The sequence below is a fragment of the Polypterus senegalus genome, chromosome 2, assembly GCF_016835505.1.
Source record: "Polypterus senegalus isolate Bchr_013 chromosome 2, ASM1683550v1, whole genome shotgun sequence".
NCBI lineage: Eukaryota > Metazoa > Chordata > Cladistia > Polypteriformes > Polypteridae > Polypterus > Polypterus senegalus.
Window position 1 is genome coordinate 123,045,697 of NC_053155.1, and position 144,179 is coordinate 123,189,875.

The 144,179-nt window shown below is 38.2% G+C and overlaps 2 protein-coding genes across 2 annotated transcripts; both read right to left on the bottom strand.

Annotated features, from left to right (window-relative positions):
* Window positions 1-10,625: 10,625 nt before the first annotated feature.
* On the bottom strand, window positions 10,626-68,035 carry mmp20a (matrix metallopeptidase 20a (enamelysin)). The gene is made up of 10 exons (XM_039744521.1): window positions 67,926-68,035; window positions 66,667-66,908; window positions 50,636-50,784; window positions 32,135-32,266; window positions 27,651-27,812; window positions 22,991-23,105; window positions 19,483-19,625; window positions 17,583-17,739; window positions 11,733-11,836; window positions 10,626-10,992 (listed from the first exon to the last, which is right to left on the bottom strand). The coding sequence occupies exons 1-10, from the start codon at window positions 68,022-68,024 to the stop codon at window positions 10,892-10,894; spliced, it is 1,404 nt and encodes a 467-aa protein (XP_039600455.1). The 5' UTR covers window positions 68,025-68,035; the 3' UTR covers window positions 10,626-10,891.
* A 42,616-nt stretch (window positions 68,036-110,651) lies between these two features.
* On the bottom strand, window positions 110,652-135,773 carry mmp20b (matrix metallopeptidase 20b (enamelysin)). The gene is made up of 10 exons (XM_039744520.1): window positions 135,555-135,773; window positions 131,710-131,951; window positions 127,912-128,060; window positions 127,377-127,502; window positions 126,575-126,736; window positions 125,360-125,531; window positions 121,062-121,189; window positions 120,791-120,947; window positions 110,937-111,040; window positions 110,652-110,850 (listed from the first exon to the last, which is right to left on the bottom strand). The coding sequence occupies exons 1-10, from the start codon at window positions 135,678-135,680 to the stop codon at window positions 110,750-110,752; spliced, it is 1,467 nt and encodes a 488-aa protein (XP_039600454.1). The 5' UTR covers window positions 135,681-135,773; the 3' UTR covers window positions 110,652-110,749.
* Window positions 135,774-144,179: the final 8,406 nt, after the last annotated feature.

Sequence of the window (144,179 nt, forward strand, 5' to 3'; positions counted from 1 at the left end):
AAGAATTTGATTTTATCATTGTTTCTTTTAAATTTGGTGTCATTTTAACGATGTTAATATTTATTGCCATTTTCTTTTTCTTTTTTTTTGCGACACCATTTTGGTTTTGTGAAGAATCGCACGCTTCTTTATCCCTTGGTAGATAAAAATTTTGTTCATGAATAATTCTCTTTATCAGTTTAGCTTTCTAAAAAGTAATGAGGTTTCACTTTGGATTTCCTACGCTGGCTTCATTATCAGCCTTTTCTATTTTGGATCACCCTAAAACTTTGTCGTTAGATTCGTACATCTCTGGTATTGTTCCTGTGCCTGCTGTCTGTGTTTTGCGCTTGCCCTTTTCTAACCATCTCCTGGTATTATTTCCTTTCTTCTTATAATAATCCTGGAGTGCATACAAATACCTAAAACAATTGATGTTGTTAGTATTAGCTTTACTAAAGATGTCCTTCTATTACTGTTCCATAATTCACATCAATGGTTTTCATTCTACATTGACAATTTTTTTTTATTTATACCAAGTGCTTCGTCCATTAACAATTTCATTATGAGTACGCATAAGTGTTTCTGAACAAATAATGCATGCATCCTTTTGATAACCCAATTTTATGATGAAATGTTAAGTCAAACTTGTGTGTATCCTCTCATCATAATGTGAAAGAATCTCAGGGTACCACACACATGTACTGACAGACACACATACACACATTCTCAGACTGAGCCAATTTAGATGTGACAGTCAATCTGACATGCCAAAAAAATGTGAGAAAGTATTGGAGTACTTGGAGGATAATCCATGCAAAAATACAGTATATGTCGAATTTTTCAGATTTACATTTTACATACATTTTCACACCTGCTTTTTTCAGTTCAGGTTTTTAAGTATATCATATTTATAGTTAAATGATCTGGTTAATGCTACTAAACTAAAGCAGAGAAATGACACAAAATGTTATTTACAATTGTATAGATAACTTGACCAGATGCTCCAAGGGTTAGCAATCATTTTTGCTTTAAATAAGTCTGTCCCTTCTACACTACTTAAAACATTTTTTTGTTTTTCATGGTGAATTATTTTCCTGTGGCTATTGCTTATCTAATTATTTGCAGTTAGTGCCAGCAGTGATGATTAAATTAGGACTCATTCCAGAGTTATATTATTTCCTGTATGAGGGAAAATGCAAAAGCAAAGTGTTTTCAGAAACTGTCCCCCACACATTCATGCGATAAGATTATCTTATTTCAGGAAGAATGTCTAAAACCAGCAACAACTATTTACAGAAATAAAAATTCCTTCTAAGTTCAGTTCAAATAAAATAAAAAAAAATTTTCTTTATGACCTTTTGTAAAGAAGATAGTGTTATAGTGCTTTACCTTATTTAGATTATATCAAGGCAGAAACACCAATCAAATAAAGAATTACAGCTATTGCATTGTTTTAATGCTTTCCCATTTTGGATCAAATCATTATTTTTCTCTGCTCTATTGTTTTTTTTCCCTTCAAATTACCTGTAAGTGTGAGTGACATACAGTGCTTGTATAATAAATGAACAGTGGCATTTCTGAGTAAAGGGCCTACGGGTCACAGCCAACCAGATGTGTGCAAAATAAGCAATAAGCTTCCATCGGTAATTGAATTCATAATTAAGTTGTTTATAAAAACCCACCACTTTGCCACATTAAGCAATATATCCCATTTTCCATCATGTAGTTTATCCATCCATCCATTTTCCAACCCGCTGAATCCAAACACAGGGTCACAGGGGTCTGCTGGAGCCAATCCCAGCCAACACAGGGCACAAGGCAGGAACCAATCCCGGGCAGGGTGCCTACCCACCGCAGGACACACACAAACACACCCACACACCAAGCACACACTAGGGCCAATGTAGAATCACCAATCCACCTAACCTGCATGTCTTTAGACTGTGGGAGGAAACCGGAGCGCCCGGAGGAAACCCACGCAGATACGGGGAGATGTAGTTTATTGTATAAAAAAATATCGCTTTAGAAAATGAATTGCTTAATGATGAGTGCTTGTTTCTGGCTGAGGAACTGAACCAATTGGCCCTGCAGTTTCCTTGGTTTGCCCTTGGGAGTGGGTGCCCATATGCAGCTTGAATTTCAGTTTACTGATAGGGGGTGAAGGCTAGAGCCCCCTTATATTGGACATTAAAATGACGACCACTTAATCAAACAATTTTACTTCTGGTTTGACCATTTTCCAGTCAAATCTATGTAGTCCAAGCCAATGAAGTGATTTAAAATTTCCAGTGCCATTTGTTCTCTTAAAGACCACAGTCATTTTTAAATGTTACCCTGATCAGACTGGGGCTGAGCAGAATCCTGATTTTTCACCCACCATTGAGGATATCCACCTGAAAATTTGAAAACACCACCAAGGAAGCCTCATATGTGCTTCCACACATACATGGAAAAGAAGCCAGCAGTTTTATGACCCTGTTTCAAAGAACCACAGAGTCCTGGTGCAGAAAACACAAGTATGTATGTAAAAAATCATTTTTTAATTATTTGCTGCCTTGCACTGATCAGCAATATTCGGTCAACTTGGTGGTTGGTGCTGCCACCAGACATGCCAAGTGCAATTCGAGTAGGATAGTGTGTGTTTAGTCTGCTTATTCTTTCTATGTTGTTGTGGCTTGTCATTTTTCACCTGAAAGACATTTCATTCTAAACTTCAGATATTTCTGTTTATAGTTAACATAGTTTCCTAACTGGCTGGTACAAGTGACACACTACTTTACTTATTGTTTAAATCTATTTTACTGTATTTTGTCAGATGATAATGACAAAATACATTGATCTGATTCCAATTCAGACAGCCCAGACAGCAGAATACAAATGTTTAATTGGTGTTTTTATGATTCAAGCATTGTGCAAACTCAAATGTCTCATTGGTCATTATCAAAAGAGGGACAGATATTATAAATTAAATTTATCATTAGAGAACTCTGTGTGCACATGGCCTCACCAGAATTTCTAGGCCAAAAACACGGCCGTAAATTACAGAACCGACATTAATGTTTCTGTGAATATATGGCTTATATGCATTCCAGATAAGGAGGGCCACCTAGAGTGTTTGTGAAATAAGTTGGAGTAATCCTTCCTAGCTTAGATTCTTTTTAGCTTTAGATAGGATGTGAGAAATACACCATGTCAGTATTGTAGTTGATAAGCTCCCTTTCTTAGAGCACTGATCTTGTAGTGCCAGCAGTCTGGTGCAGGAAGGATCGAATGTGCTATAAACACACAACCATATCGTTAAGCTACAGTGAATGAAGTCTTAAAAATATCACCCCATCCCAGGAGTGACAATGATGTAAACAGACTTACTGATCAATGATTAGATTATATTAGTTAGCTGATGTTCCTGAAGGAGTGCCAGAATCTAGGAGCTGAGCTGTTACAGATATGACATCACAGCCCGTACTTATAATGAGTTTACAGGCTTACCAGGTGTTAGGATGGATGATCTTGCTTCATTCGATGGGTGGGTGTTGGATTGTCAGGTCTGAGATTAGTGCATTGACTTGTTCCAGCTGGAAGACTGGTTTCCTCCTAAATGTGTCTGAATTCTTTTTTTTTGAAGGTCTGAGGTCAATATTTAAGTAATACAGTAAACGATATTATATCCAATAATCATGCATTGATAAATCTTAAACATCTGGAAAAATAAAATAAATTATTCATTAAAAACCAGAAAAAATTGAATCAATAATAATGATGATTTAATCAATAATAATTGTGATTTTCATTACCTCCTACCATTGTATGCCACTGTCTTCCTTTATCAGTTGTCTTCTTAGTGGATCATCTTAGTTTCTTTGTGGGCCATAGGATCACACATGGTGAGCAGTGGATAGACAAAGCACACACTTATTACTAATGCATCCAATGCCTTGTTTTAAAAAAGGATTATTTAACATTTTTTTTTACTTCTGTCTCATGAATTTTAATGTTGAAAATTACATATTATTTTAAAGATTAGTTAATGAATGGAAACACATTATAACATTGTTGATCATGCTGTTTGGCCCAAGCTGTAAAATGTTGCATGTTTTGGCACTTTATCAATTGCTTATTGAAACATATTCAAATGTTAACCATGGCTGAAATGTACATATGTTTTAATAGCTTTGCTCCTGTAAAATTAGTTCTTCACCTCTATAGAAACTGTCATATCCTAAGGAAGGAGCAGATTCGGAAATGATGGAAAAATATACAAGCAAAAGGAGAAGTTTAGAACAGTTTATTGTGGCATAAAGACATTGAATTAATGCCATGAATGTTTAGAATAAGTTATTTCCAGGAAACTAAAGTAAAGAAAGATTCTTTGTAGAGGTTTCACACTTTATCATTGCTGTTTAAAAACTACATTTGAAATAATTTTTAAAGAAATATTTGGCCATAAACTACAAAAACAAGCTTGTAGAATTTGAATGTATACATAGCAACTAAAGTATAGTTAATCGCATAATATATTCAATGTTTCAGGTAACACATCTTAATACAGTGACTCTTAGTAAAATATATTTTACCAGTAATGGCGTACTGCACAATAACATGCAGTGAATCCACTTGACTTGAGTATTCCTAGTTTTCATACTCATTCTCTGTATGTTTAGCATTTGTTTGCTCAGAGGTTGATGCACTTGCTGTTTCCCGAGCAGCTCTTCTTTTCTCCACCCTAGCAGTCCGCTTATTTCTCTTCTTTCGTCTGAATCTTTTTGTGTTAAAACTAAATTAAGTCAGTGTTTGTGTTGCAATTACTTAGTATGTTTTCCTTAGTATTTTTTAATTACACTGTCACTTAAGTCTTCAATCTATTTCAAGAATGACTTAAGATATGAAGAGGTAGGGGAAGTGACGGCAAAGGTGGTAGGGATGAGAACGGCGCCATTGCCGAGAGTTGTTTCTACAATAAAATAAAATAAAAAGAGGAATAACCTTGGAGGTCAATCATCACCATGAAAGCAGACAGTAGACGTCATGTAGTATATGTTTACCAAATTTCAGGTAAAACGGTTTGCAAGCTACAGGTGATTTAAAATCCTGGACAGACCAACAGCCACGGTAGCTTATTATATTTAAAGATTTGCCATGTAATGACTTGACTGACATAAAAGAATGAAAAAAATATCCCAAATATTGTTTGAATACACAACATCTGATACTGAGTCTCTAAAGATTTTAACAGTAACAGGAAGGCAAATATGAACATGACGTGAGAAGCCCTAAAAGCATCTAAACGCTAGCCCGGGGAAATATGAAGGTTTTTCAGTTCAACTGACAAGCTCTTGACCTAATATAACAACATGTTAAACACAAAACTAGAGCACAGCATTTTCAGAAGAGGTGCCACATTCCAAAATAATAACAATTAAACTGAAAGATTTTTGCTTTCTAATAGAAATCTAAAAAGCAGACAATCTTGTGTCCAAGTTTTCCTTGCATGTTAACGGGATTAATTTGTTATGTGCACATGCAACATGTTATATTGGCAACTCTATCTAAAAAGATGATAATATACAAAAGTGTTTTTTTCATATGAAATAGTGTCTTTTGCGGTGGAACTTGTGTGATCCAGTCCATTATCTAGACTACAATACCTTAAATAAACTGGGAGTTTGAACAAGTTAGAAAATGTATGTGTGGCATAACTAGCTGATTTGAAAGCCTTTCGCATTTATTAAAAATTTCATTAAAGAGTCAGGTATTACATTTTTAATTATTAAAAGTTTTTGCAGTTTTTATATGCAAATATGACATCCATCCATGATCCAACGCTCTATATCTTAAATGCATTGTCACGGGGTTCTACTGGAGCCAATCCCAGCCAACACAGGGTGCAAGGCAGGAAACAAACCCTGGGCAGGGCACCAACCCTCCGCAGGGTGCACACACACACACCAAGCACACGCTAGGGTCAATTTAGGATCACCAATGCACCTAACCTGCATCTCTTTGGACTGTATGAGGAAACCAGAGTACCTGGAGGAAACCCACGCAGACACGGGGAGAACTTGCAAACTCTCCTAACTGCAAGGCAGCAGTGCTACCCACTGTGCCACCATGCCGCCCACAAATATAACAGTGATAACAAAATGAAATTACATGTTTTAGTAGATGACATTAAAAACATGCTTTTTAACAGCACTTTACAATGTCATATAGTTAAAAAGGCAGTCCAAATAGGTTCGTTTTGGCTCAGTTGCTTTCATAGTCACTACAGTCCTACTCAGGCGATGTGAAAAAGGCATTGATTGAAGTTCTGTTGTTAGTTGTTGGTTGTTTAGGGCTTATGACTAATTGTTTTTCAAATTTATTAAATGTTAGCCATGCTATCTGTCAAAGTTAATAGAACAATTTAAAAATATTTAATATCTCTTGCTCAACATGTACCTTCAGTGCCTGTCTTTCTTCTTTATCCATGTTTGTCTGAACCTCTCTTGATCGGTGCTCCCTCTCTCAAGTGTGTTTCCATAAAGCCCACATCTCAAATTCTATCATTACTTTTAAGGCTCCTTTCTTGCCTCCAGTCCAGTTTTATATTTCTCGTCTTTGCAGGAGACTCTCTTTCAGTGTGCCTCCTGTGCCTTTACTGTACTTTGTGTGACTTGCACTTCTTCGTTTGATTGCATCGCCAGAGCCAAACTGACCAATCAAACCAAAAATAAACTAACCAATAAGATATCTTTGTGGAACTTGACACACAGTGAGCTTGATAGAGCTTATTAGGTACTAAATGATGTAACAGTTATTTTATATTACTTTTCACAAATTTATTTCATCCTACCAGAGGACCAAAAACATCACCGTATAAAATTTTGTTTTTTAATCCACGTGTGATAAGATACTTTATACTAAGCAACTTCTGGGTCAGAGTTGGTAAAGAAGTACTTTATACTTACATGTAAAATGCTGAGTTAAAGGGAACACAAGAGAAAGTAGCACATACCTCTCTGTACTTCATAAAGCTACTTATTTCATTTCTAAAATTCATCATTTTCAAGAAACTCACCCCTGAGAGCCCATGCAGCATATCATACAGTAAATTTACACACGACTTCTTCTGGCTGCTAGGGGTTGTCACAGCTGATCATCTTCTTCCATATCTTTCTGTCCTCTGCATCTTGTTCTGTTACACCAGTCACCTGCATGTCCTCTCTCACCACCTCCATAAACCTTCTCTTAGGCCTTCCTCTTTTCCTCTTGCCTGGCAGCCCTATCTTTAACATCCTTTTCCCAATATACCCAACATCTCTCTTCTGCACATGCCCAAACCAATGCAATCTCACTTGAGACCTAATTTCAACCATAAGCATTAAAGCAAAACGTTAAAAAAAGTAAAAACAAACTGGGGTGGCTTATTTACTTTTCATCACTCAAGTACCCTACCAAGCACTCTCTCTTACTCTCTGTTGTTTTCCCTCTATAACATACCTGACACCTGTCTCTTATTAATGAGTTGTCACCCCAGACACTGCATCTGCTTCCATACTTTTCATTTTGAAATCTGCTGTAGCTTTAAAATTCAGGTCAGGGTTGACTTTTTCTGCAGCGTTAGTGAACTAGAACCCCCTCTTGAGGCTCTCATGTGTTCCTACACCTCTTGATCCTAGACATCCCTTAGAAAAGTTGTCTGTTAAATGAGTCGTTTATGGATAATTAAACAGGCTCTTCTCCCATTTAGGAACAATGTACTGTCATCTAACAGGTCTGAGGTTAATGACCATTTTGTATGTCCGCCTGATCTCCCCTCGGGCTAAGGACCATATGCCAGCAACTATCACCAAGCCGATGATTTCACAGCTTTTTAAACCTGGATGACCCATTTTTTAGTACCCTCAGTTAAATGAATTCACAAAAAAACAGTTCAAATATATGGCTTACCAATGATTTGTGACATTCTACTTTTCCCTTCTCCAGGATAGATAGTCTTCCTTCATGCTCTTAAGTTAATTCTTACTTTTTCAAATTCAGTTTTATTTCAAGTTTAATCTCAAATCAATTTTAGTTCCTGCAGTTTCTCCTCTTCTGTGATTAATCTTTAGACTGATACATACCTTTCCATCTGGATATCTTGGGTTGCTTTGTATTCTATTTTTGTTTGCTTTAAAGAGCAGCATTAGTAATCAGACACTATGTACAATAATGGTGAATTGACTGTGAAGTAGATGGCTAAGTGAACTCTTTATGAGGTGACGATCCTTACATGGTTGATTATGACTTTGTGTGTTATGCTGCCAATAGAAGGGGCCATGTTTTTGAAGAGGTAGGTTCAGAAAATGGAAGAATAAATGACTGAAATGTGTACATCCCTATGGCACAACACAGTGTTTTTAAGGCTACAGTGTTTAGAACATGGCTGAAGGCTGTAGGAGGATTGCCTTTTGAGATTCTTTTCAATGACTTGTTAGAATAAATTGCCCACTTGTGAGTTTTGGTGCTGTATATATTAGTTTGACCTCTAATGGACTACCTCTTTTTGGAGGGTTAAGGCATACACTGTGCTCCCATATTCCGTGATCCTGCTTAGATTTGTTTATTTTAAAAACAGATGAATAAATTAATTAATGAAAAGTATAAGAGGAAAAGGGAATAATGCCATTTAGTAACAAGCTAGCTGTAAAAACTTGCATAGAGTATTGTAGGTAGATGTTTGATTGTAAATGATTTCATCGGACCATCCAAAGTTAATACATTCCTGGCATATCAACAATTTCTGTTTGTGATGATGCCTTAATTTAAATCAGTTCCCTATGTCTGCCACTAGAGTGCAGAAAAAGTCAAAGTGACCTAAAAGAAAAGGTCAGATCAGAACATATAGCTCATCTTTGAAACCACCTCATGTGCCGTGGCTTGTATCAAAACGTCTGCCAAACCCCATGTTTTTCATTTAGTAACCTCTGGCATATTTAGTGTCTAAGCTCACCAGACACAAAACATTGTGGCTAAAGCAGGGCAGACACTATTAAGTGCAGTGTAAAAATGTTCAACCCATCTCAATGGGAGTTGGCTAGAGCATGGTGAGAAGAAGAAGAAAATCAAACTGATGTCTACAAATTTCAGTGGACTTACTTCTTATACAGGACAAAAGTGGAAGTGTGGATTCCTGAAACTTGCTCCACAGTTTTCAATGTGTCAACACAGTGTGAAACAAAAGCAAAAGTCATTATGTCGGTATTTTAACACTGATTGTAATTAAGAAGCATATGTAGAATTTGCTCATTAAGTACTTTTTGGTAACTGGTGGTCCAAAGGCATTAGATGCACTTGCTTTCATATAAATGGGGCTGAGGTGGAGTGTGTTTCCAGCTTCAAATTCCTGGGCGTTCACATCTCTGAGGACCTTTCCTGGACAATAAACACTTCCAGTCCTTTCAAAAAAGTGCAGCAATGACTTTACTTTCTGCAGAGTACCTTTGCTTTCTAGCAATCGCCAAACAGGCTTTTGTTTTTAAGTAACATCTACTTTGCTGTATTTTGCAGAGCTTTTAACATAGTTGGCTGATGCATCATTAATCCACCCACATCCACTGAGCTCAGCAAGTCTTGCTAGCAGATTATTGGCCAATCAGTGGGTTCCCTCACAATATCACTACTAGTCTGATGGACAGTCTGACTTTTATAAGTGGTGACTCCATGGCATGACAAAGCTTCAATTTCATGATTGCTCAGTGAAAAACTGCTGAGATGAGTAATCAAACACATCTTCTTGCATCGTTTTCCTAATCATGCATTTTTATCATTCTGCCTTCCTTAGGATGTTCTTTAGTCTTTATTTTGATAACATTTCTTCATATTCACAATGTGGCCAGATAATATTTAGCAGACAGAAGGTTTTATTAAGAAAATTTGACTGTGCCCTCAGTGTTGCACAGGCAGAGGCCAAGTATATCTTAAGTATGTGTTTCTCATGTGAAATCCTCAGTGCCTCAGGTGCATAGAAGTCTGAATACATTCTATATGCATGGGAAAAATTTCCATTTTTAACAAATTACTTATTTATGACTTTAAAATAGAAGATGTCACAAGGCAATTAATACACAGATTAGAAAATGATGCTTAATGATAATTTAAATAAACTAATGAATTCTATATATTACCTGTAAGTTAGGGCGGCTTCCATATATTGTGCTTTCACTCTATTGTGCTTTTATATTTCATATAATTGAGCTTTCACCTGGGCGGCACAGCGCTGCTGCCTCGCAGTTAGGAGACCTGGGTTTGCTTCCCGGGTCCTCCCTGCATGGAGTCTGCATGTTCTCCCAGTGTCTGCGTGGGTTTCCTCCGGGTGCTCTGGTTTCCTCCCACAGTCCAGAGACATGCAGGTTAGGTGCATTGGCGATCCTAAATTGTCCCTAGTATGTGTGCCCTGCAGTGGCTGGCGCCTTGCCCAGGATTTGTTCCTGCCTTGTGCCCTGTTCTGGCTGGGACTGGCTCCAGCAGACCCCCGCGACACTGTAGTTAGGATATAGCGGGTTAGATAATGGATAGATAGATGGGTATTTTAAGTTTTAATTGCAACTCACAAACCCATCATGAAAATAAAATATTCTGAAGAATATAATATTTATTTTATAGTAAGTCATGATGCACAACAATTCCTCAACATTTAAAGTAAAACAACAGTGTGAACACACAACCAGGAATGTCTTCTCTGTTGTATACAATAAAAAGTTCATTATAATTTTCATGGAATGAAGTGGGGTTATTTTTTCTTTTTTTATATATAGATTTTTTGCTTGTTCAGCGTTGCATTATTCAAAAAGGAAATCCAAATTCCAGAAGTATTTTGTCCATCAAATTGAACAGCTTAAAAAAAAAACGGTTTTCTAAAAAATACATTTTCACAGTTTTACCATGGCTGCTAACATCCCAACCAAGCATTGGCTTTAACAACATAGAGAACGTATTTCTGTTGGTAATCATATTTGTATGCCTTAGGACCCGAGAAGAAGTGAATGTAACCTAGAAAAGAAGAAAAAAAAGTTGAACAAGTTTTAGAATTTAGTAGGTGTTAGAGCCAATCTTAGAAAGTTAAAGCTTTGAGTTAAACTCAAATTAGTGATTACTTAATTTGAATAGAAAATAATTTTCTTTCATAGTCATAGACAGATGGTATAGCCTTTTACCCCCTGTAAGTAAATATGAGATAGAACTTTCTTGCTATAACTAAGATACAGTGAGATAATTGAGTCAGTTGTTTTCGATCTACATACTTCCATTAGGTCAGAGTATGCCAAGGCATAACGTGAGCTACAACAGCAAAGTTAGCCAACTGTGTGTGTGTCATTTGTAGGGCACTGTTGCGGTTAGGGTCTGAGCGTGTATGTGTATCTATGTATGTGTGTGTTATTATTTAGGGTGTGGGAGTAAACCAATCCAATAATGGACTTGAACGAAGGGGTAAATAGACGATAACACATAGAGTAACTGTTTTTATTTCATTATCACCAATAATAATTATCTAAATATAAAAAATTAGGAAAGTCAGTGGAAGTAAATTATCACCTGAATGAAGTTGGAAATACTATTTTATCTGTAGACTCATCGTCAGACAGGTTTTACACTACCAGTACCAATGGCCCCCCCACACAAATGTTTTTCCTTATTATTTTAAACATCATTTTTGCACTTTTTTCATACTGTAGCTGAATTTTAATGCAACCCTCCTCTACCAGCTTTAAAATAAATAAAATGCATCTCACCTGACAACTCAAAAGCAGCATCCACTTTGCTTCCTATTCCTGGCCAGTCATTTTGAATGCTCCTGGGGTATCCAGGATCCATCTTATTTAGCCTTTCATCATATCTTGTGAAAAATTATGACAATGTATCATAATAATGAAAATTAGGCACCTCTTAATTCAGTTTTTACAGTATAAAATTAGTTTTCACCTTTTTTTTCATCTTTGCTAAATTAGACCTTATCGAAATTCTAACTTGTTATTAGGATAGTAAAATTACATTAAGCCAGTCTTCCATTGTTGTTAAAAATGAAAATTTCAAATAAAGTTATATGCTTTCATCTTTTGTTTCATTTGGGAACAGGTACAAAACTGCAAACATCACTTATCACCAATGATGCATATGTAAAACATTGAAAGCAGTGAATTTTTATATTAGGATACATGTTTCATCTTTTTTTTAAGATCAGTTATTAACAAAATTTGCAGTTATTCAGAACATTCTGAAAGTACTATATTTAATTTCTGATGCAACTGTAAATTTTTAAAAAGAATAGAAATAACGGTACAAAACAGACTATTAAAAGTGTGCTATTAAACAATTTTGTACCATTAAGGGTTAGAGGCATGTTAAGATTGTCTAGTAAATTTATTTGCTATTTGTGCACTAATATTTTGAAAATGAAAACTCCAAAGCCATGTATTGTTTGCATTTATAGCAATCAGATAATTAATTAAAGACTAAGAATCTCACCATTATGGACAGATTTGAATGACTGACACAAAATTGGTAATTCTGCTACTAATAGAATAAAAGTATTTTTGATACCAGGAACCTTGTTTATGAAGCCTTCAATTTCATACTAAACTTTTGCTTATGCTAGGATGGCAAAAAGAGTTCACACACAAAAAAAATCAAAATGATCAAAACCATACGTACTGTACATACAATGGGATGCAAAAGTTTGGGCAACCTTGTTAATAGTCATTATTTTCCTGTATAAATCGTTGGTTGTTACGATAAAAAATGTCAGTTAAATATATCATATAGGAGACACACACAGCAATATTTGAGAAGTGAAATGAAGTTTATTGGATTTACAGAAAGTGTGCAATAATTGTTCAAACAAAATCAGGCAGGTACATAAATTTGGGCACCACAAAAAAGAAATTAAATCAATATTTAGTAGATCCGCCTTTTGCAGAAATTACAGCCTCTAAACGCTTCCTGTAGGTTCCAATGAGAGTCTGGATCATGGTTGAAGGTATTTTGGACCATTCCTCTTTACAAAACATCTCTAGTTCATTCAGGTTTGATGGCTTCCGAGCATGGACAGCTCTCTTTAACTCACACCACAGATTTTCAATTATATTCAGGTCTGGGGACTGAGATGGCCATTCCAGAACGTTGTACTTGTTCCTCTGCATGAATGCCTTAGTGGATTTTGAGCAGTGTTTCGGGTCGTTGTCTTGTTGAAAGATCCAGCCCCGGCACAGCTTCAGCTTTGTCAGTGATTCCTGGACATTGTTCTCCAGAATCTGCTGATACTGAGTGGAATCCATGCGTCCCTCAACTTTGACAAGATTCCCAGTCCCTGCACTGGCCACACAGCCCCACAGCATGATGGAACTACCACCATATTTTGCTGTAGGTAGCAGGTGTTTTTCTTGGAATGCTGTGTTCTTTTTCTTCCATGCATAACGCCCCTTGTTATGCCCAAATAACTCAATTTTAGTTTCATCAGTCCACAGCACCTTACTCCAAAATGAAGCTGGCTTGTCCAAATGTACTTGAGCATACCTCAAGCGGCTCTGTTTGTGCTGTGGGCGGAGAAAAGGCTTCCTCTGCATCACTCTCGCATACAGCATCTCCTTGTGTAAAGTGCGCCGAATGGTTGAACGATGCACAGTGACTCCATCTGCTGCAAGATGATGTTGTAGGTCTTTGGTGCTGGTCTCTGGGTTGACTCTGACTGTTCTCACCATTCGTCGCTTCTGTCTATCCGAAATCTTTCTTGGTCTGCCACTTCGAGCCTTTACTTGAACTGAGTCTGTGGTATTCCATTTCTTCAATATGTTCCTAACTGTGGAAACAGACAGCTTAAATCTCTGGGACAGCTTTCTGTATCCTTCCCCTAAACCATGATGGTGAACAATCTTTGTCTTCAGGTCATTTGAGAGTTGTGTTGTGACCCCCATGTTGCTACTCTTCAGAGAAAATTAAAGGAGGAGGGAAACTTACAATTGACCCCCTTAAATACTCTTTCTATTTATAGGATTCACCTGTGTATGTAGGTCAGGGGTCACTGAGCTTACCAAGCCAATTTGAGTTCCAATTATTAGTTCTAAAAGTTTTGGAATCAATAAAATGACAACGGTGCCCAAATTTATGCACCTGCCTGATTTTGTTTGAACAATTATTGCACACTTTCTGTAAATCCAATAAACTTCACTTCACTTCTCAAATATCACTGTGTGTGTCTCCTATATGATATATTTAACTGACATTTTTTATCGTAACAACCAACGATTTATACAGGAAAATAATGACTATTAACAAGGTTGCCCAAACTTTTGCATCCCACTGTATGTCATGCCAAGTTCCTTTCTAAATCTCAAATCAGTTTAAAACTATTTGCACGTGCATGCGCTTTTAGCCGTTCCCCATCACCTCCTGCCATGTAGAGCGAAAAGAGCAGTGGACCCAGGATAGATCCATATGGTGTTCCACAAATGTCTATCCTAGATCCACTACTCTTTTCGATCTACATACTTCCATTAGGTCAGAGTATGCCAAGGCATAACGTGAGCTACAACAGCAATGCTGATGACACACAACTGTATTTATCAATAGCGCCTGATGACCCAGACTCTCTTGGTTCACTGACCCAATGTCTTACTTGTGTTTCTGAATTGATAAGTAGTAAATTTCTCAAATTAAATAAGAAGAAATCGGAAATCTTAGTTATTGGAAAAAATTGATACAGTTCGTTATGTTGTTACAAGGTGGCCAGGCTGAAGTCATAAATCCTTTATTTTATCAAGTAGTAGTATGGGAAACAAACTCCAGGGTCATGTTTTGTATAATGGTTGACTTTTTGGTAATGCTGCCTTTCACAGTCATGTTGTACAAAACACATCATACTCTTTTTATAGACAAAACAGGTAGGTTGCCCACTAAGGCAATTAACATTAGGTTTATGTATGAGGTGTTATTACCAACACAGAGGACAGCTGTATTGAGAGAACATGTCAGTTAACTGTGATATGTATGATTCCAGAGTTCAAGAACATTGAGATGTGAGTGATGCATCATTATAAAACACAATGAAATTTTCTGCTCACTTTTGCATGAGTTCCTTTTAAATGCCTACGTAGGACTTACAGATGGTTGAAAGTTGCCATAAATGTCAACCATATTCCCACATCAAGTGTGTGATGGTTTATAAATCCTAACTTTGATGTAAGAAGTGGCTTACATTTTTCCAAGCATTAGCATGTTTTACACATAAGGCCCCAAGTGTCTGTAAAATTGGCATAAGATCACAATTTTTGAATATTAGCTTTGCTTTAGTTTTTTAATGGAGAATTACTAAATTGGTTCATTATTAACAAAATGGTGAAAGTTTCAATGTGGGGAAGTACTGCTAGATTCATTCCATCATTTCTTTGTCATGCTACATTATAATACAAATGTTGTGAATCTGCAAGTGATTTCAATTCAAACCATAATTGTATCAATTTTCTTGAATAACTTCATTCAACAGCAACAGCAACAATATTTAAATTTTTATCACACTTTTGTATAAAAGGTAACAAAATGTTAAAGAAAATAAAATTGTAGATGATAAGAAAAATAATAAATTAGAAATAAGTATGTATACAAATGAATAAATAAATATCAAATAAAGTAATGAACAAGAAAAAAATCAAGAGATAATTACATAATAGAGATAAACAAGTAATAGATAAATTGCAGTTCTTAATTATGGATTAAATTGCTAAATTCATTTTTAAGCCTGTAATGATTATAACAGAATTCAGATGCTATGTCTAGATAGCCCATGGGGGAATCAGAAAAACAAACTCCAGCTGGAGAAAATACATCTATAGGGCAGCAAAGAAAATGACTATCTAACCCCCAATAGGTAGTCTACCTAATATAAAGGTAATTATGTAGTTCCATTGTTTTTATGCTTCATCTTAGAAGACAGATTTGTGTGCTAAATGAAAGTACATATTTATACCATTGACAAATTTAATTGCTAACTAAACAATCTCTACAAATGACTGCTTGAGAAAATGCAAATAGTTATAACCCAAGTCAAGGATTAAATATTCACTTTATTCGCCACTATCAACATATCCAAGTCTAACTTTGTAGCAGCAGTGAGCACAAAATGTAATGACCTGTGCCTGTTATGGCTTTTGGCTACGACTTAATAAACACCGGAATCTGGCCACTGGTGGCCCATTCAATGAAAAAAAAAAGATCAGTAACATCTTTAGTCAATATTGGCATATATTTGCCCTCCCTCTATATCTAAATTACCATTCAGGATGACACCCAGGTGATGCTACTGAATAAATACAGTCTAAAACATAGCAGTACCGAACTCACCACTTCTAGATTTTGGGTAATTTTTTTAATTCCATCTTTACACCTTCTATATCACTCGTATTTTGCCTCTGTTTTAGATCTTGTTGTTGGCTTTAACATTGTTTGCCAACTCAGTTTTAATTTGATTGCACTATTTGTGTATGGATGAATGCCATTGCAGGAATGCTTTTGCTCTTTCCATTTGCCTGTCTCACCAGTTTGGATAATCGGAAATCATTTCATAATCATCCTTGGTGTAAAATCCCATGCAGGTCTCATTTTGACCCAAATCCACACATGAACCATAGCCTGCAAATAAACGTTAAGGTTTTTCACAAACCAAAGTGACTCGCTAATTTAAAAACTATTATTTTGATTCCTGAATCTTTTTGTTAATAAACTCATTATTTATTAAAAACGAGTGTTGTTTGTTCCAGAGATTTTAAAACTCCCTGCTTTTTTATAAGAAATTAAGGTTTTGACCCATTTGAGGGCACAGGCCTCAAAGCCTGTATCTTTTGGGAGGCAAGCCGGCCTTGTGCTGGTGAGGCCTATTGAGTGTTTTCAGGTTGGTGTGGGAGTACAGGCCTGTTTTTGAAACTGAATCTTGAGTTTTGTAAGCCCTGCAAATCCTTACACCTGGCAGAAAAACCTGAATTCAGATTATCAAGTAGGATTCAAGGCATTGTAAAAGTAAGAATCACCCAAAAAAAGATGCAAGTAAAATCAGTTCAACATAACAACATATGATATCTGACAGATGAGACCATTCAGTCCATCAAGCTTGTTTGTTTAGCTAATCGCTAAGCTGTCTCAATAGCTCATCCAGATACATCTTAAAGGTTGTCAAGGATTTTGTTCCAACTACATGCTCCTGTTATTTGTTTCAGATTTCCAAAACTCTTTGCATAAAGAAGTGCTTCCTTTCTTCAGTCCTAAATGCACTTCCCCTTAATTTCCACTGGTGTCTTCGAGTATGTGATTCACCCTTTAGTTGAAAGAATTCTGCTAGTTCTGCTTTATCAATATCTTCAAGGATTTTGAAGTCCTGGGTTAGATTCTCACACAGTCTCCTAAACATACACACCCTCAAATTAATATAAAAATATAATATATCCATCTCTAGATTGGATATAAGCATAAAAACAAAACAGATAGAAACCTAGGAAACTCAAGTATGCATGTTTCAGAATAACCTGTGAAGTGGAAATGCTAACTCTAGCAGCAACATTCTACCCTTACTTACATTTAACCTTTCAAATGAATCATACCTGTAATATACATCTCCTGTAAAGAAGAATGTCTTTCCAGTTTCTTTGATATATACAGCAGCATCAATCTGTTTTACGATAGTTGGAAATCCAAAATCATAGATTGATCTGGCATGGCTTTTCATTGTTGCTTGTTCTAAAATCCAATATTTTGGACCTGTGATTTATTTAAATGACAAACAAAAAAAAAACCACATAATTAAAAAACATAAAACAACATCACTGGCATTAATAAATAAATGAATGCAATAAATTAATATTTAGATGTTGGCCCAGTATAATTTAGTATGCGTGCGTGTGTGTGTGTGTGTGTGTGTGTGTGTGTGTGTGTGACTTTACCTTGTGTTTGACTGACCCCCTGTCTAGGAAAGGTTCCTGCCTTCTGGCCACTGCTGCCAGAATAGGCTACATGCGTCAAATGAGCACTGGGAACATGTAGCAGCTATGATGCATGAGCGTAAGCGTTTTGAGCGTCTATATCGCTGCCCTTACACTTCACATGTGGTATACTTCTTCCTCTGAACTTGATACCCTGAAGGGCTATAAAACAATCTTGGAGTTGGGTAGTTAGTGATGCAGAAGCTTGTCAGGAGATGTAGACAGATGAGCCTACAGGGCAATATTTGGAGAAGAACAATGTTAATGTGACCATAAATAGTGCAGGCTGATTTGTTCTTTGAAGAACAAATCTTCAGTAGATGATTTCTGTCTACGCCACATACTAAAACACTGTTGTAGAAGCAACCTTGCACACTCATTGGAAATGGATATTACAAAAGATAATACTTGGATAAATTTAGAGCTGGGTTTTGAAAATATGGGGAACTCTAGAATGCCAAGAATACCAAGAAGTTCAAAGAAATGCAAAAAAGGTGTCTTATTGCGAAAATAAAACATGCAAGAACAGGATACACATAAAGAGGAACAACGTGCATAAATAGATGAAAACAACATCCCTACCACCTTTCCCGACTCTCCTAAATAAAAGCGGCACTTTGTGGGGTGGCTGGTTAAGTTTCCATTAAAGTACTAATATAGAATACTCCTTTATCACCTCTTGCATTTCTCTATTCATGACCACTGGTGGTCTTTCTGCCTGCTTAGTTCTTGACAACACCTGTGTATCCGATTCCAAGGATAGTCGAGGACTGTCCATAAGTGGCTATTAAGCCTCTGTTAGGAACTTTTTCCAGATACATCCATTGGGATTACCTCTAAGCTCAGCATTGGCATTGGGATTTCTTGGTGGTACTACAGTAAAATCTAGAAAGATAGGCCCAGATGACTAGGCAATTGAACCCCAGCTCTCTATTAAAAGGCTAAATAGACCTTAGGTAACCTGCAAACTATAGCAGGTAGCAGAGGCCATATATAACAGGCTTCCCTCATGCCACCTATTTCATGCTGAGGATTTATACAATTCGCTAGTATTCCCCTTTGTTGTTCTGTTACATTGTTACCCCATGAGTACATATATCTGGAGCTCTGTTCACAGTTATGGATCATTGTACACTGCTGGTTGTGGCAGCAGACCTCCAAGAGTTGACATTCCCAGTGAACAATCTGCCAAGTGATCTTACAGCCAGGCACTTACTTTGAATACAGGAGAATGACCAACAATCCCAGTCCTCCTCCACATAATGTATACAATCTTAGCATCTATAATAAAGATATGAGTGACATCTTTCTCATCAGCCATGTATTCATAGATGCCTTGTAAATATTACCAGTATTCCTTATGATTAAATGTCACATATTTTTATGTACTTCCCAAGGAAAAATGAGCTCTTGGCAGGAACGCAGATTTAATACAGAAAAGCCATTTAAAGTTAAATAAATGCATTGCCTTGAGGTGTTCCACTTCATGTATGCTAAATAAAAAATATGAATGCTATGTTACCTGTAAAAAGGTATGTAATACCAGTTCCAGGGATGTCATAAGCAGCATCAATACTTGAGTGAAAGTTTTTTAGGAGTTTATTAATGAAGCCTTCCCTTATCAGGTTCCAATACATCATCCAGGTCCCTCTGAGCCACATATACCTGATTTGTGAGAGAAAACTATTAAGTGGAAAGACAGCGCACAACAGGGTTAATTTTATAATTACAAAAAGTACTTTACAAGTAAGAACTGTGCTTATGCAGAGGAAGATGAGATGGTCAGGGTGGTGTTTGGCACAAACTCAGCGAAACTGCGAGAGAAACTTTTATGTGCCGGGTCTTAGCTAACATTAAATATAGCCGTGGGGTGGAAAAAGTCAATGTCCCGCTAAAGGAAGACAGTGTAAAAAAAACCCCGTGCATGCAGTGTGTCACGTCTCAGATAAAGAGGAAGACGAGCTGTTTATTGATGCAGTAAGAAACGAACTGATGAATGACGTGGCACAATGGTAGAGGCTTCGCCTCTAGCGTGGACGTCCGTGGTTCGAGTCCCAAGAGGGAATGTACGTGCGTTTCCCGATTCATTTTACCCTCGCATCCCCTTGGTTTGAGACGTATGAAAAAATATGCGGTTAACGCAGAAAGACAGATCACCAATTGAAGCTTTATGAATAATCGATACTTTATTCGCCATCAGTGATTATTTTGGTAAAGCCATACTCAGTGTATTCATTAGATGAACGGTAAAAAAGTAAGAGCGAGGGGAGGGTCACTTATTGAGGCACGCAGGCAAAAACCACAATAGCACGCGGGCTCGATGTACTGTAGTGCGCGTCAACTCGATCTGAATTGCGATCACATTGAAAAATATATCTTTTCAAGTTCTAATTAGTCCATATGTGTCAAACTCAAGGCCCGTGGGCCACATCCGGCCCAGCGTGTAATTATATCAGGCCCGCAAAATCATTTTATATATTATTGTTATTAATGGCCCGGGGATATGAAGCGCTGGTAACACAATAAACTACAGATCCCATAATGCAGCGCTTCAGCTGCCTTGCCGAACACTTACCGCGTTAATCAAGTCTAGCTTATGATGCTGCAAGTTATTGCGAAGCTAGCCCACATGATGCCAAAGAGAAAAGTTGATTCTGAAAATAGAGCCTTTAAAAACCGATGGGAGGCTGAGTATATGTTTACTGAAATTGCCAGTAAACCTGTGTGTCTCATTTGTGGAGCTAATGTGGCTGTAATTACAGAATTTAATCTAAGACGGCACTATGAGACAAAACATCAGGATAACCTGAAAGACCTGAATGCAATGCAGAAGATACAGAAAGCAGAAGAGTTAAAGAAGAATCTGACACTTCAGCAGACGTTTTTACCCGTGCAAAATCACAAAGTGATTTCAAGTGAAGCTACTTTTATGGGAGACACAAATGCACCAGTGCAACTTGCCCCACTTTCCCTGTTGCCAAGTAATGTTGAACCAAGTCGGCACAATGGTGTTCCCAAATCGCACTTTGCTGATAAACTGGCGCACTGCGCACTAAGTTCGCACGGCGCTTTGGTGACTTTGAAGAACAAAAAAAGAATTTTGAGTTGTTTCGCAACCCATTTGCCGTCGATGTGGAAACTGCACCTGTGCAGATTCAGATGGAGGTGATTGAGCTGCAGTGTAATGGCACACTGAAGGCAAAGTACGATACTGCAGGGCCCGCACAGTTTATTCACTCCATTCCGCAGAAATGCTCCAGCTCCGTCTACATGCGGCTCGAACCTTGTGCATGTTTGGTAGCACATATCTGTGTGAGAAGCTCTTCTCAGTGATAAAGACTAACAAAACAGCACACAGGAGTCGCCTCACTGATGAGCACCTGCAGTCCATCCTGAGAATCTCCACAACACAGAACCTCACACCAAACATAAACGAACTTGTTGCCAAAAAGATGCCAGGCGTCCAGCTCTGATAAAATGACATATGAGCAAAGACAACTGAATGATTTGATTTGTTATTGCTGAAAAGAACACATTTTATTTATATTTCCAGGTTTTGTTATGCAGCATGTTCATATTTGAATTTGTATAATTTTGACAGGATATATTTTTATGGAGAGCAAAATCTTTTGGGATATTTAAAATTTAAGTTTATTTTTATATAAAATTACATAAGAGTAAAGAAATTTGAATGTTTGTTCTTTTAACGTTTACTTTATTTCTAACTTGTATAATTTAGACAGGATATATTTTTATGGAGAGCAAAATATTATAAGTTATTTAAGGTTTGAGTTGATTTATTCCGGAATAATATTCATGTCTGTTTTTATTCATATTTATGTTCAAAAAAGTTAAGTTTTAAAAGTTTTAAAATTTTAAAAGTTTAGTTTTAGTGTGTTCAATAAATGTTTATCCTGTTCGCCCGCGACCTAAAGTGTGTTTTGGATTTTGGCCCCTGTGCAATTGAGTTTGACACCCTGATTTAGTCGACACAAATATCTTTGGTTGGAATGTAAGGCTTAATTTACTCTTTACATTTGTATGGTGAAGAAAAATTTATGCAATGATGCCTACATTTAACTTACATTCCTACCAAAGATATTTCTGTCGACTAAATAAAAATTCCTTCTGTTTAAAATTGAAATAGAACTTGAACAGATACGATAGTTCATAATACCCACGCAGCACTTAGTGCACGTAACAGCAGGAGTCATTAGTTTTAACAAACAGTGTATTGCACTAATATGAAATAGCCTGCCCATTTAATTATTTAGGAATGGATAAATAGATTAAGATTTTGTACAAATAATGTTTTTCATTTTTCTTTCTTGATGGATTCTGCCACCCCCAGCAACAGTTGCTCGCACCCCAAAAAGTGTGTATATATATATATATATATATATATATATATATATACAGTATATGTGGGTGTGTGTGTGTATGTATATGTATGTGTGTATATGTAGATATGTATATATATATATATGTATATATATATGTGGATGTATGTGTATATATATATATATATATATATATATGACAGCAACACTCATCACTCACAACAGTGACAAAACAATTACATTGACAATCATGTTACGTTTATTTCAAAATGTTTCCTTTTCTTTTTCATTACTTCTTTAACACACTACTTCTCCGCTGCGAAGCGCGGGTATTTTGCTAGCAACTAATATAGTAAAGGCTGCTACCTAGGTTCTGTCTTGATGGTTGGGGTCCATGAAAAGACTGCTGGTGTACAGCACCGGCGATCTAGATAAAGGCTAATATTTATTGACAAATATAGAGAAATGAGCATCCCATAAATTCACCTGTGGCTAGGTGAAAGCTGTTAAACAGGGCACCACTACAGTAGGAGCCTCTTTTAGGGCATTGGTTTCCATTGAGCTGCTGTTGGCACAAGACTGAACATTAACTGCTTTTAATGTACACCGATTCCTGCTCCTGTACACAATTTCTTCTGTATGTGTTGTCTTGTGGTAAAAAAAGAAGTATAATAATTCATTTCAAATGACCTGTTTTTGAAAAAGGCAATTTCATTGCCAAATCCTGCAACAGCATCAAAGGACAAGGTGGGCTCACATTTTGTTGGAACAGTTACAACCTCAGGTCTTCTAGCATTTTTCTCTCCTGAAATTAATTAAAATTAAACACAGTTAGTGGACTGGAATCTGCAACAGAATGTGTAAAGTGTAATTTGATGAAAATAGAACTACAGTGGCACATTGCATTTTGAACTGCAGCATTAAATGTTCCAGGCATTTCCGTGTGGATGCCCTTAATATTATATTTAATCTATTTGAGTAGAAAGGAAAATCTAAAATTCAAAATTAAAAAAAAAAGTCATTAAAAAATTGTCAATAATATGACATCTGATGTACCTAATAGTGAATGAAAAGCTCATGTAATTGAGGTCAGAAACTATATAGAGTATGGTTCTTGTGTTGGTGTCCAGTAATGGTGGGCTGTACTCCTAAGCGGAGTCAAATATGTTGTATGCACACTGCTGTACAGATAACATTTTAGACAACGTTTGGCTGACAGATCTATCACTGTTATGGTCATTAGGATGGACATGCTGCAACTTTGTTTTCGTTCTGTCTTTTTTAACAAAATATTGACTGAATAACATTTGCTTCTAAAGAGTGTTGATGAGTTGTTTGCTATCCAAACATGCAAGTGAATTTCATTGTGCTTTGTAAATGTACCAATATTACTTCTGTACTGCAAATATTGGTTACTTCTACAGTATATACATATAAAATATATGTAGCTATGTTAAGAAAGAATCTTAAAACAGCGTTCACCTTCAAGTAGGGCTGGGCGATTTTTTCGATTTTTTCGATTAATTCGAATTTACGTTTTAAGACGATTTATTTTTTTATTAAATCGAGGTATAGCGATTTTTTTTTTTCAATTTTTATTTATTAATTTTTTAATTATTTTTTTTAATAAAAAATTAGATACATTGTAATTGCACCTATGGCAGAATAATTAAGAGGCTTGTCCGACTCCGAACACATGATGACGCGCCTAATTAACCTCTCACCTGTGAGTACAGTGCTCTATGAAGGAACGTAATAGGCTACAGAAATAATATCATAGAGATGGACGGCTCTTCACGTCAGGATGACCTTGTGCCAAAGAAAGGTAGTAACGTTTCCTCTGTGGTTTGGAAATGGTTCGGATTCGAGAGTTCAGACGTCGAACAAACTTTTGTCAAATGCAAAATATGCAGAAAGTCAGTTTCAACCGGCAGTGGCAGCACCACTAATTTATTCCAACATTTGCGACAAAGGCACCAAGCTGAATGGGAAGAACGCTCAAAGTTAAGAGATGAAAACAAGCCAAATCCAAGTGCAAAAAGTCCACCTAAAATTGCAAAACGCCAGATGTCATTAGCGGTATCATTTTCCAATTCCGTTCCATACGACAAAAGGCGCCCGATGGAAAGAAATGACAGATGCTGTGGCGTTTCATATCGCTAAGGACATGGTTCCCATATGCACCATCGAAAAGCCAGGGTTCATAAAATGCTACACACTGCTGATCCAAGATACAAGTTGCCGAGCCGCAAATATTTCAAAGACGTAGCTATTCCCCGAATGTACACTGAAACACGTGAAAAAGTAGCGGAGCAGCTTGAAAGGGCATCTTTTTTTTCTACGACGACTGACCTGTGGAATAGTCGTACTCTTCAGCCTTACATGAGCCTTACAGCCCATTATGTTGACGCAGAATGGAAACTGCGAAGTTTTTGCCTTCAGACATGTTATTTTCCTGACGATCACACTGGGGAAATAATTGGTCATGGGCTTAAAGATGCGCTGGCGTCTTGGAAGCTTGTGGAGGATCGACAGGTGTGCGTGACCACTGACAGTGGAACGAACATGATCAAAGCAGTGAAGATGAACGGCTGGACCCATCTTCAGTGCTTTGGACATCGTCTTTACAATGCCATTGGTAAGTATGATTAATAATTCAAGCATTAAAATCGCAGTTATTCAGATGTTATTTCATTAATAGCTGAAATGATGATGATTATTATTGTTTTGCTTTTGTAATAACAGTGCCAATCACTTAACATGAGTTTGTTGGTTATAGATTCATATTCTGCAGTTATGAAGGAGAAAGCTCTTTACAATATTTCTGTCAAAGTACAATGAACTGCTATTTCAAATCTTTTTTTTTGTTTGTTTTTTGTTTACTGTTGAAAATTTGCATAACTTTTTGAGTTGACTGATGTAATGTTTACATTGGTTAAAATGGTTATTTTCTTACTATATATTCAGAAGTATTTAATGTTTAATTCAAATTGCACAATATTTACTTTCATATTTCATTCAAATCTTCTGCAAAGATATTTAACTCGTGAATTTGTTTTACATTTATTTACACCTTGTTGACCAATTTATGTATGTCATGGCCATTAAAAATACAATGTTCCTTAACCAGATGGTTTTTTAAGTTACTTATAAAGAGAATGTTACTTAAGTCATGTTGTTGTAATGTTTTAAGTTGACTAGTTACACAATAAAAAAAATCGAAATCGAAATCGTGAATCGGTGAAACTTTATGAAAAAACCTAGATTTTTTTTTTTGCCTTATCGCCCAGCCCTACCTTCAAGCGTAAGCAAAATGTAATATACAGTGCATCCCGAAAGTATTCACAGCGCATCACTTTTTCCACATTTTGTTATGTTACAGCCTTATTCCAAAATGAATTAAATTAATTTTTTTCCACATAATTCTACACACAACACCCCATAATGACAACGTGAAAAAAGTTTACTTGAGGTTTTTGCAAATTTATTAAAAATAAAAAAACTTGAGAAAGCACATGTACATAAGTATTTACAGCCTTTGCCATGAAGCTCAAAATTGAGCTCAGGTGCATTCTGTTTCCCCTGATCATCCTTGAGATGTTTCTGCAGCTTAATTGGAGTCCACCTGTGGTAAATTCAGTTGATTGGACATGATTTGGAAAGGCACACACCTGTCTATATAAGGTCCCACAGTTGACAGTTCATGTCAGAGCACAAACCAAGCATGAAGTCAAAGGAATTGTCTTTAGCCCTCTGAGACAGGATTGCCTCGAGGCACAAATCTGGGGAAGGTTACAGAAAAATTTCTGCTGAGCTGCCTAATGAGCACAGTTGCCTCCATCATCCATAAGTGGAAGAAGTTCGAAACCACCAGGTCTCTTACAATAGCTGGGTGGCCATCTAAACCGAACGATCGGAGGAGAAGGGCCTTAGTCAGGGAGGTGACCAAGAACCCGATGGTCACTCTTTCAGAGCTCCAGAGGTCCTCTGTGGAGAGGGGAGAACCTTCCAGAAAGACAACCATCTCTGCAGCAATCCACCAATCAGGCCTGTATGGTAGAGAGGCCAGACGGAAGCCACTCTTTAGTGAAAGGCACATGGCAGCTCGCCTGGAGTTTGCCAAAAGGCACCTGAAGGACTCTCAGACCATGAGAAACAAAATTCTCTGGTCTGATGAGACAAAGATTGAACTCTTTGGTGTGAATGCCAGGCGTCACGTTTGTAAGAAACCAGGCACCGCTCATCACCAGGCCAATATCATCCCTACAGTGAAGCATGGCGGTGGCAGCATCATGCTGTGGGAATGTTTTTCAGCAGCAGGAACTGGGAGACTAGTCAGGATAAAGGGAAAGATGACTACAGCAATGTACAGAGAAGTCCTGGATGAAAACCTGCTCCAGAGTGCTCTTGACCTCAGACTGGGGTGACAGTTCATCTTTCAGCAGGACAATGACCCTAAGCACACAGCCAAGATATCAAAGGAGTAGCGTCAGGACAACTCTGTGAATGTCCTTGAGTTGCCCAGCCAGAGCCCAGACTTGAATCTGATTGAACATCTCTGGAGAGATCTTAAAATGGCTGTGCACCGACACTTCCCATCCAACCTGATGGAGCTTGAGAGGTGCTGCAAAGAGGAATGGGCAAAACTGGCCAAGGATAGGTGTGCCAAGCTTGTGGCATCATATTCAAAAAGACTTGAGGCTGTAATTGCTGCCAAAGGTGCATCGACAAAGTATTGAGCAATGGCTGTGAATACTTATGTACATGTGATTTCTCAGTTTTTTTATTTTTCATAAATTTGCAAAAACCTCAAGTAAACTTTTTTCACATTGTCATTATGGGGTGTTGTGTGTAGAATTCTGTGAAAAAAAAATTAATTTAATCCATTTTGGAATAAGGCTGTAACATAACAAAATGTGGAAAAAGTGATGCGCTGTGAATACTTTCCGGATGCATTGTAACAACTTCTTACAAAATATTATCTCACTTGCTAAACTTTCACCACTAAATCCTCCGTCATTTCATGAACAAAATGCTAAACGCTTCACATGTTCTGATGCAAAGTACAGATTAGATGTTGAAACCTAATGATGCATTTTAAAACATTTACAGCAACACGGACAGTGTCCTCTATTATTCAGTTAGTGTTATACAACCATCATACAATATATTCTGTGTAATACAGTACACATTATCATGTGCATGTGCAGTCCTAAGGTAGATTGAAATATTTCCTAGTTTACTGGAGTCAAGCACAAGTCTTAGATAAAAGAACAATGAATAACTACAAATTACTACGTAATGACTTTATATTGTATTTATTTGATATCAATATATGAACATACAGTACCGTAGAGAGCTTGTATACCAAGAACATCGTCTCTTGGAAGGGTGTATACTCCAGAGTTATAATATTTGTAGGTTGGGTACATTAATGCTGTTGGATCTCTGGAGTGAGACAAGCCTAATGCATGGCCAAACTCATGAGCTGCCACTGTGAATAGATTGTACCCTGCAGAGAAAGTAAAATGCAAATAAATTATTTTACCAAAAAATAAAACAAAAATATTCTTTTGGAACATTGAATATTTCTGAGTATTTATATTATTTAAATGTGTACTGTTAAAAATGAATTAGGGTCTCTGTTTTCTTATTGAAACCACCATTTTGAAACAATCTTGCTGATCGTTGCTATACTGCTATAAGGCAAGAGGACCAGGAGTCAACACTTCTTGTTTGTTTGAAATTACACATTCCTTCTAAGAAACACATTAGTAGTTATTCTTGTTGGTGTAATCTAGTTATGAAATTGTTGTTTCAAATTAAGACCTTTCTTCATCAATTTCATGTCTTCATGGTTATGACTCTTGGCTTGTTTTTTGACTTTGCTACTTCTCCTGGCTCTTTTTCCTTTGAAAACTTCTGCCACCTAGTGTAGCTGGTACTTTTCTGGCTCAAGCAAGCCAGTGTTAACACGAAAATGGGTTCATTACCAAATAATACTGTGAACAGAGCAAGAAGAACCTAAAGCAACTCAGCACTTTCCTAGTAAAGGTCTTCTGCCTGTAGATGGTGATGCAGTGTGCCCGAAACTCAAAATGGCTGCTTCTACTTATTTCTGTCTCTCTCTCTCTCTGTTGTTTCTACTGATAGTCACTGTCCTAGTTTATACAGAGTTTATAATTAGGGAATCCATTCCCGGGAATTAGGGAATCCATTCCGGATTGAAATCCACATTTCATTCCCGAGAATTCCAGGCTCCCGGGGATGACACAGTGCACGGGCATCTCACATGTGAACGGTTTTAGAACAACACTTATTTTTAATAAAACTATTGCCATATGTTGACACCAATAAAAGACTAACCTTATCTACAAGCAGTTCATGCTGTCATATAAGTACATGTATCTAGTTAGTTGCGGTAATAAGAGCGTAGAAAGCATAACGTGTCCAGCGTGCAGTCATCCAGGCGAGAGTACACCTTCATGTAGAGTGCGCCAGCCGCTGAGAAAGCACACTCTTCCTCCACTGAAGTAGGCGGCACAGTCATCAGATACTGATACACTTGTTCTAAACAACGTCTAAGCTTGCCGTTGCTCTGAAAAACCGCCATTTCAGCTTTTACTGATACATCCAGTTTCTTGTCATCATTCTGTGATGGCAAGTCTCTTGGCGCAGATAATGCAGATGCAACAGACTGACGCATTGCGATTTCAAGTTGCTGTTCAAAGCTGTCAACAGCACAGACGTCAATGAACTCTGCACCGTCCCGGCATTCATGAGCTGCAGAGTGCAGACTCCTCCCAGTCCACTGTGCTCAGTCTTAGTGGGAGCCAGGAGAATGACTGTTGTTGGTTGGTCTGTTGTTGAATGAATTAATGAGCAACACACTACACTGTGGGCCAAAAAACCGTGCCACTTAATTATTTTCAACTATAACTTTGTTATTTCTTGATCGATTTTTACACTTTTACACGCTATATATGCGAGCTTGGCCGTTCCCGTTCACCCGGGAATTTCAGCAGTTTCATTTCTGGGAATGCCTGAATGGATTTCCTAATTATAATGTTTTGATATTGTTATGTTTGTTTTTTATTAATAATTTATCTTTGTAGATGTCATGGGATGTCATCAGCTTTGCCATTTTAAGTGTTAGTTACTATGATGCCACGTGTCATGAGCAGCATGTCCAATGTAAACATGTGTGTGGGTGACAAATTGTATTAAACTGTGAGCTCTTAAATAACTGTATGAAATTGTTATGATAAAAGGAAGACCATTTGTTTAATAAAATGTACTCTAACATTCTTAAACCTGCATAATCCACATATGGATTAAATAATGTCAGAGCTGCAGCAGCACTAGACACGAGGCATCAAGCAGCCTTGGCCAGTCCATCACAGGGCACACTCACACTTGCATAGGGCCAGTTTTAGTTGTCAGTTAACGTGGAAGACATGGGGAGTAGAAAACCAAATGTGGGATATGAACCCAGGGTCCTTATCACTAACAGAGGACAAACAAATAGCTTCCCACTCAATAGTCCACCTTCTCGTTCAGAATGGGAGATTAATGTGGAATTTGCTATAGCACAGCCATCTGTAACTAATGTTTTTACGTGTTCTTATAAGTACTTTGTTCTGGTGCACTTCTTGGTCAGGACCTTTTTACATATCCTCTTCATGTAGATGTCTTAATATACTTTTCTCCATAAATGGCCAAAACGTGCACATTGCAATTCCTAAACAATAAAGGCAAAAAAATGCTAGTTATTGATGGTAGGTTGGGTATATAAAACATCTGCCCACAAAGGTTTACCTTGGGAAAGCAGAGGGAATTCTGCCAAAGAAGGAGACAGTGGTTTTTCAAAGACATGGTATTTTTTTATAACCAACACAGACCAAGAAGCTGTGCCAAACACATAACTTTAAGTTGAGCTGTGAATTAGTTGCCAAGCAAGATGTTTGTAGTGTTCATACTGTGTTCTGGCAGGGTGTGTTTTTGTAATCTAAGCAAATGCATACAGAGCAAATAAGAAAAAGAGATCTAAATCAGGCCAGTAGTTTTACACTTGGAATGAAGAAGAAGGTTCCCCGAGACATGGTATACAAGTGCCCATCTCACAGGCACCACTACATGTACTTTATATTGTACATTGGAGCTTTGATTTCAATGCTAGAAGGTTTAGCTTACATATAAATATAAAATAAATTGTGTAATCAAATGTAAATAGCTGTATACTGAGGTATAGGCCTAATATACTATGCTGCATTATTATCAATAAATTAGTGGACTTTAAGGTAGAACCTATAAGGTTATAATCATGACTGCAGTAGTACAGTAGATAAATAGATGGCTGTCCTGCAGAAGTATTTCTATGGAGCTTTATATAATACCTTTCAAGAATACAGTATGTATTATATTAGAAAATGAGCAGATATTGATACAGTTGGGCAAGAAATTTTGGAGGTTAACCCATTTCTGAATATTTTATTATATAAAGTCTACTAGAGGGCTTTGCCCACTGCTAGCTTCGCTCGCAAACCTCACTGCCTGCGCTACGCATCAGCAACTTTGCGTCTCTGCCGCTCCCGTATGTGGATTTCACTTTCACCAAACAACTAAATTTTTAATTCTCACGGATAGGCCTCTTCATTGGAAAGAAACACTACTTTTCCCTGATGGCAACACGAATTAGAACATTTAACTGCCCGTGAGTGAATATCGTTTCTTTCTCTCTAAACGAACTGTGTTTGACAATAGCATTCACACAGTTGAAAAGTTATTGAACCGTGTGCATGGTTGTAAATGTTTTAGATGTGGGCAGGATTTTTCCAAATCTCTTTGAATAAGCTGTTGTCTCGGAGGGCTTGAAATTTTCTCTCTTGGGATTTCACTTTCACCAAACAACAAATCTTTTAATTCTCGAGTATATGCCTCTTCATTAGGAAGAAACACTTCTTTTCCCTGATGGCAACACGAACTAGACGATCTATAAGTCTCTGACTTAAAGTTTAAATCTGAACAATATATTCAGTCTCTTTTCACTGTTCTGTTATTTCATTGAGTAATAATTTCCAATTGTTTGCGGTACTAGGGTGTTGTACCGTGTTAGCCATTATGAATGTAGAGAAAAGCCAAGCAAAATGATACATTTTATTGGCTAACTAAAAAGATTACAATATGCAAGCTTTCGAGGCAACTCAGGCCCCTTCTTCAGGCAAGATGTAATCAAAGATGTAATGATTACATCTTGCCTGAAGAAGCCTGAGTTGCCTCGAAAGCTTGCATATTAATCTTTCTAGTTAACCAGTAAAGGTATCATTTTGCTTGGCTTTTCTCTACAATTGTTTGCTCTAATGCAATCTTTAATATAATTTTTTTGAGACATTGGAATTTTCATACTTCCATTACCTCTAACCTGTTCTGCTTGTGTATCATACCAACGTTTTTGAATTGGTTACGATGTTCTACTTTGTCATCTACTTTTTTGTCTTTTTAAGTCTTGTCTTGTGGGATGTGAAAGTGTCTCTCTGAGAAGATCACTTCTCGTCTCTTTCCAAGATTTTTTATTATAATAGAGAGAAATACTATGTAAGCTTAATAAAATGCTATGGATAATGACCTTGGATTTTAAAGTTTAGCATTTTCCTAGATTTGTTCATATTTTGTACTGGAATTATCTTTGCTTCTCTAATGATAAAATACAAGCCCATCATTCGGTATCCACTTAAAAATGTTATGTTTAATCTGGCTCTTCTGGCGAATCTCCAGAATATTCATTAACTATATGGAATGTTCAGCACTAGCATAGATTATTTTAATGTTTCTTACCTGGTTTTGTATTGCCCATTGTCCATATTTCATCCTCATCAAAATGTGTGTCACCTCCAATGTCTTCTCCTGGCTCGAAAGCATGTGCCAAGACACCTCTTGGTCCATCAAAAGGAAAAAAGTCACCATGAGCTGGGGAAAGAGGATAGCCGGGATGAATATCTTTAAAACAGTACACAACTGATATACCATTGAATAATCCCATCTAAAAAACAATACAAAATAAAATGTCATATAATTTTACTACTTGCCTTATAGCACAGTACAAGAGCCTGAAACGTACAAATTATAGTCACCATTTCAAAGAAAAATAAATATTGATGTCATAACTAACAGCAGTGAGGTCATATTAATACCTGTCATGAGTGGAAGGTATCCAGTACACAGCTGAGAAAGGTAAACTAGCAACTAGTAGAGTAGGACCCCGTGTATATGAATCTAGGGTGGAGACATAACTGAATGATAATTGGGGATAGATACTTTAGCTTTGATGTATTATTTCTTGAGTTCATGGAGAAACTCGTGACACCTAAGGCATTGTATTGTTTTCTTGTAATAATGGAATGAATTGAATAATTATTGTGAAATTGCATGGGTCACCACTACAATGAAAATCAATGGTTTTAATATTTAATGTGCTTAATTGTAAGTTAGCAGGCAGTATAAAACTGGTATGATCACTCTACATGGGATGCCACCTTGCTGCAAAGAAATGTTTTATTCATTAAAGCACCTTGCGCATGGGCAAGGTGCTATATAAATAAAATGTATTATTATTATTATTATGGGTGACACTGCTGCAGAGACCTAGATATAAATACAGCAGCAGAGCAGTTAGTGTCTGCGTGGACTTTGCATGCTTTTGTCTATGTCTGAATCGGTTTTCTCAGTATTTCTCTCATATTCCAAAGCCATGCAGGTTAGCATCATTTGTACCTTTAAATTTCTTCTTTGTTTGTAAAGGTGTTCTGTGATAGATGCTGTTAGGATAAGTACTATCACCTAAAAGTCCTGTAATGGATAAAGTGAGTTCAGAAGATAGATGGAAATTCTGATATTTTATTGTACTATATATGTAATTTCATTTTACTTCAATACACATAACAATTATGTGGTGTTATTGATATGAAAAGATACACACTCTAGTATATACAAAACATGTGTTTAGCATGTTTTAATAAAAATACATTCTCCAAAATTATTTTAAGATTCATGAAGTTGAACTCTATAGAGTAATACCTTGCACCTCTTACTGTATTTTCGTAATATCAAACAAAAAACGTTTAACAAAGCAAAACAACACATTTAACCCTTGGTACCAATGCTTTACTACCAAGGTGTTTTTCCTGCTTATAAATAATACACTTAAGATAATGAGAGCCTTGGAATCAATGGATGGATACTGTATATTCTGTTGTCAGATTAGACAGCCCAGCACAGACTCCACTGTAGAATGCCCTGGTGAGGTTGGCAGCCAGTTGGGTGGGGTCTCCAGGTCTCTGACAGTGTCCGACTTTGCCTTTGACTTCCTGTGTTCTCCTGGTTGCCCTTTCAAAATGAGCTGCCTTGCTGAGACAACAATAGCTTGGACATGAATGACCCAGAGATGAGACGTATCTTTAATAATATGCAGAAGATGCAAGGGTGAAATAAGAATATTAAGAGGCAAATGATAGAAATTAAGATATCTATAGAGCAGTTAGCAGCAGCGATTGACAACTTAACAACCGCAGTAAATGGCCAAGGTGCAGAGGTGTTTTAAATCAGTGCTGGATGACAAATAAGATTCAGTCACAACAGTATCAGGATGACAGGACTCATGACCTGTCTATTATGTTACTGGTATATAAAAAAACCTTTGCAGTGAGCTTCACTCAGGTATGACTCAAACAATCAGATTTTCATTGGATTTTCATTGGATTTCTTTGTGCAGACGTTTAGGAAAGTTTTTGAAGTTCCTGTACCATCTGAACTTGCTGCCAATAGACTGTTAGAAATAAACAAATTAATAAATATGTACTGGAATTCCGCATATTAACCACTGAAGCAGAGCGGGCAGTTACAACATAAATTCCTATACTAAAGAGAGAAACATCAACTGAGATCAAAGATAAATTATCCAGTTGCAATTTTTGTAATGCCCTGGAGTCTGTGGCACAAGATGCGCGCATTAGGCTAGATGAATGGACGCTTAGATGTTGGTGGGAAAGTAAAAACATTCCTGAATATATGGAACCTGTTAAAACATCTGTAGGGATTAAAGAAAGGCAAAGAAGAGTTAGGGTGCACTTGTGTTTCTGCTGTGGTGAGGCAGGATACTTGGTGTCTGGATGTGCTAAAAATACCCACTCCACATTAGGGTTGGTGAGGTGGGTACTTGTAATCAAACCCTGTGCCAAAATCTATTCCTCATTCCCTATCTTCTTAATAATGTTCAAGTTTCTGCTCCCATTGATTCAGCAGCTGCTAATAATTGTATCACCTATTTTCTTGTTGAACAACTCAATATTTCTTCAGCATCATTAATATGTAAAGCCCAAGTGTTGGCAGTAGATGGTAGACTTATTGGGCTCTGGTCATTTAGATTTTACCACACCAGATTTAAAGACTAAAATTGGCACTGATAAGCAAAACACTTTCTTTATCATCCAATCCTGTAAACCTCAGGTAAAATTAGGTTTCCTCTGGTTACAGAAGCACAATCCCACAACTGATTGGGTTGGAAAACAAATCATTTCCTGGAGTAATAACTTCTTTGGTGCTGCATGAAAACCTTACTGATGCCAGTTGTCTGTGTTGAAGGGAAAATGTAGGCACAATCTCGTCTAACACAAAAGGCAGCACTGGAATATATTGGAGAAAATTTGCAAACTGGGTTTATTGTTACTTCTAATAATCCTCTTGGACCTGGGTTTTTTGTTGAAAAAAAGATTGGTGGGCTTTGACCTTGTATCGATTACAGGCAACTCAATAAAATTACACTTAAAAGAAGCTATCTTCTCGCACTTATCTCTTTGATTCTGAATCATGTTACAATGTCTACTGTTTTTATCAAATTAGATTTGAGGAGTGCATATCATCTCATCTGCATTCATGAAGCTGTTTTCCACACAGTCACAATATTTTACAAGTACAAAATAATGCCTTACGGATTAGCTAATGCCCCCGTAGTTTTTCAATCCTTTGTGATCGACGTATTAGGGATATTTTAAGAATATGTGTTCTGGTGTATATCTGGTGTATATTGATGACATTTTGACACCCTTCATGCCCCCTGCCTTTTATCCTGCTTTCATGCTTGGTTTCTTGCTAAGCCTGATGAACACATCTGGACATCATGTCATTAAGGGTAAGTTATGTCAGTGGCTCCTAACCTGGTCTCTGTGGCCCCCTTGGGTTCCGCAGGGATATGTAAAGGGGTCTGCAGCAAAATGGGGAAAATAAAAATTGTACCATTTTATTATTTAAAAAGTTGCAAATAATAAAGCATTTGTCCAGTTAACCTTGTTTTAAAAATATTGTTGTCATTTTATTAGTGCACTTGCCAATTACGCTTATTAATAAATAGATGTACACTCATCGCATTGTGTAGTTAGAGCAGTTTGCAGCAAGCTGGACTAAATCATATGTAATGACAGCTTTTTAAGAAGGAAACATTCCAAAGAAAACTCATTTTGTAGTTCTGATTTAAATTCATCAAATGAGTAATATTCTGAAGGAAAATCTAGAATGTATGAAGCGGCATACATAGAATTTGGATTTGTGCTGGCTAAGAAAAAAGGCAAACTTCATTACCCCCAAATGCTTTTATTGCCAGGAAATTGTGTCAAGCGAATGTCTAAAGCCGTCTAAATTGAAGAGACATGTAGAACAGAAGCATCCAGCTGATGTTGTGAAACATGTTGATCTTTTCCAAAAGAAAGCAGCACTGCTTGTAAAACAAGCGATTGCTTTCACACCGTAAGCAGTGGTTTCAGAGAGGGCACTGAATGCATCTTTTTAGCATTATATCGCATTGTCTGTCAGAAGAAAGCTCACACAGTTGGAGAATATCTGATACTAGCAAAATACCCGCACTTCGCAGAGATGTAGTGTGTTAAAGAAGTTCTGAAAAAGAAAAGGAAACATTTTAAAAATAAAGTAACATGATTGTCAATGTAATTGTTTTGTCACTGTTATGAGCGTTGCTGTCATCAAGGATTAGATTATCATTATTTCTTTCAATCAGGTTTGTATTTGGAGGACGTGTTGTGTTCAAGTTACATTCCGTGTTTGTCAACCGTTGTAAAGATAACAGGTTTCATTCATCGAAGTGTTCACTACCCAAATCGCTACTCGTGAATCTAAGATGTTTAACAGGCATTCCCGGTATGAACTTGTGGATTTGCCTGTGAGTATTTAGTGGCAGCGTCTCTATTAAGTTGTGGATTTGCCTTGAAGTATTTAGCGGCAGCGTCTCTATTAACTTGTGGATTTGCCTTGAAGTATTTAGTGACAACGTGTCCATTAACTTGTGGATTTTTCTGCGAGTATTTGGCGGCAGCGTCACAAAGTTGTTTCCGTCTAGCTGCATCAGAAAATGTACCACGATGTCTGACACGCCTCCTTTTTACTGTTTTCTCACAGCTTGAATTGCTGCTGTCATAATTGGTTTGAGTTTCATGGTTTGTTTCAATTACGTTAGTATTTGCCGGACTTATGTTGAAGTGACATTCGGCATCCAGCTTTTGAGAGTTGAAACATTCATAAACATCCAAGTGTCCACTACTCAAATTGTCACCTGTGAATCTAAGATGTTTAAGAGGCATTGGCGGTTCTCCAAAGGTGTAAAATATTTGGCTATTTTGGTACACTTGAAAGCGACAACCAAACAATTCAGCGGCAGCCATCAACTCACATGCAGAAGCATAGGTGAAGGGCTTAAGCATTTCACTCTTCTAGTGCTCCTGTGTAGTATAATTATCTCCTATACCGTCATCAGTCCACGCCTTGAACTTGTCCCAGTCATTCAATACATAAGACAGAATGTTCCTCCAGATATCAAGAGTGAGCCTGCTATGGCCATGCAATATGTAACACAGAGAATGTAAAAGGCAGGTGGCATCTCCGGGCATGGAAGCCACTCGGTAAGTGACAGTTCTTTGATCGATGGTGATCACCTCGATAGACATGTTAATGTGGGTACGGTTGGAACGGTAAAAGAAACGGGTACCTGAACAATGTAAACTAAGTCTAAAATACCTACACAATAACTATAAGCGTAATAAACGAACAATAAAACAGCGGAGAAGCCGTGGATTAAATAAAAAGGCTGCAGTTATCAGTACAATAAAACAGCGAAGAAGCCGTGGATTAAATAAAAAGGCTGCAGTTATCAGCAAGGAAACATGAATACTGTGGCAAAGCAAAGAAGGGAATAAAGAGATCAGAGCGACGAACAGCCTTATATGGGCAGGCAGCCAATTACGTGGGAGGCGTAGGGATGAGGGACGCAGCTCCGACTCGCACGGCGACCGAGCTGCAGGCTATGGACGTATATATGTACATAAGTAGGATTCAGTTATGACCGTTGCGCGTAGAATTTCGAAATGAAACCTGCTTAACTTTTGTAAATAACCTGTAAGGAATGAGCCTGCCAAATGTCAGCCTTCTACCTACATGGGAAGTTGGAGAATTAGTGATGAGTGAGTCAGTGAGGGCTTTGCCTTTTATTAGTATAGATTACCAGTGACCAAAGACATAGTTCGGGAATTGCTTGATGAGGAAGCTGCCCGTAAAATTGACACTGTCCTTTTGTCAGACACCACTGTGTGTAGACCGATATCTGACATGGCTGAGGATGGAATGAGTTAAATGAGTTAAATAAGTTAAATTACTGGAATGGAACAGTCAGTTGGATAAAAGCACAGACATACTGTAGCTAATGCAGCACAGCTTATTGTCAGATTTATTGGAGATGGAAAGTTTCTTGAGGATATTTTAGATAACAGGTCAGGATTTTTTTCAAATTTTGGACGTGTTCATGCAGGCAAATTTAATTAACTGGTTTCATTACTTGGGCATCTGTACAGATCGCGATGCTGCCATGACAGGCAAGCATAGTGGAGTCTTCTTGTTAATAAAGACCAAAGCTGCAGATGCCATGGATACACACTGCATGCTTCACAGAGAAGCATTTGCTGCTAAAAGAATAGAGGATGAATTGCAACAAGTGCTTCAAGATGCTGATAATGTTGTAAATAGTATCAAAGCTGTTTCCCACAGGCTGTTTGCCAAACTGTGCAGTGACATGGGTACCATTTTTGAAAGCCTTCAGATGCATTCTGAGGTCCTGTGGCTGTCATGTGAGCAATTTTACAACAAGCCTTTGATCTCCACAAAGAACTGCATGAATTTCTCTCGTCTGAGAACTCCCAATTTGCAAGGTGTTTTAAGAAGCAGTTGTGGGTTCTGAAGCTTGAGTACACTGCCGACATATTTCATCGTTTCAATAGCTTGAATCAGAGCATGCAGGCCCGTGATCATAGCATACTTAATTTGCAACATATAACATTTTTGAATTTATACAAAAACTCAGACTTTGGGAGAAAAAGCTAAACAAAAGAAATACTGTAATTTTCTCACTCCTTCACCAGGGGCCTCATGTATAACGCCGTGCGTAGAACTCGCACTATAACATGGCGTAAGCACAAAGCCGAAATGTGCTTACGCACAGAAAAATCCAGATGCAGGAATCTGTGCGTACTCCAACTTCCACGTTCTTCCGCTACATAAATCCCGATGAGCGTGAAAAGTACTGCTCGTGCACGCGCTTTATGTAACGCCCCAACTCCTCCCAGAATTACGCCTCTTTGAATATGCAAATTAATATAAATCGCCTTTAAGCTCAGCCTTCTGTGAAAAGACAATGGGAAAAGCACAGGGGGAAAATATAAGAATTTCAGCGAATACCAAGTGGAGGCAAAGGAAAAACATACTATTTGTTCAAATAAACCGTGGTATAATCAAAAAAAGGAAGTTGATCGAGTGACATAGTGTGTTGGAGAAACTTGAAAGCTCACGTTCACAAAATCGCACAGTGCCAGAAATAAAAAAGAAGTCACATATCAAAGTCGCCGTGAAAAGGTGAGTTGTAGCCCACTGTCTGAGTGTCATATCAAAGCTTATTAGGGTACAGAGAAAAAAAAGGCACACAGTGGGGAAAAAGCACAAAATGTCAACTTCAATCTCGACATTTCCACTTTAATCACGTAGTTTATTTTGTCATTAAAGTAGAACATCATAAACTTCATCTTAAAATCGTTTAATTAACCTGTTTCTCAAATCACATCGTAATTAAAGTAGCACGTTTAATGCTTTGTTTTGTATTTGATCTTCTATGTGCTCTATGTGTGTGAATCACTACTTGCTTCTTAAACCAGCTCTCTTCCTCCAACTGGACACAGAATCCATTACATTCGTGATATTACAGCTCTCTGAATAACTAAAATACTGAGATGTATACGTGATATCATTTTTATGATGATAGGAGTTAAAGCACGTTATTAATCATGGCTTTCACGGCGCAGTGATTGTGTACGACCTTCGATGAAATAATTTATTACAGCAGTACTCAGGGGCGGCTCTAGGCTTGTGGTGGCACTGGGCAGAGGAAGAATCGGTGGCTCCTTCGCCCGCCAATGTCAGTAAGGTAGCTTATGCACAGTGGATGGCCACATCCGTTGCAGACACTGCATAGCCGCCTCGTGCTCACAAGCATTTAACTTTTGCCGAAATTTGTCGCTGCGTTTTTAGCTGTGTTGTTATTTTCTCTTTCTGTTAAATATTCAATATATATTGGCGTAGCCGCCACTGCAGTCCTTGCTTTTCTTTCCCCAAATACCCAATCAGAATTGGGGAGCGCCGATTCTTCAAAACGTTTAAGGAACATTGAAATATCTTCGTAGTACATGTTTAATTATTCTATCCTTCACGACACTCCCAGTGAAGAATATAGATTATTTAAATGAAGTTAAAGTTTTATCTGTATAACATAATAAACATATTTTGCTGCATTTCACCTTAAAAATGATATCGTCATCATATGTAAATACACGCTTTATAAAGTGGCTCAGGTTGTGCGATATTATAGTGCAAGTTTACAGTGAGGTGATTGTACTTATAAGTACAAACAGTTCTACAAGGAGCAATTGATTGAGTGTGTTTATAGTTCTTGGGATGAAACTGTTTCTGAACCGCGAGGTCCGTACAAGAAAGGCTTTGAAACGTTTTGCCGTGGCTGAGACAGCGTGTACTTGAAGCTGTATCTATACTAATAAAAGGCAAAGCCCTCACTCACTCACTGACTCACTCACTGACTCATCACTAATTCTCCAACTTCCCGTGTGGGTGGAAGGCTGAAATTTGGCAGGTTCATTCCTTACAGCTTCCCTACAAAAGTTGGGCAGGTTTTATATCGAAATTCTACGCGTAATGGTCATAACTGGAAGCAGTTTTTCTCCATTTACTGTAATGGAGATGAGCTTCAACGCCGTGGGGGCGGAGTTTCGTGTGACATCATCACGCCTCCCACGTAATCACGCAGTACATAGAAAACCAGGAAGACCTCAAAAAAGCGCTCAAGAAAACATGCATTATATAATTGAGAAGGCAGCGAAACAATAAGAAGCGAGCGAGTGACATATACAACCATATTCATGAGTTCTGCTACTTCGGAAACAGAGCACGATGTAAACCTACACTTTAAATTAAGTTCATAGACAGGCTGCCGCTGGCGTTTGTAATTTAGTGCCTGCCCATATAAGGCCGTCCGTCAGCGGCAATCCAATAGCAAACTGCCACGGGTAAATATTCACGGGTGAAGGACTGTGCTTATGGAGAGGAAGATGAGATGGTCAGAGTGGTGTTTGACACAAACTCAGCGAAACTGCCAGAGAAAGTTTTAAGTGCCAGGACTAAGGTAACATTAAATACAGCCACGGACATAGCACGAGATGGCACCAGCACAGCTGGGAAACTTCAATGCATATACACGAGCGGATCCGTGAACTGGCGCAGTGCACAGATAAAAGCAACAGTTCCAAAGAGCTGAACAAAACCGAATTACACAATTGAAAAGGCAGCAAAAATATGAAGCGTCTGATAAGCATATTCATAAATCCAGCTACTGCGGAAACAAAGCACACGGTGGAAAAAGTCAATGTCCCGCTAAAGGAAGACAGTGTAAAAAACCCGTGCATGCAGTGTGTCAGGTCTCAGATAAAGAAGAAGACGAGCTGTTTATTGATGCAGTAAGAAACGAATCGATGAATGAAACCTGTCATCTTTACAATGATTGACAAACACGGAATGTAACTTGAACACAACACATCCTACAAATACGAACCTGATTGAAAGAAATAATGATAATCAAATCCTTGATGACAGCAACACTCAGTAACACTCACAAAACAAATACTGTATATTGACAGTCATGTTACGTTATTTTAAAATGTTCCCTTTTCTTTTCTACCTTTTTAACACACTACTTCTCGCTGCGATACGCGGGTATATATATATATATATATATATATATATATATATATATATATATATATATATATATATATATATATATATATATATCCCGCTCTACATACTCGAATAATGGATACTTTATTCGCCATCAATGATTGTTTTGGTAAAGCCATACTCAGTGTATTCATTAGATGAACGGTAAAAAAGTAAGAGCGAGGGCAGGATGACTCATTGAGGCATGCAGGCTGTAGTGCGCGTCAACTCTATCTGAATTGCGCGATCACATTTGAAAAAACATATCTTTTCAAGTTCTATTTAGTCCATATGTGTCAAACTCAAGGGCAGGGCCACATCCGCCCGCGTGTAATTATATCCGCCCGAGATCATTTTATATACTGTATTATTGTTATTAAAGCCCAGGTATATGAAGCGCTGGTAACACAATAAACTACAGATCCCATAATGCAGCGCTTCAGCTGCCTTGCATCAGGGTAACCTGAATGCAATTCAGAAGATACAGAAAACAGCATAATTAAATAAGAATCTGACACTTCAGCGGAAGTTTTAACCCGTACACAATCACAAAGTGATTTCAAGTGAAGCTGCTTTTATGGGAGACACAAATGCACCAGTTCACCTTGCCCCACTTTCCCTGTTGCCAAGTACTGTTAAACCAAGTCGTCACTACGGTGTTCCCAAATACACACTTTGCTGATAAACTGAGCGCACTGCGCACTGAGTTTGCACGGCGCTTTGGTGACTTTGATGAACAAAAAAAGTCCGTCTACATGCGGCTCGAACCTTGTGCATGTTTGGTAGCACATATCTGTGTGAGAAGCTCTTCTCAGTGATAAAGACTAACAAAACAGCACACAGGAGACGCCTCACTGATGAGCACCTGCAATCCATCCTGAGAATCTCCACAACACAGAACCTCACACCAAACAGAAACGAACTTGTGGCCAAAAAGATGCCAGGCGACCAGCTCTAAAATGACATATGAGCAAAGACAACTGAATGATTTGATTTGTTATTGCACGTAAGAGCGGGAGTTATCCGTTTTAACAAGCAGCGTATTGCACTGATACGAAATAGCTGTGTGTGTATATATGTAGATATGTATGTATATGTATATATATGTTTATATATGTGTGTGTGTATATGTATAGATATGTATATATATATATGTTTATGTGTGTGTGTGTAAATATTTATATATATATATATATATATATATATATATGTATATATATATATGTATGTATATATGACAACAACACTCATCGCTCACAACAGTGACAAAACAATTACATTGACAATCAGGTTACGTTATTTTAAAAATGTTTCCTTTTCTTTTCATTGCTTCTTTAACACACTACTTCTCCGCTGCGAAGCGCGGGTATTTTGCTAGTATAAAAATAAATATAAGCCAGGGAACACATCCTAGCTAACATATGGCACATTCTAGCATATCAATCGGATTGCTTTTTTGGCAACTCTTGTTTCTCTTTGAGCATTTTCTTGTATTTTGTTACTTTTGTAAATAAATTCTATTTTTTTAAAGATCTTTGTGAGATTTGTCTCTTTACAAGCCAGGGTTTTATAATTCTACTAGCTGAAGCCTGCCGTAGCATACGGCGGGGTAAGAATAGGAATGGAAAACGGTAAGAAAGGAATTCAGTATAACAAAGGCTTAGGAAACCACCATAGCAGTATAACGAAAATAGCAAGGAGTGAAACCAATGCCAATGGTCGAGAGAGTACCTTCCTGTAGCAGGCTACGGAAAACATAGTCATATATAGATAGATGCCACATTCACTGTGTTGCCCAGTCGACACGATAAGTCAGTGTGTCCACCCTATTGCGAGTGGTAAAAGTGCCATTTAAACTAATAAAGTGAGACGTGGAAACTGAGTTTTCTGATGGAAAAACAATAACGTTTTAAACAGTATCGTTTACATACAACAGATTTTGGCGAATTGTTTACATGCAATTATTTATATCCATTTATACAATAAATGAATGTGTATCAAATGGTCTTAGAGTTGGTGGGCGTGGCTCTGTGTCTTGCTTGCCCTTAGTTAGAGTTGGCAGGCGGGGCTCTGTGAGTTGGCAGGCGGGGCTCTCTGTCTTGCGTGCGGTGTAAAGTCAACGTGGCTCAGAGGTGCATGTGGACTTTTGCACAGACAAAAGCGACAGAGTCTGTGTTTGGTGAGTTGTTGTGTGCCTCGAGTGCGATGCTGGACTCGGGAGGACGGATACAGTTGGCATGCGTGGCTCTGTTGTGGGGTATCCCATGACGCGGTAGGAGGGTTAGAGTTGGCGGGCAGGGCTCTGTCTTGCTTGCGCTCACTGTCTTGTGTGCCCTCAGTGTCTTGCTTGCGCTCAGTGTCTTGCATGCCTTTAGTGAATTATATATATAGATGTGGAGGGAGTCGTAGTGGATTTTGAGAAATGTGAGATTATCTCCTGATTTTTAACTTTTAAAGCCTGTTCTGCATTTTGAGCCCTAGATGGGCCCAAAGCTTTCCTTGTGTGTAGGCTCATGCTTGCCTTGGGGTGAGAGTTATTTTGGGCAAGCTAGTCAGAACTCTGGCCTGTTCTAGTGGGTGTTTGTGGTAGCCTTACCTATTTCACTCTTGTGTGGTGCCAGAATTATAACTGAATCAAGAACAGTCCAGACCCAGAAAGACAAAACCTAAATGCCATAGTCCAATACATTCAAAAAATATTTGAGAAAGATCTGTCTTCCCATGGGGATTTTTAACTGGAGAACAAAAGGTTTGTTTTCATTTGAGGTTTTTCCACAAAGTTGGATGCTGTTAGCAATTGCATGCTGTTACTAACAACAAGATATAAAAATTACAAACATTTCTATATAATAAAATAAATCATTATTAAACCTTTAAATGAGATCTTCGCATAAAAAACCTAAACTCATAAAAGAGACTAAACATGCCACAACCACAAAATCTTAAGTGTCATAAAATAATTAGTGTGTTGTTGACCTTTTTTCAGACTTAGCTTGCCAAAGGCACATTGCATACCAATAGATGTAATTCCTTTTTTATTACAAAATGCAGTTTATCTATGCACAACGTGGAAGATTATGAGAGTCACTTGTCAGATATTAGCCTGGACTCCAGCTCTAAGCATACCAGTTACATTTTTCTTCATGAGGGTTAAAGTGAGGAAAATGAAGTGACTCGCCACATGAAACACATTGGAACAGAGAAATTGGATGGGTTATTTAGGCAAATCCAGAAAGACAAGTGATAGTGAAAGCTATGTATTTTTTCTTGAGTTTAGGTTTAATATTTTCAGAGAGTAGAAGATAAGGCGCTTACAGGGAGGCTGAGGAGGGGCTCAGCAACTTTTCCTTTTACTCTAACTGGTGCTTTTGGTTCATTTATGCCCCATGCTTTGTACCTGATGTGGTGAGCATGGCGTGATTATTTTTCTTGTTGTGAATTATAAGGCATGGACTGAAATCCCGTGGTGGGCTGGCGCCCTGCCCGGGATTTGTTCCCTGCCTTGCCCCCTGTGTTGGCTGAGATTGGCTCCAGCAGAGACCCTGTAGTTAGGATATAGCGGGTTTGATGATAGATGGATGGACTCTGAAATCTAAACAGCAGACATGGAATGAATTTTTATTTTTGTTATGAATTCTCTCTTTTGCCTTGCATATCTTGTAACATGAATTTAGCAAACTCTCTGCATTTACTATATTTTATAGATGTTTATATATTCTACATTTTTTTAATATAACTGTAAAAACTGTGCTGGAGAATAGCTTGGGGTAGGGCCATAACCAGGGGAAAAATCTGTAGGTGGGTGTCTGAAATTTGGGGGGATGTGTTTCATTTGTTTCAGTTGAAATAGAACCATTGCCTCTGTCCAAGTGAATTCCTCCAACATTCACCTTTGTTAACAGATTCAATGTATAGAACAACCGGATGTGTTGTGGAGGAAGGACTGGCACACAGCCACAAGCAACAGTTAATGGCCTTTAGAAGGACAGTTTATTAGCTCTTTTCTGATGGAAACCCAGATCAACTCCAGGAACTGTCTGGTAAAGTACTTAAACATCCCTTACGGGAGTTGCTGCTTTTGTGAGCTTTCCTCACCATGCTGTACTCATTCTACTTTGCTATTCCTTGCAGCTCCTTTTATGCTACTCCAGCACAAATGGCTCCAACCTCTTGCTGATTCTCACCTACATACTTCCTCACAGGTAATTTAAAGCAAAATGAACAGGTTATATGTGTAATATCCACAACTATTATGAAATAAAGCTCTATTCATTTACTAAACAAATAATAAAAAAAAAAACTCAAAACATAACAAAAACTACTAGTAATCACCATAATGGGAAATTGACTATATAAATAAAATGTATTATTATTATTATTATTATTAATCCCTACCAAAGATTATTCCAGAAATACGAAACCTGCCTTTTTTATTTTTTCGCGCAATATTGAAATACAAAATGGAGTCAGTATTGAGTATTTAAGCGGTTCAAATTAGGTAGACATAAGTTTTCAAAAAATGCTCTTATCATAAACCAAACAGGTGTCACAATACAGTTGGAGGGTGACACTTTCCTTTTAAATCTCAGCCCCCTTCTTGGCACCAGAACAATTTGTCATACAGGCTAGATTTGGCCTAGGTGCCACTTGTACTGACTTCATATAGACAGTATAGAGAAAATGAAAAGGACCAGGAGACACTTGGATCATGAACAGACCAAGGTCTGATACTGAGAGCCAAAAACATCATTCAGCAAAACCCAGAATGTGATCAAAAATTTCAGAGTCAAAAAGCAGGCACACTGGGTAAATTAAAAAAGAAGAAGTCTTTTCTGTCATACTCAAAAGATTACAATATGCAAGCTTTCAAGCCAGGCCCCTTCTTCAGGCAAGATCTGAGTCGCCTTGAAAGCTTGCATATTGTAATCTTTTCAGTTAGCCAATAAAAGGTGTCATTTTGCTTGACTTCTCATTACATCCATAATGCCTAACACGGCACAACACCCTAATACTACTATCAGACTCAGATAACCCATCACCCTGATGACCTTGGAAACCTCCTATGGCAACGGCTAATACAATTGCTTATAAAAGCGACATACATTGTGAAAACAAAATGGTGTCATGACAAAATGTAAATAAATAGATGAATAAAGCAATATACATGAAAATGGACCTTGGATTCAGAATCTATGAGTGTTATAACCCTGTATTCTATATATGGTTAACCAAAAGTGACTATAGAAACCTTATATAAAACTAATATCATTAATTGACGATCCTAGACCTAGAGTCACCATTCTTCAATAAAATTTTTATCACATTACTCTTCTATTATAATTATAGTTGTAATTTTGTCCATAAGATTGACCAATTTAGAAAATATTCTTTCAAATCTACCTCTTTACAGCACAACCATCCAATTTAAACAACAGACAAATGTGCATTTATTTTAGGGCCAGTGTTTCCTCCCAGTTTATTACCTTAAGTATTTGGACATCTGTGTGAATTATTATAGACTATCAAATCAAGACAGGCTTCTCTCTGGTTTGTACCAACACATTTTCTTTTCTTTTGCTCAGGTATTTGTTGGATTATCTCAGATGAAACTGGGTGATTAGTATCACACACTGCTATTAAAACCACCTCTAAACTTGTAATTGTTATTGCTTTTGTACATTGCTTATTAGTACAGTATTGATATTATAGGATGTACTGTATCACACAATCCCAAACTCCAAACATCCAGAACATCTGATAATGCAACCATTTCAGTATAAAATTGTTCATGGTTGTGGACCCCTTCCTCTTTTATTAAGCAAAAATTGCAGACTATAACTGTTTTATTGCTCTGAGATGAACAGGCCTTGTCTAGGGCAAAATCCTATCTTGACTTGATACTGCTGAGATAGATAGGCTCCAGTTCAGTGGTTGGAGTTTTAAAACTTGGCATATGCACACAAAGAGACCTTGAAATGTGCATACAGACTTTTCCATTCAATAGTAGGGATTTATAAAAGAAAACTTGACGGGAGAACTTACGTATATTTATGACAACTCTGACCCGTGAGTACACAACATTTCAGAGAAACTGAGAAATGACAACACCCTTGATTAAATAGGGAAATGCAGCCAAACCAGCTAAATAACTACTCACGCATATAATATTTCATACCACCAAGTTGTTATTATGTGCGTTGACATGACAAACATTAACATCTGTATCTTACCAAAAATGAAAGTTAATTGAGCATGAAATGCATTTCTTCATATCCTTCTATTTAATAAGAATTAATTAATTAATTATTAAGTAAGGAATTTTTTGATTAGATAGATAGATACTTTATTAATCCCAAGGAGAAATTCACATTAGTGTCAACACAGTGGTAGTGCAGTTAATATTGCTGCCGTACAGCTTCATAATCGTGTGTTTAAGCATCTTCCCAGCTGCTGCCTGTGTTGCATTTGTATATTCTCCCTCTCACTCTGTGGATTTTCCTCTCTGTACTACTGTTTTGCTTCAGCATCACAGAGACGTGCTTATTAGATTACTTGGCGAATCTAAGCCTGCCTATTGCAGTTCACGGTTAGGACCCACCTTGAAATCAAACCCGTGTAGACACTGTTTCTCCATGACCATGGAGAAGCGTAATTTGAAACATAAGACCTTAGTGCTGTAGGTCTAAAAGATATATAAAAAAACATGTCAAGCTTTAATTCGAACAACACAAATTATTATTACCTTTATCCAACGTGACTTCCAACATTTGAGAGATACAATTGGTTACATTTCTTTTTTTGGTTTTATATGCGTGAAAGCACCTATTGTGATAGTCCATGTCTGTTTGCCTGTCTCCCTGTATGTCTGTCTTCATAAAACAACTTGACTCCAAGTAGACCAATTCTGTTGAAATGTGGCACGCTTATTGTTCATTGAAATTTGTCAACACAGTTGAATTTGTGTTGAGATATTTAAAACAGATTGCACTGTACAGAGTTTTGAAATGTCATAATCTTCTATTGCATTGACAAATCTGCCTTAAAACAGAGAAACCTTCTAGGCAGCTTTAACTACAAATCAATTTACTGTTTCAATTTTACCTTGACAGCAATTACACCAACTTATATATTTTGCATATTGTCCCTTTTTTCAGCTCCCATAGCTGCTACTGATTGCAAACAGATCCCTAATACCAATTAATGAAACACCAGCAGACTGCATGCGCAGGTAGAATGTTATTCACTGTCAGAAGCTGCTTGCATGGGTGGCTGGACTGCAGGGCAGCCTGCTGTCAGCAAGTTGTTTCTGTTTTATGAAATCTTCATCATTTCCAGCTGCTAAAGTAAGACTAACCATTACACCAGCATCTCACTCTTCTAGATGTTTAAAGTCATAACAGGTAAATTAAATTATCTTCCTAACCTTAAAAGTATAAAATGCAAGTAAGGAAGACAAAAGGTTATCTAGATATGAATGAAACACTTATCACGTGTAAGCTGTTAAGCACAAAGGAAATAAACATTTACTCAGTATTAAACTAACACTAATCCTCACAGATCCATTATCTGCAGATTATAATGATAAACTATTTCACTGTCACTATAATTTACTAGGGTGACCAGACAGTCCCAGTTTCAGGCTATGTGTCCCAATATGTAACTGAAGAATACCAAGTTGTTTCAGTATTAACAGACCACGTGTCAACAAACATTGCTTGGTTGAAACAAACTGTCACAATATACTGCATTTACAAAAATGCACATGAAACTCCAATGGGGAACCTCGCTTGTGTTATATTTGAGCAGAATTTCCAGGACAAGCAAAAAGTAGACAAAAACAGAGAGCACCAGCATTTATTTGTTTCGACTTCAAGCACTTTATAACATCCTGTGTGTTTATTTGTGAGATTACGCAAGCATTAAAAACTTAGGAGGGGCTTAATGCATCCCATACAACAGTCCTGGCCTGGTCACCCTAGAATTTACAATCAGAGTGCCACATTCATCTGATATCCATAATGGTCAGTTGTTGTAATCTGGTTTACCTTTCAAATTTGTTATTCCCTAACATTTGGCGTAACTGAATGGCTTTGCACGTCCCATTTCATGGCAATTACTACAGTAAGACATGTTCAAGCAAAAAAGGAATTCATTACAAAAGACTATTTGTTATCTATTTTGGTTATGTTATTTGGCAATTGTAAATTGTAGTGTATGTGAGTTGAGAGTAGTACTTATGGACTAGAGTCCTGGCCAGGCTTGTTTTCAACCTTTTGCCCCATCCATGTGGGTAGACTCTGGTCCCCGCAACCATGAAATTGACTGAGAAAGTTCAAGAACCTACCTATTGAACTCAGTCCATTGAGGGCTACAGCACCAGAATGTTGTGCCATGCGTTATGACTTGTTTCAAACTTTAGCACAGTCAAGTGAATTGACTTTCTCATGGTCACACACACACTGTCAATAGCAGGATTAAAACACTCAGGGTTTGACGTCCAAATCCTTAACCACTACCTGCACTACACTCTACAGTACATCTAAAATATTTCCCGGAATTGTGAATGGGCAAGCATGGCACAGATAACCATACAATAAGAGCATAAGGAGGTAAATAACTCCAACAAGGTGGATGAAATCTGGGCCAGAGAATTATTAGAGGAATCCTTTATATATTGTGATCAAAAACAATTAACAGAATTTCAGAGATGAAATGTGAAATATCAAAATAGAAACTATACCCCTTCACCTGCACCAGAATTGAAGATACAGTAGGTTACATTGGGGATCAGCACAGCACCTCATCTATCTGTACATCTGCTATGTTCTCCTAAATCTGTCCATGCAGAATCTTGATAACGCCTGAAAAACTTGTTGAGTTCCTGGAAATGTTAACTGAAATGCAGCTTATTCACTAATGTGGACTTCTGACAGTTACATAAAAGGTGCTTACTTCTTGATCCAAAATCAATTAAAATGTCAGCTTCCCCTTTGTCTATCTTCACAAACTTTAGAGGTGCTGCATCACTCCATATCTTAAAGGCCATATGAAAAGACCTTTCCGCCTCCTCCGGGCTCAGATCGGGTGTATACTTTGCTATCCTGAAAGACAATGAAAGCCATACAGAGAAAAATTAAAGCAGAGAGATATTAGCAAAAAAGGGTATGAAATAACAGAAAAAAATATTGCATAGTTTTTTACCAAGTAAATTCTGAAACAAATGAAAATATTGTAGTATAGTTTAAAACGTTCCAGTAAAGTCTCCAGGATCTTATCTCCATTAATTAAGACATATTAATTCAGTTGATTCCTTACAGTCTTGTGTTTAATTCACTGAATTATGAAATATTAGGTTTCTATTTAGTTCTCCTGACTCATGATCACTGCTGGTGGTCCATTTGTACAACATCATATGAACTGTCACATGTGTGGGTGTTGTGTGCTTCTTTTGTGCACTGGTTTGAAGGGTGCTTGAGGGAGAGACTTGGGTGCAGCACAACCTTTCCCCTCATTTTCCTTTTCTTCTCTCAGAAACAAAGTTAGCCTGAATGAAAAGCAGTAGCCCCGCCTATAACCACACCTCCCCTGGTGTGCCACTTAACAGACTCCCATTTACTTGGCCTTTGTCATTTGCTAGACCAACACAAACACTCTTCAAGCCCAGTTTAATGGCTATTAATGGGAATACCCCTGGTATCCCAACCCTTTTATGAAGTTCTTGTGTTTTTTTTTTCAAAGCATACCACTGTGGTAGGTTGCTTAGGATAAAAATATAAAACAAATACATAAAAAATAAATGTGGATGTTATAGTGCTGCCTCAGAAAGCTCACCACTTATGCAGAGTTTGCATGTTCTACCTGTGATTGTGTGGATTCTTCTCTGGCTACTCCAGTTTTCCACATGGTGAAGATTTCTTGAAAATGTTCTGGTTTGGTGACCTAGAGCAAGGGGGTGTGTGTGTGTGTAGGTGTATCCTGCATTGTACGTTAAAGTTGTTAGAGTATGGAGATTCTTACTTGAGTCTAAGAATTTAGAATATCCTGAATGGAATAGTTGCCACTTGATCTTTGTTTTTTTTGTTTTATATGATGGTTTTCATTGAAATTCTAAGGCAGCTTATTTTACTATTAAAGCATATCCAGACATATCCAGTACATTAAGCTGTCTGACATTTATCATTTTAAACAGTTTATTACAGCCTTGCATTTTATTTTAATTATTTTGGTTACAATTATTTTTTCATGCAGTACCACAAAATGTGCATGTTTGGTGCTGATTGAGTAACAGATGTAATTTCAAGCACTTGCATGCTCAATGTTTTTTTTTTTTTTTAAACAGCTCTCCTTGAATCTTATTGTATGTCTTATTGACTGTAAATATGAAACAAGATTAGTTTCCCTTTATTTTTGATGTATACCATGTATGTAAATAATGAGGCACTGTGGTTACTACCACTGCTTTAGAGCCCAAGAGAACTGAATGCAAATTCCTGCCCTGTCACTGTCTGCGGAGAGCATATTCAGTGAATTCATGTCTGAGTTTGTTTTCCTGGGAATTCCATTTTTCTCCCAAAGATATATATGCTTGCATTCAAAGGTTCTGAATCACCTGGAAAGTTTAATGTGTTTGATAGGTTGTTACCTTTTGAGTCAAGACCCCATTAAATTGATAATAAAAACATACAAGGCCTAGGGATTATTAGTTTTGCAAGTGGCTATCACCGCTTGAAATGACTGATTTTTAGTATACAGTGATCCCTCCTCGATCGCAGGGGTTGCGGCAACGTTCCAGAAACCCCCGCGAAAGGTAAAAATCTGCAAAGTAAAAACCATACGTTTATATTGTTATTTTTATATTGTCACCCTTGGGTCACAGATTTGCACAGAAACACAGGAGGTTGTAGAGACAGGGACTTTAAAACACTGCAAAGAAACATTTGTCTCTTTTTCAAAAGTTTAAACTGTGCTCCATGACAAGACAGAGATGACAGTTCTGTCTCACAATTAAAAGAATGCAAACATATCTTCCTCTTCAAAGGAGTGCGGGTCAGGAGCAGAGAATGTCAGAGAGAGAGAGAGAAAAGCAAACAATCAAAAATCAATAGGTGCTTTTAAGTATGCGAAGCACCACCCAACAAAGCAGCTGCATGTAAGGGAGCAATGTGCAGGTAGTCTTTCAGCATTTTTTAGAGGAGCGTCCGTATCCTCTAGGCCAGTGTGCGAACAGCCCCTCCGACAGGAGCAGAGAATGTCAGAGAGAGAGAAAAGCAAACAATCAAAAATCAATACGTGCTGTTAGAGCTTTTAAGTATGCGAAGCACCGCGCGGGAGGCATATCGTATATCATTGAGGAGTTTTATTTAATACATAATACGTGCTCTGATTGGGTAGCTTCTCAGCCATCCGCCAATAGCGTCCCTTCTATGAGATCAACTGGGCAAACCAACTGAGGAAGCATGTACCATAAATTAAAAGACCCATTGTCCACATAAATCTGCGAGCCAGCGAAAATCCGTGATATATATTTAGATATGCTTACATATAAAATCCACAATGGAGTGAAGCCGCAAAAGTCGAAACGCGATATAGCGAGGGATCACTGTATTATTCATATATGACTGCAAAGCCCCATTTTCAGCAGCCATTCCTTCAGTGTCCTAATCGTAAACTACTTTAGCGTATCCTTAATTAGTTATGTGTAAACACTAATTGGCAGTTAGAGAAACATTTGCAATTGAATTACCAATGCTGAAACTTTTTATACTGTTCAATAAACAAAATATTGTCTTTCCTTGGGCTGTAAGGTACTGGCTTTCCTAAAGTTCATTTCTAGATTCAAAAATGGACAAGGTTAAACAGATTTTTTAAGAAACATGTCAGTCTATTTGCTTTTTTTTTGGCTAAATGAATGATATTCCATGTGACTGCCAAGACACTAAAGATTTCATACAAAGGTGTCTACTACTGGCTTGAGAGAAGAGGGCAAACTGGATCTAACCAGGATAGGAAAAGAATGGCAAGGCCCAGATGCACAACTGCATAAGAGGATAAGAAAATCATAGTGTGTAGTTTGAGAAAGAAGCACCTTACAGGTTTTCAGTTAGCATCTTCCTTAAACACCAACAACCAGTGTCATCTGCAATATGATGACTATTGGATGTTGACCATAGTACACATTTCCAGTCATCTTTCATCTAATGCCTGTGTTCTTTTTCTCATTTTAATCTTTTATTTGCCAGTTTCAGAAACAGCCTCTAAAGCCAGCCAGTTGTTTCAACTCTGATGCAGTTTTCCACAATATATTTTGGCCTATAATGCTATAGCATTGTAAAAACTTAAGACCATATAACATTACACATCTCTTCTGGAGATTTTCAGTTGCAGGCCTCATTTACATAATCATGGTGAGCTGGGGTTAGTCATGTAGCCTGCAAGTCAGTCCAACTAGTCTGCAACTTGACAGTTTTGATTTTGTCTTAAGTCGTAGGGGTGGGTGCTGTGTGTTAGCTACTACCAATGAGCACTCACCTAACAGTACAATGTATGTAATACACTGACAAGGATTAAGGAGTGTGGTTGTTTTGGACCTTGCTAACAGAACAGAGGCTTGTCTGTCTGATGTCTCATGTTTCATGTATCACAATAGGATGGAAATAAAAATAAGGACTGAAATTTTGGCTGAACTTGCCATACCTGTAAACCTTTACATGGAACCAGTTCCATCAGGCAGCATGTTATTAGCTGTCAGGTAAAGGATGAGCTGAAAATACTTTGGAAATATGAAACTCAATTAGAAAGTTGTCATACAGACACATAATATGACATCTCCAGCAATTATGAGTTGTGTAAATTGTCAAGCTTGACACCCCCTCTGACTAGAAGTTGTGTTATGACACTGGCATTAGAAAACAAAAGTCATCTTTAGCAGAGCTGTTTAAATTTGCATTTGTGACTTCTTTTTCCAAAAACAAAGAAACCATAGTCAGTAAAACATTTGTTTACTTTCATAGCTATTGAAAGTGGGAAGCTACAGTAGATTAAAGTTAGTCAAATTAAGTTATTCTGTATGCTTTGTTTTTAATAATGCTAAACATTTTTGATGAAATCTTTGCCTTGCCCTCAGTGTTATTTTTGCATTTACCAGCATCTCCTGTGCACAGTAAAACCTTCTTATTTTAAGAACTTGCTGGATCCAAGTTTATGTTCATGGTGGTGACCAGAGTCTACACCAGCAAGGAAAATCTATCAGATGCAAAACAAGATCCAGCCCTAGACAAGGCACTAGTTCATCACCCACTTACTCATTTGTGGTTCGTTTAAAGTCTCCAATCAACCTATGATGTGTTTCTTTGGGCAGTGGTTAAAAAACAGGATGAACCTGGTCTGGACGTCAGACAGTAGAAAATGTGCAGACTCCACAAACAGTGACCAGTGAGTGGAATCTGAGCTCAGTCTGCAGTATTGATGTAGCAACAATAGGCACTGCATCACCATGGTGCCTCTGCCAACAGCAGCATCTTTTTAAATATTTTTGATGATAAATACTTTCTAATGGGGCTCCAGCTGGATGAAAGGACCGGGGGAGAGGGCATCTGCAAGACACTACCTTCCCCCGGGATGTTAGTGGGCAGCCCTCCTGGGCGGCTGTGGCACCATGTATTCCCGCAGGGCATTCTGGGAGTTGGAGTTTGGCACAGCCCTGTTGGGTTCCTGTGTTGGTCACCAGGGGGAGCTGTAGAGCCCTTTTTTGGACTTTCACCACACCTGGGAGTGATTCCAGGTCTGATTAATGAGCCACCTGGAACAGTCCGAGGTCCAACATAAAAGGAGCCGGCTCACTCCATTCAGAGAGCCAGTGTCGGGCAGAGGCAGGCAGGCAGGCAGGCAGGGAAAGAGAAAGAGAAAGAGAGAAGAAAAGGACAGAGTATTTGTGCTATTTGGTGCTTGTACTGTGCTGTGTAGTGGAGAGCAAAGGAAAAGTACTTTCCCGCTTAAAAGAAACGTGTGCTGAGTGGCAAGACTGGACTCTGTGTCTATCGTGTCCGGGTTTGGGGAGCTGTACACCCCCTGGTTACCACAACTTTCATACATGGTAAAGTAGTGGTTTTTTTATGGAGGGGTGCAGCTCTAGTAGTCTAACAAATTACTTGTGTCCCTTATTAAGAAATTAGCATTTTTATTTGAGAAAAACAGTAAATGTTAGGCTTGCACATAAAATAGAAAGTATATGTTTACCTAGTAATGACAACAATATTTGTGTTATAATTTTTCAAGATCAGATTTTAATAAAAAACACTAATGAATAAGAGAACTAGAACACTTTTTATTCCTTCCATGTTTAACGGAAGCTTGGCAATGGGGTCAAATATTCATTATAGATTTAAGTTCAGATTCTGATTCCACTGAGGTTGTATGTGTGTTTCTCTGGAAAATCAAATTTGACTTTTATGTCTTAAAATTACAATTTTTGTCAGAAAATGATTTGTTTCTTTTTCATTTTGTAGACCTCCTGTATGACTACATCCTAGCAAAGATACAAAAATGTTGAAAAATACAGTTTCTGAGATATCCATTCTAAATTCTGAGACCTATGTACAATGATAACTTTCAAAAAAGTTGACCTGTCTTTTTCACATCATTTCTATCTTGTCACAGGCTCAAGGCCTATTGTTTTTCGTCTAGCACATAAACAGTTTGACCAATGTTCATCTATAACAGTCATAGAAATTGTTTAATTTAACTGGGATTTCTGCAGTTTGTTCTTTTGAGTCACAGGACCAAGCATATTTTTTTTGAATGGGTAGTTTTTGGGGTACATAATTTATTGAAACCTACATGTATACACAAATGGAGGCACACGCTCGCACACACACTTGCACATGCACATGCTCAAAGAAATTTATAAATGAAGAAAGGTGACATCTTGTTTGTATGCTGGATAATGAAGAGAAAGAATTGAACTCTCACGTGTACAGAAACCTAGATTTGTAAAGCTCAATGTGAACAGAAGTATTAAACCTCCCCTGTATCTAGAGCCATTTTAACACATGGGCATGCTGGGCAGTTACCCGAGGGCCCCATGAGCATAGGGCCCCCATCTAATCTATGTATGTTGTGACTTGCTGAGTGGTCGTGTAGGTAGGGGCCCCAGTGCACTGCTTTGCCCAGAGGCCTATAATGCTGTGACCCTGCCTGTACCACTTTTTGTAATCTAATCATGCCTTGGAGCTCTATCACCCCAAAAATTTTAAAACATAGAAATACCATACAGTATATTCATCATGTTCTATTGTTATGTATGCTAAAGTTTTTTGTTTTCCAGTTGAGAAAATCTTTCAGCTCAATTCAAAAGAAGGACAACACCAGTGTGTTGATGTTAGGTGTTGTTAATATGTCTGTTTAGTGGGAGAGGTGGGGAAAAGCAGTTCTCAGATACATCACAATTTCCTATCTTGAACAATTCTGCATTGAGGCACAAAACTCCATAATTAGAGTTTTACTTTATATGTGCTTGTGAATGAACTGGAAAACATACAGAATACAAAACATTTCTTTTAAAAAGACCAACTTGAGGAACAATAGATAACTAAATATATACAGATTATTATAGTAGTGATAAAGATTCTAATATAACAAAACACACTATGTAGACATTTACAGAATAAAATGTCTAAATAAATCAATGCAAATACACAAATGTAACCCTTTTCATGCAACACAGCTTATATCAGTCCAAATTATTCAAATCAAGCCCAGCACCCAACTCAGGCTCATAGTTGCTCCTTCATTCTTCCACAATTGGATAGCAATTGACTGCATTAAAAATATTTTTATAAAAAAGGTACCCATGATCAGGTCAATCAGATCCTATACCAAGATGGTGAGAAAGAAGTACTAGCGCTCTGTATTGAGCATATCACTGTCACAGATGATCAAAGCCCCTCAAGTTACAGCACTCATGTTGGATTTTCACTAAGTTATCGGTGCAGCTTCTCTCTAGTCATTAGGCTGACCATAGAAGTGTATTTGAATGTGCAGATGTAATTATTCTGAGTAAATTACACACAGGTACTCATTTTTGTGCTTGTTTTATGGCACACTTTTCTTTTTTTTTTAATTAACCATATTTGACAAAGTCTTCAAAATCTGTGAGAACAGTGCAGTATAATGTATGAGTAATAGGGACACCTTTATGTGTAGAGATTGGGGACAGGCTGAAATTCCTTGTAATTTAATCAGAAAATGGTCCAATATAGGCACACTGTTATTTTAGTTGTTGACTGTACATTGGGTTATGCAACGGATGCACTGCGGCCTTGCAGTAAGGAGCCCTGGGTTTGTGCCATGAGTCCTCCCTTTGTGGAGTTTGCATGTTTTCTCCATATTTGCATGGGTTTCCTCCCAGTGCTCCAGTATTCTCCCACTGTCTAAAGACATGAGTGTTAGGTGAACTGGCATTGATAAATTGTCTCGTGTGTGTATATGTGTCTTTGTGTTGATTCATCCTGTGATGGGCTGGTGTTAAATCCAGGGTTTGTTCCTGCCTTGTGCCCTATGCTGGCTACGAATGGCTCCAGCAAAACCCCTGCCCAGCTCTGCTCTGGATTAAGCGTATTAGAAAATGACATGACTCTACATGATGCTGTAATATATACTGACACATGCTGTATTGTGCCTGCCAAAAGTATTCACACGATTAAGAGCTGAGAGCACAGGAACTGTGTCTGACAAAAGCATTCACACGACTGAGGCTAGATGACCATGGCCTTGTTTGAAAATGGTTGTAAGTAGGGAGTGACTTGATAGAATCTAATGGCAAAAGTCACTGTCTCATGGGACTTACTTCCAAAGGTTGTAAGTATGGCGTGATGGCGTGATTTGAAAGAATCTCATGTTAAAAGTCTCTGTCTCACAGGACTTCATATCGCGCCTACATTTTTGGAATCCTTTAATTCTTGCAGATATGCCTTTTCTTTGGGAAGAAACACTACCTTTTTCTCTGACGGCAGCATGAATTAGACGATCTACAAGTCTTCGACTTAAAGTTTAAATACGAACAATATATTCGATCTTTTCACTGTTCCGTTATTTCACCGAGTAATGATTTCTGTTTGTTTGCACTAATGTGATCTTTACTATCATTTTTTTTGGAGACTTGAATTTTCATACTTCCCTTGTATCTAACCTGCTCTGCATATGTACCGCGCCAACGATTTTGAATTCTTTACGATGTTCTACTCTCTTTGTCTTTTATTTCTGGCCCCGCACTGTGGTTAAATCTTCTGGCACAATGACTCGTCTTGTGGGACATGTAAGTGTCTCTCCGAGAAAATCACATCTGGTCTCCTTCCAAGATTTTTTTTTATAATAGAGAGAAAAGAAAAACAATGGGATTAAATTCAGTATATTATTTTTCAAGATTAATTATAATTTTGCATTAAAAGCAGCAAATTTATAACTTAAAAAAAGTTATACAGCCAAAAATATAGATGCATCAAAATGCATTAGGAATGGCTTTATAATTGCATTGAATCATGCAGGGTCTCGTGACTGTCACACTGTAGATTGTGATGCAAGCATAATTAGTCATACAGGTAGTTAGGTCATGATGTTTATTTAATAAGAGCTTATTGAAACAAACCTCATGAAAGTTAAAAACGATGAAAATATGGTAGCATTTGTCATAAAGGCTAAATTGCATTTTCGTTAGCTCAACATGGGTGGATGAAAATAATACAGCAACAAGTGTAACAGATTTTGGTAGCCCGTCAAAGTGCTTGTTATAGCAACAAGGCTTGAAAATTGGGGTGAAAGAATGCAGTATGTAGACTATTATGGATGCATAATCCCAACAAATATGATAACTTGGCACCTATGACCACAATAGAGCTGCAAAAGTTGATGTGGATACAAGCATTAAACCACCTTTTGTACCAAACTATCTATCTATGCAGCTTGTTTGCTTCATTTGACTCCATATGTTTCATTTCAAATTGTTCACTTGATTCAGTTTCCTGTCCATTATACTCTACATTTATTTGTCTGTCTGTCTGTCTGTCTGTCTGTCTGTCTGTCTGTCTGTCTGTCTGTCTGTCTGTCTAGTTGCTATGTCTCTGTCATTTAGTAATAAACTGAATGCATTGCATTTGGCATTCCAGTAGCTGACCCAGCCCAAACATTAACACTGCTTTTAAGAATTCCATACCAAATGTCACATAACAGAGACATATGCATTGCATGGTGCACTGCAAACATTAATGCTAAGGTCTACATTAATTACTTGGATTTTACACTGTCTTAGACAGGTAGTAGATCTGGTAATACATATTATATAAGTTAATGTGCGTGATTATATGTTATTGTACAGAACAATCAAATATATTGTGTTGTAAAATATTCTTTTGAGTGATTTCCTGCAGTATCACTAAATTGTAATTTACTTGGAAGTACATCAGGGACCATTCCATACCAGTTTTTTACAGGTAGTAAAAGTTATCCTCAACAAGCCTGTTTGTTTAATGAATGATTAAAAATACCCTCTAGAATTTGCTGGAGCATCTTTCTGAATAAACTTTATTTTTCCTAAATATCCATCCATCCATCCATCATCCAACCTGCTGTATCCTAACTACAGGCAGCTGTGCTACCACTGCGCCACCGTGCCTCCCTTTTCCTAAATATCAAATGCTTAAAATAGTGAGCTTTTTAATATTATCTAGAGGTGATGACTTCCTACATCAGTTTCTTTTCAGATGATTATTTCACTGAACTGCGGTGTACTGTATATGCATCCATCAAGCTGTTTTCTAAACTGGCTTAATGAAGTACAAGGTTGTAGAGTGTCACAGTATCCTGCCCTTGTAAGAAGTTTTCTTTCAAAGGTTTCTTTTCCCTGTCTCTGTTACGAATTTATTAAAGTATTCAAGCGCTACAACAAACAAAAACATGTCTCAATGCATTGGAAGTCATACTTGTGCTTGAACTTGACTTGGCCCATATAAACTAAATGCTTCACTGTAAATTACAGTTCAAACACACACATATATCTGTAGACGAAAGGTTGGGAGCATGAGCTGATAGCGCATTGCCACACCCACCAAACAACGAACCACCAGGATTGGGACCCGAGTACAGCGGTTGACACCTCAGCCTTCCAATTGCTGGTGCAGATCCCTAGCCTCAGAGCCACCACTCCACCCCAATCCATACTCAATATTAAAGCAAACTGCACATGGAGTAATGAGTTATATGCTGTAGTTCCATTGCTCTATACAAAGGCAGGAACCAAGTCTGGTTGTGATGAAAATTTAACACATGGCACACCTATGCACACTCCCTTAGCACTAGACCTAATTGCATATCTTTGAATGGTGAAAGGAAACTGGAATTCCCAGAGAACATGTAAACATCACAAACAAAGCCATTCTGGAATGATAGTGGGTTTTTGGGATATGCAATGTTTAATTGTACATTTTTTAAAATGTATTATTATACAGCTGCCTGGGAGGGACTGGCACCCTGTACTGATGCCAAATGCATAGTGACAGCACAGGTAAGGCAGGAAATTGCCCCAATGGGGCACCAATGTATGTTTCAAGAATTTTTTTGTTTTGTAATGTGAAATGCAATCGGAACTGATTTCAAAAATTATAAAGAGAATTTACATTTACATGTCTGGAAGCAAAATGTGGGAAAAAAAGAAAAACATTTAACAGGAGGAAATGAAGAAGTAGGGCAGTGGTAAGTAGTAAAGAATCTGGAATGCTGAGCCTACTTAATTAGTAGAGTTAGAACTGAACTGTTGGAGTGGAATTGGAAGAACAAGAGCGTCACACACACTCTGAAAAAATGGATGGAATGTTTTAAAGCAGCAGAGGAGAATACGTGACAACTTATGTGGAGTGAGAAAGTAATCAAATTCGTCTGTAAAACAAGAATTACAATTTCAATTAACTGAAATTGAAACTAAAACTGTGATTCGATTAGGAGAAGAAACCAACAGCTAAAAGTCAATTGTCCAACTGACAGTGAAAGCTTGGATGCAAGTGTCTTGTACCAAACCAGCCACTCCGAAGGCACTGAAACAACTGAAAACACCTAAACAATGAAGAACTCGGCACTAAACGTAAATTCAATTTACTCTCTCACTGTCAAGAGCACATTTGTATGTTGTGTTTCCTGACTTCTGCAGTATATACAGCTTATTTAGGTTTTCTGGTCAGCCATACAGAGTGCTGTACAAAAATGTACAGTAAACTTAGAGTTGGTCAGGAAAATTTCGGAGGAGAGCATTAGGAACCTGATAGTGATAGGGCAAACCAATTGGATTGACTGAGATTGTTTAGACAATTCTGCCGTTTGTGATTTGGCTTATAATACAGTAAACAGAAATGGAAATTTAAGCATTGTAGTATGTCTCCTACTGGCTACTATCACTTTTACCGCTGGTGAAATGTTTTACATCGTTAAAAGCTGATGGAATCTTACCTGAGATCTACCATGTGCTGGGAGAGGCGTTCATCACCAGCTCAGCGGCTGCATAGTAGCTGCATTTGTTATAACCAAAGCAACAAACAGTAAGTTACAGTAACACCTTTACACACCATTTTTAAAATTTTAATGTTAACTTTATTATTATTATATTTTTTTTATAAATTATGATGCATAATTTGTATTTATTGTTCATTACTTTGTGCACTTTACATTTACTTTGCATTTAATTTACTTTTTTGCTTTGTAAGAGACGGCTGGCAACTCAACCCGACCAGGGCGCCCCTGATATGGAAGAATGGGGGAAGGCAGCTTTTTTAGAACACTGCCTCCCCCAAGATGCTAGATGGTAGCTTTCCTGGAGAGTAGCAATGCCCCCGATTCCCACAGGGCATTCCTGGAACTTGGAGTTTGGTATTATAGTGTCTGAGCACTGAACCCCAGAATGCAAATGTTCATTTTGTGATTGGTCTGAAAAGTGGGATGGGAATGTTGTTTTTTTATTTACAAAGTATCCTGGGAGCTTATGGCAGAGAAGAAATAAGAAAATGGAAGAGTAAGCATCTCTGAGGTGTGAGATAAATAAAAGTTTATTTTTGTTACCTAAAAGGTCTGCTGTGCGTAATTTTGGGCTAAAACTGTGTGAGAACCACCGCCCCCTTGGTGAGTGAAGAAAGACAGAACAGGTATCTCAGCCCTGTTGGGTGCTGTGGGTTCTGCCAGGGGGTGCTGTGGAAAGATATGGAGAGTCATACTACCTTCATAGCCTGGAAGTATTAATGAGTCATGAGGACGGAAATCCAGAATTACTTCCAGGCTGAAGAAGACTTGATCTCTCTATCTGACCTGGAAGTGCTAAGAAGTTACGTGGACGGAAGACCAGAAGCCCTTCCGGATTGGACCATATATAAAGGACTGCTGTGAACCCAGCAGGTGACCTGGAGTCGGGTAGAGGTGGACGAAGGTTGCTGGGAGGTGTGGAGGAGTGAAAGATAGAAAGAGAAATAATTGTGTTTGTTAATGTGATTTACTTGCCTTTGTTATTGTGGCTATGGCTTGGAGGGCACTGTTTAAAAAGAGAATTATTAATAAATCTTCTTAGTGCCTTTACCTGGTGTCCTGAGTGCCTGTCTGTTGCATTTAAAGGAGAAACAGTTCCACCTAGCATCAACAACTTATTTAGAGTGAACATATTTATCAATTTCTCAAATGTATTCTAACCTCTCACTGATTGTTATTTATTAGGTAATGAAATAGTAGGAAATGAAACAGCAGAAAGCAATATCAGACATGACTGAGGTGCTGCCCATTCTGGACAGTTAAAAGTTGTGATCAACTTGATGAAATGTAGGATAAGAGACTAAAAAAAATAACAGGCTAACAATTCCAGAGGCTGCTACAACATTATAAATCATGTTGTGCAGGATAGTTTCACAACTCTGTTATGGTATGACCTGAAGCAAGATGATTTCTTCAGATTGTTGGAATCAAGTTGAGAAGGGAAGCCAAGCCACAGTGAGCTTGAGGACTTTGGCAAAGAAAAGTTTATCCATCCAACCGGCTATATCCGAACTACAGGGTCACGGGGATCTGCTGGAGCCAATCCCAGCCAACACAGGGCGCAAGGAAACAAACCCCGGGCAGGGCGCACACACATGGGACAATTCAGAATCGCCAATGTGCCTAACCTGCATGTCTATGGACTGTGGGAGGAAACCCACGCAGACATGGGAAGAACATGCAAACTTCACGCAGGTAGGACCCAGGAAGCGAACCTCAGAAATTTAATGTGAATTCCACTTGAAGTAGGAACTATGAGTTGGACAATTTTGACAAAACAAAATTACCAAAATTCTTTTAACTTTTCATCTTGCCCAATAATCCATCCATCCATTATCCAACCCGCTATATCCTAACTACAGGATCAAGAGGGTCTGCTGGAGCCAAACCCAGCCAACACAGGGCGCAAGGCAGGAAACAAATCCCGGGCAGAGTGCCTGCCAACCACAGGGCACACACACACACCAGTGACAGTTTAGGATCACCAATGCACCTTTGGACTGTGGGAGGAAACCAGAACACCCGGAGAAAAACGCAGACATGGGGAGAACATGCAAACTCCACACAGGGAGGACCCAGGAAGCGAACCCCGATCTCCTAACTGCGAGGCGGCAGCGTTACCCACTGTGCCACCATGCCGCCTCTTGCCCACTAATATAAAATAAAAAAAATCTACTTAGCCAAAAATTTAATTTTTGTGGTTGAATTGTATTTGGAGGGATGTGATATACTTTTAATGTGTTTATGCTCCACTTTATATTCACATAAAAATCAAGCTTATCTTTTAGTCATCTTTGTGCACTGTGAACCAAGTAGCAAAGCAACAGCAGCCTCATGCAGTAGGCATGATTATGTGGATGTCACCCTTATGTAGACTATTCTGAATGTGTGTTTGTGAAATGTGTATCTCCCAATATGTCTATAGGCACAATAGATCTGTTAATGTTGATGTGGACACCCCTGTACGAATCTTTCTATTTATGCTGCTTGTTTGCTTCATTTGACATCATATGTTTAGTTTCAAATTAATTTTTGTTGAAGTTGCTCACTTAATTCAACTTCCTGGTAATTTTCATTTATTTGTGTACCTTAATAAAAGGATACATGTCTGTATGTTCATCCTGTTGGTACGTCTCTATTATTCCAAATGATGGTGCATCACAAATATTTTTAGTAACAAAATGCATTGCCTTTGTCATTTCAATAGATGGCACATCACAAACATTAATGTTGCTTTTATGAATCCCATACAAAATAGCTTATAACAGAGTCATATTCATTGTATGGTGCACTGCAAATGTAATCACTGAGGTCTACGTTGATTGCTTAGATTTTAACCCGCCTTAGATGGGTAGCACGGCTAATTCATTTAATAAAATTATTTATTCAATCACTCAAACACAATTTAATGAATTTTGAAAGAAAGTGTTTAAGTTTTTTTCCTGTCAGTAAAAATTAGAGCTGTGTCACAGACATTATTTCATGTACTAAACGGGTATTGTAATAAGTAAATGGTATATTACAAATTAGTAAAAGTAATACAATAAAATACATCCTTTTTATATTGATGGAAAATGAAAAAGGAATACATGGTATTTTATTGGTTCAAAGAAGAGTACTCCATTCACATTCTGAAATCACTTCGATACATGAATTATTTTGAAATCAGAAATGCAAGTCAAATAATAACAATGTAATTCTGTAAGATCCTAAAATATGGAGAAATGTTCATCATAAGAGCAATAGCATTTGATTAATTTATTAACATCACTCTGACTAAAGGCAATTTCACATTATATGACTTTCCAGCAAGTTCAGTCATAGCCTTCTTTCACATAACCTTAGTGAATCGGATTCGGTCGTCTAGTGTGACAAACCCAGCGGCTCAATCCAACTAGTCCATGACTCATCTTTAGTCGTAGGGGTTGTTTCTGTGTGTATGACGATTGAATACTCATCTGGAAGTACAGTGCAGTGATGAGGAATAAGGGTAGAATAAGAGTATTTTCTTCCTCACAAAAAGCAGAAAGGCTCGTCTGACTTATGTCTCATTTTTTATATACCATGGCAGAATGGGAAAAATAAAAATAAGGGTAGAGATTACTGCTGAACTTGCTGTATCTGTTAACACTTCTCACATCATCAGCTCCACAAGGAGCACATTACTAGATGTCAAAAAAAAAAAAAGAATAAGCACGATTGTGCAGGGAGGTCAGCACTAATTTGGTAAATTTGAAATGCCCTGTGATTTTTAGTCATTTAAACTTACACGGTCCGGTGACAAGATCAGTTTGATACATCCCACGACTAGAAGTCGTGTAGTCTGACCTCAGCTTACATGTGTTTCTTTCTTGTTCTCTGCAATGAACTGCTACCCCATTTAGGACTATCATTTATAAAATAAAGTACACTTTTCCACAATCCCTTACTGAAGAAAGTGGAATCAGCAAATTAATTAATTTATTGGTACACTTCTACATTTATTTGGAATGGATAAGTAGCACGTCTATTTTTTGCATCATTTAGTAGTCTATCTTAATCCTCAGTGAACTAAATTGTAGGGGCTTGGTACTTACAGTAGCCCTGCTCCCTCACGTTTCCAGAAGCCATAATTCAGTTATTGATCAGGCCTGGTGCCTATGTGGTGGTTGCTCATTTTCGCTTTATCTGTGTGGAATTTGTTGAGGTGTCCCTCTCACTTTGAAACATTTTATGTGTGTAACTTGGCCCTGCTTTAACTGAGTGTGTTTGAGTGTTCTATCAGAGATCATTTCAATTAGTTCCCAATGCTGCCTGGAAAGACTTTAGCATCCCAACCATGTAATGATTTAGGACAATGGCAGAGGCAGTCCTAAGAAGCTCACATATTGTAACCAGCACATCTGCTGTATTAACAAGCTTTGTCTCAGGCTATATTAAAGTCAAATTAGTACCTGTATGTGATTGTGTGGTTTCTCCATTTTGGTTTGCCTGGATAGAAGTGGTAATTTTCCACATCAGGAACTCCACAGCGTGGCATCTTCATCACTTTAATGGTCTGAGGATTCAACTGCCCAGTCACCTCCAGCCCAAAGAAGGACTGCATTTCTTTAGTTTTTCTTTCCAGTTCTGGAGTATGTCTTTTGGCACGACCTGGACGGACTTCAGTTAAGTTGTAAAACATCTTCAGGTAAGCCTAGAATTTTACATGTTCAAAAACAGCACAAAGCCAAACATTAGAAGGTTTTTTTGTAACGCTTCTGTCTGAAGCGTTGTTGTGGCTGTTTGCATCCTATACTTCAAAATCGTTCTTAATGTTAAGCGCTGTTTTTATGGAAACATACAATAAAAAAAAAAAGCAAAGATGATTCTTAGTGCAAAAGTAAAAGAAAATAAATCAGAATGTAGTTTTTATTTCTTGTACAAGAATTCAAAATCACTTTTGAATTTATGTTCTAGTAATCTGTTGTATTTTTAGTATCTCTTTTTAGTGTTAATCTTTAGCTTTTATCTGTCTTACAAGAGTTTAAAGAAAGTGGCCTAATAAAATAAATACCCTATTTTTAGTTACCAGTAGTTCTCTTTTAAATAAAACAAAGCAGTATGATGAACGTAATTAACACATTACAATTGCAGAAATCAGCTCTTTTTTGCTTCTTTTTTTTGTCATTAAATAGTAATTTATGTATTTTAATCCACTCTGTCCATTAGTCGCACCTTTTGGTTTTAGTTATACCACGACTTTTTCCTTTGCAAGCAAAGCGGCTGAGTATATATATATTAAACTGAATGCAAATCTTCTTTTATTAATTTTGAGTCCAGTCTGCATAATGATGTACATTTGAAGACAGCTGTGTAAATGCCTCACAGTTAATTCTGCCTGCTGCTTTTTTGTATCAAGTACTGTATTGTATTTTTATCATTCTCCATAAATATCCTTTTTTCAGGTGAAATACACAGACTAAGTGCATAGTCATAAGAAAAATGTTAAATTATTTCTCAATGATGTGCAATATACCAAGCAATAAATAGCCTTTGAAATGATTTAAGACTGGAAAATAATTATCTCTTCAACTTTCCAAAGAAGGATGATGCTTTCCTTAGTTTTATCTTAAAAGGTGTTGTAGCCAGTGATGTATGAATATGTCTACCATATGTGCCCTGTTTATTTTAGTGTAATTGGCATAGAGCAGATTTATGAAAATCTACATACCCGAGCATAGTTTACATCATCTGGTTGGAGTGAATTTTCCTTTAGGACTGGCTTACTCCATATGAGGAACACATTCTGCAAAAGGCAAAGCTGTAACATCCAGTGAGACATTTTTGAACACATCTAAGTTCAGCTATTTGAATCTACCTTTGGTTTTATAGGGCTGAGCATGTTTGCAGGATTCTTAGTGGATGAATCATGTATGCATCAAGCTGACATAAACCCTCAGAACAACAAGTCAGTACACCTAGTGACTATTTTACACTAGTGGTTAAAAAAGAGCTAAGAAAATAAGCTGTGCTGTACCCATTAAATTAAAAAGACTGCGGTCTAGATTTTGGAAATTAATGTTTGTTTATTTCGTGAAGCTAAATTACTTGGAGGACATCTGGCTGGTTTTCACTGTATCTTACTTCTAATATTCTACAGGATTCCAGACTGCATTGCTCTTATGATGATTTAATATTTAGGCTGTAATTAGTGCACTACATTTGCATGCAAATGTCAGAGATTTAACAATGAACATTTCTCTGATCAGGAAAACTGCAGCACACCGGCAGATGAGCAGCTTTCCGCCCAATGAAAACATTAGACATTTTTGATTGAAACTTAGGCAATGAGTGTTCATCAGAACTTCACTGTTCAAAGTGAAAAAGAAAGCAGACTGTAGAATAAATAAATACAATAAATTCAAAGAAGCAGACAAAAAACTTAAAGAAAAATGTTGTTTGGTCGGGAACAGGTAAGGGTTATGATAAGGAACTGTTTCTGGAAACAAGGTGGCTCAAATCCCACTACTGACACTGTGTGAACCTGAGCAAGTCATTTGATCTGCCTGTGCTCTAATTGGAAAATCAAAGGAAATGTCACCAATTGTTTCATAAATGTTGTGAGTTGCCTATGTAAATGTTAATAATGTTAATAAAAGAAGATGAGAACCCTGACATGCGCATTTTTCACGCCCACATTTCTATTTGCTTATATATTGCTAATTATTTTTAAACTATTCTTTTAATTTATCAATCATTTACAGTATGACTGGCACCCTGCTGTTTCATGCTTTGTGTGTTGCTGTGTTAGGCACTGGCTCTTTTAAACCTGATCTGGGCCTAGGCACTAATTGTGTGGAATCAATTGTTTGGTTTGGTTTGTTCAAGTGACAATCTCACTAACATCAAAAAAAAACAATGTACTGTAAATAAACTCTTACTAGATTGGATGGACTCCATGCGTGTCTACATCTTATTGTGATACAAAAATGAATGCAGCAAAAAGGAAAAGCAAAAAGCTGTTAGCTACATTTTTTTTTTCCCATCAACAATGGACACCAAAGCACTTCTTTACTGACGTGGGATGAAGAGCAGTTCATCTAATATGAACAGCGTAACACTCTTTTAGGAATGTAGCATTTACTGTCATATTTCGAGCAAGTTTTCAGATTTTGCTGTCTGCTTAGTAAAAGGGAGCTAAGGTGGTTACACTTGCAGCAAACTTTAAAGTTGGACAAAATATTTTAATCAAACAGTCTTGGGTTCAAGTATGAACATTGAAGTGGCATGAAGGAAAATGGTCAGACATGCGAGTCTAGAGAGTGTTTTGCAGGCTCTGTTCAGGAAAAAAATAGGGAATGATAATGGGAAGACACAGACATTAAATTCCTTTCTCTAATTAACCCTAGAGTTGAGTAGGACATGCTAGAGGAGCTCTGATGTCACTTCCACCGTTAGTTGACTGGAATTTCAGAAGCAACTATTTAAGTAAAGCTGGATCCAGAGGTCGGCCAGCTACTGAAGGGAATGCATCTTCCTTCCTGAAACCTCTTACCAAGGCCAGAAAAACCTTTTTACTGACTAGATGGGAAGACTCTTCTGATTATACAGTTTCTGTGTTATTTCAGCAAAATGAAATGGAGCATCCATCTTGTACCCCGGCCTTTACTATCTTGGTCTAAACATTTTATGATACTAGGGGACTTTGCCTACGGCTCGCTTTGCTTGCCAACCCCTGGCCAGCCACTTCACATCTCTGCCGCTTGCGTATGTAGATTCACTTTCACCAGACAACAAATCTTTTAATTCTTGCGGATAGGCCTCTTCATTGTTAAGAAACACTACTTTTCCCTGATGGCAACATGAATCAGATGATCTACAAGTCTCTGACTTAAAGTTTAAATCCGAACAATATATTCAATCTCTTCGTTATTTCACCAAGTAATAATTTCTGTTTGTTTGCGCAAATACGATCTTTACTATCATTTTTTTGAGACTTTCAGATTTTAATACTTTCATTATCTCTAATCTGCTCTGCATGTGTATCGCGCCAACGTTTTTGAATTGTTTATTCGTCATCTACACTTTGTGATTTATTTCCGGGCCCGGGCGTGGTTACATCTCTTGGCACAAAGTCTCGTCTCAAGGGACATGAAAGTATTTCTCTGAAAAAGACACATCTCATTACAGGCTAAAAAGTCTCGTCTTGTCCCAGGAGTTTTTTTTATTATAATAGAGAGAATTAAATAATGGAATTGTGGTGACTCTTAGGATAGTGTGCCCATCTAATAAAAACCAATGCAAGAACATTGGCTTAGCATGCTAAAAAGTTAGTGATTGAATGGAGGTAAGAGTATTTCACTTTCTTTCAAATGTGCATGATGCAGCTACAGATATTAAAATATTAAATTACACAATAACAATAGTGGTAAAAGAACAAGTAATAGTAATAAATTACTTTGTGAATGGTTCATCCACTGTCACCATTGATTATTTAAAGTATTTGGATATTTGCTTTCACATTTAGGCGATGTTTCCAGTCATATTCATCGTTAAGAGAATATGTTTCCTCTCTGTGCACGGCTCTGATTTTTAACAATATTTTAACAAAAAATATTTTTGGGCTGTTTGAACCTAAGACATGAGATTTTTTTTTTTAATGTTTTTACTGTATATTGCTTACTATGGTTGGTCTCTATAGATGCCCATTCTGTTAGAAAACATGAGATTAAGAATTTTTCTTGTCCATAGTTACAAACCACATGGGGTAAATAAAATTAAAAAATATATATTTTTTGGGTATATTCCATTAATGTTCTGTGCATGAAACAGAGACCAGTTCCTGGGAGATTATTTTACTGTTCTGTAATATTCTTTCATGAAAAATCCATTTAAAAAAGTTTGGACTGACATCTTTTTCAGGTTTTATATTACATTTTTAGGCTTAGAATCTATATTGATAATTGACATAATGTTAGTTGGTTCAATTACTCTGTCCAAGTTCATTGTTCATGTTTGTATGCAACAATTTGCTTGGTAATGTCAGAAGTATATAAACGTCTTTGTTGCATAGTATTTGTATGTCAATGTGAATATCACAGCTTTAAAAGTTTTTTTCATAGATATTGTATGTGGTCAGTCATTTGGTGAGTTTTGTGCCACCCACAACCAAAATTTAAACTTATTTATTCTGGACTTATACACTAAAATCCCACTAAAAGCTAACTGAACTAATTATGTATATTTGCTTATTAAATTTAAACATTCATACCAAAAAGAGATAGTTGCCAGTGACCATTCATTTTTCCCATCAGCCCATGGGAACTTGCAGACTGACAGTTTTCAGGCTCCTCACATTCTGTCGGTATCTGACAGTGTTTAAACACTGTAGTGAGCTATTTCCACTGATCGCTTAATGACTGATATTGTATTTGAAGGTATAGGTTGTAATAAATCCTTTTCTGAAATTTGGTTTATTTAACTAGAAACAAAAATCTGCCCAAATCATTGTAGAATTACATAAGGAAACAAAATCAAAACCTTTGAAGTTATGGTCACTTTTGCTTGGTAAAACTAATTTGCTTTTCCCTTTTTGCAGTAATAACCCCAGCCTGAAACAATTATATTTATGAGATAACAACATTTTGGTTTAGCATATTAAATTATCTGTATCAGCTGATTAAATATTGATGTAACTTTCTAAATAGACATCATTTGGTTAGGTTAGGATAGAAGTTCACATATAATGAGTTATTCAAACATTATGCTGACAGGTGGCTACATTAACCACTAAATTAAATAATTTATAAAAGTACTTCTTAACCTCACTCAGACTTTGTAGCAATTAATGGTTAAAGCTGGTGAGTTGTAAGATAATTGGGGGCTGTAGCTGTTGCTTGGCCTCTGATAATAACATGTCGCGCAATCTAGAGATCTCAAAACCATGGAGCTTAGCTACTCAGTTCAGTATATGGAGGGCCACAGTGATTGCACATACTTGTTACATCAAATACCTCCTGTTAATTCAAATTTCTATCTGAATTAAGTATGCTGTTATTTACGACATTGGGCCCTTATGTTGTCATTACAGAATAATAATATACAATATACCTTTTGTAGGATATGATTACATTTTTCAGATACTTAGATTTTGTTGTGTTATTTCTTTGATATGCTGTCATTATTTTAGTAATAGTTTCACAGGTGGAATTGTTATTAAAATAGCAGTTATTTCTTTAGCATTTAGTGCACATGTCCTCTCTTTTTCAGTTGTCATTGTTGGAATGCAATTTAGAGTTCAAGCTCTGTAAAAAATTATGATAAAAAGAACAAAATGAGGGATATGAATTTCTATCTGTCTTGGCATACATATTATGATACCCACCCTTTATATTAACATATCCATCCATCCTCTTCCGCTTATCCGAGGTCGGGTCGCGGGGTTAGCAGCTTAAGCAGAGAAGCCCAGACTTCCCTCTCCCCGGCCACTTCTTCCAGCTCTTCCGGAGAATCCCAAAGGCGTTCCCAGGCCAGCCGGGAGACATAGTCCCTCCAGCGTGTCCTGGGTCTTCCCCGGGCCTCCTCCCGGTTGGGCGTGCCGGAACACCTCACCAGGGAGGCGTCCAGGAGGCATCCTGATCAGATGCCCGAGCCACCTCATCTGACTCCTCTCGATGCGGAGGAGTAGCGGCTCTACTCTGAGCCCCTCCCGGATGACTGAGCTTCTCACCCTATCTTTAAGGGAAAGCCCAGACACCCTGCGGAGGAAACTAATTTCAGCCGCTTGTATTCGCGATCTCGTTCTTTCGGTCACTACCCATAGCTCATGACCATAGGTGAGGGTAGGAGCGTAGATCGACTGGTAAATTGAGAGCTTTGCCTTACGGCTCAGCTCCTTTTTCACCACGACAGACCGATGCAGAGCCGCATCACTGCGGATGCCGCACCGATCCGCCTGTCGATCTCACGCTCCATTCTTCCCTCACTCGTGAACAAGACCCCAAGATACTTGAACTCCTCCACTTGGGGCAGGATCTCTCCCCCAACCCTGAGAGGGCACTCCACCCTTTTTCGGCTGAGGACCATGCTCTCGGATTTGGAGGTGCTGATTCTCATCCCAGCCTCTTCACACTCAGCTGCGAACCGATCCAGAGAGCTGAAGATCACGGCCTGATGAAGCAAACAGGACAACATCATCTGCAAAAAGCAGTGACCCAATCCTGAGTCCACCAAACCGGACCCCTTCAACACCCTGGCTGCGCCTAGAAATTCTGTCCATAAAAGTTATGAACAGAATCGGTGACAAAGGGCAGCCCTGGCGGAGTCCAACTCTCACTGGAAGCGGGCTCGACTTACTGCGGCAATGCGGACCAAGCTCTGACACGGTTGTACAGAGACCGAACAGCTCTTATCAGGGGTCCGGTACCCCATACTCCCGAGCACCCCCACAGGATTCCCGAGGGACACGGTCGAATGCCTTTTCCAAGTCGACAAAACACATGTAGACTGGTCGGGCAAACTCCCATGCACCCTCCAGGACTCTGCTAAGGGTGAAGAGCTGGTCCACTGTTCCGACCAGGGACGAAAACCACACTGTTCCTCCTGAATCCGAGGTTCACTATCCGACGGACCCTCCTCTCCAGAACCCCGAATAGACTTTTCCAGGGAGGCTGAGGAGTGTGATCCCTCTATAGTTGGAACACACCCTCCGGTCCCCCTTTTTAAAGAGGGGGACCACCACCCCGGTCTGCCAATCCAGAGGCACTGTCCCGATGTCCATGCGATGTTGCAGAGGCGTGTCAACCAAGACAGTCCTACAACATCCAGAGCCTTAAGGAACTCGGTATCTCATCCACCCCGGGGCCCTGCCACCAAGGAGTTTTTTGACCACCTCGGTGACTTCAGTCCCAGAGATGGGAGAGCCCACCTCAGAGTCCCCAGGCTCTGCTTCCTCATTGGAAGGCATGTTAGTGGGATTGAGGAGGTCTTGAAGTACTCCCCCACCGACCCACAGCGTCCGAGTGAGGTCAGCAGCGCACCATCCCCACCATATACGGTGTTGACACTGCACTGCTTCCCCTCCTGAGGCGCGGACGGTGGACCAGAATCTCCTCAAGCCGTCCGAAAGTGTTCTCCATGGCCTCTCAAACTCCTCCCATGCCCGAGTTTTGCCTCAGCAACAACCAAGCGCGTTCCGCTTGGCCTGCTGGTACCTATGAGCTGCCTCCAGAGACCCACAGGACAAAAAAGTCCTATAGGACTCCTTCTTCAGCTTGACGGCATCCCTCACCGCCGGTGTCCACCAACGGGTTCGGGGATTGCCGCCACGACAGGCCATTCGGACTCAATGTCCCCCACCTCCCTCGGGACGTGGTTGAAGTTCTGCCGGAGGTGGGAGTTGAAGCTACTTCTGACAGGGGACTCTGCCAGCCGTTCCCAGCAGACCCTCACAACACGTTTGGGCCTACCAGGTCTGACCGGCATCTTCCCCCACCATCGAAGCCAACTCACCACCAGGTGGTGATCAGTTGACAGCTCCGCCCCTCTCTTCACCCGAGTGTCCAAGACATATGGCGCAAGTCCGACGACACAACCACAAAGTCGATCATCGAACTGAGGCCTAGGGTGTCCTGGTGCCAAGTGCACATATGAACACCCTTATGCTTGAACATGGTGTTCGTTATGGACAATCCGTGACGACCACAGAAGTCCAATAACAAAACACGGCTCGGGTTCAGATCTGGGGGGCCATTCCTCCCAATCACGCCCTTCCAGGTCTCACTGTCATTGCCCACGTGAGTATTGAAGTCTCCCAGCAAAACGAGGGAATCCCCAGAAGGTATGCCCTCTAGCAACCCCTCCAGAGACTCCAAAAAGGGTGGATACTCCAAACTGCTGTTCGGTGCATACGCACAAACAACAGTCAGGACCCTTCCCCCACCCGAAGGCGGAGGGAGGCCACCCTCTCGTCCACCGGGGTAAACCCCAATGCACAGGCTCCAAGTCGGGGGGCAATAAGTATGCCCACACCTGCTCGGCGCCTCTCACTGGGGGCAACTCCAGAGTGGTAGAGAGTCCAGCCCCTCTCAAGGAGATTGGTTCCAGAGTCCAAGCTGTGCGTCGAGGTGAGTCCGACTATATCTAGCCGGAACCTCTCGACCTCGCGCACTAGCTCAGGCTCCTTCCCCTTCAGAGGGAAGTCTAAGGGACTGTCTTGAAACAAATATTACAGGACAAGGTTACAAAATTGATCATCACAAGTGAGGAGCTCAGAACAAAATGCCCGCTAGTAACACTTTCTTAGTTGCTAGAACCTCTCAAAGCCAATACCATTTAGATGGAAATTGATAGAACAAGAGAGACTTCAAATGCTTTTTCAATGCAGTCTCTAGATGGCAGCAGCCCTCAGAAGGCCAGGAATTGTAGTCTGGCAACGCAGCCCGGCTAAGCTCAGTGTGTGCCGCAAGAGGGTGCTGCAGGGAGATGTACTCCCTGTTATGTGGGACTTCTGTGTGACACGGAAGTGCTTCCAGCGGTCAACAGCCCTGGCACTGGAAGTACTCCCTGGTCCTCAATAAAAGGGACCACATTGCCTTATCAAGGCAAGTCGGAGCTGGTAGGAGGACAAGCAATACTCAACTGGAGGAAGGCAGTGTGGTTGAGAGAGGAAAGGTGTCTGAAGGAGAGAGAACTTATGCTTTGGTGTTTTTATGAGGTATTTTGTGTAATAAACACCCATTTATTAGAACCCGGAACTGTCATTTCTCTGGAAATAAATGGAATGGGAAAGCAATTACATAAGCAAATATTAGATTTAACTGATTGAAAAATATTATGTGTAGTTTATTATTGAAAACAATACTTGATGCTTAAATTAATTAATAAAACAGGAAAAGTGCAGCTGTCCTAACTGATATAAATACAGGACGGCTTTAAAAATGGACAGTGGCTTCTGGGTTTGGGAGGCTTCAGTGGGTTAAGCCCCTGATCTTTTAGTCCAAGGTATACAGAAACAATCACAGCAAGCTCCTGATCTTTTAGTCCATCATGTACCATTTGTATTCCCAGTCATACAATGAATTAGTTCCTTTCCAAGTTCTTACTTATTTATATAATTTTAATGAATGTGTTTTAACTAATATTAATAGCGGGATGGAAAACTTATTTTAGTTTCTTTTCTTCTTTCAAAGGGTAATACTGATACTGATTTTATTAGTATTGGTCATTTTGTAATAATAGATGTTTTTTAATTGCTAGTTATTGGATACTACTCTGTTGGAGTACTTTCAAAAATGTTATGGTTAAGAAAAATGAGCAACAATTACTAATAGACCCACCACTGCTAACACACATTAATAAATTACATTTTCACAGCACATGAATTGGAAACTGCTACACACAAAAGTTACTGAGCCACCATAAGCCACTTTGTGCTCCATTTTGAACTCCATTTTAAAGTGCTGTTAAAAATCATGTATTTAATGTAGTCTACTAACACATGTAATTGCATTCAGTACCACTATTACTTTTGAATATGATTCAATTTTACAAACTATTTCATTAACAAAAATGTAATAGATGACTCTTGGATGAAATAAATAAAAAAACGTGGAATAGGTTCATATCAATTAACACCTGAATGTTACACCTCGTACAATAGTCAGACTTCTTGTTTTTGGAATCGTGAAAATAATTGATTTGTGATGAATAGCATATTTCATAAGTACCTTATTTAGCTGATAAGAATAATTGTTATTGTTTTGTACATTAGGTAGCATATTAGAAGTTTTCTGCCCTGGTCTTCAGTCACAGCTGTGGCTGTTGGCTTTCCATTTTACACATCTATGAGATAATCAAATTAGCGTGAATTACTCCAGGTGAAGAGGAACTACCTTGTGCATGTACCTCATTGATAGTTTTTCAATGTTTTGTTTTGGGACGGCCAGCATTTCAGTCTGGTCAGGACGTCACTCAAATGAAGACTGCAGCCTTTACAGGACAATACATTCCCCGGGACGCTAGATGGCAGCTCCCCTGGATGGAAATGGTTTCCCGGACTCCCGCAGGGCAGCATGGGACATGGAGTCCGGTTCTTCAGCCCTGTTGGGTGCTGTGGGTGCCTCCAGGGGGAGCTCACCAAGAACCAGGGGGATATTACGGTGACGTTAACCCAGAAGTACTTAGGAGTCAGGAGGACGGAAACCTGCAGTACTTCCGGGACAACTGAAGAAGGCGTTTGACCCGGAGATGGAATACTTCCGGGTCAGAGACTTTAAAAGGACTATGGGAAATCCCAGCAGATTGAGCCGGAGTTGGGTGGTAGAGGATGGAGCTGCTGGGAGTGAAGGTTTGTGTTGGTGATTATTGATTATTGTTATTGTATTGATTGAAGAATTTTGGGTTGGGCGGTGCTTGGTGCACTATTTATTAAAGAAAATTATTAAAGAATCTTTTACAAGTGTGTCTTGGACATCTGTCTGGTGGGTTCAATGGGGCAACAGCGACCCCTAGCGTCCACAAGGTATAAAAAGTAAGTAAAAATGTATTTATAAAGTGACATTCATAATCAATGGCCACAAAGCACTGCCACGTTACTTACATAATCACTAAAATGACTCCATAGAAAAACAGTGATACAATCAAATAAATATATGGTAAAAATACACAGAATAAACAAACAATAGAATAAAGGGACTCAAAGAAATGTTACCCAAATGCTTGTCTAAACAAGAATAACTTAAGCTGACCTTTGAACATCTCAATGGAGTAAGCTTTATGCAGGACCTGGGGGATATACCCCATAACCTCGATTCAGCAGACTGAAAGCACGATCACCCCGTAGCTTCAGTCTGCTGCACGGTATGGAGTGAAAACCCTGTTTCCTGGATTTAAGAACTCAACCAGCAACATAGTGACACACAAGGTCACTAATGTACATCGGGGCCTGACCATGAAGGGCTCTATAACCAGGATTTTAAATTGATTTCTAAATTCTACTGATAGCCAGGGGAGAGATGATAAAATCGGCATAATATCTCACCACTGGTTGGATCTAGTTAAAACCCTGGAAGCTGCATTTTGTACAGTTTGCAGATGGTTCAAGGCAGATTTACTAAAATATGCAAACAATTAATTACGATAGTCTAGGTTAGATGAAATAAAATCATGGATAAGCAATTCCATCTTTTTAACCATAGTTATAAGTCTAGAAAGGTTTCTCAGATAGAAGAAACAATGACTGACAGTCCTGACAGGAGAATCAAAGATGAGAGACTGATCAAAAATGGATTAAGAAGATTAAGAGGACATGTTTGAGTTGAAGTAGATACAGTATCTTCACAACCATTTGATGAATGATGGGACACAAAATGGGAGGGGCAAAAATCAAGAACTTGAATTTTTTGTGGATTTAACTCCAAATAATAATTGTCAGATAACCTATTATTACCTTCCAGCAGATAATCAACCAGGGTTGCTAGCTTGAGTAATTTGTAAGGCTTGAAAGAGCAGCAAAGACGAATGTCATCAGCATAAAAAGTGATAGACCACATTAAGGGAGCTAATAGTTTGACATAAGGATAAAATGAATAACAAAAAATAAAAATAGTCCAAGGACAGATCCCTGAGACACACCATATGACTGTGATGCACTGGAAGAAATGTACTTACCCACACTAAATGAAAACCTTCAATCAGCTGGTATGGTGAGAACAAGGCCAAGGTTGAACCCAAAATGCTCATAAGATTATGCAATTTCAGAAACCCATGGTCAACAGTGTCAAAGGCTGCACTGAGATCAAACCAAATTCATACTGAACACTCTCCAGTATCAACACCCATAAGCAGATCATTGGAAAGCTGTCTCAGGGGAGATGCGTTTCTGGAAGCCTGACTAAATAGGGTCTAACACCTTCTGATTTTCAAGAATGTCACCCAACTGCACCTGAACAACTTTCTTTACAATTTTTGCAAGAAATAAAAGCCTGAAGATGTGCCCAACATGGGTTAAACTTTCTTGCTCCTCATTGCCCCTGTGAAATTTTCTTAAAAGTTACTAACAACTGTTTTTCATCTTTAAGACAGAAACTAAGGCAAGATTAATGAAATGGAACCAGACAGTTGTTCCCAAAAGCCTTATTAATTATAGAATTCTACTATGCACATTTTATTAGCTTACAACTATTTATTAATTATTTATTTTTTACTATTTATTCATCACAAAAATACTGGATATGTTTTACTCTTTTTTTCTTACCTATTTAACACAATTCATTGTCATTAACAACAATCACTGTAATTCTTGGTTTACCTGTTGCTGTGTACACAGTAAAAGCTAGTGACTGGTTCGGTGAGGTGCTTAATAAGAGTGTGCAGGTCCTTCTTTTCATGTTAATATATAGGTTATGCAGACAACAGCACTTGTCCTTTTGAAGCTGGATGGTTGCTTTACTAGGTTCTTCAAACATTGGAACATATAATCAAAGCTTCTCTACGTGGATAACAGGTTTATTATTAGCTGAACTCTATAATCCAAAGTAATACTAAGTTTCATTTCATGATAACAATTATGTTTCATGGGTTACACCCAGTGTAATACAGTGTCACAATAAAAACAAAATTTTATTTTTGCAAAGCAACATAAATCATAAAGCATTATATGCTGTACAGTATGGGAATTATTATTTTGTTGAAGGTTCTTATTCTCTGAAAACCTAAAATGTATCAACTCAGCCGACATTTTTCATTTTTGTTTCCTTCAAAATGCTTAATTTTTCATTTTACTTAGCTTTCAATCATGCAGAATATAGTGTGACAGAATGAAGCTCGCATAGCAATTCACCACACTTAGTTTAACAGCAGAGAAGCCAAAACATATTAAAAAATTGTGTCTAGTGTAAAGAAGATGGGAGTAATTAATACAAAATACAAATCAAAGACAATAATCAAGCAGCCTCCAAAACACCAAAAAAGTGTCTTCAAATGCATTTCACATTGGATGAGGGCAGTTTGTTCCAGCAGCCAGGAACTATACATCAAAAGTGTCTGGAATGATATTTGACACCACACAAAAACTATATAACCAGTCGTCATTCATTAGCAGACCCCAATCTCACAAGTATCTTCATATATGTAGGTGCGTACCCATTGAATACTGTGTAGGCAGTACTTAATATGTGTTGCTACAGGAAGCCAATGTAGTGAACTGAAAAGTGAAGTGACATGTGTACGCCTTGGCTGGATGAACACCAGATGTGCCATTGCATTTTAAATCATCTGCAGTGACTTTGTGACACAAATGATGCTACAACTGCTGGCAGAATGTTGCAGTAATCCAGAAGTTGTTCTGCATGTACATGTAAAATATGGTTTGATCTTGCAGATGTTTTATAAAGTAAATATGCAAGTTCGAAAGACCATAGCAACATGGTTACTGAAAGATAGTGTTCTGGTGTGGAAAATGTTCACATTTTCAACTGAAAACTATTTGCATTAGATTTTAATAATTTTCTCAAACCAACCAAGATGAACTTAATTAACAGGATTTACAGGCACTGAAAGCATCCTTTTGTATTGTATGCATTTGTTCCAGTCAGCTTCTTTTCAGTTACTTTATTACATTAGCACATACCACATAACCTGTTTAGATTAATTTATAACCTGCTAACAGATGGATGCTGTTGGACTAGGAATTACCAAATAGTTTACAGCTTGGGAAAGGAAGGAGTGCAGAGGTACTTAAAAACACTTTGATCAGTGTCATTCTTCATCAAGATATGCAATGTCATATGTTCCAAAACTTCACATGTGCATTTAAATTTAAATATGGATCGTCAAAGAGGAGAATAGTGGAGGAAAAAAAAGAGAGAGAGGTTAGGAGCACGCAATGATACAGTGCATTGCCGTACCCACCACACGGCAAACCAACTCAGGATCCAGATTAGGACCCTAGTGCAGCCTTGCAACAGGTGACACCTCAGCACCACACTAGTTCAGATGGAGTGGAACACTGTGAGGTTTTTTATGGAGGCTGGAGTGGCAATTCTGACACCAACCCCCAAGTTTTTCCTTTCATGTTGGAGGGCCTACATACAGGGATGGATGCAGATTAACATCATAACCAGGACGGAGCAATTTCAGGTTAAGGGCCTTGCTCAAGAAGAGGAAGGAAATCCAACAACAGAATTGGACTGATTTGGTCTGATCGTTAACCCAAAAGCCACCCAAAACATTCACTCCTTGACATACCTGATTTTCAGTAATCTTTTCTGGGAAGGTTTATATCCAGACTTTGCTACCTATTTTCTTTTATCTAGAGTGATACAAATAATAAATAGGTACCAAGTGTGTATTTGATGCTGTATTTCTCACTCACAGGGTATTTCAAGGCTATTTCAGTTGCTCCTCAATAATCAGAATAACTGCGGTAAAAGCAAGACATAGTTTGGTTATTAAGTAGCATATGACCAAAAGAGTTGCGCTTTTCTGTGTGTCGTTATGACACCTGAATGTTTGTTAGAGCTGGTGATGGTGAATCTGTATATCGAGAATCTTATGCAGAATATTGCAGCGACTGGCAATTATTACCACTAAAAACTTTGTCTGGATGGAATCTCTATGCATGTCTGTAGCTGTGAACCATGTGTAATATTGCAGCGTAACTGGCAATTGGTACCACTTGACACTTTGTCTGTATAGGATCGCCATGTGTATGTGTGTAGACACTTCTGTGTGTGTTAATCTTCAGGGGTAAGAGCAGGTGAACCCAATAAACATTCCTGGTAAGTCTCACAAATTTCACGATAATACAGATAGCTGGTCTTTGACCACCACCCTGTCAGTCACAGTTTAAGTAAAAAAAAATTCTAAAAAATTAGCTGAAGTACCTGGAGTTACCAAGGTATATTTGTAGAATGGGTTAAGGAAAGAAAGCAGAGGCTTCTGTGTTTTTAAATGGTGATCTTGTTGTTTTGTGTATTTGAGTTTGTGAGTTCTGACCACAGACATTTTCTTGCTACTCCAGCTTAGGTCCAATAGGCTACCACCTATTAACAGAATGAAGCTGGACCTGTCCAGACTCCTAGATCAGGCTGTTTCTAATGAGTTTGCATGCAGTTTGTGTGAGGAACTTGCAGACTTGGGTGTGACTGCTGATCCTAATATGTTGTCGGACACCTTCCTTAAGAAGACACAGAAGGTTGCTGAGGGTTGTGTTAATGTTCTGGTATTACCAGAAGGATGTATTTCATCTCGCAGGGTAGCCTGGATATCATTGAGAGGAGTTGGAGTGCACAGCTTAATGGCAATTCCAGTCAGTACCAGGAACTGACGACAGCTCTGAGGGCTCTGAGGGCAGATAAGAAGGATTTAGAGGAATCTGTGAGCAAGTGACACACCATCTATGATCTAGTGATCCATATCCTGTTAACAGAGGAATTGAAGCATTATGCATATCCGAATCTGTTCCTCGGAAAGTTGCAGTCAAGGTGGGTGATGGAACGGACCCTACAGATGACTCTGCAATTGTGAGTTGATGTGCTGGCTACTTTGAGCAGCTGTTTTTTTTTTATTAATTTTATTACAATCCATACATAGCAATCAAGTTTTTATAAAAAAAAAATTATGTTAAGAACAGATCGATCCCCACCCCTGAGAGAGAAAGCAAGCCAAACGTAAAAATTTAAGGCTTGTAAACATACCTAAATTAATAAATTCTCTATGCTTTATAAACTTATTTTAAAATATTACTGATTAGATCCTGCCATGTTTTGAAAAAAATCTGTACAGATCCTCTAACTGAGTATTTGATTTTTTCCAATTTCAAATAGTATAACACATCATTTTCCCACTGACTTAAAAGAAGAGAGTTTGGTTCTTCCAGTTTATCAGAATAAGTCTGCGTGCCAAGAGTGTAGTGAATGCAATCACAATTTGTTTGTCCTTCTCCACTTTAAGCCCCTCTGGAAGAACCCCAAACACAGCTGTTAATGGGTTAGGAGGGATTGTGGGACCAAGGCTGTCTGAAAGGTAATTACAAATTTTTGTCCAGAATAATGTTAATTTGGTGCAGGCCCAGAACATGCGACCCAGTGAGGCTGGGGCTTGGTTGCAACGTTCGCAGGTTGGATCATGCCCTGGAAACATTTTGGAGAGTTTTAGTCGAGACAGATGTGCTCGATATATAATTTTGAGTTGTATAATTGTATGCTTTGCGCATATAGAGCTCGAGTGAATTCTCTGCATTGCTACTTTCCACTCCTTTTCTGATATATTAATTGAGATATCTTTTTCCCAGTGTCCTCTTGGATCTTTGAAAGGGAGGGATTGTAAAATGATTTTATATATTGTAGAGATGGAGTCTAATTCCTTGAGATTGAGCAATATTTTTCCAGCGTGGATGAGGGTGCAAGATGAGGAAAATCTGGAAGGTTCTGTTTAACAAAGTTCCTGATTTGAAGATAGTGAAAGAAATGTGTAGCTGGAATGTTAAATTTGGAATGTAATTGTTCATAGGATGCAAAGACGTTGTCTATATAAAGATCTCTAAGCAAGTTAATTCCAATTTTTTTCCAGATATTAAAAACTGCATATGTTTGCGAAGGTTGAAAGAGGTGGTTGGTTCTCTTGCAGGGGTGCCACAGATAGAAGCTTCTCCGTCTTAAAATGCTTTCTACATTGATTCCAAATTGTAAGTAAGTGGAGCACAATTGGGTTATTAGTGTATTGCCGATAACGTGTGTTTATTGGAGCGCAGAGCAAGGAATACAAAGAAGTACTGCAGGATTTTACTTCTATTGCGGTCCAAGCCTGTGTATGTTCTTCTATTTGTGTCCAGGTTCTTATCGCCTGTATATTTGCCCAGTAATAAAACTGGAAGTTAGGTAGAGCCATGCTGCCTTCTGCCTTTTGTCTTTGTAGGGTCGCTCTTTTGATGCGTGGATGTTTTGAATTCCAAATAAATGAGGTTATTGTTGAATCTAATTGCTTAAAGAATGATTTATTAATGTATATTGGGATGTTTTGAAATAAAAAAGGAGCTTAGGAAGAATATTCATCTTAACAGTGTTAATTCTTCCAGCTAGTGTGAGATGAAGGGTTGACCATCTATGCAAGTCTTGTTTAATTTTTTCCATGCAGACGATGAAATTTTGTTGATAAAGAGCTTTCTGTTTACTTGTGATGTTTACCCCAAGGTATTTAATGAGCAGCTGTTTTAAGCTTATTCTCTGGTTAGGACAGTGGACGTCTCTGAGTCCACGGTTCTTGAGACTGATCCTTAAATTAGCTGTTAACCACCCAATCTAACTGAGATTGCATAGGCGTCATCCCAGCTGACTGGAAAACAGGACTGGTCTTCTCTATCCGGAAAGGAAAGAGTGATCACCTGTAATGTGGCCACTACAGGGGGATAAAACTGCTCTCAGTGCCAGTTAAGGTCCTTGCTAGATTCATCCTCAGTAGAATCTGTGATCACTTGCCCTCCTACCAGCGACCAGAGCAGTCTGGTTTTACACCTAAGAAGTCTACCATCGACTGCATCCTGGCACTGATAGTTCTTATGGAGCACAAATGTGAATATTGACTTCTTTGGTTTCTTTGCAGCCTTTGTCAATTTCCGCAAAGCATTCAACCCAGTTGATTGAGCTTCCCTGTGGGATATACCTAGACTTCATGTGATCCCCCCCCCCAAAGTTGCTGCATGTCATGGCTGGGCTGTACACTGGTACTGTGAGTGCTGTGCAGAGTGGATGCAGAACATCTGCATTTTTTGATTCTGGAGTTTGTCAGGGGTGTGTTCTTGCTTCTACCCTGTTCAATGCTTGCATGGACTGGGTTTTGGGCAGGGTCGTGGGCTCTAGCGGCTGTGGGGAATTTTTTAGTGAAGACAGATTCACTGATGTTGACTTTGCCAATGATGCTGCAATCTTCGCAAAGTCAATGGAGGCTTTGATTGGGGTTCTCAAGAGACTTAGCGAGAAATGTGAATGTCTGGGCTTGAGTGTGTCCTGGATGAAAACCAGGATCCAGGCCTTTAATGACCTCTTGTGCATAGCAAACATCAGTGTGTCTGTCTGTGGAGACAATGCTGACCTTGTCAAGGGGTTTACTTATCTCAGCAGCGACATTCATGCCTCTGGTGGCTCTTCCTATGAGTCCTGGTGCTCCCTGTTTTGCTGTATGGTTGTGAGACATGGACGCTATCTACTGACCTTAGATGAAGACTGGACTCATTTGGTATTGTATCTCTTTGAAGAATCCTTGGGTACTACTGGTTTGACTTTGTGTCGAGCGAGCAGTTGCTCATGGAGTCCCAAATGTGGCACATTACCTGCATTGGGTGGCAGTGTCGGTTTCAGTACTATGGCCATGTGTCGTGATTCCCCAAGGGTGATCCAGCTCACAGGATCCTCATTGTTGAGGACCTGAGAGGCTGAACCAGGCCAAGGTAACGCCCACTTAACACCTGGCTGCGGCAGACAATTGGTCATTTCCTGGGTGGGGGACTGGACCATGTGTGTGTCCTTGGGGGTAGCCAACCAGGATCCCAAACTGTTTCATCATGTGGTGGGTGCGGCAATGTGTTGTACCAGTGCATGCTCCCAAACTTGACCTGACCTAATCTTGTTGTTTTTGAGAAGTCAGAAACGTGTTCTTTTTGCATCTGATTAGATTCTAGAATTGTGATAGCTCCTTGCTGTGTTGTAACCATGAATGCTGTCTTCTCTGACTTGACCTTTTAGTTCAAGGTGGACTTAAATTATAGATAAATTATGTAGAAAAGCAAACAATGCAGGAGTCAAACAACAATCCTGTGATTCTGTTTTGTTTTGCACTGCAATACCACTCTCGATCAAGTCTCATCTAGCGCACAATGCTTCTGTTTATATTACAGTTGTGATATGGACCCTGTATAGCGCCCGACCTGACACAGACGCATGAGTAAAATCCAACAAGACTTTTATTTTTCTTCACCTGTGGGGCATGTCTTCCCTGTGAACCCCACTGGCAATACACAGTCCCAAAAGCACATTATCAAACCATAAATACACTCCCGTTTGGCACCACCACTGTTCCCTGGCAACCTCGTCCTCTTCCTCCTAATTCTGGATGTGAGTGGTGGTTGCTGGCCCTTTTTATAGCCCAGGTGCTTGATCACCTGCTTCTGATTGCATTTCCAGGCGGGGCTGTAGAGTTGTCCAGGCTGGCTCAGGGACCCATGCAGCACCCCCTGGCGGTCACCCCAGATCCCAACAGGCCTGTGGACAACTCCATCTCCCATGGAGCCCTGTGGGAAACTGAGGCACCATCCTCAGCCAGGGAGGCTGCCACCAAGCGTCCCGGGGGAGGTATTGAGCAGTTCATGATTGCTCCCCCCGAACATGTGTAGAAGGGGCGACCCGGCTGCCCGCCATACACTACATAAAAGCAGCATGTTGTGCTGCCCAGGTAAGTAATGTTAAGCGATGGCCATTTTGTCTGCTATCATGGCTTCAATCTGTTTGGATGTTTCACTTGCGCTGAGTCAGCCCACAGGGAAAAAAAAAAACACTGGGAAACCCAGGGTCAACATTTTGGAATCCAAAGTCTATCTTGTCTCATAATCGTCCTAGAGAGCAACTATGCAAAATTTGGTCTAGAGTGGTCAAAGGGTGTAGGACTGTATAGGGAACACACAGACAGACAGACATTGCATTTTATACCAAAATTTTAATATGTTGCATATACTGCCTCACAGTTTAGGTTGCTAGATGTCCAGAAAAAGGTGGACATGTCCTCCATGTTGGATATTGGGCAGTCAAAGCAAAATACTCAAAAATGTCTGAATTATTCATGATATACTTTCATTATTCTGGTAAAGGAGCTTGAATACCGACACCTCGTGGTCTAAACCTGAACTATAAGTCCCATACCAATTCACTCTTTTTATGAAATTTAAGAATATAGGTATGATAGAAACTCCAAGGAAAAACCCCCCCTCTGTGTGCTCAAAACTTTGCACAGCGAGGAGGACGTATCACTGCTTAGAAGACCCCCTGAGTGAAAATTTCAATGTGTCCTCCTTTGTACTCCTTTCCTGGTTTCTGTGTTCGACTTTGGCTACTCATGTGTCTGGAAAACTGACTCATATTGCTATTGATTAAAATGTTTACAAAAATACTACATTTTTCTATGCTGCTGAATCTATCCTTTTTTTAAAAAATATGTAATATGTTTTTAAAGAGAGTGATTTAAAAACAAAAATATCTCTACTATTGTGCAATAAGGCTTTCAAAATGATTGAAAATCCTGAGTAAGAATACTTCTAACAAGAGTCACCAGTGTGAGGTCTGTTTATCAGCTTGTACTTGTCTGAGTTATGCAAACACAAATGAGTAATAGAGGCCAACATGCAGCTTAAGAATGAGTGATAAGAGCATGAGACTAATAATCCCATTTTACTTCTGTTTGTGTCAGTTGTGAAGTAAAGCCAGTTCACAACTAAGCATAGTTTTGTTCCAGTTTGATGCCTAGGGAGACTGCTAGGGGGCACTTGATTTATCAAGACTCTAAACCACAGAATAAATTTGCTAAACCAGACATGCTAGTGGCATTTATTTTCATTGAGTGTCTAGTCTGAACTGTATAGTATGTTTCCCTGTAGGAATGCCTAGAGCAGCCTGTGAGACACTGTGGAAAATTTAAAAATATGGACCCTTAGATTTTAGACCTGGCAATTTACTTTTTGAAAAGGTCTGCTAGAGCTAGGAAAAACAGTAAGGCTATTTCCTCTCATTTATGTTTTAATCAAAATGGGCCATTATTTAAAAGAACTGGAAAACAGAGTATCTGAATCCAGTTTGTTTTTCTCATTCTGTTACATATCTAAGACTATAAGAAATGGTGTATGAAATACTATTCATTCCATTTCTATTAAAGACTCTGAATCACATCTTATAGTATACAAGATTTTCTGGTAATAATTTTGATAATTATTATTGTGGCTTACTTTTTCTTCCACAGAACTGTTACTGTCTTCACAAAGACGTCAGCTGAACTGAATTCTCTCTGGTTAAACCATCTTGTTGTCACGCAACTGGAAGAGGTGATCTTTGTTAGTCCTCTCTAGTACTTTTAAGTACCTTTGGGTATCTAGTGTTCATCCTGGGACATGTCCACCTGAAAACAGAGGGCAAAAGGCTTGGAAGCATTTTCAGTTCTAATTTGCCATTACAGTGGTATACCCTGTGTTTCCAGTATGTGCACTAAGAGCTGGAGCCAGCAGTGACATACAAATGTATAAAATTGTGACAACTCGATTCTTTAAGTTAATGTTATTGGTAAATTTATCTCAGTCTGCTTAGTTTTGAACTTGAATATAATGTTGACTTAATATAGATAATGGAATATATGGTTTAATCCCCTACAAGTCAAAGATAATGAAATGTTTGTAATGTTAGCTCTTTGTGACAATAGTATTGCCCTTGGATTGAAGTTTGACAGCTAGAAAGAAACATAAACTGTTAGACAGACAGGCATTAAGGACATAGAGGGTTCTGACTGTTATGTACAGTATGTTAATGTGGTGAAGTGAATGAGGTAACTTATACAGTAGAAACTTTAAGAAATGTAACCTAGATACCTAATCCTCAAACAGAATACCGTAAGTTTCCCTTTTTCACCCTTTTTTAGCCAGTATGTTTTTCCTGTATTTTTTGTGTGAACAGTTGAATTTCACTAAAACCACTTCACTTGGACTATGAAGTTTTTTATGTGTGGCGGATGATACTAGTGATTGAATGTCTTTTCGGTAGCTGCATTTGAAATATTTTGAACTGTTTGGAAAACCTTACACAGCTACATATATTTTAAAGTAAAAAGCAAAGTACTGTTATGTTAAACATTATGTCAAACACAGAGATAAGAAACAAAGTAAAACTTTCACATTATCACTTGTCACTCAGGCATATTTATGAATTTATAATCATAAGGCTGCTTCCCAATATCTAAGGCCCATAATACATTATTCTTTACTATAAGAGCCAATAGAAATCTCTCTAACAACCACTGAGCACTCTATCCATCTTACTTACTTTTTTAATTCAGTGCCACTAGGCCTCTGTCTGCTTGTAATGAATGCTAATATAACCTCTCTGTTTATCCTTCTCCACTTCTTTAAACTCCCATTCTGCTAGAGTCTCTGTGCTTGAGAATCTTTTTCTTTTAATCTATTTTGACATAACTGTTGAGACCACACAATGCCATTTATTTCAGGTAGCAAACTATTTTTTTGCCCTGTTTCACTATTATTGAATAAAATCCAATGTTATTATTATTGATTTCTATCAATTATTAATGATTATTATTGATGTGTACGTTATCCATTTTACTTTGAGCACATTTTTTTACATTTTGATCGTTTTTCAAGTTCATGGGTTTATTAATATTTTTGTATCAGCTTTAGTAATCCATCCATCTATTATCCAACCCATTATATCCTAACTACAGGGTCACGGGAGTCTGCTAGAGCCAATCCCAGCCAACACAGGGCACAAGGCTGGAAACAAACCCTGGGCAGGGCGTCAGCCCACCACAGAGCTTTAGTAATCTTAATTACGCATTGATATTGCATTTTAAACAGTAATGGCTTTTGAAATTGCAAGCAACCAGTTTGTATAAAGCAGATGCTGTTTGAATGTTATTTGGTTTGTTGTGATGTGTAGGAAAAAAATGGAATTTCATAAATAAGTGAATTATTTTTAAGTATTATGTCAGTTCAATTTGATAATTAAGCATATACTGCATGTCATGGAGAAATCGCAGCATATAATCCTAAAAACCCCATTTTAATAAAAAGAATTCTGCTGGATTTACTTTGCCAAGATTTTAGGTCTCCTCTCCTGGGGCCTCATCTATAAACGGTGCATACACACAAAAATGTTGTGTACACCCATCTCCACGCTCACCTCATGATGTATAAAAACTAAACTTGGCATAAAGCCACGCACATTTTCACGCCAGCTAAATCCTTGGCGTATGCAAGTTCTCCACTTGGTTTTGCAAACTAGCGGTATCCAGTGTCAAAGTAGTTCTTTTGTTCCAGTGTGGTTTCCCTTTCTTTTTTAGATGCACATCCCTGATGGCTTTATCAAATACACTGAAATTAACCACGTATTGTTTATTAGTTTAAGGCATCTCATTGTAATCAAGCCGTAACAATATAATGGTCCACGGAATGACCAAGCTATTTCAAATACCATAGCTGCTTTAGCATTGTTACTTTCAAGTATTTATCCCACTGTATCTGAGTGTGGAATCACAGCTCTCAAGCAGCTGATCGGAAAGAGAATTATCGGTATACAGGATCAAGCACACACTGCTTGAAATACTCCCAAAATACTTTAAAGCCTTTCCTGTAGGGTCCTTGTGATTTAGAAACAGTTTCATCCCAAGAGCGCTAAATGCACCCAATAAGTCCATCAAGTGCTCCTTATAGAACTGTTTGTACCTATAAGTACAATTACCTCACTGTAAACTTGCAATACAGTTATAATATTGCACAACCTGAGCCAATTTATAAAGCGTGTATTTACATATGAGGACGATATCATTTTTAAGATGAATGCAGCAAAATATGTTTTTTACATTATACAGATAAAATTTTTACATCATTTAAATAGCACTGCACAGCAAAGTTTTTGCTTCTTGAACACTGTTGGGTGTTTCTTATAGATTTTTGGGTGCTGATCACGAATATCACGTCAAAATTTACTCATCACGTAACGTTTCAGTTTTGTCATGATTTTTTCTTATATTTGTATCCTGTGAAATAGGACGGCCCGGACACACACAGGTGGACACCAGTTAAGCCATCACCAACACGTTTATTTACACTAATATATACAAAAGTCAAGTGCGCCGCCACCAAACCCCCAGTCTCCCCAAAGTCCAGGCTCTCACTAGCCACTGTCTCCACACACAAATCACTCTGGCCTCTCCTCACCTCCTCTGGAACGACCTCGTCTTCCTCCTCACCCGACTCCAGCCTTGATTGCAGGACGGCGGCTCCTTAAATAAGCGGCTGATTGCCGACCGCACCCAGCCACCTGTGACAGTACTCCCCCGCCAGCTGGGACCTCCAGGGACCAGCAGACCATTCCGCGAGGACGTGAATGCCTCGGCGGCAAGCCGACACTTTGCAGCCTAGGGCCCGAACCTGTAAACAAAACAGAAAAACAAGGGGCGGGGACGTTCCGCTCCGATCGGCATCCTGATGCTCCCTCCTTCAGCTTCCCCGCTTGAGCAGTCCGCAGTCCCCACCACGGCACCACTAGTGGGATTGGGCTTCGTGTCCACCTCCCAAGCTGCGGGTTTCTCCTTTGCATCCACAGAGGACGGCCCTTCGCGGGACGTGCGCACTGAGCGGCACATCCTCCCATGTCGGAGGAACTGGCTTCCCCAAGCCGCTTCCTTCGCTTACTTTGGGACGCCGCGGCGGTTTGGATCTGCCCATTGCAAGAGGGCAGACCCAGCCCCGCTGGCGTCTTGAGCTTCACGGGGTCGGTCTCACTTACCTTCCCTTTTGTGCCTCTTCTTCCAGGAGCTCCCACAGTGCGCCGATCCTCTCTTGCCTGCGGCTCTCGATCCGACGCCACTGACATCCCTCCTGACTCCAGCGTCTCCGCCCGGAGGGCACATCGCTCGGCTGGCGGCAACAACACACGGCGCAGTTCCTCTCGCAAATCCTGCAAAATTGCCGCCAAGGATAGAGAAGCAGCCGGCGGTGGGCGTACCTTGTGAGTAGTTCCACTTACCGACTGCTCTCTATGGGCCTTTCCCTGCGGCCCACTCAGGTTTCCTTGGTGCACGGGACGGACATTCCCTGCTCTCGCCTTCGACCAATCACTGGCGAGAGAACAGGGCACGCTGTCCAATCCCGTGCCTGTAACGAGGAGGGACTTTTGGTCGGCCATCTTGCTCTCCTCTTTCCGCTGCTGCTGCGGCTTCCGCAGCCACAACCTCTCCTTCTTGGCAGCCTCCTTCCTGGGCCCCGCGTCGGTGAGCCGCCCCTTAAACACAAAGTCCACCAATGGACCGCCAACGGTCCATAATACACTCCGCAGTCCACCAATGGACCGCCAACGGTCCATAATACACTCCGTTGTTGCGGGGATGGGTGCATGCCTCCCCTGCGGCACATGGGGGAGTTCCCCTGTTGTGCCTGACCTTTCACAGACTTTTCCATGAATGCAGGTCCCCAACTCGACCCAGGTGGAGTATCCTGCTGACTACGCCACTGTGAAATAGGACGGCCAGGACACACACAGGCGGACACCGGTTTAGCCATCACCACACGTTTATTTACACTAATATATACAAAAGTCAAGTGCACCGCCACCAAACCCCCAGTCTCCCCAAAGTCCAGGCTCTCACTAGCCACTGTCTCCACACACAAATCACTCGGGCCTCTCCTCGCCTCCTCTGCAACGAACTCGTCTTCCTCCTCACCTGACTCGAGCCTTGATTGCAGGGTGGCGGCGCCTTAAATAGGTGGCTGATTGCCGACCGCACCCAGCCACCTGTGACAATCCAAACATTTTCACTCCCATAAGTGACTTACCAACAAGCAACCTGGACATGTCCAGGTTGGAAGCTGTTCTGTGGAAGTTGACTTCCTGGGCAGGTCTGAATGAGCTTGACACTGTTTTAGCATGCTATAAAGGTGGCTTGCATACACCAATCCTGCTCATTTGGTTTATAAAGATAGTCAGTATGTATGTATAGTATCAGTATAGTAAAGTATACAATATAACAGTAAGTAAGCTTGATGCTATAGACGTTTTGGTGTCGGGCGATATGTCTCGTCAATGTCATACCAGCCACGATACATTTTGCTATATCTGTGCGAATATACACTTGCACCTCAGAGACGTTGGATGACTGCTCTTGTGATGAAAGCTTATCATCTGTATTGGTGGTCAAGACAAGGAATGGGTACCTCAAATTTGCTGTGTGACATGTGCTGTCAGTCTGAGAGCCTGGCTCAGAGGCACTCGAAAGATAAAGCAGTTTGCTGTTCCAATGATATGGCAAGAACAAAAAGACCATATGACGGACTGTTACTTCTTTTTGACTAATGTGTCTGATTTCTCTGCCAAAAACGAGAAGTAAATTAAATATCCTAATCTGCCTTCAGCAATGAGACCCGTGCTCCTTGACAACAGTCTTCCAATTCTGAAACCACCAGAGGATTGGACCTTAGAAGAACCAGATGAAGAAACTGTAATGCAGGGTACTGACAGTGACATTGACCCGAATTTTGAACTGTGCTCATCAGGCGATCCACATCTGATATTACAGTCCAAATTGAATGATTTGGTGAGAGATTTTGGTCTGTCAAAAGCAAAAGCCGAGCTGCAGGGTTTGAGACTGCAGGAATGGTGTTTGCTGTCAGCAGGTACGAATATTTCTGTGTTTCGAAGCCGACATCATGATATAACCAAAAGTTTTGCACAAGTCGACAGTCTTTGTTTCTGTTGTGACATTGAAGGATTGTTCTTGGCCTAGTTTTGTGATCACAATCCTAAGGAGTGGCGTCTCTTCATTTATTCGTCAATATTAAGCCTGAAAGCTGTTCTGCTACACAATGGCAATGTTTATCCTTCAGTACCCGTTGGCTATGCAGCACACATGAAGGAAATATATGAGAATATGGAACTGTTGCTGAAGCACGTCCAGTATAGCAGGTACAACTGGAATATCTGTGAAGATCATAAAGTCGTTGCTCTGTTACTAGGAGAGCAGCTCGGCTATACAAAGTACTGTTGTTTCATCTGTGAATTGGACAGCCGTGCCAAAGAGCTGCACTATTCTCGACAGAACTGGCCATTCCGTAAAAAGTAGTTCCAGGACAGAAAAATGTGGCACATGAATTGCTTATTGACCCGGCAAAGATATTTTTGCCTCCTCTTCACATAAAACTGGGACTCATGAAGAATTTTGTGAAAGCACTGAACAAGGAAGACGAAGGTTTTCGTTATTTAAGACAGATGTTCCCAAGAATAATGGATGCCAACAAGGCATTTTTGTTGGCCCCCAGATTAGACATGTTATGAGTGACAAGCGGTTTGAAGATCTGTTAGTTGGGCTGGACAAAATTGCCTGGAAAGCCTTCAAAGACGTTGTTGACAATTTTCTGGGCAATTACAGAGCCCCAAACTACATTGAGCTGGTAGACAAACTTCTCAAAGCATACAAGTCAATGAAGTGCAACATGTCACTTAAGATTCATTTCCTCCACTCACACTTGGACTTCTTCCCTGCAAATCTTGGTGCTGTCAGTGATGAACACAGTAAAAGGCTTCACCAGGACATTGCTACAATGGAGAAATGATACCAGGGCAACTTGAATCCGTCAATGCTTGTTGACTACTGTTGGACACTGCAACGTGATGCACCAGACATTGAGTACAAACAAAATCAGGAGCAAAACACTTTTCATTTTAATAGCTTATGCGAAATATAAACGTGACTAAATACATTATTGTCAGTAAACATATAAATGTCCATGTCTCAGAGTTCCTCCCTGATTTACTGAAATTAAGTTCTGCATGTAATGGGTGTCTATCATCAATTGAGGTTATTTCATCTACATCTACATCAGCACCAATAACTTTAGCTGCAATTTTGGCTTGTCACACCACTCAACTAGGCAATGAAGCTGAAAGTGAAAACAGACTGGGTCACATTGTGATAAGAGGACAACATGAGGTCCTTGTTCATTTTAAAAAGTCTGAGTGTTCGGAAGAGCAATAAGTGCTGATTGAATTTAGAGTAAAGTGGAACCTCAGTTCACGAATGTCTTGGAACACGTACAATCGGTTTATGACCAAAAAGTTCACCAAACTTTTGCATCTGTTCACGACCACAGACTCGGTATATGAACAAGCCAGTTTCCCTTTCGGTTTGTGCACGCCGATGATTTCCGCACGTGTTCAGTCTCTCCCTGTGCATTCCCTGTGCAGTGAGAGAGATACACAGACACGCACACGCGAGAGAGACACACACACACACACACACACACACACACACATGCGCGCACGAGAGAGACACACAGAGACATGCGCGCGCAAGAGAGAGACACACACACACACTCAGACGCGAGAGAGACACACACACACACACACAAGCGCGAGAGAGAGAGAGACGGCTGGATGCATAAGGCTTGTTTTTTTAAAGAGACAGATCCGAGCATTGTTTTAACCTCGTTGTATTTAATGAAGACTTTTTTCTATTTGATTTTAACATCCTCTTCACTTCGGTTCGTAGCGTGCATTGTTGCAATGTTACTTTTCTTGGTGGTTATTAAATTACGGATTTTTGAAATGTTCATTTTTTCCCCTGTGCTTAAAACTCATTAAAAAAAAGTGTTTTTAGGTAGCGGTTCATAGCACTACAGCACAAACTCTTGCAGTGTTTAATTTTCTCAGTGTGTTTCTCAGGTTTTCTCAGTGTTATTCAGTGTTTTTACATTTAGTTTACTACTACGCTGTGCATTCTATGGTGTAATTAACTATATTTGTGCTTAAAAACTTCAAAAAAATATATTTATATACAGTTTGTATGGTCTGGAACGGATTAATTGTATTTACATACAATCCTATGGGGGAAATTACTTTTGGTTTACGACCAGAGTTTTGGAACGAATTATGGTCATGAACCGAGGTTCCACTGTATATGTTTTTTCTATTTGTATCCCAATTAAGATTGTTATCTAGGGTACATCCTAAGTATCTATATTCAGTCATTATTTCTACCTCCTCCTCTGGAACAAGGATGGGTGAACATGCAGATTTCTGTTTCTTAAAGTCAAAATGGTCTTTTTGACATTTAGAGTAAAATAATTCTTATCGCAGTAGTTTACCAAACAGTCCACTTGATTTAAGTAATGGCTTTCATCATCCACAGATATGCATCCCATCAGAATGGTGTCATCTGCATACTTGATAACAAGAACAGTGGTCATTGTTCTATATCAGATCACATTAGAACAATCTAGATGAGAACAGGCCATTCGGCCGAACAAAGCTCGGCAGTCCTATCCACTTATTTCTTCCAAAAAACATCAAGTTGAGTTTTGAAAGTCCCTAAAGTCTTACTGTCTACCACACAACTTGGTAGTTTATTCCAAGTGTCTATCATTCTTTGTGTAAAGAGAAACTTCCTAATGTTAGTGCGAAATTTAACCTCAACAAGTTTTCAACTGTGTCCCTGTGTTCTTGATGAACTCAATTTAAAAATAACAGTCTTGATCCACTGTACTAATTCCCTTCATAATTTTAAACACTTCAATCATGTCACCTCTTAATCTTCTTTATCTTAACACTAGAATTACCAGAGCCTATTAAAAAAACTCGTAATTCCCACCTTAACTTGCTTCTTAATTCACTTCACACCTCTCCGCCAGCGTCCTTTGTCCCCTAAATGTGCTGATAAAGAGAAGCTAGGAGCAGCCGGCTATTCCATCCCCCCACCAATTTAGAACGTGCACGAACTTCCCTCAGCTCATGCCTTGATTAAATATCTGGGAGTGACGTGAAGTTTTAGAGTGGAAATAATAGATCGTTATTTGGAACACACGCATTTCATGTCTGTTCCGTTTCTACAGTAATCTGTGTAAACACATTGTTAAAACAGAAACGTTTTTTATATTCTACTAGTAGATGACAAAATGTAGGCATAAACTATATAATGTATGAAGTCTGAAGTCCAAATATCAAAGAAACATTTTCACAAAAGATACAAATATTACACAACAATTGCGCTTTTATTCAAAAATATAACTGCAGAAACAAAAAGCCGCCTTAACATGCGACATTGACACCCTTTTATTGTAACTGCCTCTGTGGTGCAATCGAATCAGTTCCCGCCTGGGAATCAAAAGGTCGCAAGTTCGATCCTGTACCAGTCCGTTTTGAGAAGTAAACTGCTCTTAGTCTTACTATTTTTGAGTAAAAGCATACATTTGATTTCAGTCTGTAACAGCCGGTGCAATTTATGATCCTTGTAAAGGTTGGCCTTTTTTTAAATTCACTTTTCATTCTCTCAGTCGCGTTCAGAATCAATCCATACAACCCCATCTGACACGGCTGTTTTCACATAAAGACGTGCTATAGCTCTGCAGTGTACCACGATGCATACTAACGCCCCCCATAAAAAGGGTTCTGACACACAGACGCTGGCGAAGCTGCCTTCTTCGTATCTCACCGTCACTTGATTTTCTTTTTATTCAGTTTTATTGAGTGTTCCTGCCAGTCCCCGCATGTTGCTGTATGCTGTTTCTTTTGTACTCCAGGACATGCAGAGGAGAGAATGGTAAAGAGCAGTAACTTCGGCGCTATATGCAATCATCAGACACTCCCCATCTGCCCGTTGTTTTGTTATACTTTTACACCAACACATGTTCCTGTGTTTGAGCATGCTCAAACGGGCATGTTCAAAAAATACACGTGTAATGCCACGAAAAGTGCACGCAGACACTTCATTTCGCAAACAAAACAAGTGCACTTTTATTCAAGACTACCTGTATAACCGAAGAAAAAAGAAAGCAAGTTACAGTAGGCGATTGATACGACAGCTTGCATGGTGCAATGCTAAGAAGTGCTGATTTCCATTCGTGTTATATAAAATCATCACATTCAAATATTAACAGTTCCCATACACCCAAGGACCGTCCTTCCTACATTTACGACACGTGTACTTGTTGCAGTGTACACACCTCTCTGTGCTATGGTTCCTATTACACTGAATGAGTACCTGACACTGTACTTTCTTTCCTGGGGGAAGGTCCCACATCAGAGAATTTCCAGTTCCTGCATAAATTCACACCCGATCTGACGCTGTTCATTTTCAAATAATATTGCATTAGTGCGATGATATTTTCACATATTTTGTCTCTTTCTTTCAGGTGTGTAATAGAAACCACAGCATAGAGGGAAGTGTGTACATTGCTTCTTACAGGAAAAGGCGATGGAAAAAGTGCACTTTTGTTATACTTTTACACCAACATATGTTCCTGTGTTTGAGCGACACGGGCAGATGGGGAGTGTCTGATGATTGCATATAGCGCCGAAGTTACTGCTCTTTACCATTCTCTCCTCTGCATGTCCTGGAGTACAAAAGAAACAGCATACAGCAACATGCGGGGACTGGCAGGAACACTCAATAAAACTGAATAAAAAGAAAATCAAGTGACGGTGAGATACGAAGAAGGCTGCTTCGCTAGCGTCTGTGTGTCAGAACCCTTTTTAAGGGGGGCGTTAGTATGCATTGTGGTACACTGCAGAGCTATAGCGCGTCTTTATGTGAAAACAGCCGTGTCAGATGGGGTTGTATGGATTGATTCTGAATGCGACTGAGAGAATGAAAAGTGAATTAAAAAAAAAAAGCCAACCTTTACAAGGATCATAAATTGCACCGGCTGTTACAGACTGAAATCAAATGTATGCTTTTACTCAAAAATAGTGAGACTAAGAGCAGTTTACTTCTCAAAATGGACTGGTACAGGATCGAACTCGCAACCTTTTGATTCCCAGGCGGGAACTGATTCGATTGCACCACAGAGGCAGTTACAATAAAAGGCTGTCAATGTCGCATGTTAAGGCGGCTTTTAGTTTCTGCAGTTATATTTTTGAATAAAAGCGCAATTGTTGTGTAATATTTGTATCTTTTGTGAAAATGTTTCTTTGATATTTGGACTTCAGGCTTCATACATTATATAGTTTATGCCTACATTTTGTCATCTACTAGTAGAATATAAAAAAAGTTTCTGTTTTAACAATGTGTTTACACAGATTACTGTAGAAATGGAACAGACATGAAATGCGTGTGTTCCAAATAACGATCTATTATTTCCACTCTAAAACTCCATTTCACTCCCGGATACTCAATCAAGGCATGAGCTGAGAGAAGTTGGTGCACGTTCTAAATTGGTGGGGGAATGGAATAGCTGGCTGCTCCTAGCTTCTCTTTATCAGCACATTTAGAGGACAAAGGACGCTGGCGGAGAGGTGTGAAGTGATTTAAGAAGCAATTTAAGGTGGGACGGAATTACGAGTTTTTTCGTAGGCTCTGGTAATTCTAGTGTTAAACTGTATAGGCTCAGCTCTTTTGATCTTTCTTCATAACTCATCCCCTGTAGCCCTGGAATCAGCCTAGTCACTCTTCTCTGGACCTTTTCTAGCACTGCTATGTCCTTTTTGTAGCCTGGAGACCAAAACTGCACACAGTACTCCAGCTGAGGCCTCACCAGTTTATTATAAACCTTGAGCATAACCTCCTTGGACTTGTACTCCACACATCGTGCTATATAAACTAACATTCTGTTAGCCTACTTAATGGCTTCTGAACACTGTCTGGAAGTTGATATCTTACAGTCCACTATGACTCCTAAATCCTTCTCATAAGGTGTACTCTTGATTTTCCCACCGCCCATTGTGTGTTCAAACCTAACATTACATTATGTGCAATACTTTACATTTGCTGACATTAAATTTCATCTGCCACAAATCTGCCCAAGCCTGTACGCTATCCAAGTCCTTGCTGTAATGATATAATGGATTCCAAATTATCTGCTAATCCACCTATCTTGGTATCATCTGCAAACTTAACCAACTTGTTACTTATATTCCTATCTAAATCATTTAGATGTATTAAACATATCAGTGGCTCTAGCACTTGCCCCTGTGGAACACCACTCAAACACATCAGCCAATTCTAAGGAGGTTCCTGCACCATCACCCCCTGCTTCCTGTGTCTGAGCCAATTCTGGACCCATTTAAAGACATCACCCTGAACTCCCACTTCTTTTAGTTTGATGGCCAACCTCTCATGTGGAACCTTATCATATTCTTTCTGAAAGTCAAGATAAATAATATATGTTCCAATTTGATCATATCCTTTTGTTGCCTCCTCAAAGAATTCCAGCACATTTCAGAACCCATGCTGAATGTTCAGAATAACTCCTGTCCTTGACAGGTGTTGCTCAATCTTATCCTTAAAAATTCCTTCCATTAATTTTCCTGTGATGCATGTTAAGCTTACAGGTACTGTATATAGTTGCTTGGATCTGCCCTGTCACCCTTTTTATATAATGGGATGATATTTGTCATTTTCCAGTCCTTTGGAATCTCTCCAGTGCACAATTACTTCCTATAAATATGTGTACAGAGTAAAAAAAGTAATAGTGATTAGACACATCCTTGAGGACTTCCTGTGTTTGAATGAATGACTTTTGTATTAAACCCCACAAGTAGTCAGAGATAACCGTGACATCATCCATTTTCAAATCTAAAAATCATTTTTTTGCAGGGTCAGCTCACTAAGATACATAATGCTATTCAATCAGTCAAGTCAAGTCAAGTTGGAGAGCATGCACTGATACAGTGTGTTGCCGCACCCACTACATGACGAAAAAGCTCGGGATCCTGGTTGACAACCCCCCAGGCAGACACGCGGTCCAGTCCCACTCTCTGGAAATGACCCTCTATCTGCTACAGCCAGGTGTTACGTGAGCGACCCCTTGGCTTTGTCCAGCCACTCGAGTCCCCAACAATGAGGATCTTACGAGCTGGGTCACCCTCGGGGAAACGTGCCACATGGCCATAGTGCCGTAACTGACGCTCCTTCACAATGCAGGTAATGTGCCTCATTCGGGACTCCATTAGCAACCGCTCATTTGACACAAAGTCAAATGGTCCCCAAGGATTTTCCGGAGAGACACAGCACCAAAGGAGTCCAGTATTCCTCTCAGGTCAGGAAGCACCAGGACTCTAAAGACTTGGACCTTTGTCCTTTTGCATAAATATCGGGATCGCCACATACCCCTTTCCTGCGACCTCATGACCCCCATGGTCTCCCAATCCGTCTGCTGACAACAACAACAATAGCAACAACAACATTTATTTATATAGCACATTTTCATACAAAAAAAATGTAGCTCAAAGTGCTTTACATAATGAAGAATAGAAAAATAAAAAACACAGTAAGACAATAAAATAAGTTAACATTAATTAACATAGAATAAGAGTAAAGTCCGATGGCCAGGGTGGACAGAAAAAACAAAAAAACTCCAGACGGCTGGAGAAAAATATAAAATCTGCAGGGATTCCAGACCATGAGACTGCCCAGTCCCATCTGGGTATTCTACCTAACATAAATGAAACAGCTCTCTTTGTATTTAGGGTTTTCACGGAAGGACTTAGTGATGATGGTCATGTAGACTTCTGGCTTTTAGTCCATCAATGTTGGAGCATCATGATGCTTTGAGTAGGTGGTGGTGGCACAGGCCGCCTCCACAAAGAAACCGGAAAAAGAAACAGAAGAGAGAGTAGGGGTCAGTACGGATTTTAGAGCCACCATGAATAGTTATTATAATGAATTGAACATACAGAGTATCGGGATTAAATTAAGGTGAAGTTATGAGAAGGCCATGTTAAAGTAATGTGTTTTCAGCAGTGTTTTAAAGTGCTCTACTGTATTAGCCTGGCGAATTCCTATTGGCAGGCTATTCCAGATTTTAGGTGCATAACAGCAGAAGGCTGCCTCACCACTTCTTTTAAGTTTTGTTCTTGGAATTCTAAGGAGACACTCATTTGAGGATCTGAGGTTACGATTTGGAATATAAGGTGTCAGACATTCCGATATATAAGATGGAGCGAGATTATTTAAGGCTTTATAAACCATAAGCAGTATTTTAAAGTCAATCCTGAATGACACAGGCAACCAGTGTAGTGACATCAAAACTTGAAAAATATGTTCGGATTTTCTTTTCCTAGTTAGGATTCTAGAAGCTGCATTCTGCACTTGTTGCAAACGATTTATGTCTTTTTTGGGTAGTCCTGAGAGGAGTGCGTTACAGTAATCTAGTTGACTGAAAACAAAAGCGTGAATTAATTTCTCAGCATCTTTCAATGATATAAGAGGTCTAACTTTTACTATGTTTCTTAAGTGAAAAAATGCTGTCCTAGTGGTCTGATGAATATGCGATTTAAAATTCAGGTTACAGTCAACAGTTACCCCTAAGTTTTTTACTTCAGTCTTAACTTTTAATCCTAATGCATCAAGTTTATTTCTGATAACCTCATTGAATCCATTATTGCCAATCACTAAAATTTCAATTTTCTCTTTATTTAGCTTGAGAAAATTGCTATTCATCCATTCAGAAATACCAGTAAGGCATTGTGTTAGTGAATCGAGAGAGTCGGTGTCATCAGGTGATATTGATAAAACTTCATAGGAAGGGTCACCAGAGACATGAATGTCACTGCCAAGGTAAGTAAACCTCTTGACAAGGTTGACACTCTCTCCGCAGACAGACACACTGCTGATGGCTGTGCCCAAGAGGTCATTAAAGGCCTGGATCTTGGTTTTTATCCAGGACACTCGCAAGCCCAGACACTCCTCACTCAGTCTCTCGAGCGCCCCAATCACAGCCTCCATTGATTCTGCGAAGATCACAGCATCGTCAGCACAATATCGTCAGCAAAGTCAAGATCCTTGAACCTTTCTTCACCATCAGATGCCCCTGGACCCCACAACCTTGCCCAACACCCATTCCATACAAGCATTGTACAGAGTAGGAGCAAGAACACACCCCTGACGAACCACAGAATCAACTGGGAAAAACACAGAGGTTCTGCCTCCGCTCTGCACTGCACTCACAGTACCAATGTATAGGCCAGCATGATTTCCAGCAACCTTGAGGGGATCCCGCGAACTCTCAGGATGTCCCACAGGGCAGCTCGATCAACTGAGTCGAACGCTTTATGAAAATCGACAAAGGCTGCAAAGAAACTCTGCCTATTCAATCAGACTTGTGCAAACAGCAAAAACAAAAAGAAACTTTAATATCTGACAACTTCTTTTTTTATTTCTGACACTGTGCGACTTTGTGAACTTGAGCTTTCGAGTTTCTCCGACACTCTATGTCACTTGATCAACTTCCTTTTGTTGTTTATACCACTGTTTAAACCAACAAATAGTATGTTTTTCCTTGCCCCCACTTGGTATTTGCTGAAATTCTTCTATTTACCCCTGTGCTTTTGTCTTTGCCTTTTCACAGAATGCTAAGCTTAAGGGCTATTTATATCAATTTGCATATTCAAAGAGGCGTAATTCTGGGAGGAGATGGGGAGTGACAACAGGCACGTGCACGTGCGTTACTTTTCACGCTGACCGGGGTTTATGTAGCGGAAGAACGTGGAAGTTGGCGTTAGCACAGATATATACATCTGGATTTTTTTGTGCGTAAGCACATTTCCGCTTTTGTTCGTACGCCATGTTATAGTGTGAATAAACAAAAATGTGCTATGCAATACTAATCAGCAGCTTTAGTCAGGGTATTCTAGACTAAAGTAGTAAATCTTCAGCCTGGATTTAAAAGCTGAAACTAAAGGAGTCTCTTTTGCATTAGCAGGCAGATCATTCCACAGCTTTAAGGGCCCTTTAACTGAAAGCTCAACCTCTCACTTTAATTTTAGTAATCCTTGGAATTTTAAGTAGGCTGGCATCTTGAGATTTTAGTGGTTTGTAGGTAACAATAAATTGAGATAAATAAGCAGGGCATCCACCATTTAAGGCTTTATATGTTATAAAGAGGATCTTGAAATTAGTCCTAAGCTTAACTGTAAACCAGTGTAAGGATGCACTTGTTGTTAGGTTCACAAAACTATTTCATGCTTGTCAAATAGAAAGTTTTGTTTATCTTGTGCAGCCACTATTAAAATAGCTAAGCGGATATCCTCAATGTTTGTGTAACACCTCCTGCAGAGGCAGTCTTTCATACTGAGAAGCAAGTAGTGGTAAAGGTCAGTGCTTTATGGATTTGGAGTTCTTCACCTTTGATTACCTTTTTTAGCCTTATTTTGCCTTTTTTGCTATTTTTGTTCTTCTTTTCTTTATATAAATACATGACTCTTTAATAAAGATTCTTTTTAGACTTAATTCTCATGTCAAATGTTTTCTTTTCTAGAATTTTAATATATTTGGGATATTTAAAGTTATTTGTAACAGCCTGTTACCCATTTTAGGGCCGGAATAGGCTTGAAGCCTGCCTGTAGAGTTGGGAGGTCAGGCTGCCTTTGGTGAAGCCTTTTCTGGGTATGCTAGGGAGGGTGTAGGCCTAATTATGGGTGATTTTTGAGGCCGTATACTTTTTTTTATTTTTTTGTGCTTCTCCATCATAGCAGTCTCTCTTTTAAATCCAAAGTATCCCACTCACAGTAGGAAGCTTATATTTTGTATTTCTCGAATTTCTGTCTTTTGAACTGACAGTTGTTCTTTGTTTCTCTTTTCTCCCCTTCATTTTACGTTTAAATTAGCTTTTGAGAACCATGCTTTTCTTGCTGTGTGTTTCTACCAATTAATGGTACAACCATACAAAACCATTGTAAACAGTATAAACATTAAGGAACGCAAGTCTAACACCAAGTGGATTACACACGTGTTGTTTGCCATGAGCTGTAGGAATTCAGTGATAGTATATCACTTGATTTGGTGGTTTCAGTCTCCATGTTAACTCAGTTCTAAAACAAGAAATATGATAAATCATAGCTGAAAACTTATTTTGTTATTGTATTATATAGGAGGTAATTTCTGGTCACTTGCAAATTCAACTCCCTAGGATACCCCTTTGTAGTTCAGGCTCAAAATGTTTTGATCATCACTTGTGCAGTTTTTATTTATTAGTAATGCTAGCCATTCTTACTTTTATGTTTATAACAAAGATTGTGATTACTTTATAAAATAAATAGGAATATCCATATTTCAAATAATATCTATACATATTTTGAACCAACATTTGCTATGGAAAGTTGTACCCTAATCCAGGAGCAGCGGTTAGAAGGTGGTGAACAAAGATGAATTGGGTCCAATGATATTTAATTAATATGTTTTAATCTTTACACTTAAAAAACATTGAAATACTGTACAATAAGTGAAAAAGAAAGCATTATGTTAGTATAACACTGGAAAAATATTACCACAAATTTTTTGTCAGCAATTTTGCTTTTTACACATGTAATATTCCACATAGTGAAATGAGGATAACTGAATACAATCTACTTACGTTTTAAATTGAAACGTTGATAAGTTTACATTGTAATTTTCATTCTAGCCAAAAGAACTCAGAAGTAGTTTGGGAGAGACCTCATGTGTTGTATTTCGAAATTACAACTAAATTGTTTCAAATATGCAGTGTGTAGTCAATTAGTCACAACATTTAGTCTTACACTCTTTTTCAGGCACTTTTAAATACACACAAATTTATTTTTCTTATAAACATTAATTACATTTCATAAGAATGACAGTGGAAGGCTATATCAAAATTTGAAGCAAAACCCTACAATATGCCACCATCTTTTTTTTTTATTTTTAGGTCACAGGGAGCCAGAACCTATCCTAAAAGTGAATATAGCTGTGTGTATGAGTGTGCCCTGGAATTTTATCTATTCTGGATTCTGGTTCATAGAAACCTCTCATAGAATTCACTGAATGGAATGATGCCCTGCTCAGACATATTGTAAAAATTTGTTTAAAAAATCCAAAAAATATTTCTCCTTTTGGAACATTTTGTTTCTAATATTTAATTTTGTTGTTTTGTATTTACCTGAAAATTTAGGTTATGCATAAATCTTGCACCTACACTTGTACCAGTCTCTGTTTTTCAAATCTGTTATTGTGCAATCATTGTAACTGCAGTAACTTGCTGTGACATTATGCAGCACTGACATTTCAGCCAAATTGAAACAGGACCTCAGAGATGACAGGACAATTAAGCATCAGAAGTGAAAGACTCCAGCAGGACAGAATGGCACAATTCTATCACAATCGTGGGTGTGGAAATAACCCCCAAGGAATACAGGAATAGTTCAATCAATCAGTCTTTATTCAGCCACAGATGAGTACATGGATTCATGCTTTGCAAAACAGAAGAGCAAAGTTTTCAGGTTTCAATCTGTTTAGTTTCCTCCCTCTCCCTTATGAAACAGCATCTAAGCATTTATGCCAACCGTTTCTTTTTTGTGTACGTGTCAAGAGGTGCCCCAAAGAAGGAAAAGTAATCTTTCCTGTGTCTAACAGATGTATTCCTAAAGAAGGAAGTTGTCTTATGTCAGCCTACTGTAACCTGTCTTATGATAGATGCCTCTATGAATAACCTACCGTTATATAGCAAAACAACTTTTAACACTTAATAGGTAATAACTATTAAATATCAGTTAAACTTTCTTTTACAGGAACAGTGGCCTGTACTACAATACATTAAAGAATGCCTAGAGATAGACTGAGCAGACATTTGGCATAGGTTAACCAGGCATTTCCTTGAAGTTTTCCAAAACACAAGAGACCCACCTAGGTCTGTCTTCAGGAGTTGTCAAATGGAGTTTTGAGTTTCCTCTCTTCTTTTTCCATTTGTCTTAATTCATGTTAATACATTACCACCATTTGAATCTTTGAACCAGGATGACTGTAGTATTTTACATACAGAATATTATTCAATGAATGCCCATTAGGATTGCATTGATAGGTACTGAATTGTCCTATAAACATCGTAAAGTGTTTTGCCTTTTTCTGTTAAGATTTCTATCCCTTGTGATGGTCAGCCTAGTTGGTGCACCAGAGAGCATTAGGTTTTTGTGAAAGTCCAACTGCATATTTACTCAGAGTCCTGTGGACTTACAGGGACCCATGGTTGCACTGGGTGTACAGTATCTCTGACTTGATAGTTTATATCAGAGGTTCTCAACCTGTGGGGTGGGTCCCCCTAGGGGGGTGCGAAGTAACAAAAATGGGGGTGCAAAGATGTGAAAAAAAGAAAACAAAAATCAAAAATATGAAAAAAAGCATCTGTTGAATCCAAAACAGATTAACTTAAACTACATTCTGATACTAGAACAATAAATATAGAGTTAGATAAATGTCGATAAAAGTTAAGTAAGTATAATAAAATATGCGTCTACATTTCAAAAAAATGTTAGGGGGTGCGCGATTAAAACTGTTATGAAAACCCAGGTCGCAAATACTTAAAAGGTTGAGAAACACTGCTTTATCTGAATGTCATTATCACATATACAAAGAAAATTAGAACTGTCTCCAGAAGTACTCAAGTGCTGGGGCTTAAAAAGGCACTCTTGGCCAGGGATCTTTTGAACTTTAAGTCATGATGTGAGCTAGGAGAGTGTTCAACTGGTGGGTTGTACTGTGGCCCAGTACACTGGGAAGAAGTTGATAGAAGTGAAAAAAAGGAGCATTCTGGTGTTGGTTTAAAATGAGAAAGTACTGCATGCACTGTATTAATTAGAAGAGGACTTTAATCTATCAAATAGGACCTGGAAGGTCAGCACATGTATTATTTTGCCCTATTACTCTGGTACTTTCCTTTTTACCTTGTATCACTCTTCTACAAGTTTATTATTTGTTTAATACACCAATTTAGGACACAATTTCACACTAGTCTTTTAATGGGCACACATATTTAACCTTATTTGGAATTTGGAGGGCACACCAGCATACATGATGAAATGTGATAATATTCACAGAGGTACATTTAATTCTGGAGAATGGTATGCTTTTAGTACATTACTTGTAGCAGGTTTCAGGGCATCAAGTACAGTATAAGGAAATTACGCTGACATTTGCATACTGATAGTAAAAACACATTATTTCATTCAGATTGGTCTTTTGTTGTTGCAGTTTTGGGTGATTCAGATATATTTAACATATACTGTACAGAGTTTGAGAAAAACCAGGCAGGCAAAATCACGTGCCTTTTTTTAGTTTTTCACTTTATTTGAGATATCTACTGAAAAAAACTAATTTTTCTTTCTAATTTGTAGCCTTGAGCACACTGATTAGATGTGTAAGTATCTTTTACAATCCAGCACAATTTCAAAAGCGTCTTGAGTAATATTTCAGTATGACAAATGTACTAGACAGCTTTATTTTATTCCCAACAAATAAAGAATTATAAAAACCTGAAATGCTGAGTAAAACCAGAAGAAGTTAAAATCTCAGAACCAGGTTCCATTTACATAAATCGCACCACAGTAATATTCTTAATCATTTCAGTCGTAGAAGCTCATTAAATGGCCTTAATTAGCCATGCATGCTTCTGTTTGCAAGCATTGTTTCTGCAGAGGCATTAAAACATTATCATTTTAGTCATTCACAGATTATGCTGAAAATGTTTTTTGGTGATTTAACATTAAATTAGCCTGTCCTTGCATTGGATGGTCTGGCATCTTAATGTGGTTTGAGGAAGATCCCCTAACCAGCTCTCATGACATAATGGAAGGACACCAGAAGTGGAGGCTCTGCCAGGCCAACCGAAACCTCCAGTGGGATCATGGACAAATAGAAGGGCCAGAGAAGATGTTTTTTTATGGGTAATCCATCCCCTGGCATAAGAAGGAGCAGTAATCTTCTGTCTGTATTCCTACTCAAACACCTGCAGTGTTTCCTAGGAATTGGAGTTCAGAGGGATGACCTTGCTGGGGTCCTTGCGCGCCACCAGTGGACACTATGGAAAACCAAATAGCATACTACAGAGACATATCCATTGCATTTTTCATTTCAACAGATGGCACATTTCAAACATTCATTGTAATACTTTTTATTACTAAAAATGTTTGTGATGTGCCTTCTGATTTCAACCTGTCTTACACAGGTGGCATAGCTAATTCTGCATATTTGTTGAGTTGGCTTTTCAAGTGTATAATAGAATTCAATTGAAACCTTTGACCATTGAGCTTAAGATGTCCTTGAGAGCCATGGATGCACTGGACACTAAATGAACAATGTATCCCCTTGATGTATTTCCAGAAGATGAAAATTCTTCCTCACTGCCTGAATCTCTGCTTCTGATTTTCCAAACCTCCTCACTGCACAGTTGTCTACTGATAGCTTATTTCTGGAAGTGCCCAATAGATGCAAGAATAGTGCTCAACAGTGGTGATATGTATAATGCATACTGATTAGCACACTGTGGTGGATGACCAGGGCCCTTACCTGGCAGGGATGTCTTAATACTGGAAGGACCAAGGGATAAAACAGGCACAGGGTACATCTACCCCGGAATACTAGATGGTAGTCCTCCTGGGTTGCAGCTTTGGCTCAGATTATCACAAGGCTTCATGGGAGCTGAAGTTTAGCACAGTCCTGTTGGGATCCGTGAATGCTGCAGAGACTGCCATCTCATCTGGAAGTGCTTCTGGGCCACACTAATGGGCCAGCGGAAGTACTCCTGGGTACTGGATAAAAGAAGCCCACTGCCACTGCTCCAGGAGCCAGAGTTGGGAGGAAGAGGAACGAAGCTTACTGGAGGAAGAATGGAAGTGAAACGATAGACACTGACAGAGTGTGAGAGAGAGAGAGAGTGAGAAAAAGAGAAAAGAAAGGCATTGCTCTGTGCTTGGCAGTACTGTACTGTCCTTGAGAAATGGTTGAAAAGCGTTTCCCACTGATATAAAAGCCAGAGTGTGTGAAAGAACTTGTGTCTGTATCTGTCTGTGTTGGGTTTGGGAAGCTGATGCACCCCCTGCAGGCCCTAACATGCAGGTACTCTGTACATATAATAATGACCCAATAAACTTACGATTGACGCATCAGCAGTTGCTACTTTCCAGCCAGAAAGATGCTGCATTGTAACCTTGCCATAAAATTATATTTAGACAATTGAAATTCTGTTTTTGTTCAGTGTTGTGTATTAATCAGTATAAAATGACAACATTCTTCTCTTTTAGATTGTCAACTAAACAATGCTAGAACTGTTGGGTAATACCTTGTGTAATTAAATAGCTGGATTGGGCTTTTAAACAGTCTTCTTTACACTTTCCCTACCAATGCTATGCTTTTTTTTCGTTTGTAATATGGATACAAAAATTGCACATAATAATTTATCTCATGAAATTATTCCGAGATTCTTGATTTGTGAAAGAATGTAAAAACCATTTGGTGCAGCCTCAACTAAATGAATGGTGTCAGAGCAGAGCAGCGTTATTTGCCATTAAACTAATTTATAGCAAACAGCATTTTAAACTGCAAAGATGTATGCAGAAGAATTGGTTCAGTTAACTCCCTTTTAATTATCAGAGAGAAAATCAAAAGTAATTTATTTAGAATGTAAAAAGTCCTGGAGTATTCCTAAGTATTTTTTCTTTAACTATTTCTCTCAAAGTAGTGCAGTATTTACCTGCAGTATCTACATTACATGTTTTACATATGATGGAAAAATGAAATAAAAATGAATGCACATTACATTAATAAAATGATGCACCCCTATGTTTGAATAACAATAATTGAATGATATAGGTATACTGTTAAAAAATAATTTAAATCTTTTTTATGCAATAAGCTTTTCTTGTGGATTAATATAAAGCATGACAATTTTCTTTTGTACCTTCATTATGAACACAGTACAGTACACATGTTCCCAATGACAATATGGCTATATAGCTTTTAATTTAAACAAGAGAACTTAAATTGTTGTACAACGTATAAACATAGCATCACATTTTAACAAATAATCTAGCAACCAAGCCAGCTGTTTGCCTTTTTAGTTTCAACAATACTTTTTTCATTGTAGTTGTACTTGTGAACTGCAGACCCGACGAAGAAGTGAAGGAAGCCTAGAAGAAAAAACAAGGAAGCATATTGCACTCCTGTAGACAGATGAAAACTTGAAATATTTTTGACCATGTTAATTAATACTTACCATTTTTTTCAAAGGCTGCATCAATTGTAGTATTTAATCCAGGAAAATCGTCAGTTATATATCTTGGGTAGAACATTTCCATGGATTTTGCTGTTTCATTGTAACTTGAAATGTAAGCAAAAATACATTATTCTTTTACATAAGCCAGTGATGTGCTACTTTGGTTCCTACCTGTTGTTTTCAGCAACTATGCTGAGTAGAGTATGTAGCTATAAAAAACATACTGTTATATTACTACTGATATTGTTATATTAGATACCTTATGAAATGTTTTATTATAGGGCCTTCTAATAAACAATGCTATCTAAATTAAACATTTAACATGAGTATTAGACTTCAAACAGAACAGCATAACGCAAAATGTATTGTGAAAAAACAAGTATACAACTTTCCACTGGATTCTGAATATTTTTGAATGGGAACTTTCTTCTGTATGTTTTAACATTATTTGATGTGCATTTGAAAACTGTTGTACATATTCTGGATTCCAATTAGATCTTGATTCCATTAATTTAAGGCCCAGTAGTATTGTCAAATAATCTTTACATCACATTGGCAATATAGTGTATATTCGTACACAATTTTGACTTTAATGTTCAAGATGTAGGTTGGATGAAAATCCACTTTATTTAAAATACTACTTATATGACCTCACCTCAGTCAAAGAAACAAGGCACTCTAATATCTCAAAAAAGAATAGTCATTATTACTACGTACAGTGATTAATCAGTTCCAAAGATACATTTAGCCATTTTCTGTATATTATTTCACTTGATTATAGTCATAGGAATCTTATTTTTTTAAATTATTCTTAATTTTCAATATTACTATAGATGAGTAGCTATTCATTTTAATGTGCTACAACCAGATAGGGCGCTTGATTTATGGAATATTGTGGTCTTTGAAAATTGTTCATTTATTAAAATCAAGCAACATATCCCCCCTTAGAAAGCTTATAAGCAGAAAAATGGGAACACAAAAGGTAAGACAATACAGAAGGTGTGCTGTAATGTTATATGAATCACTAGCTCACACCCTCCAACAAAAACAGCTGAATTGATTATCCAATGTGTAACCATTTTTTTTTTAAATAATTTCCATATAATTCTTTGTTTTGAAAGTCTATGCAAACACTATGTCTTTTCACACACAAGTGCATAGGGGGCTCCTTCAAGACTCTGACGAGGTAAGTAGTATCACACTAGGATGAGATGGGATGCTATTGCTGACAATTTTTTCTTTCCATCCGTGGCTCTGACAGCCAGGTGATGCCTGATCACACTCCTGCAAACCTCCCAGGTTCCACCCCTTCTGGGCCTGGAGACAAATATATGGCTGCCCTGTTTGTACTTGGTATCTTCTTTTGGCTCAGGGGTGAGAGAGAGAGAGAGAGAGAGAGAGAGAGAGAGAAAGAGACTATCTCAAATATATTAAAAGACCACTTCATTATTAATGGCAGTGGGCAATATTTTGTTTGTACCTTTTCTGTTTCTTCGGTTGCATTTCAATGGGGATTACAGGGGTGGTGCACAAAATTTTGTCTCTGTCTTTTGCTTTCACAATACATTACACACATTTCCCCTAAATAATGTACTATACTTACAGTATATCATATATTTATTTATATATTTGTTTGTTTGTGCCTGGCATTTCTCACTATTGCCTCTTCCAAAATATCTGGTAGGAACTTAAAGCACATGCTCTTTTCTGGAAAAGTTTCTTTTTGCTTGTTTGTGGTGTTTTGCTCTGGTAGGGGGCCAGAATCTGGCACACGGCAGGAGTAAGGATTATATATACCAGACCAATGCAAACACACACATTCTCTCCTATCCGTTGTTGTTGATTAACAACATGACAATTAAAAGATGCCAGGGTTTATTCCCTAGTGTCACACATGCATGCCTAGGAGACATTTTCAGGGCTTGTTGAGTTGTAATTCCAATCTGAGTCAGGTGTTGAAATTGCTTCCTAACCCATCTCCTCTCCTTCCCTCTGCAGATACGGAGAATCACAGGCCAACAATGCATGATGTGTCTTAAAGGTTTGGGGCACCTGAACCTACACCTTCCACCTTATCAGTCTTATAGCCAGCACTACCGCCATCCATCCCCAGTCTGTTTGGAGACTCCTGTCTGTAAAGACATATTTTTGTGATCTACTTTTTTTGTGTAAAACAATATACGGGGATCACTATTTGATGCCCCAACCCTTCATCTTTGTTTCTGTTTCTTACTACACTGGTTTAGGATTATTTTCTTTTTTTGTTGTCACATTTGCCCATTTTGAATAATTTCTCATATTTTAGTGTTATTGGTATTACTGTTTCTTGTTATGTCGTCATTATGCACTATGACTTTAAATGTGTGGCAGGTGACATCACAGCTGCTCAGTCCTCCTTCTGGGTTTATAAGTCAGTCAGAAAGCAGCAGAGGAATGTTGACTTAGGATGGGATTGTATATTAAACCATATTTTTTTGATTGGATTTTCCTGTTTTTTTTATTTATTTGCTTCTGTCTTTAGATTCTGTTCTTTATATTGTTGGCCTGTTAACTCAGGATTGCATTTTAGGTATTAAGACATTTTGCCCTTATGCCCTTTGAGGTTTATTATTATTATTATTTTAATTCTCTCAATAGAAATCTTTTTCTAAAAAGAATCTCATTTTGTGTTTTTTTTTTGCATGCTAGAATTTTTTATAGATTTTCTTCCTTGTATGCAAATTTGTATATTTCAGGACATTCAACCACAACTTTTAACTTTTTAGAGCCAAAATAACTTTTAAGCTTGTATAGGAAAATGGTCAGTAGAGTTGCTGTTCAGACTGCCCTGGAGCATTACCTTATCTGGGAAGGGTGGTAAGGATTGTGGCCTACTTTGTGGCTCAGTTTTTAAGGGGTTCACACCCTTTCTGTTATTTTGGCAGCATTGGGATTTGAGAGGAAAGTGGATTAGCTGGTGTAACACACACACACACACACAAAAGAAGAAAATATACAAACTTCACACAGATAATGAACAGCATAGCATCGATGGGGATACAAAGTTCTAATGCTCTCCACTGCACCAACATACCATCTCAAGAGCAACATGATTAGGTGAAATAAAGTGACCAGGGGCCTCATGTATAAAAGGTGTGTATGCACAAAAATGTTGTGTATGCCCGTTTCCATGCTCACATCACGATGTACAAAAACTAAACATGGCGTAAAGCCACACATATTTTCACACCAGCTAAATGCTTGGCATACGCAAGTTCAGTTTTGCAAATTGACAGCACCCAGCGTCAAAGCAGTGCTTTTATTCCAGTGTGGTTTCCCTTTCTTTTATAGATCCACATCCCTGACGCAGCTTTATCAAATACACTGAAATTAAACGCATATTGTTTATTAGTTTAAGGCATCTGATTGTAAATAACCTGTAACAATACAATGGTCCACGGAATGGCCAAACTATTCCAAATACCATAGCTGATTTAGTGTTGTTCCTCTCAATGAACCACTCAGAGTATTTATCCCGCTGTATCTGAGTGTGGAATCACAGCTCAATAGCAGCTGATCAGAAAGAGTATTGGTATATAGCAGGGGTAGTCAATTATGATTTAAGGAGCTCCTGATAGAGAAAATTTCCTCATGTACAGGTCTGCAGCATCATCATGTTTAAATTGCATTATAATTTTTACATTGCAATTAATTTATATATTTTGAAGTAGCATTGCCATTGTATCAACATCTGCACTGTGTGAAGTCAATGACTCAAATCAAACGAAGAAAGTTCAATGCCATTTCAACAATATTTGTTGATGGCTATATACAATAAAATAAGAAAAAATAAATAACCATAAAACTAAGTAAAAGCAAGGTAACTTTGACATTCAACTGACATTTGCAGCGGAGAAGTAGTGTGTTAAAGAAGTAATGAAAAAGAAAAGGAAACATTTTAATAATAATGTAACATGATTGACAATGTAATTGTGTTGTCATTGTCATGAGTGTTGCTGGCATATATATATATATATATATATATATATATATATATATACACACACATATATATACATATACATACATATATATATACAAATATTGACATATATATACATATATATATATACATATACATACATAAATATATATATACAAATCTACATATATATCTACACATATATATATTAGGGGTGGGACTCGATTAAAAAAAGTAATCTAATTAATTAGAGGCTGTGTAATAATTAACCTGATTAATCGTATGTAATCACACATGAAAATTTGCCCCAAATCGCAAAATGTTTTTTTTTAATTTAAAAGGGTTTTAGTGAGCGACAGAATCAAATAATAGACATGGACATGAATATTGTAAACTCAAGCTCTTTTAATTTCTGAAAAAAAAAATGCTTTTAAACTGCATTTCAATTCAAAATAGAAACAAAAATATCACCCCTGGCTAAAATTGGGCAGACTTAAAAATAAAGTGGTATTTTAAGTACTTTAAGTACATTTTCAGAATGGTATTGTCCTTTAAATAATAATAACCAAAATTTCAACATAAAGTGCAGTTTTTCTTCTTAAAAAAATAAGTCAGAAACATAAAAGGTAATTTGACCAACTTCATCTTTAAACTCTGAGTAACCTTAGCCAAAATTATTTTGTACATTAGACTAAAACAGTGTGATCATTGAACATTTTGTAATTAGATGTAATTAGAATTACTAACGGTCACGGAAGTCCAATGATCCCCTGTAAAAGCCACAAAGTCCGCTTTCTGTAATGCATCTAATTTTGCTTGCTTTTCAGTGTGCACAAAACCATGCTTTTATCAAGGCTTCCATCGGGTACTTTTTTGAAATGAAATTTTCCTCTGATCAGTCGTAGGAATGCGCTTTATTCCGACTCTAACATTTTTGTAGCTCTGATGTGTGTATCAGTGTAATCGATGTACCAGAAAATCATGCATTGACAAAAGTTCCCCTTTGCTTGGAATTGAAAGTGTGATTAAATGCGTTATTTTTTAACGCGTTATGGAGTACATGCATCGAAGCTTCTCAGCTGTGCTTGTGCTAAGAAAAGGAAACATTTTAAAAATAATATAACATGATTCTGCGTAAACCGCATATTTTTTCATACGTCTCAAACCAAGGGCATGCGAAGGTAAAATGAATCGGGAAGCGCACGTACATCTTCAGCGCATCCCCTCTCAGGAATCGAACCTCGGATGTCAGCGCTAGAGGCAAAGCCTCTACCATTGCGCCACAGCATGTGGCTTGTCTATTTGAAAGTCTGTAGATCGGGGTATATATATATATACCCGCGTTTCACAGTGGAGAAGTAGTGTGTTAAAGAAGTACCGAAAAAGAAAAAGGAACATTTTGAAAATAACGTAACATGATTGTCAATATACAGTGATTGTTTTGTGAGTGTTATGAGTGTTGCTGTCATCAAGGATTTGATTATCATTATTTCTTTTAATCAGGTTCGTATTTGTAGGATGTGTTGTGTTCAAGTTACATTCCATGTTTGTCAATCGTTGTAAAGATAACAGGTTTCATTCATCAATTCGTTTCTTACTGCATCAATAAACAGCTCGTCTTCCTCTTTATCTGAGACGTGACACACTGCATGCACGGGTTTTTTTTTACACTGCTTCCTTTAGCGGGACATTGACTTTTTCCACCGTGTGCTTTGTTTCCGCAGTAGCTGCACTTATGAATATGCTTGTATGTATCACACGCTTCATATTTTTTTGCTGCCTTCTCAATTCTGTAATTCGGTTTTTGTTCAGCACTCTTTGGAACCGTTGCTTTTTGTCTGTGCACTGCGTCAGTTCACGTGAGCCGCTCGGTGTACAGGCATCAAAGTTTCCCAGCTGTGCTGGTGCCATCTCGTGTGATGTCCACGGCTGTATTTAATTTTAGCTAAGACCCGGCACTTAAAAGTTTCTCTTGCAGTTTTGCTGAGTTTGTGCCAAACACCACCCTGACCATCTCATCTTTGTCTGTATAAGCACAGTCCTTCACCCATGAATATTTAGCGGCAGTGTTTCTATTGGATTGCCGTTGACGGACAGCCTTATATAGGCAGGCACTAAATTACGTGGGAGGCGTAACTCCGCCTCCCATGGGCATCGAACGGAAGTCTATTATAGTATATGGACAAAAAATAAGGTTCCAGTTAGGACCATTACACGTAGAATTTCAAAATGAAACCTGCCCAACTTTTGTTAGTAAGCTGTAAGGAATGAGCCTGCCAAATTTCAGCCTTCTACCTACACGGGAAGTTGGAGAATTAGTGATAAGTCAGTGAGTCAGTCAGTCAGTCAGTGAGTCAGTCAGTGAGGGCTTTGCCTTTTATTAGTATAGATAAGTACTTTCTTAATAATAATAATAATAATAATAATAAGTTTTAATGTTTCAACAAAAAAAAGACTTGGCTTCGTATAAAAATAAAATACTGTATATAAGAGTTTTTAATATGTGCACAACTGAACAGGGGCATAACCAGTTTCACAGTAAATCTGAACATCTTTAAATAACTGAACCTATCTTCCCCTCCTTCTTTCCCTCATATCTTACTGCCTACTTTTTCTTGTTCAGTGAGAGAAATTAGCTCTTGCTTGGTCTGCCAGGATTTTAAATCTAGGCTGGAATGGTGTCAATGCCATCCTCATGCATGTGTGAAGATTGTCATCACTGAATGTTTTTTGAGACTTCCCAAAATCCACGCATCTCCGAGGGAAGACTCGTTAGCGAGTTGTTGTCCAGTAAATGAATGTGTTAAAATCCTCTTTGACTGATCGTTAGTTGGCTTTAAGATTGCTTGTTTTCTGTAGCCTAACTGGCGAATTTAGTTGGTAACTTTTCTCAAATGTAATTTTGCGCTTAGTTTCGTAGTGGTTTTTCACATTCCCGCTTTTAACCATTGTCACTGTGTCACAGCAGATGAGATACAGCAGTTTCAAGCTTCCTACGGGAATTATGAACATAAACGCCTCGGTCCATTCAGGAGTAAAAGCCCAGTTTTCAGTGTCAAACAGCGACTATTTCGTCGCTTTTCTGTTTCTTGTCTTCTCACTCCTGTATATTTTTCTCTCCATGTCACTGCCACTGCCACAAGAGTGCCAGCTGTTTTTACTCAGAATGCAGGTTTTCCGCTCCACTATTCAGTGAAGGCCCGCCCTACTTTGCCTGTGATTGGCTGACATTCTTGCCTTCACTTTGACCAATATCAGTCTTCATGCTTAAACCCAACCAACTCAAACTCACGAAGGCAACAAGTATTGGCCAATCAGAGACACGTAGGAGGTCCCTTTCACTGAGTAGCGGTGTAGAAACACTGTCAGAAAAGATTTGTCGATAAAAATGTAATCTCCACCAAAACTAAATAAAACTCAATGATATGTCTGGGTCCGGACAGAACAGAGTCTGGGTCCAGACGCGGACCGCGGTCCGCCTATTAGTGACCTGTGGTATACAGTATCAAACACACGCTGCCTCAGCCATGCACACTGTCTACTGAACTGCTCCCATATGGCAAATGCTTCAGAGCCTTTCCTGTAGGGACCTCGCGGTACAGAAACAGTTTCCTCCCAAGGACTATAAACGCACTCAATCAGTCCATCAAGTGCTCCTTGTAGAACTGTTTGTACTTATAAGTACAATTACCTCACTGTAAACTTGTGATACAGTTATAATATTGTACAAGCTGAGCCACTTTATAAAGTGCATATTCACATATGATGACGATATCATTTTTAAGATGAAATGCAGTAAAATGTTTCTTACATTATATAGATAAAATTTTAACATCATTTAAATAATCTATATTGGTAATAATTTAAAATGTGAGGAAACAGTGTCTCAGCGCTAACAATGAACTGGTACCCCGTTTAGGGATTGTTCCTGCCTCACCCTGTATGCTTGCTGGGGCAGATTTGACACTGGATGGATAGATGGATAAAGTAATTAAACATGTACTACGAAGATATTTCAATGTTTCTTAAAAGCTTTGAAGAATCGGTGTTCTAAGCTTACAGATGGCTTGACATCTATTACAGATCTGATTGTGTGGTGACTGGGTACTTGGACAAAGAAAAGGAAGGACAGGAATTGGGCGTTAGTACATTTAAAAGAGACAGTACTGCTGCAATAAATTATATTGTTGAAGGTTGCACACGGCGCAGCAAGCATCTTGTGTTAGGAGCAATCTCTGGACGTGGCGCCAGCTCGTCACTATTACTGCGCCATCATGTTCCTATGTTTATTAACATACTTTAATTCCTATCATCATTAAAATGATATCAAGTGTGGATCTCAGTATTTAAATTATTCAGAGAGCTGTAATATCATGAATGTAATGGATTCTGTGTCCTGTCGGAGGAAGAGAAAGCCCGTTTAAGAAGCAGGTAGTGATTCGTACACACAGAGCACATAGAACAACACATACAATACAAAGCATTTAACGTACTACTTTAGTTAACGATGGGATATGAGAAACTAGTAAATTAAACTATTTTAAGACAGTTTACAGTATGACGTTCTACTTTAATGACAAAGTAAACTACGTGATTAAAGTGAAAATTTCGAGATTAAAGTTGATATTTCGAGATATTTTTCCCACTGTATGCCTATTTTTTTTTTCTTTTCTCTGTCTTTTCACAGAACGCTTAGCTTAAGGGCTATTTATATTGCTTTGCATATTCAACGAGGCATAATTCTGGGAGGAGACGGGGCGGAACAGCAAGCGCATGCACGTGCATTGCTTTTCACATTAACCGTGATTTATTTAGTGGAAGAATGTGGAAGGTGGTGTACACACAGATTTATGCATCTGGATTTTTTTGTGCGTACACACATTTACGCTTTTGTCCGTACACCATGTTTTAGTGTGAATTCTATGCACAGTGTTATGCATGAGGCCCCAGATATCCTAAAAATACACCCATGCATCCATCTATTTTCCAACCTGCTGAATCCGAACACAGGGTCACGGGGGTCTGCTGGAGCCAATCCTAGCCAACACAGGGCACGAACCAATCCCGAGCAGGGTGCCAACCCATCGCAGGACACACACAAACACACCCACAGCGGCCAATTTAGTATCGCCAATCCACCTAACCTGCATGTCTTTGGACTGTGGGAGGAAGCCCACGCAGACACGGGGAGAACATGCAAACTCCACGCAGGGAGGACCTGGGAAGCGAACCCAGGTCTCCTAACTGCGAGGCAGCAGCGCCGCCACTGTGCTGCCCTCTCCTAAAAATGCTATAAAAGTAAAACTTTTTAAATACATTTTATTCCAGCTTGTTTATGGGTGGTAAATAAAGTAAGCCTGTTAGAGTTTTCCTAACTTTGGAGGGACAGAATTAACACTTTCCCACTTCTTTGTGTTTGTAAGTTTTGTCTTACAACAAATTAATTAAACTTTAAATTTTCACTGCTTAAGCAATTAAATACTTAAATTAAATACTAGATTAAATGGTCAGAATGTATGGTTTAGGAGAAGAGCCATTAAAACAAAATGCAGTCTTGTAAAGATAAATACAAGTACATGCAAACTTTGTGATATTTAGCATTCATAAATATTGTTTGTAATAAAAAAATATTTGCCAAAATTACACCTATTGCTGATGCATTAAAATTGCACCAAACCCAAGACTATCTACAATAACATGATGTGCTTTGTAACAGAGGACTAGATCTCGAAGGATTGGCATCCTCAGTCAATGTTCCACTATGAAGTTGATGAATCCAAGAGAATCTAATAAATGTATTCATGACTGAGTGCCACAGTTCACAATAATCCAACCCAAAACAAAGAGACCTGGCTATTACGGTAAAAAAAAAGTTAATGAGAAGTATACTAACCTCCAATACATTTTGTTGACAAAGAATAAAGTGTTGCCAGTGGACTTAATGTTAACAGCAGCATCAATTTTTTTTACTGAATATGGAAATCCAAGCATATAGATTGATTTTGATCGACCTTTAATGTGAGATTTTTTAACAGTCCAGTATCTGGAACCTGTAAACCATAAATATATTGACATCAGTGTAGCAATACAAATAATAAACAAATTAACAAGCAAATTAATGAAATGTACGTTGCTTATTTCTGAAATGAAATGAAACAGCATACGTTTAAAAAGATATATAAGTCCTCCTGAGGTGTAAGCAGCATCGATATCTGAATTAATTTCAGGTATGAAGTCTGTAATCCGTCCTTCTTTTATTTCTGGGCCCTGCTCATGTCTGATCCACAGATACCTCCAAAAAAAAAGGGACAAAATAAGTGTGATAATGATTATAATTAATTAACTTTTGAACAAACTCTCCTCCCTGCTCTAGACTTATACGATTTGTTGTGGTGACATAACCATGCAGACCTTCTACTAATTCACGACAACTGTACATGAAATTTGCTTTTTCTTCTCAACTCTGTGTCAGTTTTCTTCTTATATTCCCAAAGTCGTGCAAGGTAGGTTAACTGGTAATTCCAATGTGTCCCTGCTTGTGTGTGAGTTTGGGTGTGTGCACGAGTGGGTCCTGTGACTATAGAACCATTAAGGGACAGACTTCAGCACTTCAACCCTGAATTGGATCAAGCAGGCTACAGAATGTTATGTTATGTTATATTATGCATGACAACAGTCCATCTTACATCATGCTTCATACAGTATACTGTAAATAGAACTTGTAAAATCCCAGCAAAAGCTAATTATAGTGTTGCAGAGAATGGTGTTAGTGAAGCTGGATTAGCCTTTAGCCGAAAGAGCTATGAACAGCAATGTGTAACTCCAAGGTACAGGCGAAGAGCACAAGATGCCTAAAGCATACCAGGCTTATACAATAGCTAATAAAACTTTTAGAATTTCTTCTCACAAAGCAGATATTTACTTATAAAGTTCATAGCCTGCAATCAATTTAGCAAAAAGAGAAACAGCATGCACATAGTTTATAAATATTGGACACCCAATAATGAAATCCTTCTCCACCTAAACAGAAACAACCTGAAAATCTTTTAATGATATTGCACATTTTATTCTTGCATTACCATAATGACTAGAGAAGTCTTTTTGCAATTTTTGTCTCTTGCTTGCTTTTCCTTTTATAAACTTGGCTGGGAAGGAGGATGCCTACCAGCTGCTCTGGCATGTCCCCCGTCTGCAACCAAGCTTTGGTTAAGCTTCAGAACTGGGCGAACATATTGAAAATGCAGATTAGACATAGAAAAGTGCAAAGTGCTACACGTGGGCAAATGGAACATTAATTGTACAGGGTATGGCATAAAGATCTTACATATTTCGAGAAAGGACTGTGCGGGCTGTTGTGTGGGAAGAGAGGAGGGGTAGGTGTCATTCGGTAGGTTAGTCTCTGCTGTTCTCAGTACCCTTCATGAGTTGGACCAATGAACCTCAGGGCTTATTGTTATTCAAGCATATTATGAGAACAACTGCTCACTACACACTTCGTGCTTGGTTGAAATGCATCTCTACCAGATCGTAAAACGACTTTGCTATGGATTTCTAACCTTCGGGCAACTGGGTCCACACTGAAAAGAAATTCACCTGGCAGATGTATGTGAATATGTGTGGTTTCAACAGGATGGGGCCACATCTCACACGGCACAACGTTCGCTCAAAGTGTTGAGAGAAATGTTGTCTGGGCATTTGATCTCTTTAAGGGGAGACGTAGGGAGGCCGGCACAGTCACCAGATTTAAGCCCATGTGACTTTTTCCTTTGGGGATACCTAAAGGAAGAGGTTTTCAAACATAGTCCTCGATCTCTTGAGGATTTAAAGGAAAGGATGAGACAGGAAATCAACGCCATTCTACCTGAGATGACCAAGGGAGTGATGGAGAACTTCCAGGAACATCTTTAGCAATGTATTGCCAACGACGACTGCCATTTTTCTGATATGATTTTTAAAACCCATTAAAACAAAACTGTTTTTTATGTACTTTTCAGAAATATATACAATTTTTTAATATAGCTTTGTTCATTTTTTATACCCCTTCAAAATGTGGGAAATCTTTATGCCCCACCCTGTATGAAAAGAAATTTAAAACCTTAGAAGATCATTCATGGACAGCACGGTGGCACAGTGGTAGCACTGCTGCCTCGGAGTAAGGAGACCTGGGTTCGCTTCCTGTGTCCTCCCTGCGTGGAGTTTGCATGTTCTCCCCATGTCTGTGTGGGTTTCCTACGGTGCTCTGGTTTCCTCCCACAGTCCAAGGACATGCAGGTTAGGTGCATTGGTGATTCTAAATTGTCCCTGGTGTGTGTGCTTGGTGTGTGGGTATGTGTGTGTCCTACGGTGGGCTGGCGCTCTGTCCAGGATTTGTTCCTGCCTTGCACCCTGTGCTGGCTGGGATTGGCTCCAGCAGACCCCTGTGACCATGTGTTAGGATATAGCGTGACGTAGATCATTCAACCTGGGCAATCTTACTGAGAAATCTCCTGAAATATAAGTTGAAGTGCAGCTAACATAAGAAGTTATACATCACATGTTATGGCGAAAAGGCCCAAAACCAAACTCATGTACTGTAGGTTGGACATACTGTAACTCACATGTCACATCTGCATAATGTTCAAGCAGGAAGTAAGACATACTGTAAGTTTAATTTCAGAAGTGTTTGGATAACTTGACAAGATCCCAGTTTGAGTAGATCTGCACCATGGATCTTCTTTAAGTCCTTACCTTGTTGATCTGGATATGGATGTCTTGATTCGTGGGATAAAGGACTAATCCTACTGGTGCAAGATTTTTGCTAATGATGTCACTTTGATGTCACTACACTGGTTACCTGTGTCTTTCAGAATTGACTTTAAAATTCTGCTTATGGTTTATAAAGCCTTAGATAATCTCACTCCATCTTATATATCGGAATGTCTGACACCTTATATTCCAAATCGTAACCTTAGATCTTCAAATGAGTGTCTCCTTACAATTCCAAAAGCAAAACTTAAAAGAAGTGGTGAGGCGGCCTTCTGCTGTTATGCACCTAAAATCTGGAATAGCCTGCCAATAGGAATTCGCCAGGCAAATACAGTAGAGCACTTTAAAACACTGCTGAAAACACATTACTTTAACATGGCCTTTTTATAACTTCACTTTAACTTAATCCTGATACTCTGTATGTTCAAGTCATCATAATAACTATTCATAGTGGCTCTGAAATCTGTACTGACCCCAACTCTCTCTTCTGTTTCTTTTTCCGGTTTTTGTTGTGGTGGCGGCCTGCGCCACCATCACCTACTCAAAGCATCATGATGCTCCAACATTGATGGACTAAAAGCCAGAAGTCTACGTGACCATCATCATCAAGTCCTTCCATGAGAACCCTAAATACAAAGAGGACTGTTTCATTTATGTTAGGTAGAATGCCCAGTGGGGGCTGGGTTGTCTCGTGGCCTGGAACCCCTGCAGATTTTATTTTTTCTCCAGCCGTCTGGAGTTTTTTGTTTTTTCTGTCCACCCTGGCCATCGGACCTTACTTATTCTATGTTAATTAATGTTGACTTATTTTATTTTCTAACTGTGTCTTTTATTCTTCTATTCTTTATTATGTAAAGCACTTTGAGCTACATTTTTTTGTATGAAAATGTGCTATATAAATAAATGTTGTTGTTGTTGTAATGATATTTGTTCTGTGAAACACCAGAAAAGAGGAAGTGGAGAGGAAGTTGGAAGAATGAAGAAGGGCTTTGGAAGATACAGGATTGAAATTAAATAGTAAAAAGACAGAATATATGAGGTTTTATTATAATCAGAATTCAGAAGTTAGCCTGCAGGAAGAGCTACAGAAAATAGTGGGTATGTTTAAATATCTAGGATCAGTGATAGCCCAAGATTTTAAACTACATTCACAGATAACCCATAGAATGCAGTTTGAATGGAATAATTAGAAGAAGGTATCAGGAGTATTGTGTGATCGAAGAATTACACGTAAGGTTAAAGGAAAGGTTTCTGAGAAAATGGTAAGACCAGAAATGATGTATGGAGCTGAGACATGGGCAGTAAATAAAGCACAGGAGAAGTTAGATGTAACAGAAATGAGAATGTTGAGATGGATGTGTGGAGTTACAAAAAGGAAAGAATAAGAAATGAGACAATCAGATGTACAACAAATGTGGCGAGATATCTGAAAGAGTACAGGAAAGTAGGTTGAGGTGGTATGGACACATGAGGGGTGCGGACAATGAATATGTGGGCAAAAGGGTGATGGGAAGTGAAAGTGAGGAAGGCCAAAGTAGAGGGGGATGGATCAAGTAAAAGAAGGTCTGAAAGAAAAGGGCTTGACTGGCGAGGAGGTGCAAGACTGAGTTGTTTGAAAAAGGTTGATCAAGAACATCGACCACACATAAAAATGGGAAAAGATGAAGAGGAGGAAGAAGAAGGGCTTGTAATGCAAATCCAAATATAATATAGTTACCTATTCTTTACAAATAAAATATCCTGTCCTATATCAGTAACTGCATCAAATGATAGATTAAGGTCACATTTATCTTGCATATTAAGTGGAATAATGGATTGTAGACTCCAAGGAAAAAATAATCTTCTCATATTGTATTTCGGATAGAAATACTGCAAACCAGATCTTGGTCCTAGAAAAGACATTAGAAATGAAAGATGAAAATATCTACTGTACAAACAGTACCAAAAGTTATTTTTTATTTAAAGCATTATATATTCTTTTTATTTTATTTATATTTTGTAATCTAACCATTTTCTGAAGCCATTTTCTCCATTACTCAGTCAGCTGTAGCTTTAGAGTTGATCAGCAACAGTATACTTGCAACACAGGAATCAATCCAATTAATATGAGGTGGCAGTCCATCCAAGGGCACACTAACGCACAACACTGCTCTCTCTCACACAATTTAGGACTCATTTAGAGTCGCAAAGCCATCTAACTTATATGTGTTAGGAATGTGGAGAAAAACATGGATTACTGGGAGAAAATCTCATTATGAAAGTGACAGAGAAAGAGATTTGATCCCCACAGTCTGCAGCTGTGAGTTGCTGTCACAATTAACATTAAATGTCAGGAATATAAGGAATGACAGGAATATAAAATGTTTTTATTCCTGTCAGAAATGAATAGGTATGATGGTTAAAGATTATTAATAAACTATCCAAGATTAACCACAATTAATATGTAAAATGGTCAGTTAGAGTCAATAGGTAATTTAAAGAATAGATAAAAAATAGGATGAGTTTGCTTTGCTACACGGCATTATATTATTTGGAGTATACTCTTAATTGTTAAAGTGCTCATTTTAATTCTTTACTACACACAAACATTAATCTGAAAACACGTGGTAAAACAGAATAGAACTTTTGTACCTACGTCAATGGAGCTTAAAATAAATTAGCCATATTTTTGTATGCCAGTACAGTTATTCCCTCATCTTTAGGTGATACACATGAAACTGCACTGTTTCCTAAATTCTTGTTTTGTTTCATGGGAGGAAGTGGTATTGGTGACCTGTGATGGACTGGTGTACCTACCAGGTCTTGTTCCTGCCTTGTATTTAATACTGCTAGTGTAGGTTCTGGCTTCTCTTGAACAAAGAATTCAACACACGACTGCATAGATATTTCAAAAGAAAGCCTATATTTAATGATCACTGTAAGTATTTCTTACCATACAAAGTCTGTATTTGTGCAATATCTTCACCCGAAAGCAGATTACCTCCTGTGTTACGTTTCTTATAGGTTGGGTACATAAGAGAACTAGGATTTCTGGAATGAGACAATCCTAAAGCATGGCCAAACTCATGTGCGGCTACTAGATATAAATTGAACCCTGGAATTAAAGCAGATGGAATGTATCATTAAAATAAAACTATTACATTTTTTTCTATAACACCTTTAACAAAGTGCTTTGCAAAATCATGAAAGAGTATATTACATAACATAACCTGTTACATAATAACATACCACAATAGGATGTATTTCAGAAACTTCTTTGTTCAACATTTATGTAAATCAAATGTCATTAGGGTAAGCACAGCGGCCCAGTCAACAGTCCTGTTGAATCATATCTCCTTAGCTTTGAGTTCACGTTAAGCATGATTTTACATGTTCTTGTCATGTCTATATGGGTTTTTACCTCATTTAGCTCTACCTTCCCAAGATTAGGTTTGGCTAAATGATGTCTGTTTGGCTTAATATCAACAAATGAACAAAAGCAGTTATAACAGATTGGCTCTAAGACAACATTATGTCAAGGGAATTGCAACAGTGAACAGAAAATGAATAAATGAATAAGAAGAAGTACGATTTGAATCGCTGGAGGGTGAATGTTTTTCTGATATCTAATATTGAACAAATGCATTCAAAGTACTGTATTTTGCAATATTTTGTAACCTAGAAGCAAAGTAATAATAACCTGTATTAAAAAGTTTTGAATTGACTTGAGGGTAGACTCAGTTAGATTTGTTTACCTTCCATTCCTGTTGTCCATAATTCATCATCATCAAAGTGAGTATCTCCTCCAATACCATTTCCAGGCCCAAATGCATGAGCCAGTGTGCCTTTTGGGCCATCAAATGGAAAAGAGTCTCCATGTGCTGCAACATAAGAGATTGAGCAGTGAAAATGCTTAAGAAAAGCATTTACAAAATCTTTCCAGTAATCCTCTATCATTAAAGAATTCAACTAACAGAATAAGTATGATAACAGGCCTCTTCACAATGGGTAGATTTGCTGTTTTACATTGTAAAGAGGGTGTGAAATCTAAAATGTAAAATATCATTATAGTATTTTGATACAGTATATTATAGTCTTGAAATTTTATATTATAGAAAGATTTAAACCATCATAACCGATGATTTAATACATTTTTTAAAATTTTAGAACCCATATTTAACGATCATTAAGATACATTTTCTTCAGTACAGCAAAAGGGAAAAGATAAATTCTGAATATTCAAGATATTTGCAAACAAATAAATAATAGTGAAAGGTTTTTTTTACTCACCATAAGATGCAAATTGCACAATAATATCTGCATTTGAGGAATATGTTCTGACAAACGATAGTGGACTAGCTGTGCTCCAAACCTTCAAGGCAGAGTCAATGACAGAATCAACTACTGCAGGTGGCATATCATATGTATATTGTGAAATACTGAAATAAAAATAAAACAAAACAAAAAGAAAACTTTTCAGTAAATTAAACACTTTCTACTTCTATTTAATTTGTTTTGTGTTGTGTTGTTAGCTGTTTGCAGATGGGGTATCAAAAATAAATACAGGTATAACAGCACGTGGAAGTAGGCTAAATTTTACCTAGTGTGAAACCATAGTTTTTATTTATATAAAATGGGTCTGCAAACTGTTGTATCAACTAATGAACTTTTATTTTAAAGAAAATATTATACAATAATGGTGGCCAAGTGGTTAGCACTGCTGCCTCCAAGAGTCACTGTCCTGAATTTGAATCCCACACCCTGTCATCGACCATTTGGAGCTTGCATGTTTTCCTTCTGTCTATATGGGTATACCTCCGATATCTCCAAAGATGTTCTCCATACTTGACATCTCTTAAGTTTAACCAGTATGAGTGCAATTGTGGGTATGTGCATGCATGGGCTCTGTAATAGATTGTCCATGTGTGGTTTCTGCCTTGCATCTGATTCTGCCAGGATATGTTGTGACGTCCAAGTTCAATATCAATTTTAAGTTTACATTTTCCATTTTTAGTTGCATGTCTCATCAGAATAGTAGTACTGGTACCATACTAACAAAAGACACTCATGCAGGCAAGAACAAACAGATTCCTTAAATGATGTAAAATATAAATGCAAGAAGAAGAAGAAGAACAAATTATTTCTTGTATAGCCCAAAATCACACAAGGAAATCCTTGATGGGCTTTAACAGGCCCTGCTACTATGACTGGCTGTTCAGTAACCTTGCTACCTGTGGATGGAAACCCTCTCCAATTCTACAGGTGGAAGTGTACAGTTTGCCAGAACAGAGAAGGAGTGAAATTAATTAGGAGTCATTAATTATCCTGATTGCCTTTCAATGACAAGGAGTGTCATCCTTCTATATAAAAGCAGTCGGGATTGTTCTTCCGTCCCGTGAGTGCTACGCAGGCGCGGAGTTTCACACACGCCCCGTCCATTTTGCAATGCACGATGGGATTTGTAGTTTTATCTTTCCAGGTAAAAGATGATTTTCTACTCCAGACTGTGCAATATCTTCTTCTTCTTTCTTACTATATAAAAGCGGTCAGGATTGTCCTTCCGTCCCGTGAGTGGAAAGCGTACTGGTATTCTGCTTATCACAGACTTACTACTTGCAGCTTGTGGTACGAAGCGACATGATGTGAGCAGAGTTCAGGTGCTTCCATCGTTCCCTAGCTTTTGTGCGCGATGCGCTGGAAAAATAGACAAAATTATGTCTCTGGAAATAATTAATGTTGATGGAGTACAAATGCCTCACCGCATAGTAAATATCAAAAGGGCGACCTCAATATAGAAAAAAAGTTTAAATTTCATCACAAAAATAACAGAAACTATGAGTATAAAAGTAATACCGCTCAAATGCAATATAACCAAATTAATGAGTTTGTATAAAATATCAATTTTTTTTTTAATTTAAGTGGTCAACTTAAAAGTCGGTCGCCTTAAAAGGCTGGTCAGCCTAGTATACAATATGTCCTGAACTCGAATGTGCTAGTAACATTCTGTTTTCTTTAACCAACCTTTTGGTAAAGCAGGTTTTAGAATGTTATAGTGTGGTGTTTTATGTTACGTTATGAGGACTAGGACTATCAAATCAGTATTAGTAAGATATTTTATGTTAAAATGATACAACATTTTAAGAAGTATAAATAGTAGAGGATTGCTAATGGGGGATTAAACAAAAATTATTAAAGATCAATTTACTTATTCATTACTTTTACTTAGGATATCAAAAACATTTTAAGGATTTATGAATGTAAAGTCTCTTTGGAAAATGTACTTTTTTTTCTTTTTTTAGAAAATATTTTTTAAATTTTGCAATCAACTATCCAGCCATCTGTTCATTTTCAAATTCTCAATCATACTTCGGTAGATTTCAATGTTAGAAACATTTATAGATGCACAAACATCCAAGTAAATATCTGATTTCAACTGCAACAACAAACCATGTTATGGATTATTGTCACAAATTTAGTAGTTCTCTTTCCTAAGCAGAAAAAGGACACAATCCTAACAAAGCACACGTTCCTCACACTTTTACTGACAACACCACTGGTTGTCAAACTCAGGCTCTGGAGGCCCACAGTAGCTGCATATTTTCATTCCAGCCTGTTTCTTAATCACTAACGTAACGGAACATATGCATTTGCCTTAATTTTAATTGACTTGTTCTTTCGGATGAAGAACCCTTAAATGTTTCTATTCCCTTTAATCAGTAACCACACAATAATGAGGTGCAAAGTGAGCCAATAGATGAGCAGCTAACTCAGGGCCACCACTTTCAATAAAACCCTTTTTTTTTATTAGAAGCTGATTCTTGCTAATAATAAAGCATGGTATTTAATTCTATGGCTTCCGAGTGCTCTCATTCTACCACACCAGACATTTTCATCTGTTGGTTTTCCTTTTTCTGGACGCATTATCAAGGTGTTTTCTGGACCAGAGCAGGTCAGTGTTTCTCAGACATTCACTAGATTTTTGATAAAAGGTAAAACAGACCAAAAAGACCAAACAGAAGGAAAAAAAAAAAAACAGTGATGTAAGGATCAAACAAGGGTTAGTTAAATAAACCCAAAGTCTTAAAGGCAGAAAAATATAACAATGGCATTTCCTTATTAGCGTTGTGCAGAGCAGAAACATACATTACGTTAGCAAATTTTCAGGTCTTTTAGACAAATCTCCTTTCCAAATGTATTGAAGGCACTGAAAGATTATTCAGCTGCATAAATTATATTTCTTGGATATATATCTGCATCTATTTTCATTGTACCATTTGTTTATAGTTGAGGTATATTTTTGTTTTTTGTGACTCTTTATAATCTGTTTACACTTGTTGATCTGGGACCTCTGAGATTTGCACTCCATTGACTAAATTGCTTTGCTGAGGGTGTTGATATGTGATGTCATGATAGCTATGATTTTTAAGTGTAAACCTTGTTTGAATTTTTGTTTATCACAGAAAAAGTTGCCTTCTGTCATCATTAAAATAGAATAAACACAATTTATGCTAATGCCTTTTAATTTTAGTCTATTCTTCAGTTAAAGTATTGCAATTTTAACATACTGTTTTACAGATTTCCTAGTTCTACTATCTTTATATGAAACTATATTTTGCATGCTATTTATGTAATCTTTAGCATACCACTCAGGTTAATCAGAATATGTGTATAAGACTGTCACGTTCATCCCACTGCTGAACTTTGGAATCCTACACTTGCTAAAATTAATTAAATAATGAATGGATGAATGGAATTCAGGTATTTCAGAATTAGTTTTAAGTGTATTTTTTTCTCGTATTAATCTATTAAAAGCAGTAGTGTTGTTATATATTCTTATTTCCAAATCTAGAAATTAAGAAGAAGAAGAAGAACGTAAATATCTATCCACCCATTTTTCATTACTGTTTTGTGGGGAAACTGGACCTTATTCCAGTAATATTGAGTACAGGGCAGGAACCAACCCTGAATGGGATGCTAGTCTATTACAGTATATTTTCAGTCTTTATCATTTTAAGAAGAAAATATATGCCTCACTTTAATGAAACTGATTTATAATATGAGTACTTGTTAATAGTGTGTTAATTTTACCTGTACGTTAGCACATTTTTATACCACTTGGGTTGTTCTCCATTGGGACTGTAATTATGCACGTCAGGGACTCCACACCGTGGAGTCTTCATTACTTCTACAGTCTCTGTGTCTAACGTTCCAGTGATGTTAAGGTGAAAAAAATGTTGCATTTCCTTGATTGTTTCACTGAGTAAGTCAGTACTTCTCTTGGTGCGATTTGTCATTGTCACTTTCAGGTTGTAGAATTGTTGAAGATAGTCCTAAAAAGAAAACAGTGGAATTAAGGTACAATATTTGACAAAACCAAATGTAAAAAGTTCACAAGTAGATGTATTCAAATATGAAGAAGTAGTAACAATGTGACATGTAGCGATTGTTTACAAAAAGAAGATGAACTCTGAAATAATTTGAAAAAATAAAAATTACAATGGACATAAAATTTAGTAGAAGTAGAATTAATCAACATTACTTTCACATAAGCGTATATAGCAGTATCTGTAAAATCTTTCAATTTTGTAACCATTCATTCTTCTGAATTCATTTGATTCAGTATAGGCCGATATTTTATCCTACAATATGTAAAATATATAGAAAACTTATCCATGATCATGACTGAAAAGTGGGACTGGAAATCTCTACATACTATTGAATACACCGATATGTAGTAGATTGCCATTAATTTGATATTTAGGAGGTAGTTTTCCATTATGAAACCATCAGGATCATTTGAATGCTGAACAGATCTTTGGTGATGTTACAGAAGTTGGAGAACAAGGGAGCAAGCAGATAAAAAGCTAGATATTGCTTCTTATTGTACCTTTTTGTGTACTGGGTATTAAGATTTTCGAAGCAAAACAAAAGAATAAGTCAAGAGGTTTAGAAGTGACCACCACAGGAGATCACTAACATTATTTGTAAAGCAAATAACTGTTCATAAGTCAATGAGTACATTAGCTGTTTTAACGATAAGTGTTTCCATCCACTATCTGTCTAAAAAGGAGACAACAGCAGCAGCACTGGGTTCAAAGCAAGACTCTAACATGACTTGTGCAAAGTACACTCACTCATAGCAGGCCAATTTAAAGGAATTGCGTTAACACTGGAGAATGGGGAGAAAACCCACATGAACATGATGGATCTTGCTAACTTCTCTGAGCTGTGAAGCAACAGTTCTCTCCACTCTGCTTTCCATTGAAGATTTTATTACATATTTAAGAACATAAAAACATAAGAACAGTTTTGTCAAGAATGGTTAAATCACTTTTATGTTTTCCAACTTGTCAACTCCTGTTCCCTTAACACTTGCAAAAATGTTGATGTCGTCGCTTAACCTCTGCTTGCCTAAACTGAAAGATTCAACTTTTTCATTCTTTCCTCATAGCTCCTGGATTATGTCTTCTTGTTGTTCTCCAGATTCTCTCTAGTCCATATTGTTTTTCTGGGGCCTCACTGCTGCAATAAACAGCTAAAAAAATAACCTCATTTGATTTGGATTTGACAGGATGTGCTAAGTAATCCAACAACCTTTTATCCTCCTTGATTGGTTCGTTCTGGATGTTTATAGTCGGAAATCCTTTATTATGGCCTCCTCACAAGGTTTACTTTCTAGTTTCAGACCATAATATCCCCCACCCCTGTTTATTCAAATCCACCATTTTTACTTCCTGCATGTAATACTTTAGATTTATTTACATTAAATTTTATCTGAAAGAAATCTGAAGTCTGTCTGAATTCTGTCCCGGTCCATCTGTACTGTCCTTTACTAATTCTAAGTGGTCTATCATTCTACTTAAGTTTGTGCCATGTGAAAATGTAACGTGATTGATAGTTGCATATAGATCAAGATCATTTGTGTAAATTAAAGAGCAATTTCCCAAAAGGTTGCTCTCATTATAACCTTTTTCTTTCCGTGTCTAGTTCTAGTTCTGTACGCATCTGCACACTGTACCTTTGACTCAACATAGTGACATGAGAATGAGTTCAGTCCAACAAGCCTGTTTGTTTAGCTAATAGCTACGCTGTCCCAATATCTCATCCAGATTACTTTTTAAAGGTTGTCAAGGTTTCTGCTTCAACTCCATGTCTCAGTAGTTTGTTCCAGAGTCTCACAACTCTTTGTGTAAAGAAGTGCTTCCTGGTTTCAGTCCTAAATGCATGTCCCCTTAATTTCCACTGATGTCCTTCAGTATCTGATTCACCATTATGTTGAAAGAATTCTGCTGAATCAACAACAAGTACTTTTAGTTTGATTGGTGGCCTCTCGCAGTATTTGATTCATACATTTAAAAAAGTCAGTTTAAGTATTTTTGTATATTTGCTACTAACCAATGTTTTTTTTGCTTCTTCAAGGATTCATGTTAATATGTAATCTATAATCTACCCATTAGACGTAATGTTTAATACTAGACACATAAGCATTCAGTATTTTTTAATTAAATATATTATTGAGATTTGTTTAATTTCTGAGGGTGTAGGTTGCTGTCTTTAGCTTTAAATATGTCAGTACAAAACATGGGCCTACTGTTTTATTTTAAAATGTAAGCAATGCTGTGACAATGTGGGAGATTATTTTACATTTTGGAGAGTTAGATTTAATTTGTTTTTAATTTCTAAACTGTATTGCAAGTAGGTCTTCATTCATACATCAATTCATTGTCAAACGTGCTTAATCCATTTCAGAGTTGCAGGAAGCTGGAATCAATCCCAGCAACAATAGGTAGAACCTCGGGAAAAGTTTTGGATGGAGCAGCAGTCCATTGTAGGGCTACTTACTGAACACACAAACACAGAGGGCTGGTTTGGAATTACCAGTTAATCTAACCTCTGCGTCTTTGGGGTTGGTGGAGGAAAACCTACAAAGTCACTAGGTGGATATGCAAACTCCACACGGACAACATATGAATTCAAATTGAGGACACTATATTCATGAAACAGCAGCACCAATAACTGCGATTTCATGCCGCTCACAAGTAATTCTTAAAGAAGCTATATTTAATATTTAAAATGACTTACACCAATGTAATAAATTTCCTTACTTTGAAATTTTTTTATTATGGTGCACCTCAAGGGTAATATTTGTAGTAGCCCCAAAGGGCAAGTGGCACACAAAATATAAGGAGCTAATGCATTAAGAAGTGGAGCCTGCTGATGCAATCGTGGCATTAACAGAAGTTTATCAGCATTAAGAGGTGTGCAGAATGCAGTATGTGGCAGCATTAAGAACTGGTGAGTGCAGAACATGAGGGATGGCATCATTAAGAAGCAACGCATGCAGTATAAGGAAGTGGTGTTCATAATATACTGTAAGAGGAGTGGCAGCAATAAGGCAATGTATGCAAAATATGAGAGGCATCAGCAAATCAGTGTGAACTTTACAGAAACATTAGGCATACTGTAAATGCAAAACTAAAGATGAATGTTGGATGGTGGAAAGAATAATCAATCACTCCTGAATGGATGTTTGCTGTCATTTTTGCCATTCACTTTTAGGTTGTACTTTTGCAAAAGCAGGATTGCTGCAAAACAGGATGCAGCTTTAATGAATTACATCACTTACATACAATAACTGCTGTACCAAATTTAGGACATAACATTTTAGCAGGGAGATTTTCTGAATGTTGGTAAGATGGTCTTTAATTAGCTGAGAATAAAATTTTGGAAATTCAAGTGATTAAAAAAACTTAAATTTTCTAAAGTGCACCATAGCTTTGTAGAACTGAAAGCAGTTGCTTATTTAAAACAAATCAACTAGCAAAACAGTTTCCATTTTTTTAATGTTTCTTTTGATTGTACTGAGAACAGACCGTACTATATGAAAGCACAATTCAGTACATCCACAAACAATTATGAAAGAATGCACTTACTGTTGCCAGCCTGAGGTCACTTGTTGAAGCAGGCTTTGAGTTTTCTTTAAGTAAAGATATAGGCAATGTCCTTGAAAATCCAGAGAGCGACATGATAAAAGCTACACAAAATAAAGAGTTCTTCATTGCTTCCAGTGACTGCAGAAGAGTCTGTCAGGTTTTGTTTACTTATCCTAAAAGTTTGCTAAAACTGTGCTTCCAAGGATGCCTTATAACTTGTAGAATCATGACTCACAGGCACCTTTAACCATGAAAGCCTCAAAGAGAAGACAGAAAATTAAGGAGTGGCATTGGGTCAAAAGATAAAAATCCTCTTTGGTTGCCATACGAAACTGACTTGCAACTCATTCTCTCAAAGCCAATGGAAAAAAAAATCAAACCACAAACCTGTTTGGAGTGCACACACTGTAATACATTACCAGTATATTGCAATTCTGAGTTTTGTGAAGCTGTGCTTAGTTAATTATGGCTTCCCAAGAGTAAAAGGACATCCAAAGAATAAGGGACACGGTAATGGTCTGCTGAGTGCCATGTAGAATGATGGATGAAATGTCTTTCCAAAGCTTCTCACCATTGACTTTGTGACTCCAGGTGAATGAAGAGTGTGCAAAAAACACTATTCAAGATAATCTCTAAGCTATGCAGTATGAATGTGACAGGGACCTTAAGTTATGCTGCTGGACTAAAGTGGCTTTATATTTTTCTTTAAACCCAACTTTTCAATGGGAAGCCAATTAGTGCTGTTAAAGTAACACTTGTTTGACTTACTTTTAGTTAAAATTGCTTGTTAAGTGTTCAGCCCTGTTTGTTTTAATCTGAAACAGCTGTGCCGACTTTTTTTTAAATTGCTTTTTGTTTTCTCAACCAGCTGCCAATCAAGAATGAGATGCAAAGGACAAAGGAACCAGCAGTTCACTATCTGCCATGGTCTGATTTATGCCAAGGTGTGTTCATCGGTTTTAATAAAATATTTGGAAAGAAAAAGGAAATGAAAGGCTGATAATTACGTCTACTGTGGGCCACAACTAATTCGATGATATCTCTTGAATGTAAAATAATATGCAATACAAGTGTGTAGTGACATGGGTCAATGATAGCCATAGAACTAAATACCAGATTCTGTTTTCCTCAGTGATACTAGAATAAAAACACTGCAGGTCTGAATATGAGGACCCTTGGGTTATAATATCAGCACATTCAAATTACTGCTGCCATAAACATCTTTTAAAATTGTTCAGATACTTTTTTGTGTAATATGTTCCAAAATGAGGGTGGCACGGTGGTGCAGTGGTTAGCGCTGCTGCCTCGCAGTTAGGAGACCCGGGTTTGCTTCCCGGGTACACCCTGCATGGTGTTTGCATGTTGTCTGCGTGGGGGTCCTCCGGTTTCCTCCCACAGTCCAAAGACATGCAGGTTAGATGGATTGGCGATTCTAAATTGTGCTTGGTGTGTGTGTGCCCTGCGGTGGGCTGCCGCCCTGCCCGGGGTTTGTTTCCTGCCTTGCGCCCTGTGTTGGCTGGGATTGGCTCCAGCAGACCCCCATTACCCTGTAGTTAGGATGTAGCTGGTTGGATAATGGATGGATGGATGTTCCAAAATATCCAAGGAGCTTTTCTAATTACTGTATGTTTAACTATTGGGTACACTAATAATGCAATGGTACAATGATTAGAATTTGTGAAAAACAGGCACCAAGATCCTCAAATTATAAGTCAACATCGAGACGTCTGTGTGGTGCTTGCATGTTTTCTCCAATTTTGTGTATTTTCTTTTTCGTGTGCTCAGTGTAATCCCACATGTGACATGTGTATCTGTCAGTTAAATTAACAACTGTAAATTGGCACTGCAGGAATGAATGAATGGATTTGTGTCCATAGCTTGCTCATGTTTCTTCCTTTTTGGCACTCAGTGTTACCAGGAGAGTTTCCTGCCCCAATATTAGAGATAGCTGATTCAAAAGCATAATAGATTGATATTTACCCTTTTACCCTTTTTTATCATGTCCTTGTTGCCTTTATCCATTACTCATACTTACATCCCATATAGCCTAAAACCTAATGGGGTGGGCCCTCCAATTGGTTTATGCCTCCTCCGCCATGTGCCGCAGGTCACAAAGCTGCAGTTACCTGTGAAAAAATAAAAGGTCCCTGCTATGCCTGAGCCTTTGGCCCCCTTCTGTTTGTGTAGGTCCTTAGTAAATGTGAAAACACTATACTGTTTTATTATTGTTTTCTTTGCTTGTGTACAGCTAATGTAAATGTAATGTAAAAGTGATTTTGTTTAAAATTTGTATATTTTAAGGTTTTGAGAATTTAAAAAAATTTGACTACTCATTTTGTCAGTAGGTTTTAATTTTTAAGATTTTACTTTGTTTCTTGAACATTTACTTGCATATTATTGTTTCTTTATTTCTTTATTCTTCATTTTAGTTTACTTTTTGTTCCTCTTTGTTAGTTCATTTTGTCCATTTCTTTATTCTGGTTCATCTTATATCTTATTTTTTGTTTGAATTACATTGTCCATTTGCAATCCTCCACGCACTTAATAGTATTATTTATAGTTAAAGTTACCCGGATTCATTGATGGTATCTTGAGGAGGATTTCAATGATTTTGTTTCCCCACCCTAAATTGTAAAACAGCAATTTATTGCATGTCAACATTTTCTTGTATCCTTTTTATGTATTTTATTTTTGAAAATTAAAAAGAACATTACAATGGTCTGGTACTCAATCAAACAAATGATAATAGCCGATACAACCATTTACTTCAAAGTTTAACACCAAAAAAAAAAAATAGAAATACCTGTATTATGAAAAAAACAAGGTTTAATCTCAACCCAATAGAAAGAGAAAACAAAGAGAGACAAAATAGAATAGAATAGAATAATTAACATGAGGTAGCCAATCATTGACCCAACATGTTGAGTCTAAAATAATACTAATGAATTCTTGACATTTTTTTTTTTTTTAAGTTTTTGACATATCGGCTAAGAGAGAATTTGATTTTCTTTCTAATTTGTGATAATCTAGTGTCACTTACCCACTGAGTTATAGGTGATGGGCTGGGATTCTTCCATTTAAGTAAAGATAAGTCTTTGTGGTAGTAGTGTTGTATTCTCTATTTCAATTGATTTCTCCTTATGCACATTAACTTTAGGTGTAAACCATCACCGTTAATGGATTAGGAGTGATTATAACATCAAGGCTCTATGAGAAGTATGTCATGATTTTTGTCCAAAAATTATGTTAAATTAGCATATTCTAAAATTTAATGCCTAGTGATTTGGATAATTTTAAGCAACATAAATGTGATCAATGCAAGACATTTAGTTAAATTATGGAATTCTTGGCATATAGTAACCTAGAAAGTATTCTGTACATGGCTGAATTCAACTCCTTTACTAAGATGCCAATTGAAAGGTCCCTTTCACACTGTTCCCTTCAAATGATCTTGGGGTAAAGTCTTTGACATATTTTTATGTGTGGTTGAAATGCTTTCTGAATCTTCAGCAGACTAACCAGTATGGCCTCTGGGATAAATTTGGATGTGAGCTGTGGAAAATTGAGTATATTTCCTTAAACAAAATTTCTTTTTTATATGTAAGAAAAAAGTATAGCATTAACTTTAGATTGTAGTTATTCATAAAATGCAAATATGCTGTGTAGGGAAAGATCCCTAATTTTCTTAATCCATTCTTGTTCTTTATCATCTCCCTTTCATTTTTTTCCACAGTTAACAAAATATGGCAAAATTTGACACACCTACACAGAATATCAGTAACTTTAGTCTTCTTTGTTAATTTTAGAATTGCATTTGGCACTCCAGTTTTTTCCTCACGTCAAAATGCAAGGTCCTCACATTACCGAGTGCCTCTAAATTGAGCAGGTATGAGTGAATGGGCTCTGAACTGAACTGATTTCCTACCTGGAGCTGGGTTACTGCATAGACATTGATACTGCGTAGATAGTCTTCAACTCCCTGTGATCCAGTAATATGAAAAATGGGCTTACAAACCATATTGCTTGTTTTCTTTTTATTCTGCTCTTTATTGTTCTTGACTGTTTGGATATAGCTAATCTTTTTGTGCAAATTAGATGGTTATTTTTGTGAAATGTTACACAACTGTCTATGCAGTGCCTAGGATTAAGGGATTTTACCAATCCCAAGGACTTATATCAATACTTACATTTCTCAATAAAAATGTTGAAATCCTGAGGCAAAGGCGTCAATTATTGTGCTTTGTATTTTGACTCATAATTGCCTTTTTTGGTGGTTGAATTTAGTGTTGCAGTCTACTACTGAAGTAGCCACAGCATCTAAGTGATCAAGATAAATATGCAACACTGAAGATTTAATAATGTTCAAATAATATAATTTAATATTACTTTTTTTCACTCTTATTTTTCTTTGTGTGTGTTATACCATGATAATAAGAACATTTAGAAAGGGACTGATATCCTGTGAGTTGACAAATGGTTTAGGAAGATTTTGTTTTACTTTTTGTTTTTCACAAAACTTGTACTTACCATTGCACAGTATTTTGTTTATATCCTAGTATGTAACAGTTAAAGCAGTTAAATAACCATTTATGTCTATTAATGATTCTTAAGAATGTGTTTGCCAAATTCAGTCCATAAGACTTGTTTAGTTATCTAATAGATATTTTAAATCAATATATTATTTCAACACCCTTTAAAAGTTGTCAAGTTTGCTACTTCAACAATCTGACTTGATTATGTGTTCGAGATTCCCGGGAACCTCTTGTCTCAAGAAAATCTGAGATGTCCTGAATGCTTTTTCAGTTACCCCTTACAATTTTGTCAAATATGACACAGTTTTGTGCTTGAAACAAATAAAAGCATCTCAAATTGCTTTTGTCCAGGATGATACTTTGTGACATTTCTACATTTCTTTCAATTAGTATAATTTGTACAGCTTCTAAAACGTTTTTACTGTGCCACATCTTTCAGGTCTGTTTTGATCCAACATTGACATGAATGGATTTTATTAGGCATTTAGGGAAGTTTGTGTGTTCAAAGCCCATAAAAATCATCCTAAATGTTCTTTTTCCAACTCCGAAAGGTTAAAACTTTTAGTAATGTGCCCTAACTTTACAAAAAGCTAAAAATATTCCAAATGCCATATTTGTGTACAGTTGTGATACATTTTGAGCACTGCAATGTCCTTTGGGTCAATTTAGACTCGCTATATGCATAAGTGGATTTTACTGTCCATGTACAGTTTACATCCCATATAAATATCCAAAATGGGTGGCACGGTGGCACAGTGAATAGCGCTGCTGCTTTGCGGTTAGGGGACCCGGGTTTGCTTCCCAGGACCTTTTAGCGTGGGGTTTGCATGTTCTCCCCATGTCTGTGTGGGTTTCCTCCATGTGCTGGAGTCCACAATCCAAAGACATGCAGGTTAGGTGCATTGACGATCCTAAATTGTCCCTAGTATGTGCTTGGTGTGTGGGTGTGTGTGTGTGCCCTGCGGTGGGCTGGTGCCCTGCTCAGGGTTTGTTTCCTGCCTTGCACCCTGTGTTGGCTGAGATTGGCTCCAGCTGACCCCCATGACCCTGTAGTTAGGATATAGCGGGTTGGATGGATGGATGGATGGATAAATATCCAAAATGTCATCAGTTCTAGAATGTAGGATCATCACTACTACAGGTTAAATCAATTTAAAATAGGTTTGGTGTGAGGAAGTTGACATCCAGGGCACAAAAATAGTGTGTGTCAATGTCATTAAAAAATATCCAAAAAACACTGCATTGAGTCAGCATTTGAAGGCATTATATGGCTTAATTTCCACTGGCATACTTTTAATCAATTCACTGTTTAACTGAAAGAATTATATACATTTTCCCCCCAGTAGCTAGTCAGTGGAATTTAATAAACTGCAAAATCATCCATCATTAATCCATTTTTTCAACCAACATTTTTCAAGGATCTTGGGGTAACAGCAGACGCTGCCAGCAGTAAGGGAAATAATCAACCCTGACCAGTCTCGGACACTAAATTATAATTTAAGATATTTAGTGAAAATGTTTGTAATGATGAGTTTAGGAAACCTGAAAAAGTTACATACATACTCTATCCTTTAAAGTAGTAGAAATTGCACTTCAGAAAATAACTGTCCAGTACAGGGAACCAAATATGTAGGAGCTGTGAAACGGCATTAACCATGCAAATTCATCTTGCATAATAAACAAAATGACTATTTAAATTCTTACTAGGTCACTTAGCCATCACACTTCAGTAAACCTTGACATAGATTCTTCACATGTATACAATTGCATCACAAGGGTACAAAACAATCCCCTGTAAAAAAATCCATCACTTTCCATGTTTAGAATACCCCAAAAATAAACAAGATCTGCTGAGCTTGATTTAGCTTACTATATGGTTTTCATCAGTTATCCTGGGAGTTTTCACTACCCTCTGGATGGAAATGCTTTACTATAAAATGTTTGTTTGCCCTAAGAATTACTTTGTATTTATTGACACATACTTTGCCTTTAACACTAGAATTACCAAAGCCTATGAAAAAACTTGTAAACCCGGCCCACCTTAAATCCGTTCGCACCTCTCCATCAGCATCTTTTGTGTTGTAAATGTGTCGATAAGCGCAAGTAGCCTACTATTCCATCCTCCCATTGCCGCAGAAACAGGAAAAATTGCTCTCCCAGCACAGGCCTTGTTTATCAGGGAGTGAGGTAGTATAGGCTAAATAACATATAGTTATTTGAAACACATGCATTTCATGTGTGTTCTGTGTCTACAAAGAACTATGTAAGTGTAGCACGACAGAAATGTTGAACACATACCTAAAAGACAAACCTTTTTATGTTTTAGTACTAACGACAAAAGTTTGGCATGAAGTGTATAATGTGTGAAAACTGAAGTCCAAATATCAAATAAGCACTTTCATGGTTAAGATACAGCTATACCCACATCAATGCTGAGCCGTTAGAACCCTTTATTTATGATTAAACAAGGTTTCAGCCCTGTACAGTTCTTATGGTGTGAGCAAAAATGTAATAATTGAGAAAAAGCTGAATAGTTTACATGCATAAATACATTTTAGATGTGATAAGTGGTGTAACTCAATTAACTGTTCCTACTTTCTCCTTAGACAAGCATTTGCAGTCAATTTATTCAGGTTTTCTTATTTTTTCTTTCGATTTGAATTACCGTATGGACATCTCAATCAAGTATTCTTAGAGTTGCAGAAATGTTTTACCTGTCAGATGCCAACGTCAATTTAGGTACTATTGATCAAGAAACATCTTAACCACTTGCATGCCTACTAAATGTGCCGTGGCTATTAATCCTCTGTCAAAGTCGCTGTCTTTCTTTTTGGAGTCAGTATAATTTTCATCTTTCAGTTTCTCAAGTAAACACTCAAGTGTTTCCTTTCTTTAGTCAGATAGCTATAAAAAGGTACAACATGGTTACCTTTTCCCAGTTAAATGACTTCCTGCCGCTTTTATCCATGAAAGAATTAAATCATTAATGGAGATATTACTGTATTCCTAACAGGGTTGGAGTGAACAAGACGCATTAGGTTATGGGTATGGGGGTTGCAGAATGTTTCTTTGCATTTTGCCTCTCAGTATTCTATTTCTTTAAATACCTTGACGGACAAAAATGGAAATAGTGCATCACAGTATTATTCATTCTAGTCTGTGAGTAGGTAGCAGTGAGAACTGCACTGCTGTGGAAATAATTGCAACAATACATGAAGTCTGTCCCAGTACTGGCGCAATTCATTTTTGATCTGGATATTGATTACAATATCTAGTAGTTAAGGTGGTAACAGAACCAAATCTTTTGTTAGAGTTGCCTTAACAATGCAGGTGCTTTTGGTTTGCACACCTTCTGGTCCAAATGCAATTCCTATTTTTCCATATCAAGATAAACAGTAAACAAAAGTTTACTTCTGTACAAGCACTTGAAACCATTCGGGAAGTGAAATTTGACAATTCACAACACAATAAGTCTTGTGGAAAACCAGCCCCAGACACAGACAGGCAGACACCAATATTCAAAAACACGTTTATTTACAATGAAAGTGTCCATAAAGTCCCGCACAGCACACAGTGCCCCTGCACCAACCACCCTTAGAGTCCGGGTCTTCCAATGCACCTTCCTCTTCTCACCGTCTCCACTCCTCTCCTTCGAGCTTTGTCCTCTTCCTCCTGACTCCAGCTGACGACTGGAGGGAGGCGGCCCCTTATATTCCCACCTGGACGTGCTCCAGGTGCCCCCTGATGAGCTTCGTGTGGCATTTCCTGGTGTGGCAGATGTGCCGCATGAGCACTCCGTGTATCCCTGGTATATAGTAGTGTTGATGTCCAGGGCTTCTTACTCGTCTGGGTGCCCCCGGTGGTGGCCACGGGCCCGTATAGGGTTGAACTTCCATGCTTCATTCCCATGGCTGCTATACAAACCAAGGCGGCTGCCCTCTCATGGTCTGGGGGAGGCATAGTCCCTCTTTCGGTCCTTCTGGGCGTCCTGGCTGGCACAGCCCCCAGCCACCCACCACAGTCTGTAATATATCCCATGCCACACAAGGCCAAAACCTATCTCTTCCAGGGTCCAACTGCGGGGATACAGAGT

Excerpts from the sequence above, each read along its gene's own strand:
- mmp20a (XM_039744521.1), bottom strand. The coding sequence starts at position 68,024 with ATGTTACAGCTTTGCCTTTTGCAGAATGTGTTCCTCATATGGAGTAAG. Across the intron at positions 32,267-50,635 it reads AATTGATTTTGGATCAAGAA|CTCATGGTGACTTTTTTCCT; the intron begins GTAAGCACCTTT and ends CTCTTTCCCCAG. Across the intron at positions 10,993-11,732 it reads TGCTGCTTTTGAGTTGTCAG|GTTACATTCACTTCTTCTCG; the intron begins GTGAGATGCATT and ends CTTCTTTTCTAG.
- mmp20b (XM_039744520.1), bottom strand. The coding sequence starts at position 135,680 with ATGAAGAACTCTTTATTTTGTGTAGCTTTTATCATGTCGCTCTCTGGA. Across the intron at positions 120,948-121,061 it reads ACTTATATATCTTTTTAAAC|GTTCCAGATACTGGACTGTT; the intron begins GTATGCTGTTTC and ends TATGGTTTACAG. Across the intron at positions 111,041-120,790 it reads GTCAACAAAATGTATTGGAG|TTACAATGAAACAGCAAAAT; the intron begins GTTAGTATACTT and ends TTACATTTCAAG.